The sequence below is a fragment of the Sander vitreus genome, chromosome 14 (assembly GCF_031162955.1).
Source record: "Sander vitreus isolate 19-12246 chromosome 14, sanVit1, whole genome shotgun sequence".
Taxonomy (NCBI): Eukaryota; Metazoa; Chordata; class Actinopteri; order Perciformes; family Percidae; genus Sander; species Sander vitreus.
The window spans coordinates 12,230,080-12,354,376 of NC_135868.1; the positions used below are offsets into that span (position 1 = coordinate 12,230,080).

The following is a 124,297-nucleotide window of genomic DNA, read 5'->3' on the forward strand; positions in this document are numbered from 1 at the left end:
AATCTACCAAACACAAATTGCCTTACTTTTTGTGCTAAGATTATATATGTATTCTTGCAATTTTGCAGAAGTACATGTATAGCAGCAGCACACTGCGTATTACACAGGGAAAATAGACAAACCCTCAACACTATGCATCTTACTGCTCTAATGCTACTTCAACTATCAACCTCAAATCTGCATTCCCAGGTGTAATGAGAGGGAGATGTAAATGTATATAAATATTAACTTACATCAAGGTAGATTAATTTCTCTCGTGTTCTCATTCTATCTGCCTATTTGCATTGTACAGCTTACACATCAGAGATGTCAGCCTATTTTAATGATAATAAACATGAGTTATTAGTGTATATTAGTTTTTATAGCTTTTTGACAGTTGAGTTTCTAAATACGTGTTTTTTTGTGATCTAATCTTTGAACTGGATACATGTATACTTAACTTATTACATTTACTCTAAGCCACACCTCTGTGTGTTTCTACTGCTGAATGCATTTGCTAAATCTTCTTTACCTTTTCTTACTTCTTATTCCTGACTAATGTTCTCGATGTCATAGCACTCTTCTGCTTTTCTGTTATTTTGGCTGCTGCCTGTCGCCGCCTCTGCATGTCACTAGTATTTGTGTCACTTTGGAACCTATCGTGCTGGTTGGCTTAGGCAGTCCCCTCCTTCACAGGAACAGGAGAACACGGAGGAGACGGAGCCCAGAGAAACTTTACCAGAAATCACCCCATCCAGAAGCCCACTGCCGAAGCGGCAGCAGCAGCTACAAATACTCTTACACCGTCTGCCTGATTTTATCCTGCATTCTGCCCTGTTTTTGCCAAAGCGGTGTCCCCCTTGTCCGGATCAGTGTGCTGCACTGTCGCATCCAAAACTGTCCCAGCTTCTAACACAGCCTGCTATTTCACATTCATCACATTGCACACCACATTGTCCTCCAGAACTGTCCCAGCCTGTAATGCATCCTACTTCTTCACTTTCAACACATCCGATAAAAGACTCTACACATGTATCACATTCAGCACCACACTGTCCTCCAGAACTGTCCCAGCCTGTAACGCATCCCACATCTCCACTTTCACCACATCCCATTACAGACTCCACACAGAAAACTCTGCTTTTGCGTTTGCACCGTTTGCCCAAGTCTCTGGTGCAGTCAGCCTTGCATTTGCACACATGTATATTATCGTCTCAACCACAAGCTCTGACAGAGGTTTCGTCAAAGTTGTGTTTTCAGGAACATTCAAAGTCTGAGGTGCAGTACCCAGATGTTTTGATTGCGATGCACAGAGCTAACAAAGACAAAACTGTGCAAGTGCTCCTTCAGACCATCAACCCACACACACAGTTACAGGAGGTCACTCAAGAGGAACAGGAGGAGAGACGAGGGGAACTGCCTGAAGAGGAGGAGGAGGACACTTCTGTAAAAGAGACAGTGCAGCAAAACTGTCCAACAACTGACCAACACTATGTCCTTCGTTCCCAGAATCCTGCAGATTGTGCATCAGTGAACACCCTGACTGGGTTAACTAACGGATTTCCCCAAAAGGGCCTATCGCAGAAGTTCAAGATTCGTGTGGACTTCAAGGTGAGTTTCTGCTCTTGTGTTGGTTGGCAATTATATATTTGTATTCAAACTGCAGTCATCATGGCGTTGGAACAGGAAATAAACAAGACTTGATCAAATTGCATGTGTAATATTGTGACAAGTTGTGGGATCATTATAAAGCTACTTGTTTATATAAAGTTTGATTCACGTTAATGAGCTTATGCATCATGCAGCAGGAACTGATCACTCTCCTCTTGCTTTCTTGTTCTTGCCTCTTGTCCACCAGGAGGACTGTGCTGTTCAGAACGTATGGCTAATGGGTGGCCTCAGCGTCCTCACGTCTGTCCCTACCACACCACAACCTGTCTGTCTGCTCTGCGCCAGTAAAGGACGGCATGAGGTAATTCTTTACCAGAGCTCGAATAGTGTTACTGATAACGGTTTTCTGCTGTTCTTTCCGTTTTACATTTTACACTTCATATCTCCAAAGCCCATGTTTGCTTAAGTTTGTGTTTTGGTGTTTTGCTGTGCCAATAATAACACCTTTTGTTTTCCACTTCCATCAGATGATTTTCTGCCAGATCTGCTGTGAGCCTTTCCACAGTTTCTGCCTCTCACCAGAGGAGCGCCCCCAGAAAGAGAACAGGGAAAACTGGTGCTGCAGGCGCTGCAAATTCTGTCACGTGTGTGGCCGTCGAAGCAAGAGCACAAAGGTATGCAACCTAGCATCACTTATAGTATGACCAAAAAGTCTCCTAACTGTGTTTTATGATAGGTTCACAACTTCTCATATGAACATTGAAACAGGATTTACTTGCTGTAATCATTCCTCCCTCCCTAATGCACTTTAGTGTTCCGGGACAAAATCCACAGTCCTTTTTTAAATTTTTTAAATTATTTTTTGTCTTTGCGGAACATGAACTTTTTCTTTTAAATAGACACATTGCCTTTTGGTCTTCACCTTCATATAAAGTTATTATTACCTTTTTATTAAGTTATAAACATTCTGAATTTAACATCCTACCCTTCAGATTCCTTGTGTCTTAAGATGTACTTCAGATATTATGATCATATTGCTAATAAAATTATTTTCTTTCCATATGTGTAAATTTGAGAGAGCGATGACATGCTGATGAGGTGCTAGTCATGTATTTACCCCCAAAAATGAACTCGTATTAATGCACCCTTCTGTTTTTTCCTCTAGCCTGTGCTGCAGTGCAGGAGATGCCAAACCTCCTACCATCCTTCCTGCTTGGGACCAACTTACCCTAAGCCAATGAACTGCAACATGCCTTGGGTAATTGCTTTAAAAAATGTCTTGCTGTATCTTAAGTATATGAAGAGGAAAAATCCCCCAAAAATCATAAAATGTGAAAAATTAGAAAATATTTTTTGGGGGCTACAAAGAATCTACCTAAAATGATATATATTACACAGAAGTGTATAAGTATCAAGAATGCCGTCATACTGTACATCATGGACATTGTTGTGTTTGTGCAGGTGTGCATGACATGCATTCGGTGTAAAAGCTGCGGTGTGACTCCTGGAAAGACCTGGGACTTGGCCTGGAACCACGAGCAGGACCTTTGTCCTGACTGCACTTCTCTCCACAAAAAAGGTAACAATCAGTCCACACTGTTTTCTAGCTATATATTTTGTAGCCATATATGTGGATGCTCAGTAAATACATGGTTAATTGTTTGGAATCCTCCCAGACTTAGTTGTAAGTTAATCAAACAAGTCTAATGTTGCTAAGAAGAATGAACTGGACTTGCATCAATTGTTTGGGTTTAAAGTTAAAAATGTGTGGCTCGAGAAAGGGATGATGTGACTGACATATGATCTGTATCTCCACCAGGTAATTTCTGCACCGTCTGCCACAAGTGCTACGACGACAACAACCAACACACACAGATGATTAAGTGTTCAAAGTGCAGCCACTGGATTCATCACACATGTGAAGGACTTTCGGGTGAGTCATTTCAAAGTGATCTACAGTTTTCATTCCAACCATACACTAATACATCCCTGGTTTAGTGTTTCATAAGATTCAAGTTACAGCATATGGGAGAATATTATGATTGACAATCTGAGACTGAATACATTTTTTCACAATGGAACATGATGCATGTAAAAAAAAAAAAAAGGCACTGCTTTAATTTTCAACTACATCCTAACTACTATTTATACATGTAGAACATACGTGTATGTTACACTAGTATGTACTACATCATCATAATATTTAAGATCTAATCTTAATCACATCACATTCACAATCACATTATATACTCTAAAATGTGTGTCTGTTTGTCGTTATAGATGAGCTGTTTGGGTTGCTGTCAAGCCAACCAGAAGAAGGGTTTTACACCTGCTCACCCTGCTGCCAGCACCAAACTGAACCCAGCAGCTTGAAGGAGGAGCTGCAGAGCAGGCTGATAGCCGGGCTGGAGGAGGTGCTCACTGACCTCCTCTCCAACGACGCCACACAGCACCTCCTCATCTGTAAAATGGTAAGAGCTTACCCACAAGACTTTGACAGATAATATTCCAAGAGTATTATATTTGACTTAACCAGTAATAAAAACAAACAAACAAGGAGTACACCGTTTTTAAGCTTTTTACCTTCCCTTAAAATCACCCTAATATGTTTTATTTCAAATTGCAAGTGTATAATTGTGTTTGGTCATTTTTACCATATAGCAGAACTAGCCCTTAATTTTTTGTTTTTGTGTTTCAGTGTCTGGAAACAAACAACACACAATCTGCCAGGGAACAGCAACCGGTGTGTGATCTACAAGCCATGGACAAGAAGTTTAAAGGGGGAAGTTACACCTCAATAGTGAGTTTGTTTTTTTCTGATAATCTGCTAAGAACAACTCTTCCTGTTTTTATTTATGTGTATGTACCAAAGCAGTCAGTAATGAATCGAATACACCGAGTGTTACCACATTATGCTGAGAGAAATGAATAAAAATGATAATATAATCAGTTATGTGTTTCGTGATGTCATTTTTTTCTTTCATTCTCGCTCCTTCAGAAATCTTTCCATGCGGATGTCGTCTCTGTGATGAGGAAGTGGCTGAAAGAGGAGGAGGAGGAGCTTCTCCCTGAGGACCAGAGACCGACCAGTCAGGCCAGGGCACGCTATGTCAAAGTAAGCTTCCCTACCAAATTTCCCACAGTTTTAGTTTATTTTTAGAGACCCGAGTTTCATTGATTTCCAATGGAAATCTACTTCCTTTGGTTTGACAGGCTGGAATGTTGAGCTGAGTCATAAAAACAAACAAGCTATACAAAGACTGTTTGAGTAAAATATCGTCCAAAATGTCCAAGAATAGACACTGTTCTTCACCATCATTTTACCTTTTGATCCTAATTCAATGTTGCTGTATTCTTGCAGGTGATTGAGCAGGTGTTCAGTTGGTTTCCTGCAAGCCATCTGAAAAAGTGGAACTCTTTCACTGAGGAATTACCAAGGTAATTACCAAAGAGAGCAAACTTAACATTATTCCCCCACTATGTTAATATAGCTTTATGGCATAGTTGAAGCTTTTGGTGAGTGTTATGTCAAATAACTTGTAGAGTATAAAAGTGTCACTCAGGACACACTGGTCTTAAATGTCCTCTCTGGCTCTGCTCTCTGTCTTACGGCCCTTATTCTTCACTCTGTAGTGGCATGCTCCCTGAGGCGGTCCTCCCACCATCTAAGGAACACAGCTATGCACAGTGGCTGGAAAGGACATACCAGTCCAAAGAGTCCAGGGGCCCACAGGCGGGGAAAACTGACTCTGTGCTATCCTCAGTCACTACACAGCAGTCTGGTGTATCGCACAGCCTCCCTCTGTATTCACATGGTATGGAAACTATTGGAGCCTGTTCTGTATCATGTATGCTGAGGAATGTGATCTTGGTCAGAACCTTTAGACATCCGGAAGGATCGTATCTTTATAGGTTGTGAGTGCCAAAAAGAAAAGGAAAAAGGGTTGCAGGATTTATCAGTGGCCGATATATTAATTGTTGATAAGTGAGAAAATGTAATTGTTATTGTTCCAACAACGAGATTTCGGCCGAAAATTGCGCCCCAGGGCTGTTAGCCAATTTCTTGTAAAAGGGTTGCACACTTTTTAAGTAGTGGAGTCCAATCCCTTAATTAGTCCATGAGCATGTAAAGTGTTTTTTGTATCCTATACATGTTTTGTCATTGAGGAGATAAGGTTTGGCATTAATTAGTCTACATATGAAAAGAATAAAATAAACTAAGGTTATTACCAACAGGTTTAAAATAAATAAACACTGGTGTTGTAATAGGAAAAATAAACTTGCCAATCTAAGAATATGATTTTCCTCTTCACATTTTTGCATTTGTAAGAGAAATATTATTGGTTATCATATCAAACTGATAACTAACCGTTATTGCAGCTCTCAAATGCCACATCAGTACATCTCAACTTTTGCTTTCTCAGGTTTATAATATACATGTTGATTTGGTCCTCCTCCTTCCTTACAGGTGTAAAGAGGGATCTGGAAAGTACCAAGACTGAAGATGTGAGGCAGTGTGCCCTGTGCCAACAATATGGAGACTATGCTCCCAGGGTGAGTTTAGCGGTCTTACTTACTAACTAATAAATATTTTCATTATCGATGAATCTGTAGATTATTTCCTAGATTTATCTTTTGGTCTATAACACATTTTATATTTTAGTAAAAACAATGCCTATCATCATTTCCTACAGTCCAAGGTGGCTAAATTATTCTTTGTCTGACCAAAAGTCCAAAACCCAAACATATTTAGCAGTTTTAATATAACATTAAATGAGGAAGAGCAGCAAAGGCTGCCTAAAATGACTTAAATGATTCATCAATTTTCAAAATAGTAGCACAATAATCAACCAGCTCCATTAACTGCATTTCACATAAAAAGTCAAATACTTGAATACAGAAAAACGGGCAGAAAAAGGCTCCTCCATTATGTTTGCAGTGACTGTACATTATGTTATGTCATCGTACAATATAAAAATGGCTACTCTTACGGCTTATTAAGTGATGTCAATGTATTTCCCTCCTGATAGGATGCAGGACGGCTGTTGTACTTGGGACAGAATGAGTGGGCCCACATTAACTGCTGCCTTTGGTCTGCAGAGGTGTATGAGGAGAATTGCGCTCTATTGCAAGTGCACAGCGCTGTCTCAAGAGGGCGCCACCTGGTAAGATATTACCAGGAAATGAATTGAATGGTGATCATATTTCCAGTAGCCAGATGTTTTTTGTCACTCTAGCTTTAAGTGTTGTAGTATTGCAGTTTGCACAAGGTGCATAACTCTGTGATAAACCTGTGTGAAAAGTATTGAGTAATGATGACATAATTCCAAGTTAATTATTGTTTGTGTCCTCCTTTCTTCAGCGGTGTGATCGTTGTGGGCAGTCGGGAGCCACTGTGGGCTGCTGTCTTACCACCTGCCAGAGTAATTTCCATTTCATGTGTGCTCGTGCCCAGAACTGTGTGTTTCAGCTGGACAGGAAGATATACTGCTTCAAACACAGGGATCTTGTCAGTGCGAAGGTTTGGACACAATTTCCCCCCCAAGCTTATCTTTTATTTTTATTAGATTTACCAACGCACACCTCACACCTGCTGATTTTCTCTACATTGTATTGACTTATGGTTTACCATACTCTTCCAGATGGTGTCTGGGAAAGGGTTTGAAGTCCCTCGACGGGTATATGTGGACTTTGAGGGGATCAATCTCAGAAGGAAGTTCCTCACAGGCTTAGAGCCAGAATTAATAAACATGACCATAGGTAAGAATATCTGGCTGTTGTCTGTTGTTGTTGTTGGTTTAAACCACTTGACTCATAAAGGTATTACATATTAGACTGCATTTAATGTGCTGAAACATATTATATTTCCTTTTTTTCACTTTTCCAGGCTCTCTGCAGATTCAGAAACTTGGTGTGTTGTCAGAGCTTTCATCAAATGGAAGGATGCTGTATCCTGTCGGCTATCAGTATGTGGTCATTGTCATACAACTGTTAGCCTAACTGGAGCCTGTACTACGAATCAAGATCAACATGCCCTGGATTTATTTCAGTTACCTGGCTTCACTTAACTTAACAACCGCGGTCCCGCATAAGCTGTATCACGACGACGGTGGTTAACAACTAGTTCAATCAACCCAGGGTTTCCCAATCCAGCGGCGCGCGCTGTCACATAAAAGAAGCAGTGTTTGTACAGCATGACCAATCGCAAACATCTACCAGAGCCGCATATTTTACATAAGAAGAGCAAACTATAATTCTACAGAAATATGAAGAACACAGACACGGTTTTGCGATAGACAGTAAAACGTAATACAGTCGCTGCTTCCTAAAACAGGAAGGAAAGCTGGCAAAAAAATAGCCTTTTATTTCAGTTGCTACCCTGTCACTGGTAAGCGATGGTGAGAGAAAATAAAAAATATAAAAACTTTAATTAAAAAAATAAATAATTCAAACCGAGGCTCAACAAGCCGATAAATAGCCTATACGTAATTTCCTCTGCTGAAAATCTATATATTTCATAAAAATACCCATCAGGGAATGTTAACGGGGTCGTAGCTCTCTAAATGTTTGAACTTTTTTGAGCGCACCTCTCTCCCCCCTCTCTCTTCGCGCCGAGCTCCACCTGATCTTCTAAGAACGGTGACGCCGTTATCAATCGAGTATTGATTGGTCGGTAGGCGGTGCTTTTACACCGGTTGATCTCTAATATCCAACATAACCTTCTCCCAAGCAGGTTAGGTGTTACCACGGCGATTTAACCCGGTAACAAGTGATCCACCATCTTGATACAGAAAACCCTAGGTTGAACCTGAAGTTGCCTCGTTAACGCCAAATCTTGCTTCGTAGTACAGGCCTCAGATCTTTTCTAACTGATGTTTTCTATTAGTATGTTTGTTACTAAAACCCCAATATTTTGTAGGAAATTGTTTGTGGTTCTTTTGTGAGCTTTGGTGCTGACTTTAGCACCGTTATTGTTCTCATAATGAGTTTAAATGACTACGGTTTGGGTATTGTTTATTCATGTGAACACATTCTTCTTCCCTTCCTTCTACAGATGTTCTCGGTTGTACTGGAGCACCGTGGACCCCCGCAGACGCTGCAAGTACACCTGTAAGGTGACAGAAGTGAGCACGCCTCTGCCTGGTGAGGAACAAGATCCGAGGTGGGACCAAGAAGAGAATCACACCATAGTCCACAGCCCCAACCACCACAGAGGTCAGCAGGAACTTTTTTAGTTCTTTTTTTGAACACCTGGCTGACTGTAGCCAACATTCACAGAAATGTTTTTATACAGAGCTGACGTTAAAAGGAGTAGGCAAAATCCTCCATTAAAACTAATCCGTCTTTTGGTTCCCCTGAAATGATTCTTTTTGCAACGTAAATAGTAGAAGTTGAGTACTTCCGGCCATATTTTATGACACTTGCACTGTGGTTGTATTTGTTTGACACCTTTTCTTCTTTGCCAGATATGGAGTCCCCGGATCGTTTAAGTTCTTCATCCAGCCCAATAAAGTCTGCTACTCCATCACCCAACTCTAAACGCCACAACACACCTGGGTCCAAGAGTCCTGGTTACACACAAACCAGGAAACCAGCAGGAGGATCTTCTCGACCTCTTCCATCTCCAGGTAAAAAGTTTAGGATGTTGGCATTTGTTTTTAATATATTTAGACTTTTTTATTTTATTTTATTTTTTATTTTTTTTTTAGCATTGCTAGGTTATTTTCCCTGCATTTTGAGTGTTAAATTTGTCACATCTTACCGTATTCTTAAAGTAGATCTCATAAATTAGCATTGTTGCCTCTTCTTTACTCTTTGTTATTTGATGCTCTCAGGGTCCGCTCTTCCCAAATCGCATCATATTCTGACATTGAGGGACCTGGAGGACACCCGTCGGCCTCGCAGGCTCTCCTCAAGAAGCCGCTGCAGTTCCTCGCCAACAGACAGCGACCCATCAGTACCGATGACCCTCCGCTCAGGTGGCACCGTCCACTCCAGATGTGCCCTGTTCAGCTCACCTCCGAGGTCATCAAACTTAGGAGCAGCCTCGCCTCCTCTGTCACGACAAAACTCAGCATCACCAGTCTGGAGCTCCCCGCCTCGATCTAACTCTAGCTTTTCTGCAGGGTTGTTAACTCGGCAAGGAGCAATCACTCACTCCCCCAGAGGGAGGCAAAACTTTAAAATCACCACTCCAGTTTCTGCAGAGGTTCCCCAAGACTTCCTGGCATCGTCTGAGGCAGAAGATGCAGCAGTGGCCACAACCAACGGGATCTCACTAGCCCCTGATAACCTGGAAGAGGAGGTAGCCCACCTGATGGCCCAGGAGCTGCCATACACTGTGTTTGACACTGACACAGAGGTAGCAGTGGCCTCCATGCTGAATGCTAAGCTTGAGTTTGACGAGGCTCTGCTCACCGAGAACGTGGCACTTCACTGTGGAGCACAAGGCGGGAGAGGAGAGGTGGAAGGCGTAGTGCAAGATGTGGAAATGCAAGTAGATAATCGGGAGAATGAATCCGAAGATGAAGACTCGAGCCATTACTTTAAATTTTCACGCACAGTGGTGTGCGAGGCAGCTAGCAGCTCAGACGCCTCAGGTCAGCTCACTTCAACACAGTCAATCTCCCAGTTAGATGGAGCGGACGGTGGGTCAGAGAGTGATGAAAGCGAGGTGGTCGATAATGAAGCTAGGGACACAGAACGACAAGATGGAGAGAGTGAGATTCACACTAACAATAACACACCTACAAAACAGCTGACGGTCGCTCTAAAGAGGCTGGAGTCAATCTACACTGTGTCAACGTCAACAGCTGAGCCAGTGTTTCAGGAAAATTCTCCACCATCTGATGTCCTCGAAGCAGGTTATGCTAATGATGATGCTAATGATGATATGTCAGTTCAGGTGGAAAAGGTCTCGATGAGCTCTGAAACACCAACATCTGACAATGAGGTGTTTTTAGATTCATCTACAGGTCACTTTTTTTCTGCTGAAGATGGCACTGTGATGTACCCAAATAATGTTGAAGTTGGCAATAAAGATGAGAGTAGCTCATCGGCCGACTCCATTGAAGGATTTAAAGATGATTTGAATGACCCTGACTACTCTCCTGAGCGTTTCCAGGGTCCAGAGCGTAAAACCAAAAAATCTCCCACACCGCTGATGAAAGCCGACATTGTGAAGACAAAACGTCCAGCATCAAACTTCAAACGCTTCCCGCACAAACCGTGTACTCCACAGCAGCGCAAACTCAAATTGGTGTTGCCCCCTCGACCTACACCAACACAGACTATAAGTAATGCGTCAGCTTCCCCTGCTGCTGCCACTGTTTGTGCAGTTCCACGGACAGTCACCTCCCCCATTGTGATCAATGGTTTAAACGTACCAATTCAGCCTGGTGCCTCACAGAGCAGAGCCATCGCCATTCGCTTGGACAACTCGAGGACAGAAAGTCAGCAGCAAGTTGCAATTCAGAATCCAGATGCAGCCACTAGCTCACAGCCACCGCCGGCTCCCGCCCCTCAGGTCCTTCTGGTAAACCGACAAGGTCAAATTCTGATCAAAGACCCAAGATCAAACACCTATCAGTCACTCAGTACAAACTCTCCTGCCTACAATAAAATAAGCCAGATTGCTAAGATTCTCCACAGTGGTAATGCCTTGCAGCGCTCAGTCCCTCGTGTTATAATAAAACCTCGTTCCAGCCTCTCTGCCACAAACGTCCTCTCTGCCGGTAACCACACATCATCCGACAAAAAAATCATTGTCAGAGTAGTGCCTGTGAAAAGCATTGCGACCCCAGCTCCCGCAAATCTCACAACTTCCGCAACCCCTGTCAGTGTGCAGAGAGTTCCAGAAGCAAGTTTCTCCAACATCAAAGAAAGCACAGCCCAGGCTATTATTGACAGAGCCATGGCCACCCACCGTGACACGCCAAAGACAAAACCCATCATCCTCGGTAAAACTCAACGACCAAAGGCAAAACATCGAAGACCATCTCAGTTTCAGGACGCAGAGGTCTCAGATCAGACACCAGCTGAACGTTTAGAGTCCCCCAGTGGTTTCCTCAATGAACCAAATGTCAACCTGCAATCAACACCTGCTTCATCACGTCACCAGGTGAGGGTCAAGAGAGTGTCATCGGTGTTGGAACGGCCCTCCAGGAAGAAATCCAAGATGGACTTCTTGAGGGATCCGTCAAGTGAGCTGGATGAAGTTAATGAAGCCAGGTATTTAAAGATTTAATTCTTCTTTAGTTTTTTCACAAGAGAGTACCCAAAACTACCTATTTACAGTGTGCAGTGTTACAAAAGACAACAACTTTGTGCTGCAATGGTCATTTAGGTTAATACCTAGTAGACTATTATTAGGGCAGAAGATATTGGCTATTGTCATTTTTTTTGTTTGAAAAATAATTAACTACACGTGATATTTTAAATTTGCTGCATGACGTTACTTTTATTATTTTGCATAATTTTAAAGGTGCAATGTGTAATACTGACAGCTAGTGTTTAAAATAGTTACTGCAGTACAAATTCAAAGTACTGGAGAGAGTCGTCTTCCCCCACCCCCTCCTCCCCAGACTCGAAGTTCACGTTGGTTGCCAGGCTGATACCGGAGCATCCACAACAATGTTGCTAGATGCTTGTCTCACATAGCCAGACATTACTCCACAGCACAGCGGAGTAGCTAACGTTAGATGCTGGCTGTATATCATAAAAGCCCGTGCTCACACGGAGCTCTGTACCCAACTGACAGACACACTTTTTCGGCTTAGAATTACGGTAGGAACCGCTAAAAATAACACTACCTTGCCGTCCTCTTCACCCGACTGAACACTATAATTACGGCCACAATCGCTTAACACGCTGCAAACTCACGGTCCTCTCTTCCCGATGTACAGCCCCCCTCTCTTGGCTTAAAATAACTCAATGTTGTCGGCTACAGCCGCTGAACAGGCTACACTTTGTAAACAGCTGTGGCCCGCTTGCCTGGTCTTCCGGTAACGTTAGCAGGGTTAGCATGGCAGCGTTAGCCAGGACCAGTCAGGATTACTTTACCAACTGTGTCTCAATTTGTTTTTGCAAGTAACCAACTCGGTACTCTAGCTATATAATTCAATGTGAGTAACGTTACACAAATGTTGAAATGACCTGTGACCGTCCCTTGTAGCCGTGATAACTTAACCTGAAGCTAATGGTTACCTGTTCAGGAGGAAATTAGCCAACTCTGCGTCCTTTTGGGCTCTAAGCTGTCTCCATCTTTCAAATACATCTCCAATATTTACCTGGGGGTTGTTACGTCTCTGGTCACGCAACTGTTAGAAACATGCCATGTTTTTTTTAGGTTCGGGTTGAATCTATCTCTGTTGATCCTGTTCGTTTGTTTGCTGCTTTCATGGCTGTACTGACGTTATAGCTGTAGCGAGCTGGGTTTACGTTTTTACAGGTATATCTGGCAACCCGGCCTGGCTGACAAACTGGGCAGTTGATAACAAAACGCAAAACAGAAATTCCGTCACGGAATGGAAATTTCAGAAGGAGAAAATACTGGCATTAGTTTGTTGTCAGAATAGATAGTATTTCAACTTAGCATGTGTCCTTAATATCAGATGATGCGTTGGGGTAATTTTTGGATTTATTACAGTAAATATATTACATATTGGACCTTTAAGCCTTAACAAAAATGTTCAAAACTTTCCATTTTCATGCTATGTCATCTGTAACATTCTTGGTAGGTTCAAAAGCTTGTCTATTTGTACATTTTCACAGCTGTAATGAAGTTAGCAGCAGCAGTACTGTTTTTTTTTTTGTTGCTACATATCTTTGTCACAAGTCTCAGAAATCAGTGTATTAAGTCACCAAAATGTTTATGGTTTTCTTCCAACAGACCATGTGGTGTAAGAATGAAGGCTCCAACAATGAAGGATATCCTTGATATGGACCAGGAAAATATGTTGCACGAGCCCGAGGCATCAAAGATTACTGCTCCACCGCCTCCTACACCTTCCAGGTTAGAAATGCAAGAAAACTTAGTTTAAAAGGAGAAAACTTTGTATTAACAACTATTTAAGTACATTTTAAAGCAACATTATGTATCCAATTATTTATTTCCCCTAACAAAATGGGCCTTTCATGGAGATGAGTTCTCTGAACATGTCCACATAATTATTAATGTGTGTTGATTACTTTTTACACAAATGTGTTCTAACACTAACATGTATTGTTAATACTCATCCTTTCTGCTCAGGCATCCTCGGGTTGGGAGTCCCCCCACAGGCGAACAATCAGACAGTCACACTCAGGGTAAAACACACATGTGGGTCAGCGCTCGCCATGGAGACCTCTCTGAATGGGGCCCTTTTTCAGGTTTGTAATAAAACATGCGTCTATTTATTTGTTTATTCATTGGGATCATCATTAGTTGTTACCAGCGCAACAGCTACTTATCCCGGCATCCACAGGGAAAAAAGTTTGAACAATTTCATGTAATTCACTGTGACGACAAATTCAAATTATTCAAAATCTAATTATATAGTTATTACATTATTTAAAAACTTTCTTTTCAGGAAATCTTAAAATATAACACTTTTTTGCAATTGCGACTCATATAATCTACAGGTTTTAGCTCAGAAGAAGATGCACCTGCACTCAAACACAAAAAGAGGACATACATGAACCAGCCCCACCTGCGTTTTGAGATCACCAGCGATGATGGCTTCAGTGTAAAGGCTAACAGCATAGAGGGTAAGAGCTACTTGCTTAGTAGAGTGCTAAACCTATAGCTGCAGTTGTATTGGAGACTCTTTAGACTCCGTTATTAGGGAACATAACGGTTGAGAAGATCAACAAAAAGTAGAAAATTGTCAGCCTGTGTACAGCTTTGCTCTCACACTTTCCTGATCTCCCTCAGTCGCCTGGCGTGCAGTGATTGACGGCGTCCTCGAAGCTCGAGCAGGCTTCCACCTGAAGCAGCTGCCTCTAGGCGGGATGAGCGGGCCCCGGGTGCTTGGCGTCGTCCACGATGCCGTCATCTTCCTGCTGGAGCAGCTGCAGGGTGCCGCAAACTGCAAACGCCATCGCTTCCGCTTCCACCGCTGTGAGAACATCGAGGAAGAGCTTCCCCTTAATCCGAGCGGCTGTGCTCGTACTGAAGTCTACACGCGGTACAGACAGTTACTTTTTGACATAACTGCTTTTATTTTTAAAAGCTTTTAAGTGTTATTACAGTGTATTTATATGTAGTTTGTCTGATGTAAATACCCCTCAAATTAATTGGGTTTTTTTTCTCCTCTTTCTTTAATAAAGGAAAGTGACTTTTGATATGTTCAACTTCCTGGCATCACAGCACAGAGAGCTCCCTGATATGCTAGTAGGCCCAATTGATGAAGAGGAGGATGATTTCCCACTGAAATCTTCCAGGTTTGTGGATTACATTTTTGCCGCTTTGTTGATAACATTACACTTTAACCCACTGCACTCCACAATGCACAGGAATTTAAAGTTGCTAAAAGATGCCATGTCCATGTGGACGCCACGTTTTCTGTGTCTCACTCTGACAGGAGAGCCACCAGCAGTGAGCTTCCCATGGCAATGAGATTCAGACACCTGGAAAAAATCTCCAAAGAAGCAGTAGGAGTTTACAGGTAATGGCAACATAAAAATGACATGAAAGGCATGGGATTTTACTAATGTCCAAAGTAATAATTGTGTAATCAAATGTATATTAACTGTTCCGTGTTCTGTAATCCTCTTAGATCTGAAATTCATGGGCGCGGACTTTTCTGCAAAAGAAACATTGAGGCCGGTGAGATGGTGATCGAGTACGCCGGCACCGTCATTCGCGCTGTCCTGACAGATAAGCGGGAGAAATATTACGACGGCAAGGTTCGTAAACACAATACACACCACTGTACTTAGTCGACGTCATCATCATCATCATCAAAATGAGTCAGAGTTTCTGCCTCCATTATTTTGCGTGTTCATTCCTGTTGAATGCTTTTAATGTGAAGCAGCAGCAAGGGTGTAGGTCAGAAATTGGAATCTAGTGCAGGAATGAAAAAATACATGAAATGGCTATTGCAGAAAAAAAGCCAACCATTAATAGTATCAAACGGTATTTTATTTAATTAAAATGTTAAACAATTATAACTTTAAGCTGTTAATAATAATGACTGTTTTTTAATCTGCCTCCGCCAGGGCATTGGTTGCTACATGTTCCGCATCGACGACTTCGATGTTGTGGACGCAACGATGCAGGGCAACGCGGCTCGTTTCATCAACCACTCGTGCGAGCCAAACTGCTACTCTCGGGTCATCAATGTGGACGGCGGCAAGCACATTGTCATCTTTGCCCTGAGGAAGATCTACCGGGGCGAAGAACTGACCTACGACTACAAGTTCCCCATTGAGGACGAGAACAGCAAGCTGCACTGTAACTGCGGGGCGAGACGCTGCCGGCGCTTCCTGAACTAGTACAACACACGCACCGCGTACCTATTAGCCATCTTGTTTAATGCACTTGAGTACAGGAGACAGACTTTGATTGACTGATAAAGGCGCCTGTTGTGACTTAGCCATAAGAGTGAGGTCGCCTGTACACACCTGTATCTACTGAAAGTCTTCGTTTTGTTGGAAGCTTAATTTATAGACTGATGGAGGACAGCATGTGTTTGCTCATTTCTGTTCTCTAAACTGCTGTGAACAGTCACACAAACCAGATTAGAGCCATATGTCAAAGCTTGGGATGAATACTATTTATGTGATTTCAGACTGCTGGATTATTGGTCTGTTAGGAAGTGTAGTTTAATTAAGGAAACCGCACAATTTTTTGGATTTGTGTACTGTTTTACCATCTCATACAACACATTCTTTGAGTTTTACATTGTTGAACTTGACAGAAGCCTCTGCTGGAACTGGGGCTAGACAACAGACGGGAAGCAATTATTACCAGCAACAAACTGAAATAACCTGATTGCAGCTATAACTGTTTAAAGAGGTATCTACTATTATGCTGGTGACAGTGTTTTTGTAAATACAAGGTCATAGAGAAGGATGAGGAGAATTTATTCAGCACCTTACTTTGACACAACCTTCTCTGGCAGCACTGGTGTCACAGCAGACGGGACAAATTTTACTTTGAAGCTAAATAAACAAATTTGACTCAAGGCACCTTGTGTACATTGTAGTGCAGCTACATTTTAATCTTATCTGGATACCACAAGTCTTGTGAGCAGGGACTCCAATATTTTAGGTGCTGGTGACATTGAACCCAAAAGGTAGTTTTAATAAAGTCACCCAAACCTTTTTCCCCTCCTCATTCAGTCAGTTGGAATTTCCTGTTTTTATTTGTGACGGCAGAGATGCTGTGATCTAAATGATTTTATCCCGCCATTACAGTCTGTTCGTTATTTGTTAGGTTGTGCTGTTTGTGTAATTAAGGTCTATGAGGGAGAGTTTCCTTGGTGCAGGGTTCAAATAGTGATCTTGCTCTGCACAGTCCCTTATACATCTTTTTTTTGTATTTTTGTATATTTGAACAATAAATGTATATTCAACAAGCTGATGCAAATACATGTGTTTGAGCTTTTAACTTTCTATTTGTAAGTGATGGCTCACTAATGGAACTGAAGCTATTGCTTTTTTTCCATGCTTTTTTTTTGATGCAGCTGTTTTGAACCCTCTTCCTCCTATTTCTTTTTCTCTCATAGGTGTACTACCTCAAAGGTGTTATGAAGCAAGATTTAATTTAATTACATAACATATTTGGTGAAAAACGGCTTCCTCATTTCCTTAATGTTCAATATTTCTAATAATTTCTTGATAGTACAAAAACAAAAAAACATCAATACTATAGAACAATGACTTGCTATTATGCCTGCAATTATTTTTGAAACAATAAGTGGCCACCATTTTTTTTTTTTTTTGTGCTAATTCTCCTGTGTCTGCAGCCACACCCAGCTAATGGATGTAGATAGGATACTAGAGTTGAATGCTGTGGAAGTATGTTTTGTTTTTCAGGATTAATAATTGACACGCAAAGCTTTGTTACTTTATCAGATCACTATGGATCCTTGCCTGTACATAGTTGTATAAAGAATTTCTAAACCTGTTAAATATTTTTTTACCTACAATTTTTTTTTTTATTTATGTTCAATAAAGATTTGAAATGTTCACATTTTCCCTTCCCTTTGCCAATATTTTTAACAAGATTAAAACAATATTAAGATATCACTTTCTTAAGTGAACATAATGTGTGTAAAATGTGTGATATTGTTTGTTAGGGACCACAAGATCATTACAACTGTTTGGGAAACTACGAATGTACATAGTACTCTATCTCTACTGCTCTTTCTTGCGTTGCCTTTTTTTCCAGTGTCAATGCTGCATTTTTTTTCTTCGAATTTATCTTTTTTATCAGGTTTTCTATGGAGAAACCTATTAGAATGTCCCTACAGCTCACTGCGGAGTTGAGACCCGCAACACCGGCAAACTGCTATCACACATAACAGTTAAAGTAAGCTACTGTATTTCTGGACAAATATTCAAACCGTAAGACATGGGACATCTTTTTTTTTTTTTATTACACATCACCATCTAAAACTGAACTGACTTCATCCCTTAGTTTTTGACTCCATCTGACTATGACTGATCACTCAAGGTCTTGTTGCCTTCAGCCATATGGCTCTTTCCCAGAACAGAGTTTTGCGTTTAACTTCCCGACCTTGAGACATTTGGGAACGTAACTGGCAGGACAAGTGTATATAAGGAGTTACAGGGTGAGCTTTCTCTTATATTCTGAGGAAAGTCACCATGAAGGCCCTCATATTCCTGGCTTTGCTTGGAGCAGCATGTAAGAGACTAATCAAATTATATTTGTATCTCTTGATACTGTAAAGTAGTCTGCTGCTCACTGCTACAAGTCGTAAGTACAGGAAGTCACAATTCTATTGCATTACAATCAACTGAGCTGTTGACTTAAATGCACATGACATTTCCTAATATTAAAGAAAGGGTCAATAGTGATGTGCCAGAACCAGGGTTTTATTGGTCTTCTGCCCTCTGTAAGTGAGATACCAAATGGAATGTAAAATGGGTTAGTCCAGTATCAAGGAAAATATAGACTAACTTTTAATTACCTCCTTGTCCCTCATGCCAGGAAGAAACAACATATCACCAGTGAAATATCAGCATTTAGTCCACATAGGAAGTACAACAGTAGTTAATTTAGTAAAAATATATATACACATTGACACATAGTCCACAAGAGTAAAAAGAGAAAAGAGTAAAGTACATAACAGTTAGCCCAACTGCAATTAACAGTTCATTGTTATTTTAGCAACACATTAGCCTCAGACAGCTAGTATAATGGCTAGCTTGGTTAGCAGCAAGCCAATACTAACTGCATTAATAAAATAAATTAACAAATTGCAATAGAATTTCAATGGAATCCAACTAGTGTGAGCAGACCCCCCCCCACACATACAGTATGATGGCAAATGTAATCTCCCTTTATGCTTTGTAATGACACCACTGAATCAGGTCATTAATGTCTCTTTATGTCTCTTAAATTTACGGTATGCAGAAATAATTTTAGTAATAGTCTTAACTTTCATACTTCCACCAGTCGTATCCAGGTCCGTCTTGGCAAGCACAACATTGCTGTGAATGAAGGCACCGAGCAGTGGATTGATGGTGCCAAGATGATCAAGCACCCACAGTACAAAAGCTACAACCTGGACAACGACATCATGCTGATCAAACTGAGCCGCCCCGCCACCCTCAACAGCAACGTCCAGACCGTGGCCCTGCCCTCTCGCTGCCCCGAGGCCGACGAGAACTGCCTGGTGTCTGGTTGGGGCAACGCCGCCGCCAACGGAAGTAAGTCATGTCTGGAAGCTGAAAGAGAAAGGAGGGGAGAGAAGAGAGGTGTAGTTTGACTCATGCAGCATGGTGTTAAAACTAAAGGAACTGGTCAACAGCAGCAACCCTGCACAGCCTAACCGTGTCACTGTGTGGATAACCACCAAACTAAAGAAGGCGGGTAGTTTGCCATTAGACATAAGCTGGGTACAGGTGCAGCACAAAAAGCATGATGATAGTATACAACATAGTACGTGCTTAAAGGGTCAATCCACCAGTTTTACAAGTAGGTTTTGTATACTCATGAGTAATATCTTTCAACATTTTAAAAACAGTTATGTAATGTCTTTTGTGGCTCTAATGAGTAGTTTTCAAAAGTATGAAAAAGTAACCCTGACAATGTCATCAGAGTTATTTGGCTTGCGGTTGAGACTTGATATTTTTTAATAGAATGCCTGCATTACTGGAGGTGTTGGGTGTGACAGAAGTGGGTATTTAGGAAGCAGGGGGGAGGTTATGTTCTTTCCAAGTCCCCCAACTTTATGGAAGTTCAGTACTGAAAAGCTGGAGTACCCCTTAATGCATACATATCACACACTTTGTGTTAACTGAGGCCCAGGATACTGTATGTTTTGCAATCATGCACTGTGACATGCAGCTCTAGGTCTCATCATTTAGGGCTCAAACTACAACAAACTAAAGCTACAACCAATTATTTTATTTACTGTTTAGTGTCAATATTTTTTTTGTTTAATCAATTAAATGTTCAGTCCATGAAATGCAATAACATGACATATTTATGCCACTTCTTTCGTTTGACCAGTGGTTCCAAACCCAAATGTGTTCAGTTTACAATGAAATAAAACAGGAAAGCAGCAAATCTTAAAGGATTACTTAGCAAAATAGGAAGCAATTAATCTCCCAGCGACAAATCAATTTATCGACTCATTACTGCATTACTCTTATTATCCTTAACACCACATTTTTTCCCCTGTTATACAGATTAAATGTAGTATTTACATAATGGTTAGGTACAGTAACTAAGACTTGCCTTCCCGCTCCACAGACAACTTTCCTGACAGACTGCAGTGTCTGCGGCAGCCCATCATCGATGACAGGATCTGCAGGAACGCCTACCCCCACCTCTTCACTGAGAACATGGTTTGCTCTGGATTCATGCAAGGCGGTGCCAGCAGCTGCCAAGTGAGTTGGACTAAACCACAGTGAACACACAGGGAGTCAGGTGGTGCATGAGTGTGCATCTCTTCCAGCAGTACAAAGAGTCTGTCACTCGGTGCCGTGCTGAGCACACACAAGTACATTATAGCACTTATTTTTCACTACAATAGAAATGTTGCATATATCCACTCTAAAATCCTATAATTAGAAACAGAAAAACATTTTCAGTGTACCCACTTTTTTATATTGCCACTGCCACTGCTGTGTCTGTCTGATTGACTGCAGGAAGATGATGAAACAGTATTGCAAGAGATACATTAACCCTCTGAACATGTTTCCTCTTCTAGTTTTTTAATGGTATGTGATCAGTGTGATTTTAATGAAGCTATCGACATAGTGCTTTTTATCATAACACATAGGTGATATTAGTACATATTTGTCACACTCTTCTGGCCACACCCAAAGCTGAAACAGGGTTGGATCTTTCAACCAGAGAGCGACTGTTACCTATTGTTACAGTTACAGTGCACCCTATGACGACAGAACGTACCATGTTTTTACTATTTCCACTTACAGTGACATTTAAACCCATATCTGTTTTGGTCTGCCTGTGTTGCAGGGAGACTCTGGTGGTCCTCTGGTATGTAATGGTCAGCTGCAAGGAGTGGTGTCCTGGGGTTATGACTGTGCCATGCAAGGATACCCCAGCGTCTACGCCCGTGTGTGCCGTTACAACAGCTGGATCAGCACCACCATGCACAACAACTAAACACACAGTCACCCATCCACATGCAAGTTGACATTACAACACCATACTCAGTGTTCATACCTTTGTTTAGAACAACCAATGTATTATTGTTTCATCCAAATACATCTCATGTATAATATCAATCGCAATGTTAAGGCATAATATTCAGAGGAATTGGACAAATGAATACAAAATTAACATTATCATCCACTAAATTTGTTTTGTTTGTCTACATTGAGTTTCACTGTTGTCAACCATATTAACATGCTCTTGCCTGTTAACACTGTATTATCTATATCCATTCTGTGCTGTCACAAGGTCTCTGCTGTCTTGGAATTTCTAATGAGTTGAAATTAAAAACCAACCTTAAACTTTTGCAAAATATCCATGTATAATATTTAATTTGCACGTATTGTACTATAGACACGTGCATCTCTATGAAATGCTTTTTGTCCTCAGTTACTGTGGGCACTGGAGTGATATGGGACACAAGCAAACTTGAGTAAATAAGCAGTAAGGCATACCTGCATTTCACTTGTTTGGATTCTTTGCATGCATTCCTCAGATGGTTTCTTGTTTGCTGAGGCAACCCTTAACATACAAAGGAAAAGACTGAGCGAGCAGAGGGGACTATCAAACAGGGAAGCATGTGCATTGGTCATAAAAATTATTTAGGGATGGCATGACAATAAATATCTAACTTAACTATGTAAATACAAGCATTACAGCATAGGTTTAGCTTAATCGTTATCATTATAAGGGAGCCAGCTTCCTCGCCATGTTCCTGGAGCCCATGCTGAAGTTAGCGTGGCACACACGGTTCCTTTGACGCCCTCCGTAGATCTTAATCATGGAGCCCACGCCGATCCCTCCTCACAGGTACAGGTGCCGAGCTGTGGATGCTGGTGAGACATGCAAACAGTACACGGTATACGTATGTTTAAATATGTCATTATGTTATCATCTGAAACATTCTTGACTTGTTCACCCAAAACATATGAAATTAAACATTCCAACTTATCAAATGTGTGACATTTGTCTCTGCAGAATTGTATGCGTCTGTGGGGCCAATATGTTTAAGTAGATAACATACACAGCAGCTAAAAGAGGATTGTGTGCATATGCTTTTATTGTATATATTGTACCAGTTTTGGAAAATCTACTAATGATAGGATAAATATTACACAAGTGTTTTGTGTATATTCATATATCACATGGATTTCTAAAATGGGGTCTAGAGACCATGCAGGAGTCCTTCAGAACATTACACAGTGTGTCTAGGAAAAGTATATAACTTTTTTTGTTGGTAAAGTCAATGTTGATTCTCATATTAACAATTTGTTTAACTAGCCTATATACTACAAGAGCATAATAGAGTTCCTGAAATTCAGTTATGGCTTTTGGTTTTGGTGTGCCACCCCAAGATATTTAGTGGCCCCACCTGGCCACTGATATGAGGTCTTTGACATGCAAAAGTTTGAGAACCACTGAAATAGTGCAAATATCAATTAAATTATTATTGACACAAAGGAAATGCTGAAAAAAATTTCATTTCACTTAGCTATGGCTGTAACTAATTAATCTCACTGTTGATTAATAAGCAATTATTTGTTTGAAAGACTGTTAAATCTATAAAATGAAGGAAAAGACAATTCTGAGCAACGGTTTAAACACCCCCACAGGGATCCAGTTTAATATATTGTTAAGCTCTGAAGAGGAACAAAGTAATGTTCAAGTTCATGTATGCCACTGTCTCTCTGCCAGAGCATGTGAAGGCTTGCTAGCTTTCCGTGAAGTTATGCCTGAGGGGCACAAACTGGGGCTTCAGTACGGTCAAAACTCCAGCAACACGTTGTATATAAAACAACTTCATTGTAAGGTAGTTTATACACAAAAGTCATTCAATGTATTTATTATTTAGTTTGAATTAAAAATGTAATAATTACTTAATTTAATTGAGTACCATACTTAGAAATTGTACTTAAGCACAATAACAGAGTAAAAGCATAGTTACCTTCCACCTTTACTGTATATACATTTGAAGTTGGCCTGCCTAAGTGTAGCACTAAGTTTGAAATTTCAATGAAAGAATATCAATCTACCCACAGGCCTATTTCTTATTTGAAAAGGATGTAATTGATCTGTATGATGAGATAAACTTTATATATCCTTCGCAGGGAAAAGTGATGCATATACATCACATCTCTTTATTTTAAATCTTTATTGAAAACAATAAAAGCTTTCTTTAAAGACATTTAAAAATCTGAGTCTTGATGTTGTACCAACCTAACTGTAACAAATTGAACGTTTGTATAACCTGAGCCTTATTGTTCACTCGCTTGTTTATTGTTAGTTTGCAAGACATCAATTGTCCTTGTTCAATGAGTTATAATTATATTTAATTTATAATGTTACCGTGTTACTATACAAGATCATACAATCGTCTCTGATTCTCAAAATCATTACCCACAATGCTGCAATACATTAGCTGTAGCTAACAAACAGCTGCTAAGACTTGAGCCATCTTTACTCCAGCAGACTTGTGCTACATTTTCAGACGGAAGCATTTAAACGTTTGATTCAGAGAATGGCAAATCTGGTTTCAATTATTAACAGTTGAACTTGGTATTTCAAATGTTCCAAATATCAGTCCACTTGCAGCCGTAAAGCCATTCACTTCTTGTTAAAGTTGCAGGAAACTCCCACTGCTGTGTTCGTCTTCTTACTCCTCCTCTTACATTGTCTATATCCTATATATGCGAATGACCGTGGTGATTGGTGTCTGCCATCTTGTCTGCAGCGAGGTCCCTCACAACTTCTGGTTGTTCATGGCACAGTATAGCCTACTGTAGGAGGCTCTGATGGAAACTGCAGCGCAGAGTTTCAGTTCTGCCTCAGCATCCCTGCTGACTCCCCGGCTTTAATTTCTCAAATAAAATGTAGCCCACATACAGTATTTATACCCACATTTGCTTCTTTAATCATTTCACACTGTTATCTGCAGTCTCAAGATACTTTACACATCATCCAATCCCATTATATCAAGTGCAATTTTTGTATAATTTCTTTCATTGAAAATTCCTTGTCTCCTCACTTTGTGATTATTTTGGTTTATCGTATCTATGAAAATAAAATAAAGAAAAGACTACTTTATACTTATGTTAAAAGAGAATCAATCAAATGTGCTTACAATCCCAGGCCCAGAAATGAGTAACTGATACAATGCTCCAAGTAATACCTGAAAACATCATGTGCTGTAGTAAGCTTATTCGAAGAGGATGAGAAAAGAAAAACAAGTACAGAACTATCTGCAGTAAAATGAAACTAGAATAAATAGACCAGTTTCTCTGATCATGAGAAACAATTGTGATCAGTTGAAGATGCTTTATTTGGGCCCACGCTCACATATTGAAAGAAAATGGGGAAAAGAAACAATTTTAGTGCCAAACTTCTGCTTTTGTGGTGAGTAAAATCACATCTCTTTAATATTTGCTCAATAAAAGTATTTTAAATACTGATGTCATACTACAAGACTAGTTAGCCATGTGTCAGATACTGATGCACCATGTACTGTAGGGTTTGGGTTGGTTTCTGTTAAAACATGTTTTAAATGTCCACTTCATCAACATCTGATATATGTTGCATATTAGGCTACCTATAGTGTTGTTTCAACTTACCGAGGATGTAAGGTACAATTGTCTGCTTTTGCAACTATGCTCATTATTGTTTTTACTTGTTTCACCACAATCTGTCAACCAAACAAACAGGGCAGAGCTGGATGTGAGAGTGGTTGTTTCTTTGGTCCGAATGTTTGTTTAAAAAATACACTTGTCTACACGTTTCATAATTCACATAATGACTTGGTTTAGAGGCCTTACTGTAGGCTACATTATGGTACGCTTTTACATCTTGTTTCAATAAATAAAACATTAATGACGCTTGAAATCAGTAACTCCAGCTTTAAATGCATACAAATACAACTTATTTACCTTAAGGTCAACAGCTGTTTTTGAGCATTAATTTACATACACCACCTGCCTGTGTGATTGACAGGGGGACATCAGCCAGTCAGGTAGAGTAGGCTGGTTTTGAGCTATAGCCTACATACTTGTTGAGAAAAGCGCTCCGACAAACTCCTGATTTTTGACGTCCTTCACTGGGCATCTAAAAGGCTATTTGGAGTCAAGGGTGCTTAAAATTAAATTTTAAATATTCATATACCTAGTGGCTATAGGAGCCAAAATGCACCGCCCGTCACAACCTAGCTATACTGTCTATGGTCACAACCAGGTGTTGGGACGTTGGAACTATTTCCTAACGTTAGCTAGTAGCTTTAACGGATAGCACTCAGGTCATAACGGCTCTGACAGTTACTCACACATACAGCTCGCTTAATATCCAGTAATAACAAATATCTTACTTTTGATATACCTACAAAGCCGACAGACAGGTGGTAGGGTACTTTGGGATGGAGTTTAGTCCCAGTTTAGCCGATGGCAGCTAATGCGGTTGAAGGAAGGATGCTGAGGAGTGTGTGTGTGTGTGTGTGTGTGTGTGTGGGGGGGTTGACTCATGTCAAGCCCCTGAGTGAAGCAGGGGCTTGACATTCCTGCTTCACTCAGCCCTTAAACCAAAGTAACTCAAACACTAACGGTAATATTCACCATGTATATTGTAATCACGCAGTATACGTGTCGAATTGATGGTTAAACATCGTTAAAAAAGAGCCTTTTCACTGTGACGATGCTCGGTGTAAGCTGTTCTCGTTGAGTCCCAGCAGAGGGTAGTGTCGGGGCACCCTCACATCTCTGGCCCATTTCTCTGTTTTACCAGACAGACCCAAAGCCCTTTCAAGAATTGTGCTGCAGTCAGCAGGCAGGATAAAAGCAACTCAGTGGGGAAGACACCACTAGTGGATGGTTAGTAACCTTTTAGTTTCTTTTCCTTTTTCACCAGCCAGGATGTTGCTTTGAATTGCTGCATAGAGTGCAGTTGATGTGTGAAATGTGCTTTATGGCTTAAAAGAAGTGCAGAGGTTAATGTAAATGATATGTAATATGTAATGAATGAACGCTTTTCATAAAATATGATTGCTTTCGGTCATCATTGATGACCATTGGCCATCTTTCTAGATTCAGGCTAGTATCCAGGCCTCTATATTTGCCAAGGTGATCGCTCCACTTGGAAAACAAGGCAGTATGCAGAGACTTACTACTATCAGTGTTTTATTAATAAACACTCATTGCTGGCAAAAATGTGAAGTTATATCTAAAGACAGCATACAGTGAAAGCTTCCTAAACAACCAATTTCTCTCTTTACCCTCCAATGACCTGCCTTCCTTCTCTTCTGCTCTCAACTTTTGCCTTAATCCCTTACATACTATTAGTAGAATGAAATGATCTCAAAGCATCATTCATGTCACCCTCTGTCAACCTGCAATATCAGCAGGCAACCTGTGAACTAAATGTAAATTCAGCATAACTACAAAATAGGTTTTTACAGGAGCTATAATTTCAGAAACCTCTCAGGTTCACATTATGTTAGTTGTACTTTTGTGTTTAAAATGTAAAAAAAAGAATGGCAAATGCCATACCAGATACCAGAGATTAAGGTTGTGTTACATATTCCCACATGTGGCCAATAAACCTGAAGAGTAATTGTAAATTTTCTGTGGATGCATTAATCAATTAATTAACTTTTCTATTTACATTGGAAAACACCAAAAATTATCTACAAATACGATCTAAGCCAAATCGGACATGTGGATGTCAGGATTGCAGGCTTGCACTGAAGATTCAAATAAATATGATAAGTGGTGTGTTCATTTATTCATTCAGATTTGTTCAATTAATTGATTAGTCAGTTGACAAAAAATACAATCAATTCATTGTGTAAATACCAAATATTAGCTTGTGACAGCTTCTTAAATGTGAGGATTTGCACATTTCATTGTAAATTGAATCACTTTGGGGTTTTGATTTTCAATTAAAAACATAAGCAGTTTGAATATATCTTGTAGTTTGAGATAAGACTCGTTCATTATATGTGACATTTTTTTTACTGAATGATCAATCAAGAAAATTATAGTTTGACTAATTAATAATGAACATCCAATCATTCCTTGCAGCACTATTATGTTGTATGTTTCCAAAGCATTGCTTAAGTTTTAGTAGTTATAAGTGTAGTTGACACTATATACCGCTGAAAATACAGAAAATCCTGCCGTTTTACCGATTTTTTTTCCTTGACCCCAAAAAGTCTTTTCTGGTATGTAGGCTAACATGATATGCGGATTACCACCAGCGTGTGAAACACTGCCTCTAAAGCCAAAGTAGATGAATGTGAGTTTACAAATGTGCAGACATGTTCATACGCACACACACACACACACACACACACACACACACACACACACACACACACACACACACACACACACACAGAGCAGCCCTGTGCTCTCTGTCAGCCCATCTAAGCTTCTTCCCCTCCCCCCCTCTCAACATCTCTCTCCCCTTTTTTGTCCCCCTCGCCCTCTCCTTTTCCCTCCCGCTCTCTCCTGCCTGCTAGCACTATTTCAAGCCTCTTCCTAGGAGAGAGCGAGAGAGCGAGAGAGAGAGAGAGGCAGAGACACACAGATGCGCAGTTAGAGAGAGAGAGATAGAGAGAGAGAGGGGAGGGGAGTGGAAGCAAACAGGATTTAGAGTTCAAGTGCACGTGCAGAAAAGAAGAGAGTCTGAGCAGAAAGGAAACCAGGGAAAGGAACAGCAGGGGCGGGAGACAAAGCACACAGTAGTTTTTTCTCCTCTTCTTTCTTCCTCTCTATTTTCTTCTCACAGAAAAAGAAAGGTATTACCCGTGGAACAGAGGGGTGAAAAAATGAAAAAGTACAAAATTTGAATACTGTGAGCGTAAAAAAATGTATTCCTATTCCTGCCCCCTCCTCTTTCCTTTCCCCACCAACACACTCCTCCTCCATCCCTCCCTCTTGGATATTTCTCCATGAACCCCCAGTTCTCTCTCTCTCTCTCTCTCGCTCTCTCTGTCTGTCTTCTCGCTGGCTCTGCTTTCGCTCTCCTCCCACCTCTTCACACACGCACACCCCGGAGTCCTTCCCACTCCTTCCCCTCACGCGCGCTAACTATCCACTTTCACTGGAGACTGACCGCAAAGAGCTCGGTTTTATTCCTTCTTTTTCTTTTGCTTGCCATTCTTTGCTTTTGGTTATGCCCTCATATACGGAGGCACCATCACCCCTACTATGCGTGGCGCCCCTGAAAAATGCAGGCCATGGATTGTCCCTGCGTTAGACTGAATGCCACAAATCGCTTGTCCTTTACTGTTAACAGTTTTTTTCTATACTTCTGCAGTATTTTTTTTGTCAGAACTCGACTTCTGTTTAGAAACCATTTTTTGAATCGTATCTGTATTCTAAAGGTTTTAAAAAGGAAAAGAGTGTCCGATGAATGGACAGATGAAGGGGACAGAGGCAAAGAATGAGGGGAAAATGGAGAGCATGGTCTGCGGGAGAAGACAGAGAAAGAGAGAGAGAGAGAGAGGTAGGAGAAAGAGTACCGGCACTGGCAAGAAAAACAGGAGGGGGAAGAGAGGAGAAGGGGGACCAGTAGGGGATATACTTAGGAAGGAGGGACGGCTAGATAGGAAATTGGCAAAATCGCGGGAAAAACGACAAAATACAAAACTCCATAATGAGCAAAAACTGGACTTCTCGTCAAACTCAGACTTGCACTTTTTTGACATGATTTTTCATCACTTCTCCGGTCACCCTCTCATTCATCTGTGAGTATACTGTATGTACATGTCCTTTTCCTTTCCCATACATGCATCCTTTTGACTTTTTTCTTTAAAACATTCTTCTCACCCCCACCTTGCCTTCAATTCCCTTTTCAACTCTTTTTTTTTCTTGTTTGAGAAATGTGTTCCCTAGGTTGCTAATCCCCCCATCCTGTTCGTCTTTCCCATCTCGCGCTCCACCTCTTTCCCTCTTTCACTGTCTTTCTCTCTTTCCTCCTTCAGCTCCTCTTTATAATGAGTTATCGCTGTTCTCTTTGCCTCTCCTTGAAGGATTACCTCTACTCACATTTAGATGAGGGCTTTGGAAAGGGATCACTGAGTGCACCGAGTTTTACGGGGCCCATGCATGGGAGGCTAGCACATGAAGGAGGCAGGGTGTGTGCATTTCTGTGTGTATCTATTTGTATTAGTCATGTGTATCTGTGTGTCTGTGCGTGTGTGTTAGTATGTTGGGGTGTGATTTAGAGTTAACGGAGCAAGCAGTGACGGTCAATCCTGCGTACGCATGCGTAGATTCGCACAATCACGTTTTATATTCACGAAATGATTGTGCAATGGTGTTTGTTATAAAATGCAAAAAAATTGAAGGTGATGTGTTAGAATGAGGCGAAATAGAGAGGTGAGAACACAGTAAGTACTGCAGGATTTCTTCTTTTTCCTCTTTCCTTGCATATTTCACTCCTCCCATGCTTCTCCCCCTTTTCTGTCCCATCTTCCATCCGTTCATCCGGGTAACCTCAATCTATCTGTTAGTCCGCCTGTAAAGACGAAACCCACAGTCCAAGATGTGGTTCGGTATCAACAAAAAATAAGGGTGGATTTATTCCAGGGCGTAAGTTAAGTAACAAACTGAAGTTTGTTTCAACAAGTTTTTTCATTTTTATAACTGCGCTTTTGGGCGAGATTACTTCGTTTGATGTGGTGAAGTTACAGGTAAAGACGGAGGCTTTGACGCAAATTACTGCATGTCTGCTATGTAAAGATGTCGACAGTAGTGGGTTACAGTGGACAGAGGCATTCGATATATAGCACAAGTCTGCTATCGTCCATTTGCAGTGTAGTCCATCTGCTGTAACATCCATCAAGTATACTCTTTTTCTCCTATGGTAACAGCTTCAGATATCTCCTGACATCTCTTTCCTTTCCCCTTTTTCCTCTCCTGTGTTATATATCTGCCTGCTCTGTTTTTTTATTTACATAGCCTTCTGTTATCTCTGCCCACATTCTCTCTATTACTTACCACAGTTGTTATCTATATCCAAGATTGTCCACTGGTATCGTTCCGAGGGGAGTGTGCGTGTCCCTCCGCCGGCAACGTTTTTTTTCTGGTGTGCGAGTGTGTGTTACTTTAAGCCATAAGTGCTGACACACCTTTTGTTTGTTTGTGCTAGTTTCTGTCATTTTTGTCTGGTTTAAAATCTTTGCTTATCATTTGTTTGTGAATGAAGCAAGGTTATCGAAGTTATGCAAGGTCGTCAAGAAATTTTTGATTAAAAACCGCGCAGACATTTTCAGAAATACATACTGCAGATGTATAATAAAAAAAGAATCTTAATTGTATAGCCAAGGCCGTTAGATAACAGTTACTGGCCTAGTTTTCTAATAATATATTCAGTGTCTAAATGTGTGCTAAATGAATTCATATGCAATGATTTCAATAATACACAGTTTGTTGTTTAGTGGCTCGACCTTTCAGTGACCTCCACTGTAGCTCTCAAGAACATGAAGGGAAACGTCTTTGATGTCAACATTTTGCGGAGGAATCAAAGGTCCGTGATTTTCAGCAAAAGAAACAAGAAGGTTAGGAGAGGTAAATCCCTTTTAAAGCCGTTAACTTGATCTTTTTTTATTTCAAATTTGACTTTTACGTTACCAAACCTGCCTTGCACCTTTGATTGCACGCATGAGGGGATTTGATGGGAATGTCAGTGTAGTGGGACCCCCAGGTTATGAAATATTACTCAGGCAGACCTGGTGTTATGTAATCTTACATAACTGAGGCAGCAGCTCAGCAGGGTCGTGATCAGAGGCTCTGGAGGAGAAGCTATATGGGTCTGTTTATGGTATGAACTCACTGGCAGGGTCACAGACTCTGGGCCTTAAAGGGGAAGAGGCCCTGACTGCATAAAGAAACTGCAGTATTCACACATATGGACTTAAGTGCCTGACACCTAAAGACTGAGGAAGTAGAATAACCTCACCTATAGTAGGAACGGTTTGCTGCAGGCGGTCTGCCTCATTTACACGTTACAGTATGTACATTTCTGTATCATTTGCCAAAACTCATCCTGTTTAAGCTAAATACTTCTATGTCCTTAGTTAACTTTAAGTCAGTTACTGATCTCTGATTTAATTCAACCTCTAAGTTAAAAATTGGTTTTCTTAAAACGTGCAAACCTTCGAAGATAGCCTGCCCAAAACTAGTGTATATCTGACTGCATAATATTTGTAACTTCACACAGTATGTCACAAAAAGTCACAGGACTGCAGTCCACAGCCATGACCCATGATTCTCTACCAGCTCTCTGTGGATCTCATGTATTTCTCGTTCATAATTAATGACATTCAACCGCAGCATACATTAATGGATCGAACAGACCTCAGGAATTCCCATGCAAGCTGTCATTGTGTGTAGCAACTTTGAATTTATGCTGCTGAATTGGTTTTCCCAGCTGTGACTAGTGACTAGTGCTGGTACAACAGGCCTGCTGTGAGCTACGATTGGTACTTTGAAATGCCTGCAACAATCAGAAGTGTTAGTAGTAGAAGTGAAATATTAAATGATTAGAAAGGATCTTGAAATATGGTTAAATATGCAGCGAGGATGACCAAAATTAGTGTTAAGAATGCGGCTGGATTTATTCTAGCTAAGAGACAAATAAAAGACAAACAATCCAGAATCAGTTCAAAATGTTTTACAGAATATCTACAATTAATTAAGTAATTACAATGCAAAAAATAATGTAAATGTATGTCTGTTTTTCAGGTTGAGCCTCTGAGAAAACCTGAACTTTTCATTGAAGAAGTGATTTTTATCAGGTAAGGAAAGATTTACTGTACATTTATTTAACTTTAAAAAGGGTCCAGAATAAGCAACAGATGCTGTACGTCCTCTTTATCCCCAGAGATTGAGTCTATGTATAGGTTTGTTTAAAATCATGTGCTTTACTGACTGGAGCTTTGCTTAATGGCACTCAGCAGTCAGAGACACTTGGTCAGCCATTTTAGTCTGTGGCCCGATCGAAATGCCGATGCACCATCAGAATAATTGAATTACTATTCCCTGAGTCATTCTGTCATGATTAACCTCACATATACATGTGCACTGTGGGCCTATGTGAAAGCAGCTAGCAGACAAGCTTTAATTTTGCTGGCACACCTACTTGAGTCAGTTTGGTGTAATACTGTTGGCTGTGACTTATCTTAGTAAGCAACTAGTGGAAGGGTCATCTGTTGGTCACGTCTCGATTATCAGATGTTGCTGAAAAGTGATAGAGTGCGTGTATAAAGAGCGGCCTGTGGTGTGATGCCTCACATTACATTTTTGTCTTTGTGCTGATGTCACCCCCATGCCCCCGGTCCAGCAGCAGGAGAATAAGAGCTACAATCTGCCTCTGCGACACAATAGAGCCCTTCTTGCCCTGATATTTTCACAATGGGTTTTTGCAGGGCCCTATGCACACACAGACTGTTGATTCAGAGTCAGTTGAACTGTGCACTTTACCTAATATTTCCATTGTTGTTGAAGGTGTTTGCTCAGAGATTTGAAGCAGTTTGCTTCTACTGTCAGAAAAAGCTTTGTAAATACACTGCAGGTAATTTATTCGATTTCCAGATTCATTCGCAGCACCCACTCATAATGGAAAATGTTAATGCTGCTTCATAAACTGCGTAGGGTTAGTAGCATGTGTATTTTTGAGGTTGAGGTTGTATTTTTCCTGGGTCAGTAACAAAGAGAGGCCATGTAAGCCACTGCAGTACAGTTTGGTGGTGTGGCATGAGTTAACGTCTGATGAGGACCGGAGGAATGTGTCCGGGTCGACAGGGAGAATTCCTCAGTCTTGCGCGACTAGGTCACTGCATTGACGAGAGTCTGCCACCTATTTTAGCTTGTGCATTGCCCTCCTCTATCTTTTTCTAATTCTGCCTGCCTGTCTTTCTCTCTCTCTCTCTCTACTCGTTTTCCTCTGTCTGGTTCCAAGTCTGTCCTCCTTTCTCCTCTTCCACTCTCTTCCTTTACATCATATCATCTTTTGTTCTAACTGCTTGCTCTTTGTTTGTCTCTGTCTCTCTCTCTTGTGTCTCTTTTGGTTAATCTGTCTGTCTTTCAGTCACGCCGTCTATTTTGCTGTCCTACTTTGCCACGTTTTTATCACTTTGTTCTGTCTTTTATTTGTCCCCATGAACTTTTTGCATGAACATGTTTTTTTTCTTCAAATATATTCCTTACGTCATTATTCTGTCTTTGTCGTTTATCCATTCCCCAGCCCTTCACCTTCCTGTCTTTTTGTATCAAGACTGTCTCTCCCTCTCTGTCTTTTTCTTTGGCACATTGAGGTCAGTGCTGCCGATCCTTTCAAGAGGACATGGTGAGAGTGCAGGGGAGTGAGACAAAAAAAGACGTAGACATATACATTCTCTATATGCTTGTGTATATGACATTGGCATGCTTGTTATTAATGCAGTGCTGTAGCATGCATATGGAGCCTGGTGGTGCTGGTCATGTATGATTTATACAGTGCGTTCCCACATTCAAGGCCGTTGGCTTTCATACCAGTTATCTGTTTTCTTGAGTGAAGAAGTTTGCAGAGTCTCATCTCTTCATTTGCTCACAGCGGGGGTGACAGACAGACCCCCAGGTACAGAAGTGTTTCCGTTGTTGGCAGATGTGGCGATTTGACACAGTCTGAACCTCGCACACATGCTCACTGATGGAAGCACGTTTCTCCCTTTTACACTGATGCAGGCTGCCCACAGCCTTACACCTCATGCAGATGGATATCAGCAGCCACATCTGGAGATTCTTGTTCTTCTGTACTCTACATCCATTCCATAAACATGTGAATTACTGGTGGGATACCTGGCTCAAATGTTTCATGATTTATTGTTTCACTTAAATTGGGTGAGAGATGTTCGTGGTTTGCCCCATTTGGACATTATAACAATGCGAAATTAAAAAAACAGAATTAAGTCATTTTAGCACACTTTTCTGTCATTGACAAAATGCCATTCCATCTGAACTATTCATTTTTCCTATCTGAACTATTCTACTATGCTAGATTTTTGACTATTCTTTCATCCCTATCTTGTAGTCCATTTACTAGGTCATTTGAATTCCATAAAATATATTAAAAGATCAAAATGATTAGCTTGTATTAAAGCAAATAAATAGTGCTGAAATGTTTAGTCGATTACTAGATAAGTCATCTTTTTAGCAAAAATGCAAATATTCTCAATTGGTTCCTGTCTTTTTAACGTGAATATTTGCTGGTTTTCTCAGTCGTCTGAGAATCTAAAGATGTCAACTTGTGCTTTGGGAAAATGTTTTTTTTTTTTTTACTATTTCTAAACATTTTATCAACTAAACGGTAAATTGATTAATGAAAAACGAATTGACAAATTAATCAATTAAAAACAAAAAATAGTTAGTTGCAGCCCTATGTGTTTACATATAAAAGTTTTACACACTTAACTGTGATTGATGGCGTACCATAGTAACAATTCTGTCATGTTAAATTATTAACTGTAATGACATGCCCATCTTATAGTCCATTTAGGTTAAAACTGAATTATTAAGTAAAGAGTTTAAATCCATAAAAGACTAAAACTGAATTATTAAGTAAAGAGTTTAAATCCATAAAAGACATTTCTGAAACTATCACAAAGTCATAGCGTGTAATAAAACACTGATATTTGTGCATGCTACACTAAAATAATTTCATCACAACTATGTGTGAGTCTGAGCTATTTTAGGTAACATCAATCTCCAAATTGGATTTCATAGAATATTGGGATAAAGCTCTTCAAATGCTATTTAATTTATCTCTGACAACATGTGTGTAACTCTGCCTGTGTTTGTTCGTATGTGTTCGCTCGTCCCGCCACCGAGCACCTAAAGCCCTGGCAGTTTCAGACAGTGAGGGGAGGTGAGACGTGAGTAATAGCAGTGACTGATGATGTCACAGACAGCATTGCGCCGCTTCAGCTGCCCTCCTGACCCGGGTTTAGGATGGCGGCAGCAGCGCGCAAGCACCCGTGGGTAACACACGCCAAAGCACATTAGAGGCAGGGAGATGGAGAGAGGCAGGGATGGAGCACACAGAACACAGCTCAGGGGGACAGAGAGAGAAAGAGAGAAAGAGAGGGGAGGCTGTCAGATTAAAGAGGAGAGGCAGGAAGAAAAGCTGAGAGACATGGCGATGTTTGCCTCGCCATGCTTTTTTTTTTTTAGCAGGCTGTCTGGTTGGAGTTGATGTTCTTTATCATTGCCTCAGGTATCTCTCCCTCTCCCTCTCCCTATCTCTCCCGTCTTTCTCTCTGTCTGTCTCTGTGTCGGTTTTACTTCCTCTATCAAACTAAATGAGTCTTTGCATGAAAAGAAAAAAATATGTTGATATACGATTAGTCAGAAAACTAATAGACAACAACTTTTATAATTATTATAAAAAATATAATAATAATAATCATTTATCAAGGAAAAATGCCAAACATATGCTTGTTCCATCTGATCAGACGTGAGGAATTGTATCTTTTCTCTTTCTGATATCATTGTCAGTTTAATCTCTTTAGTTTGGTACAGATGAGTGACAGTGATGTAGTTGAAGGCCTGCTGAGCTTGTTTCTCCAGACATTAGTCTGATAGATTTACTCAGATGGCAGCTGCTCTTTGCAGTCCCACTTTTGCTCCAGTGGGTCCATTGGGTGCTACAAAATATGCAATTCATGATGATTCATATGAAGTCATAGTAGCCCTTATGTAGCTTAGAGAAACATATTGAAAGACAATATGATGTACAGTATGATCTTAAACCTGGCTGATAGAGGAATTGTTGCTTTGATGCAAATGAATTGAGAATATTCTCACTGTCTGATACAGGCATGGCCACAGCCAAGGGGGTAAGCCTCTCTCCACAACCTGTACCTCCTATGGCGCCATTTTGATGCTAACAAGCATTCCATTGACTGCCATTCATTTTGACGTCACTTTGACAGCGAATAACTTTACATCTGAAGCGTTTAAAGACTTTCTTTGTCCATTGTTTATTTCTAAAGAAACACAACAATGTATAAAAGGCTATAAAATTACCTTGTATCTCACGTTATGGCTCCTTAGCGATTGTGTCATAACCACGCAACTTACTGTCGCATAGTAGAGGAATTACCGTATAGTACAGGAAAAGCTCGCATAGTTGCGACTTACATTAGCTTATTAAGTTGAATTACTAATGTTAACTAGCATTTTAGTTAGCAGTAATTACCCTGTGTCTATGTTATCTCCTAACATATACCTAGGCTCTCCATCTCTGCAAGATTGGGAATGATTGAGATTTCTCTTGGCACAGCTACCAGAAGACTTACAACTTTCAGACAGGTTGCTCACGTCACATATACGTTTTCAAGCTCAGTTGGAGGCTGCACAGTAACGCTCAGCTATCACCAGAAAAGTGCTTCTAATATACCTTCACTGGTCTCCGTCCAGAACAACGGGATCTGTTGGTCCATTTATTTAACTGCCACAGCCAGTCTATAGAAGGTATTATACTAACATTTAATTTAGAGCTCAAACAACTAATCGATTAGTAAATCCAAAGGACTTTAATTAGCTACAACTTTGATAATAGATTCTGTCATTATTTTTTTTTATGAAAAAGTTTTTTAAAAAATTGCTGGTTCCAGCTTCTCAAAAGAAAGATTTCTTTCACAATTGTTCTAACATTTTAGAGACTAAACAACTAATGAAAAGCAAAATAATCGTTGCAGCCCTGCAGTAGTTTAATTAATCACCTTGAGAATTGTATCATATTTCAATGCTCATGCATTTTTTGTAATAATAGAGCATAGTCACAATGTGAATAAAGTAAAAGTTGTAGGGAATGTAATGTTGTAGGGTTTTTTAATTGTAAAATTTACAACACGTTATTTAGCCATAACTCATGCATTTTTGTGTTATTTTACTGCATATGTAGATCATCATTGCAGCCAAATCTTCCACTAGAATAGTAAAAAAATAGCAACTGTGCCCCTTAGACCCTTAGCCAATTATACCGTAAACGATAAAATAAATCCTAATCAGATCATAGTTTACAAGGAGAAATTGAAGTGGCTGTTATATTTAACCTGATTTTCTGATATACATTGTGCAAATTGTAATAACATTTTTGCGATAGTATTCAATGTCCCACCATTCATGCTTCTCTTTCAAGGCTAAACTGTGAATTCTGGGAAATGCATTTTATAGGTATCCTCTTCAATTAAACAATACCACTTACAGCAAACAGTATTTTCTCAAAGGCATCAGAGATACTGCACTTAAAGCTAACTGAGGCATTTACGCATCATTGAAATCTATCTCAAGAGCCGAGGAACCTTGAGCTGGAAGTTGAGAGTGCCGGTTCACAAGCACTCAGCACCCATGTGTTTGTTTTCACCACTATCACTTCAAAGTCTCATTCAGTTCCAACTCCCAAATGGCTCTTGATGCTTTGATCTCAGTGCAGAGAAATGAGTAGATACTCAAAGCCGAACAATCCTGTAATTTCAAGGCAATACTCCAACTTCTGGTATGATATATCTCACCAATAAACAGATGCTAATAAATGTAACTGAGATAATGAACTATGTAATATACAGTTAATGTAGCAAAATTGTAAATGTAAGTAATTGGTATGTTGATACTGCTACAATCCATCGCGTGTATTGCTCAGGTCACAATAATATTCTTAACAATAGAAATATGATACTTGATCAAATCTCTGGGGATTTCTCCATCACAGTCTAGACGAATATTGTCGACCAGTATATTATATTTCAGCCGAGGACCTTACATGTGCTGTTAGACAGAAATACAGCTTCAATCAGGCATTTTAGACCAGAAACCTTTGTCTAAAACCAAACCCAATTATTAGAGTTTTATTATATTATTAGATCTAAAACCTATCATTTAGAGCTGTAACTATTAGTTGATTAATCACTTAATTGATTTAATGCAACTTTTTGCAACTATGATAATCAATTAATCATTTTAGTCATTTTCAAGCAAAGCGCCACACATTCAAACTTATCAAATGTGAAAATGTTTAGCTTTCATATAATTGTAAACTATATCTCTTTGAATTTAAGATTTTGGTTGGACAATAAAAAGCTATTTGACGACATCACCACGAGCTCACAGAAATTATAATAGGCATGTTTTGCTATATTCTGACATTTTATTGACAAAGGAAATTGATTAATTTAGAAAATAATCAACAGATTAATTGAGAGTGAAAATAACTTTTTGTAGCACTACTAACATTGATAAAGATTGTTTGGTAGTTTTAGTACTTTCCAAACCTTGTAGTAAAGCATTGAGAAGTCTAACCCACTCCCAATCTGAACGGTCCTTACCGGTTTGGCTGTAAATGTCAAGCTCCAACTGGGACTTTAAGTGGAAAGGTCAGAATTAAATCCTCGCTAGCCTGAGATTTTTAATCTTACCATGCATGGTGAGAAGGAAACAGGTTATTTAGACATGGAATAGAAGTAAAAGGGTCAAGACTGTGCAGACAGTGGCAGATGTTGCTGTTGTAAGATCATCTGAGAAGGTTTGTTTATTCACAGACATGACCCTCTCACCTCAGTCATCACCAGATTGGTCTCTAACAAAGTGTTGTACTAAAATGCTCTAACATAAAAAAAAAAAAAATAAGGTTGAGGATTGCTGATTTTTGTCAGCTACATAGCATACATAGCATTACAAGCATGAAGCACACGCATGAAAAATATTAAATAAAAAGTGGATTGGAAAAAGTAAAATACTAGAAAAATGTATTTTACAGTGGTTAATTATTTTATTCAGGCTTCAATATTTAAAGGGCTTTCCATAATAAAATACAACAAAGTGAAGGAAGGACAACAAATGTGTAACTTTATTTAACCAGGAAAGAATATTAAAAATAGAAATATTCATAAAAAGAAGCACTGCCACTCTCATTTCACTACTACTGTCCACTAAACACTACCTGTGATGTAGGAATGCCGGGCTTGTCTCCGGTGCACCGCTGCTTTCATGTCTCTCTGTATGTCTCTCTACCTCGCTTAACCATCCATTTTAACCGTCAATGACCTCAAATCACTGAGGTTTGGATTGTAGAAATGAGGGGTCTTTCCCAAGTGTACAGTTAGTCGCTGTACTGCTGGTAACACATCACCCCTTCAACCCACCACCACCCCTCCTCCTCTGTGGCGCATCACCCCACTCACTCGCTTCCAGACTCTCCTCTCTCCTTCCCTCCCTGTCTTAATATTGATCTGAATTCATTTGTTTCCTATTGATCTGCCACTCCACCGTCTGCCGCATTGAACAAACACAAGGACACACACCATGCACAGCCTCATACACACACTTGTGCAGATGCGGCACATGTGCAACTCCTAAAAGCCTCACACATGTACACACATATACACAAAGAAAAAAAGTAATTTACTAACCTGTTATATGTGAACTGATTTGAAGGTACAGTAATTGTGTATTCCTTGAAAACCCTTCATAGTCTTCAGAATAAAATTAGCAAGTTAAGTCAATCAAGTTTAGGGTTCGGTACCGGACCGGATTAGAACGCAAATTTCGGTTCCTCATTTCGGTTCCACTTAATGTGTCGACTGAAATATTTTCCCTCTGTTGCCCCGAAACGGACATAAAAATATCACACTTTCTCTGTAGTCTACCGTTAGCTAGCTATCGTAAATGTAGGCTACTTTTAAATGCCATATTTTCCCCTGGGCTCACCCAAACGGACGTAAAAGCATATTAACCATCAGGAGAGGTGTCGTATCTTGCCAGAGAAGGCAAATATGGTTATTTTTCTGCAAAAGAACTGCTAAAATTTGAAGCTGGTTTAGTTAGCATACCAACTCAACATTTATTTTGTTGTTACTTGTTAATATTGTAACTGTTATTTATTGTTAAATTATTATAGTTGTGTGTTAGGTGACTTAGGTTTACTTATTATATATTTAAGTACTTTAAAACATTAATATATTGTTACATTTAAATAATTTTCGATTTAAAAAAAAACTCTGTAACAGAGCCTTTCTTTGATGTCATTTTTCAGTTTTTCAAGAATCGTTTTAAGAATCGGAATTGTTTTAAAAGTACCGGTTCGGCATCGGAATCGTAACAATCCAAACGATACCCAACCCTAATCAAGTTTAAGGCTACACTGCGTTCATTTATGGGCTTTCCATAAACTGTATCATAATGAATACAGAAGAATGGAAGCCCAGAACAAAAACCTAAAAAAAAGAAATTAAATTATGCAGAAATAAAATGTAACATATGAACATGTTTAATATATTGATTGAAGGATATGACTGGCGTTACTCCATATTTTTCTTAACATTGACATTAAAACCAGAAATCAACAATGTGTTAGCAGCCTCGCGACAATCACAAGGTAATAATCAATAAGCTGTGACAGGTTGACCAAGCTTTCCTGTGGCCCCACCAGCCACTCCAAATTTTTGGTTGGTGGCATCAAGTTGCCATGACACCAGACTGTTTTTCCTGCCCTCTGACCTCCTTTCAGGACATGCTGTGCTCATTCAGACTGCATCTCCAGCAGCAGCTTGAGTTCAAAGGGCCAGGGGGGGAAAGAGGCAAGGGGGAGAGGCTGTGTTTCCTCTCGATAATATTAGATAAGATGCACCACAGGCAATACTCGCTCTTCCTAAGTGCATGCAGACAGGAACACAGAGACCCATATATATATGTACACGTGGGAATTAATGAGCGTACATCAACACAAAAGCCGCACATCTCCTTCTCTGTTGTCTTTCATTGTGTTGCAGTATCATAATTATTGCATTTGTTTGGCTCACTGCTGTTTAATTTATGATGTCGGATTGTATTTACCAGCATTATTAATGTATTATTCATCACCATTGACTTTAACCGTCTCCGCTGTACATGTATTTTTGTACCACCCTCTCATTCACCCTTTGTTGATGGCACGGTATTCATTCTCAACATTATCTCCCCTTTTGTTAATCCATTTCATACTCTGCACACAATGTTTGATGCTTCCTCTGTCATAAATGCTTGCGTTTCTATTAATTTCTTAATGCTGCCGAGTGCTTCATCTCTAATCAGGGATTGGTCCATTATGATTTAATTATCTCGTAGTATTGTTGATTGATTGAGTCTAGGATGGTTTTTGCTGAAAACTGCTCTACTAGACTAAATGGCTGGATAAAAGCCCAGATAAGGTTGTGTCTGGGTGGCTGACTTTATTTATTTACTTATCCCAACTTCATGGCTCACTGTGTTTATTGATGTTCCCCTTCCTATCCTGTGGTATGCTAATAATCTGCATGATGCTCTGCTGATTTCAGGAATGCCGTGGTCAACTATAGAAGCTCCCCAGTGAGAAGAGAGCCATGGGAAAAACCTCAAACTAGATCCAAACTAGATGTGAGGTAAATGCTTTGGTAACATTTGTTTCTTCCCGTTTATACCAACAAAGACTTGAATCTGAAATGGAAGAGAGAGCAAACAGCTCGAGAGATCACAGCTAGTGATGGAGAACGTCAGCTCCAAGTATACAGAGAGACGCTAACATTTCCATGTCTCTCAGCTTCCTTTTCGTCTCTTTCTGTCTTTTTAATTTGTGCTCTCACCATAAAACACAAGTTTGTTCTTATTGAAAATGCGTATTGAAGCAAAATTGTTATACTAATATAAACGGACTACTTCCCAACTGTTAGCTATCACAAAATGTTGAAAGAAGACTAAATCAGAGAGCCATGTGTGTTATTTAACATAATTGCATTTAGGACCTCACATAACTGCTTGCATGATTACCAGTGCTCTCTCTTTTTCTTTCTCTTTGACAAACACACACTCTACCAAGAAAAGAAATTCTATTAACAAGTATATAAGCCAACAAAAGCTGCCTTCTATCATTTGTCACCACCAGAGTCAAACCAGCAATCAGAAAACCAATCCAAAATGGTATGCATTATTTACAATTATTGTATATATTGTACTCATATAAAAGCCCTCAGCATGGAATAAGAACATTAAAGTGTTAGCGTACTTTTTAAAGCTTAGACGTGCTGTGTGCTTTGTGCACATTTGTGAACAGGCACACCCATATATACACACACTTTCTCCTCTCCTGCTCATACATACAGGACATGCTCACACATACACACACATACTGGCCGACACTACCCAATAGCCATTGACAACAGTGCCCTAGCAACCATTGGGCATCATGCCAAGCCGCTGAGGTTGCCTGGTGGTGTGTTCCCATGGCAACGTTTTCTGCCTTTGTAAATAAGGTACAAGGAGAGCGAAGTAGGGGGGTTTGGAGAAATTGCACCACAGAATCTCAATTTATCTTGAGAGAACTAATAATTTATGGTTTGTGACCAGCAGATACTTATCCCGGCCCTTCACCAAGCTGTACTCTGACTGAAGTGGTGCATTAGCATCGATGGGACCCTGCTACACAGGGTCAGATCCAGTTTTTTGGGACAGGGTAGAAGAATGTAATCTTCCTCACCTGTCTCTAAATTACTTCTCTTAAATACAATTGGGAAAGTAGTCATCACACTCCAGACTCTCTTGAAGTTAAATGTGATTCTGTGTTTCCTGACAATTTATAAAAAAAATGTTTAATATTTCTTTGTCTATGCATATATTTGTGTTTTCTCATCATGTAGTCATTCAACCTAGTTTAAGTTAGTTACACTACACTATCACAGTTTATTTTTATTTGTTGTTTTAAGAATTCTCTTAATTAAGAAACAATTATGTTTCCTAAACAGTGTGCCCCCTATTGTAAAATCAAGCGGACCATCAGCGCTTCTTGGCCCAGAGTTTGAGAACCGCTGTCTGAGGCCTGCATTCCTGTTGAGCTGGCACTAGCCAGACGATTCATAGCTGCGGTTAACGGTTTATTTGCTGTCACTGGGCAGATTTCGCTCCTCCGTGCCCCTACATTGTTTGGATGGCGCCGTAGTCTCTTTGCGTCACTTTTCAAAGACGATGAGTGGGGGAGAGTCACCTGAAGTCTTTGTTTTGTCTTTGTCTTTGTTTTTGTGTATCTTTTGTAAAGAAAAGGTTTTTCTTTAATGGACAGTGATGTCGTGTTGTGAGGCAGATGTGTGCTTGATTTCATCTTCTCTCATTAATATCTCTCCAGTTAGTCAGTGTTTTTTTTGGGTCATGTTTCTCATGTAAAACACCATGCAGTCTTTGCCATTTGATGGCTTTCCTCTCTGACAGTCCATTGTAGTTTCATGTATTTATTTGGTATTCAATTTTAAAGATTGAAAAACAGAATGCTTATTGTTTTAATGTCACCAATTCTCACAAGTCTTGAGATTGATTCGGTCAAAAAAAAGTCATGCAAAATGGCCATACATTTAGATTAGATGAAAAAAAAGCAAGAACATTTTAGATTTCATATTTTTACTTCTAATTCCACGAGTTCTTTTCCAGACTGATAATCTTTAGTATTTCTGTAGAATTGCCAATTTGTAAAGTATAGATCAAAACAAATTTCTGTCAATTTTCAACAAAGAAATTAAGATTGTGTAGTCGTTTTAATGGAAAAGCTTCAGCTGGCAGTTTTTATACAAAACCTAAAAACTTATGCAATGGATATTCCCTCAAAATATGAGTTGTATTATTTTAGCAGGATTGATGTTATCGCTCAGTATCGTCTCAGCTGTTGTTAGGATAGATTAAAACATGATGATCATATGCGTGATAATCCATATCCCCAAAGTCATTATTGGAAGTGATAACAATTTGAATTAAATTAAGAAAATTAATTACCGCTTAATTTAATTTAAGAGGTTTGCACACACACTTTTAGAAGCCTGATGTTAAAACTGGCTGTAATTAAATTAGCCATCGGTAATTTACTAACAACAGGGCATTTGGGCTGATTTCATAAAATATTTAGTTCTGCTTAGCATCAAATATTTTTTAATATTCTATTGCAAAACTAACCCTTCTTCTCGTGGCCATTTTGGCCAGTTAGTTCAGCAGTGTCATTATTTCATTGCTCTTGGGCCAAATTCTTATGTCGTCAAAAACTTTGGACACTTATACAATGTTGTAATGAGCGCTTACAACGGTTAACACTGAGTTGCTAACTAATGCTTACTTTAGCCACTAAAACATCAGATTTGGGTTGAAATAATGTCACTGTATAGATATCTTTGAGATTATTGTAGTGCACTGTAAGCACAACCTGTTTTCTTTCATATTTTTGTGATTTAGGCATAGATATATACTTTGGCTCAACATGATTAAATTGTTTTCGCTCTCTCAAGAGGCCGAACTGTAATCCCTGCAAAGCTTCATCTGACCCGACACCAGCCGGGGTTCGGGCTTATGCACCACCCTGGCCTCCAGTGCAGGGGCTTCCCACCAGACTCACATTGGCACACAAACACACCCAGGCAGATTGGCAAAGAGCTGGCACAACCATGCCGCATTCATGCGTGATCCGACTGCGAATGAAGCAGTGAGAGAGGTTTAAAAGGGGGAGGAGCAGAATCAAGGGGATCAAGGGGGGATACTTAGTTGGTATGAACAGAGAGCTTGTCTGAGTAAAAAAAGAAAAAGTTGTAAAAGATTTTGAGGCCTGAAATGTTCACTAAAGGACAAATAAGAGGCACTTGGAGAGGATGGCCAAAGAAAGAAAATGAAGGGTAGCCGGAGGGTGGGCTTTTAGCATGGCAGAGGGCAGTGGAGAGAGGCGAGGTGAATGGGTTTGCGTTTAGAAGCTGGCCAATAAAAAAAACAATATGTCTCTATTAAGCATATTATACATACTAGTTCACACTTGTTGACAGTTAGCTACTTTTTCATTTAATAAGGGTTAAATGTTGAATCTTTAGCACTATTACAAGTTGTGACTAATTACAAATGGCTTGTATGCCCATAATGCAATTGAACAAGACCCAATAACAGCCTTTCATCATCTTATACACATTTACCTGTGCTATGCAATACATTCAAAATGCAGTTATGGTTCTGGCAGGCAATAGAGTAAGATTTGAGGAATCAGGGATCTACCACTTTTGTGTTTGAATCCAGCTTTGTCAGTGAGGCCCCAGTCATCCAAGACTTCAAGGTTGTATTTTTGGTGCATTGATCAAGCTAAATAGGAGGCCAAGCAACTCAGCTGCACAGCAGCTATCAAGTAATCAATGAGTCCTTGAGGCACACAGAAGGAGTGTCAAAACATAGCCATTGACTGCTAACAACAGCCAATTTCACCTCAGCTAGATGTTGAATGTGTGGGTACGCCTCATTATTTATGGCGTATTAAAGAGATTGACTGGATAGTGCTATTACTGCAAAATTTTATCCAATTACTCACCCATTAAATCCTATTTGAAAACTGCTCTAAAATGCACCCATTTTTGCATTAGCCTGAATGTACCTTATCAAATCATATCTGACACCATACCTGAGATTCTGATGAGGGCAAAAGGAAATAAACACATCTGCAAAACATTAACTGCACACAATCTGAAAATGCTACAATTCAAGTGCAGAAGTTGAGTCACTAACATTCATTCAATTGTCCATTCATGCATGCACTCAGTCATATTTTGCTTATATGTGGCTGAAAGGAGGCATGGTCATTTCTACAGGAATCATTAACTTTCCTCTTTGCTGAACTGCTGAACTCTGTAGGGTGCTTCACATCTGTGACACTGTTTGCCCTTGTTAATAATAAGACCTGAGGGCAGTGACGTGTTGTTCACTACTGCCGCCTTTCTGTTAGGTAACACTTGATGATAATCCTCCCCCATAAAGTCAGTTTTGTCTTTCTAAGTACACACAGCTTTTCAAAGAATATTTTTACCTTTGTGTGATAGTCACAGTCGACAGAAATAAAGAGGGAGAGAACATGCAGTGTTTAGAGTAAAGGTCTCAGAGTACTTCAAAGAAACCAGAAAGAAAGTATTTCATGTTCAAACTGCAGATTGCATGTTGTAAATTTGGTGAAACAGGCCCCAAGTCGTATGACAGGCAAAAGTGTTCCAAACGACCACACACGATGATGGGGCGAAAAGCCTGCAGTATCAGAGAGGGGTGAGGTGCGATAATCTTTTGGTCAGTCTCTCCTCAAAGGCATCCATGTGTTGTGCTCAGTTGTAGAAATGTAAAGAGAGGGTTGTAAGTTCAAACCCCGCCTGCATTCACAACTCTGCACACCTAGACACTTGGTCTTGATTGCTGGATTGTTTCGGTAAATTACAAACATTTTAGGTACATCTTCCCCCTGATACTGCCATTGGAAAGAGTGTTTCAGACAATCGGACAATCACTTCACCTGAAGCACAGGCAAGGGAAGAGCAATTTATTTTATAGCACCTTTCGACAACAAGGCAATTCAAAGTGCCCTACATAAGATATAAAAAGACATAAAAAGCTATTAAGACGGGATATAAAAGAAGCACAATGCGATATAGACAGTAGTAGGAGTAGATGGAAGATAAAAATATCAATAGGCAAAAATTAAAACACTAAATTATGACTACAAAAATTACATTGCAGTTACAGTGCAGTGCGAGGTATACATAAATAATCCCAATTTAATTTATTTATATATATTTATAAAATGTATAAAAGGCAGTGGAAATTAGAAAAAAATGACGCCTTGTTTTAAACCTTGAGTCAACCAAGAGTTGGAGAGAAATTTAGGTTACTTAACGTAACCCCGTTTTTTTGATAACAGAGTGAGGTGTGTGCTAGGGCCACGCCTCCTCATATAATCACAGTCGCCCAGCTACTTACAAATCATTCCAGATAGATTTCTTTCCGTGTCTCTGCAAGGAGGGATGTGTTGGTGAAACACCTCACTCTGTTATCAGAACCGGGGTTACGTTAAGTAACCTAAAGTTCTTTTTCTAACTTCGTTCAGTGTTTCACTATGGGAGATATAGACCACTCCCGGATTGCATGAATCTCCCGAAGCCAAAATCATATTGAACCGAGAGTCACACTGACCCCGGCGCCGTAGCCTCCAGCCCAACCTGTGCCAAGGACAGCCCGGAAACATCCAGCCTGTAAAACCTCACAAAAGTGTGAGGCGTAGCCTAGCTTGCGACCGCACAAATTTCCTTCACTGAAACACCCCTGAAAAGGGCCCATGAAGTGGCCATGCCCCTTGTTGAATGAGCGCCCAGGCCCTGGGGGGCCTGCAAACCTTTGCACTCATAGGCCAATGATATGGCCTCCACAATCCAGTGGGACAGGCTCTGGTGGGACAACAGCTTGCCCTTATGGGGAGTAGCCCAGGACACAAAGAGCTGGTCTGCTTCTCTGAACCCAGCTGTCCGACTCATATACATGTGCAGAGCCTGGACAGGGCATAACGTGAAGTCTTTGCTCCTCTCCTGCATAGACTATTTATGGTTAAAAATGGACGTGTACAGGACGGATTCAAGTACGCACACTTGTATTGTGTCAATAACCTGCTCTGGCAGGCCCGATGCATTCAGGTTCCACCTCTCACGGGCCAAGCCCAGAGCGCTATGCGATCTGGGTGATGGTGGTATATCTCCCCGCCCGCTTGGGAGAGAAGGTCTCTGCGTATGGGGAGAGGCCATGGAGCTGTATTATCTCTGCTACCCAATGCTTGGATGACCACCGCTGCACTATCAGGATTAGCGACAGGCTCTGTCCTCTCACCCTCGCTAGGGTGGGGGAGATCAGACTGAGGGGGGGAAATGCATAGAGTAGCACGTTTGGCCATGGGTGGGCTAGAGCATCCACACCCAGCAGTGCATTTACACCTGACAGAGAGAAGAACACTGGACACTGCGTGTTTTCCTGTGAGGCGAAAAGATCTACTGCTGCCTGACCGTATCTCTGCCAGATCTGTTCTACCACCTGTGGGTGGAGAGTCCACTCTCTGTACAGAGGATTCCCCTGTAACAGGAGATCTGCACCCCTGTTTAGAACGCCTGGCATGTGTGTTGCTCAAAGAGACAGCAGTCTCCTGCTGCTCCACAAAATCACTGTGCAAGCTAACTTGTGCAACTGCAGTGAGTGAGTGCCGCCCTGGTGGTTGACGTACGCAACCACAGTGTCTGTTTATACTAAAACATGACGACCTTGGAGAAAGTGCAGAAAATGTTTCAGAGCCAGAAACACCGCCATAAGCTCCAAAACATTTATGTGAGCCTGGGCTCACCTCCGGTTCCATGTGCCATTCACTGTTCTCCGTAAGCGCCGCTCCCCATCCTGACAGGGACGTGTCCGTTGTCATGGTTACTCTGGATGACACCACCCCTAGCGGGACGCTTGATGCGAGAGCCACCGTGTCTCTCCATGGGTGGAGGGCTGCTACGCAGGCCAGAGTTATTTTCACCCTTTGGTTGAGATGACGGCGTGGGCAGAGGCGTAATGCAGCAACCCAACGCTAAAAGCCCCAAATGTACCACAGACACTACTGACGCCATAAGGCCGAGCAAGCCTAGGCATAGTCTGAACGGCACAGCTTTGCTCAGCCGGAAAAGGGAGAGACATTGTACCATTGGCGCTTATCTCCCCTCCAATAGCGTGACGCGGTAGGAGAGGGAATTTATTTTGAACTCCAAATCCCTGAGATGATTTATCATCGTAGTAGAATCTCTGACTGCCTGCTCCCATGAGTGGGAGCAGACCAGATAGTCGTCTATGTACGAAAATATTTTGATACCGCTGTTCCTTAACGGAGACAGCGCTGCCTCCACACACTTGAACTTGAACACCCTCGGTGCTAACAACAGCCCGAATGGGATGGCTTGGTATTCATAGGCTCTGCCCCGATACGCAAACCTGAGAAATTTTCTGTGTGCGGGATAAATGGCGATGTGGAAATATGCATCTGAAAGATCTATCGTCACAAACCAATCCCCCGGGCGGATTGAACGACAGCACTTTTTGTGTTAACATCCTGAATGTGTATTTTCATAGGTGTTTAACACACGGAGATCTAAAATCCGGCAAAGTGACGAGCTCCCTTTCTTGGGAATGAAGAAATAGCGGGAGTAAAACGCTTGATGTGTTTCCTCGCTCGGCACAGCTCTGATCGGTTGTTTGTTTAATAGAGATGTTATTTAAGGTTGTATACAGTATAAATATACAACCTTAGCAGGCGCATCGTGACATGTTAGCCTGTCGGCAAGATTAGCACACAGGGTTTAACCCTCACTCCAGGTACCCGGTCCAGCTAACAAACAAATGCTAACTAAACCCAGGAAGGCTCGCCGTAACGCATTAGCCAGAGGGTAAAAGAGTTCCACAGCTTAGCAAACCGATAAACAAATACCGACTAGCCGACACAAGAGCAGTTCGCCTTGACACGGACACTGCTTTCAAACTGTGTAACCACAAGGTAAAAACTTCTTGCGAAGTACTTACTCAGCAAATCCAGACTGGGTCGGGAACTGCGTTAGTTAGAAAGTTAGAAAAAGAACCTCACGTTTTAAAGGAAGTTTGTTTCAGAGATGGTGGTGCAAAGTCATATTGAGGCCTTTTTCTTCCAATGTGAGGGTTTGCTACTTTTCTTTGTCTTAAATAATAGCAAACTAAATATCTTTGCGTTTTGGAGCGTTGGTGTTGGTCAGACCAAACAATCCACTTGAGGATGTCACCGTGCAGACTGATCTCATGAAGTGGCGTATGTATGACACGCCAATTCTTATGCCATTATTGGCGTATTATCAAGATGCATACTCGCTTTTTAGCGTGTTTATCAACGCCGCTTGGCCTCCATTGACTCGATTGCCTGTGAATTTACACCGTAGCGAGTAATACAAAAGGGCGAAAGTCTGCATCAGGAGGTTGGTCGGGGTGGTGGATAGATAAAACACAGGACTTTCACCCAGGAGACCAGGGATCGTGTCCCACGTGTCACGTTTCCTAAAGTCAACCATCACTTTCTTCTTTTCCTAAACCCAACACCGTTATTGTTTTCCTAAACCCAACCCGTTCGCCGTGATGCTTATTCCTCAAGCCGTCTTTCCTGCTCCATCTCTGTGTCGCTCTTACACTGTTGTCCCTGGAAACCGATAGTGTAGGATCCCAAAATGGTGGGGGGGCTCAGACACCTCTCAAATTGTCATGTGACAGCAAGCTACCATGACTTATGTCCTCAATGTCAATAGGGCGTAGACATACCCGCGGATAGCTCAGAATGCGTACAGATAACAAAGTGGCATGTATGTTTACACAAAGTCATGATGTCATGTTGCACCTTGAGCTGTCGTTTTTACTATTATCTGACATTTTATAGGTAAAACGTTTCATTGAAGAACTAATCTGCAGATTTATCATTAATGAAAAAGAAACGTTAGTTGCAGCCTTAATGTATTATTAAATCTTAGGAATATTTGTGTTGGTATACAACCATAGACAAGTAAGAAAGAGAAATGTTGTTCCTTCAACCAGCTGAAGGCGAGATATCTAATATCAGCCTTCTTCAGACACCATGACAGTACTGTAATCTAACTATTGGTTCAGTGAAATGAAAACCGAAGAGGAGTATTCGACTTTAACCTCAGAATGACAATGAAGTGTGCTCTGTAGTGCTGTATCAAGGCTTTGAGAATAAGGAAGATTGCACTAGCTCCACTTGCAAGTAGGTCAGGCAGACGCCTACAGTAAGCAAGTGCAGGTTAAGTGCTTGTCTTTGTATTCAGAGACAGTGAAGGTCTGCTTTGGCCTCTGGTGGGGGGTGGGGGTGGTCTATGTACAGCGTCTACCCACAAGAGGGAGACAAGGCCACAAAAATGCATATAGTGCAGTTAGTTAGACAGTCTCAGCTATAATGTCTTGAAATTCCAACAGTATCACAATATTAAACTTTAATCTTGTAGCCACGGACCAAGTTTTTTGTTTTATCTTTTTATAACATGTTAATCTGAAACATAGCTTCATCATAAATATATGAGATTATGAATGGAACAAGAAGCAAGGAAATGACAGATGACAGAAAGAGACAAACAGACAGGAGTAAAAGACAAGAAGATTGCATGGAAGAAGAAGCGCTGGCCCTGCTCCGGTGCTCTGCAGTTTGAGGTAGTTGGTTGTATGGTTTCGCATCATAAACAGCCTGGAGATAACTGTACAACCTTCTAGCTTTCCCTGCGGTGTCACACAGACTTCACACAAAGGACATCACTCTTTATGCCTCTTGAAGTGGTAAGTACGAAGACTGACCTGAAAAAGGACAGAACGTTTTTAGGGCTGTGGTTAAATTATATATATTATATACATTGTATTTAAGTGTAGTGTACTACAGTATGTTCTCAAGGTCTGTTTTTACTAAGGGTCTGGTGGATGTCTTCTGCAGTGATGAACAAAAAGTTAAAAAAAATAATTCAACGTTTGCCCTTCAACAAATTCATTTTCAATCCCTTAATTATAATGACATGAAAACAAGCTACAGAACTGTTTCTGCATTGACTTTAAATCTAATACATCTGAAATACTAATCAGGTGCTGCTGTCGAGGTCCAACTAATCCAGACATCAATATACCCACCTTGCTCTGCAGTGCTCTTTGATTTGTTATTTGGTGCAGTCCAATGGGGTATAGAGCCAACTATCAATAGCTGTTTGCTTCTGTGCTTTCTTAGCATGCCGTGCACAAAAAACACTGAACATCTTTTCAGACAACATTACGCTGAAATGTGAACGGGAACGTTACAACCAGGAACACAGGGAACTCATATTTTTATTAATTTTTTTGTGAGTCAGGTTGTACATCCATTGATTTCAACAGTTTGAAAATATAAAATTTTAACTGCAGTGTGTGACAGCCTTGGATTTTAATTGAACTTTTAATAGTGTAATTCCATTTTAGGCAAACATGAAGCATTTTATGGCAAAAGGTTTCTAGTTTTTGTTTAGTTTTGATAGCAATCCTCCATGTGCATTCATTCAGTTGACAAAAAAATCTCCCAAGTTAACTACCTGTACACACTTGCCAATCTCTGTAGTGATGGTAGCTAAAGACAGTGAGCCCAGACGTTAGTATCAGTGTCTCCTGAAGCACTGCACAGCTGTATGTGAACTTTCTTACCGCCTCCGCCTACTTCGTCTCCCTGCACCCCAACCCCCCCTCCTCGCTCCCCACCCCCCCTCTGTCCCCCAGTGTGTCTGGCTAGTGGCTCAGACACTCGGTATCCGCATTGCGTTGCAGTGCTCCAACAAGGAGGAGAAAAAAGAGCATGTATCAGCAGTCTCTGCCGAGCACTGCTCTTTTCTGTATGCACACAAAGAAACGACTCCCTGGCATGTTCCAACTTCAGAGGAAATACAACCGAATAAAGCTGCTTGCCACTCGCTATTTTATAAAATGCGGCCAGTTCCTGTATTTGTTTTCACATTTAATACTGACATTTTATAAATAATGTTATACTGTTATGTTTCCCTATTAACAGCATTATATTTTGTTAATTCCTCTTAAGTTTTTATTGTATTAAAATCCATTTTATCACTGCTTGAAATTTCAAAAACTATTTTTCTCATACTTACTAGGTGTAATTTGGAAGAAGCAAAAGTTCAGCTATGTGATTTCACAATTTTTGATGACTTACTTCATCACAAGCTCAACATGTCATAGAATTTGTGCAGCATTGTCAGATAGATTATGTGATGAATTGTACTGATAGCAGACTGTTGTGTTAACGAAATATGGAAGAAGAGCAGCAGTGTTGTGGTCAGAACAGCTGGGAGGTTAATCACCTTTGGGCTTGCTGTGGCTTTGATCCTCATGCTGTGTAAAATCCACAGCCTCCGTCTGTGAGCTCCCTCCACTGCCTCCTCCCCCCGTTCCCTCCTTCCCTTCCTCACACACATACACACACACACACCCTCTCACACATACGTAAGTGCACTGTGGTGCACAAGGACATGCACGCACACACCTCATACACATGCACCTCCCAGATGCATGGACGTTCAAACTCACACAAACAAACACAGTGTAATAGACACCCATTCAGAGACACAGCGCGTGAACGTAGACTGCAAGATGGGACGTCACGCCTGGAAAAAATGTTAGGGGTTAGAGTGGGAGAGAGAGAGGGGGAGAGACGAGGATGAAAAAAAATGAGGGGAAGGGCTGAGACAGAGCAGGGGGGAGGCGGGGACATAGTGAGAGAGAGTGTTCAGGCAAGAGAAGAAGAAAGAGAGCGATGGCTGGAGATACTGCATGCTTGCATAATGTGTGTGTGTGTGTGTGTGTGTGTGTGTGTGATGTATGTAGGTGACACAGATTTATGAAAGGAGGGGGTCATAGATGGAGGCGCTGTAGGTGGTTGTTGGGGGAAGTGGGGGTGTTGGTACAGCACCAGATAATGGAATCAATGCAATTGAGTGTGTTACTGTGTGTGTGTGTGTGTGTGTGTGTGTGTGTGTGTGTGTGTGTGTAGCGTACCTGCCTCATAGACATTGCCTGCTCTGACTCTAATCGCCTGGAGAATTAGTGATGTGACTTGGCAGAGGGAAACAGGCACAAAACAGAGCCAGGGACAGCGCCTGAGAGAGGGATAGAAGAAGAGGAGAGACAAAAAGAGGAGAGCGAGAGATAGAAGGGTAGCAAGAGGGGAATAGCTTTCCTGTTCGCCGCCGCGTACAGCACTCAGAAAAAAGGAAGACTGTGAAGATGGGGCAGGATAGGTTTTATCAAGCGTTATATTATTTACCACTGGATTAATTGTTGCTTTTTTTTCTCTCAAGGGGAAAACGGATCAATACAGTAACTCATCGTAAGAGTGCGTTGTGTTATACTGTATGTGTGTTTGTGTGTATGAGTGTGTGTGCGCGCGGGTGTACCTGTTTTATGTACATGCACTTGTATGCATGTGCACATGGACATAAGTACAAATGTCTATGTGTTTATGTAAGGAACACCAAGAAGTCAAAGGCAAATGGTGAGTTCAGAATGACTTAAACGGGCTGGCTAAAAAATTGAGAAACAATTCAATTGACCACATCCGCCCGCCATCTTTCCTTCATTTATGTCCACCTTCATGTTCATTTTTTTTGACATGGCTAATTTTTTTACATGAGAATATTTCTCTTCATTCTCCCTCTAGTTTTTTCCTCCGGTCTTTGTCTCTCATGCTTTTGAGAGCAGCAGAGGAGCTCATGAAACTGGGACAGAGGAAAACATCTCAAAGCACGGAGACAAAGAGGAAACAGAGAGAGGCAGTCTAATTTCTCACACTGGCAGCCAAAGGCTTCATGTTCTGTGCCTTGGTGGAGTCGCATGTTTGCCTGCATGTGTGTGCACCTGGCCACAGACAGATTGCAGTAAGTTAGGGATTGCTCTGGATCATGGGCAGACAATGAAGCTGTCATCTGCAAAGACTTACATGTGATGCAAATGGAGCTTTTCTGCTGTGTACCAGTTGTTTGGACCCTGGCTAATATTCTTCATGTGGCATCTGCAGTGTCAGGCTTGTGTGACATTTATTTTGTCTGGGGAAAAGTAAATCAGTGTCACTCCCTCAAGGCTGAACATCTTTGTCATGGGGGAGTGATTGCATAATCCTGTGAGATCACAAGGCCTGTAGAAAATATAAGACGACAGTGTTGTCTGAAGCTCCAGGCACAGCTGTCTGTGTATGTTTCATGCATGTGCACAAGCAAAGAGTCGAGTGTGTGTGCTTGTGTGTATGTGTGTGTGTCTATGAACTGTACTGTATGACCGCTCTGTTGGAGCTTAACGCTCATATGCTTGTATGCTTGTGTGCTCATCCAATATGCAAATCCCAATTTATCCATTAAATTTGAGGATTTTCGTCTGCGTATGTGTGTCTTTGTCTATCTGTCTGCCAGCAGGGGGCATTTTGTTTGAATGTCTTGCACAGATCTGCACTGAATAAAAGGTGCTGGCTATTTTAGGAGGACAGACAAAGAGGGTCCTGGATAAACAACGGATAAACAACAAAAATTCATAATTATATGTTTTGCAATGTACTAAATCTTTCTCTTTCTGCAGGATGTGATCCAGTCCATTTTGTGCAGACGTGTCAAGACGAAACATTCCATGTCGAACTGCATCGGCATCGATAGAAAAACAACGGTAGCCATCCAATATGACGTATAAACTGTTTCTCATTTTATATATATATATATATTTTTGTCTATTTTTGTTATGATATAAGATGCTATGTATCTATCGGTAGTTAAAATGTAGATTTAATGTCAGAAGTTAATCTCACTGATCTTAAATAACAAAATAATTCATAATAAACATACATGGCCCATATACATACCGGCATACATAACATAAGGAAATATATTTTTTCATGTTGAAATTTCAGGGTTTACAGAAATATTTAACACGTGTTGGATTTTACCTGCGGACAGCTGACTGTCTGTCGGTGTGCTTCATTGTCCCTGAGACCCTTAACCTGTGATGATATGAAAGGTCACAGGTGAGGTCCTTGGGAACAAAGTTGCATGCAGCTGCATCTGGAGGCCACATTTCCTGTCATTAGACAGAGAGAAAACACGAGTTGTGTACTTTTTTTTTTAAATCATGAGATTATCACAAGCATCAGATGTATGTAAAGTATGTATCACAGATCAGAGTAAATCTGCAGAGCAGTTTCATCTGCATGAACTCATCTGGAGAGAATTCCCACTAACTTTCCAGACATTATGGAAAGCCAAGAAGAGACTACGTGGTTCTCTGGAGGGGGCAGTACCTTTCGGCAGGCTTTGTACATGGTTCAATAAAAAGACAGCCAAGGTTCGTGACCCCAATGAATGATTCACATGGGATTTTTAAGTTAAGACACACTTTGATAGTTGCATTAACAAAAAGACAGCCAAGTGTACTCACCTTGATACTCATTCATTAGTAGAAATTGTAAAGCTCCTCACAGCAACTGAAAATATTTGTTATTGTTGGTGAGAAAGAAAATGTGCATTTTCATAAGGCTGCAACTGCTGATAATTGTCTCAATGAATCCATAAAATGTCAGAAAATAGTGAAACCTAAACGCTTAATTGATTTTCTGCCGATCGACTAGTTGATTTATCAGCTGGTTGTTGGAGTTCTACGTTTTCATGATTTTTATGGATAAATGATTTGCACCTTGTTGTGGATTTTTTCCTTTTAATTAACTGAAAATATCACAATGAAATTCAATAAATGGTGAAAACATGCTGTTTTAGTTAAATACCATGTAAATCCAAACATTACTGAAAAGGACATTAAAAAAGTTTTTTTTTAAAACGTGATCAGCTGTTTTCTTTTACTGACCTTGCTGGTGTTTCGTGGCATGTGAGCAGAGTAGGATACATTTTTGCTCACCCAGTCAGGGATTTAATGTAATATAAACATTTTAGATACATGTAGTAATGATCAACATGTGATATCAGGCTCCCACTGACAAATATAATTTGTCACGTTTTTCTGACTACTTCACAAAGCACCAGGGCCGGCAGTTATTAGGTGAATAAATGAAAGTGACGTGGTCCTCTTTCAGACTCTCGGCCTGACACTCAGCCAGGGTGGCTCAGTGTTCCCTGGCTCGCAGCCACTCCATGTGTTTGTGCATCCCAGGACAGTTGACATTGATTGTGCCGGAGACAGACTGAGACACATTAGTACCCAGCTCACTTCTGCTGCTGAAAAACAAATTAACTGGCTGCATTGGGATCCCTGTCTGGTAACCATGGCAAAGCACACAGGCAGGGAGGAGGAGGAGGGTTGAGACGGGGCAGTGGGTTCAGAGCGCAGTCTCTCAGGGGTTGTCTTTCTCAAACGCTCCTTTCCTTTCCTCCGGCCACGTCTGTCATTTTCTCTTAGCCGCTCTCTCCCTCTTTCGAACTGACAGCCTCTCTCTCTCTCTCTCTCTCAGGCTCTCCTCTCCTCACACATAAACACAATTTGCATATTTAGTTTTCTTCTCTTGCATTCTTCTTATTGACTCTGACCTCATCAATCTGCCTTTACCTTATACTCCACCCCTTATCCAACTACCCTGTGCAACATAATCTGCCTCTCTCTAGTTTCTTAGTATTAAGGATAATGAATAAACAGTAGTAGGCCTATTTTTAGAAGTGTGTTCTTTAAAGTTTTTAAAGATGCTATATAAATGAAGTTATTATTATATTTCTAGTTTTTTTTAAATATTTGCTGTACTTTTGGTGCTGTGACATTTCCCTTTGTGCTCAAACAAGTTTATCTTCAAGGTTCAAGGATATTTATCTTATCTTATAAATCAGTCTTAGGGCCTATGTTTTTAAAGTTCAGCTATGTAACTCTTGCTGAACTGCAGCCACTGTGGCCTCTAGTGGCAGTTACAGGATAATGGTAATATTAATTGTAACAGTAGCACAAGTAGAGAAGTATTCTAAAGTCAGTAAACTGATTCTGTTATGTCCGTTACATAGTAATATATAATAATAGCCACCAGAAGCTACTGGTCATAACAGACCAAGTAAGGCTGTTGCAGCAAAACCCTTGAGTGTATTGAATTGACCAAGGGTGCATTTATATTAGGCCTATTTATGAATTCAACTTTTATTTTTATGAGAAAAAATGTGTAATTTCTTCTTTAAAAAGTTACATTGTTTTGCTCTAAATCAAATATATTAAAGCCATGATGTCAGCCACCATCGTTTCATCACCTTCTCATATAGTCATTAATAAAATGCCTGTTTGAATGGAAATATATGTATCTGATGTTGTTTATTGTGTCATGCACATACACATGCTTAGCCTACACGATTTACAAGACACCAAAGATACCATTGCAGTAGTGAAAAAGTGGTGCAAAGAACTCCTCAAATAAAATCTGCCACGAAAAAGATTCCTTGAACGAAAAGCAAGTTTATTTTATAACCTTTCAGCTAGAAGAACTCATCAGAAATGACAATTTTTTGAAAAGTATATAATTATGATATAATGAGAAATAAGACTTAAAATGGATGTTTCACTTAAATTACATATCAAACAAAGGAAAACCATTAAACCAGGCTGCCTTCTAGGTAATGCCGAATGTATGCCTGAATGTAATTATTAAATGCTTCTTCACATAAGTTTCTATTATAGTTATATTTTATGAGAATATGTTTATAATTTAGGTTTGTATCAGCACTTTAAGTTTTATTATCAGATAATTTAACATTTTCGGTTAGCATGAGTATAATTTAGTGTAGGATGTGTATCAGTGTTGGAGTTAAATCAGTAGGCTATATTATTTCTAGAATTGTGTTACTTCCCTCCATCACTGTATTTTGTCCCTCTTTACACTGTGCAAAAATGATATTATTAGTCCAATAATTATTTACACTTTAGAAATTAGTCTGTAAGGGGCTGTGCTGAGCTACAGTCCAGAACTTGGTTGAGGTGGCAAAGCATATGTTAAAGGACAATTCTGGCGCAAAATGAACCTAGGGGTTAATAACATATGTGTACCGAGTCAACCGTTCTCTGGGATATGTTTTCATGCTTATCAAATGTGTCTCTAGCTTGAAACAAGCTAGCGCAAACCGGTGATTAGCTTCTAACGCTAGCTTTCGGGGCAGAGGGTAAATCGTTATTTTATACCACTAACAAGGCTCAAAGTAGTACCACACTTCAACGGTAGCATAATGAGGGTCCCTACATGTAAACCGAATCATTGAGAACTTTGTAAATGATTTTATTATTAAAAAGATAGATTGTAAAGACAGTAGCGTTCATGTTTACATGCGGGCACCATCTTGGAAAACAATCATAACCAGTCGAACCACGAACGCTGTGTTTGAGCTGTGTTACTGGTTACTGGTTGCAATCATAAAAATAATAAAATAGCGATTTACCCTCTCCCCCGAAAGCTAGTATTAGAAGCTAATCACCGGTTTGCGCTAGCTTGTTTCAAGCTAGAGACACATTCGATTGTCCTTTAAAGCAAAGATCCTCTATCTGAAAACACTGTACTTCATTAAATTTTAAATTGAAATTAAACAACAATAAATAAAGGAGACATTGTAATTACTTTAACCGAGTATAGGCTACACTTTGTGATACCATTTACTCAACTACTGTACATTTAATTTCATTTTTCTGACAGCCGTAGGCAGTTGGGAGTTTGCTTCTAAAAATATGTTGTTAAAGATTAAACAAGCCAATATTATAATTGGTCCGCCACTACATCAAAATACAGTTATTTTTCCCATTTAGATGCTGGTAATGAAGACAGCCATGTTCGTGCACAGTTGGGATATATTTGTCAAAATATGGTGTTAACATTGTACATCTATCTTTTACAAATCTGAGTGGCTTTAAGATGCTGGGATTCACAAAAAGAACATACAATTCTACCTTACGTCTTCGGTAAGTGGTAATTTAACAACACTTAAAATATAATCAGATGATGATGAAGTGGACATTTAAAACATGTTTTTAACAGAAACCAACCCAAACCCTACAGTACATGGAGCAACAGTATCTGACACATGGCTAACTAGTCTTGTAGTATGACATCAGTATTTAAAATAAATATTAAAGAGATGCGATTTTACTCACCACAAAATCTGAAATTTGGCACTGAAATTGTTCCTCATAGCATTTTTTCTTTCGATGTGTGAGAGTGGGCCCAAATAAAGCATCTTTATCTGATCACAATTATTTCTCATGACCAGAGAAACTGGTCTATTTATTCTAGTTTCATTTTACTGCAGATAGTTCTGCATTTGTACTAATTTTTTAGTAAACTTTTCTCATCCTCTTCAATGTAGCCTACTACAGCACATGATGTTTCCAGGTATTACTTAGACCATTGTATAAACTTACTCATTCCTGGGGTTGAGATCATGCAGGGATGGGCCTGTTTTAGATTTGCATATCAGGATTGTAAGCACATTTGTTTGACTAACTTTTAACATAGGCCTAAGTATTATAGTGGTGTTGTCTCTTTTTTATGCTAATAGGCTAGATACGATGAAATTTAAGATTAACTTTATTGATCAAAAATTAAAGGTAGGCTACTAAGTAGTACCATAGGTTATACACCAACATGAATAGTAACTATTAAGTGTATCGAACTAAAATACACACAAAGTGAGGTGATAGTGATGACTATCCAAAATTCTGATAACATGGAACCAGCACTGGAATTGTTTTTATTTAAAGGTAGACTGTGCAAATAGAAAAGGTTAATTGTATTTGGATATACAATTTTTTCAAAAATGAAAACAAGTGAATTTAATGATGAATGTTATGTTTTATTTAGCAGAATTACATTGTGTTGTACTATCCTAACCAATATTTCCCATATTTCTATCATTTCATAAATCCTGGAATCACCCCTGTCTGTGTGTGGGCTGCTACAGTAGCCTATATGTAAACAAAATTACAGTAATGGCCTGGGAGTCAGCTGAGGCGGAACTGAAACTCGGCGCTGCAGTTTCCTTTAGAGCCTCCTAAACGTCACGGACGGCCGGAAGTGGTCGCAAATTTAAACAGCCATCACAGCAACAATAAGCGCGTATTTTCACTTTACGGGCTGTCTGATGAATCTCTAGTTTATGAAAAATTAAGTTATTTTCCCACAGAGGATTTCTTTTAAGGTGAGATATGCACACTGTTTATTGTAGTATTTTTTTCTGCTTCACTCCGCTAGCTACTCTTTCCATCGCCGTTGATTTTGAAGCTGACTATTACCTGGAAAACAATCTGGTTGATAGTCATAGCGATTGTCTAAGGCCCTAAATTTCACCAAATATATTGTGCTTCAGGTACACTTGAGAATGCATGGGGCTTTTACGATTTTTAAAAATAATTTGCAGATGTTTCAATCTGTAAATATACAGCCTAAGAACACTAAATTATTATCATGTGCATGTTATTGCTAGCGCCATTCCCGCCATTGCAAGCTTGTAATACAGAAATACAGAAAATAGACATAGCCGTTCAAACCCATCTAAAAAGATATGTAGACATATATTCATTGCTTTCTTATTATTATTATTATTATTATTAATAATAATAATAATAATGATAATAATACTCATTCATAATAATAATACTAATAATTTTATTATGTGGATTTTTTATTTTATTTAGTATTTTTTATTTTATTGTCCATGCTATTCATGTGAATTTGCTTTTTTATCATCCTGTGTTTTTTAAGACATCACTGTAAGCTACTGGGACCTTGAATTTCCCCTTGGGGATCAATAATGTATCTATCTATCTAGTATTTAAAAATGCACATTCGTATGCAATTTCACTCAAACATTTTTAAGCTGTCATGAGTTGCTCAGTAAAGCATTTGACAGGTAACGTTGTAATACCTAGCCTACTTTCTGTAATAAAACCTAGTATAGCCAAAATCCGATGGGGGACCCTGGGACAAAATCTTATCAAATGGGTTTCAGTGGTCTATTTTGTGTCAGTTTAGGGGTCCTTGGTGTGAACGTTTGGTAACCACTGGTCGATTACCTTCTATTCATGTGTCATAGTTCAGTAGTTCAAACAATGGCAAATTGCATCATATGTCAAACATAGACCTAAAACAAATTTCAGTATGACAGCATATTGCTGCCACAAAAGTAGACAGACTTTTTTCTTCTTCTTTCCTTTAACATTGTAACAAGAGTTTTTGTTTTTAGGACATATTGAAATGTGTATATATCACTTCATTTAGATTTTCTGTTTTTCAATGTCTCATAACATCTATTTTGTTCACAGGACTTTCTGGTAATTACACTAAATCAGCCTGTCTTGTTAAAACTAGAGCTCAAACTAGCAATTATTTTTAATTTACAAACGATTAATTGATTTTCAAAATAGTTTCCAATTTATTTTAATCGACTAATCGTTGCAGCACAAGAAACATTTCTTATCGTACACAGAACGAGATTATTGATTCAATATTAATTGTGCTTTTCAATGTTCAATTACAGGTGCAAACCTAATGGAAGAAGTCCAAGCTGACGGAAAAAGTATGGAAGATGAAATAAGAACGGCTGAGACAGAACAAGGAGATGTGGCGAGCAATGAGGGAGAGTCCAGTGTAGAAATGTCCAACAGTCCAACTAAAAAAGCAAGGGGGAGGCCACAAGGTTCAAAGAAGTTAAAGGTTTGTGTTACAGACGTTAACCTAATGGAGCTGGTTTCAGGCATTTCCAATGGTGGGTCTACACAGACCCCGAGGAAAAGAGGGCGTCCAAAACTCACAAAACAGGCAGAGCAGCAAGGAGCAGGAGACGACCATGCTGATGATTCTGTGCAAACCCAAGACTCCAAGAAACACGCCAGTAATGAAGACAGTCTTACGACAGACCCTTCTCCTAAGAAAAGAGGCAGGCCAAGAAAGTCTCTCAGCTATAGCACCCCTGAGAAGGCTGATACTAAAGACGTACTGAACGGTGACTCTGAGACACCAAAAGCGAGATGGGGTCGTCCAAAAGGATCCACGAAGCGCAAGTCAGAAAGTTTAACAAGTGAAGAAACTGAAGGCGGTTTTGTAACACAAAGAAGATCTCTCAATAAGAAACTCAGGCTGGAGGCAGAGTTGAGCAGTGAGGGGGAGGAGGACGCTGATGTAAGCCAAAAACCACCGATAAGGAGATCGAGGGGAAGGCCAAGAAAAGTTATTTCACAGGAGAGAGGAGATGAAGAACAAGCTAAGAGGGAAAGAGGTCGACCTAAAGGCTCTGTAAACAAAAAACCTGCCAAAAGGGGAAGGCCTAGGAAATACCCTTTGCCGTCACCTGAGGAACTGAAAAAGCCAAAAGTATGGAAGCCGCTGGGAAGGCCGAGGAAATACCCACGTGTTGATCCTCCAGAGGGATCTCTACCAGCCCCTCGCAGAAGCCGCGGTCGGCCTCGCAAGTCAGAGTCCAAGAAAGGCGCTCACTTGCGCAAGAATTTGCCAGCCTCTTCATCCTCACCATGCAACCCCAATGTTGGCTCACCGAGAAAGAGGGGCCGTCCCCCAAGTACTCAAAAAAAAGATGTTGGCTCCCCGAGAAAGAGGGGCCGTCCCCAAAGTACTCAAAAAAAAGATGCTGGGACCCCGCGGAAAAGGGGCCGTCCCCCAAGTACTCCAAAAAAAGATGCTGGAACCCCGCGGAAAAGGGGCCGCCCCAAAGGTTCAGTCAACAAAAAGGACGGCCATTCAAAAGCAAAGGGCGATTCATCTCCTGTTGGGGTGGAACATGAAGCAGAGCTGGCAGAAGACGAGGTGGAGCATGTCGATGCAGAGGATTCCATGGAGCCCAACACAGAGGCGTCTATCGTGGACGACACAGAGGCGTCCATTGTGCACGACACAGAGATGACCATCATGGACAATACTGAAGAATCACTCATCGATCAGGATGCAAGCTTTGAAGTTAGTAACCAGGCTTAATGAACCATCCTGGTCAGACCAAAATGTTGCTGTAGTAGTAGAATACAATATTGTCAATGAAAACACATGGTTTTAACATCTTGTCAGTCGGGTAGGCTAAATATCAGCAGCTTTTCTGTTTTCCTGACTAACTTGTCCATCTTGTTTTATTGTGCTTGGTTTTTACTTTATTTCTGTCATTTGAGTAAGCAGTAGTACTAATAATCTTTTACTAGAACTAGCATGTATAGTTTATTATCATAGACTGATTGTTCCAGTTTTCATTCAGCTTTCAGATGTGTTTGTCAGTTAAACTGTAGATGTAAAATGGTTGCTGGAAAATGACTTGGAAGAGGGGAAAAAAGTCCAAGTAGATTTTAGAGAAAAAAAGCACAGTAAAACTATAGAGAGCCGAAGTCTCCGGGCTAGCCTCTGTTCCACTGGCTTCTATAACTCAATACAGTCTTTCATTCTGCATTTCTTGCATTGACCTTTTTGAAAGATTTTGTGTTCTTTGGGTTGGTTTACTTTCCATATTTTAGGACAAACTGACGTATGAATACAGAGTGATATCACGTTCTTTAATGGGTTTCGCCAACTGATTTCTAACCTTGACCTATATTTTGCATATGACAAGAGATAACCTGACTCAAGGACACATGATTAGAACTCGTTTAATTTTATCAAATTTTTTATGGTAACAATGTATCAAAAATTCCAAATGTGATTCTGAATAAAGTTGTATTGCTTCTGGAACAAAACCCAGAAGTTGTGCTTTCACTTTGGCTCTCTATTGAGAATGTGAGAGTTTCGAGGGCTTTCGAGATCAAATACATCAAATGATGTCATACTTTTCTCAATGTTATTTCACAGTTTTTATTTTGCCTTAATTGCTAAAGCTTTGAATGTACCATCAGTTAGTTACTTAGTTCAATGAGTTGTCCTGCACAGGTCAGCCTCTCAACTTTTAAACATTTTTTTTTTTTTTTTACATGCATTTGACAGGACGAAAAGCTCGGTATCAAACGCCTTCCCGCCACTCAGTTGGCCAGAAGAGTTCCACTTCCACTTGTACCAGTTACTTTTTTAGTTTGCTATAGAGTTATTTCACTCTTTTCTCTGTGTTTACATGTAGCTGTGAAGCCTTTTCTTTTTTTATAACTTGGGACTTTCATGAGATTAAATTCACGTGATTGGATGATTTCACAAACATTCATTTTTTTATTTTTTTTTTAACATATTGTGTAAAAATTGCGTGCCATGGGTCAAACAATTGAAGTCTCTAAATGCCAAATTGTGCTTCGGTGTGTCAAGTTATCAAAATAAAATTTGATCTGGTTTTGTGAAGTCAAATCATTTTAAGTGGATATATTTGGATTTTGTGTGTTTTAAACAAGAAGTCAATAATTTGTGAGATTATGCTCTTGAAATAAAATGTGGATCTTGCTGTTTTATTTTCCAGTGTGGTGTGATGTTTGGTTTATGTATGGTTCATTCCATTATTTACCTCCAGACAGTTTACATAACTTAATGATGTAGTCAAATACATAGGCAGTACTTTCTATTTGGGTTTGTGGGCAGAAGCTCTATCCTTACCAGTCCTGTTTGAAGACTTGCCTGATGTGCTGTGGACCTGAGTCAAGTTAAAGCATCTAAAGCAAATGCTGTTTGTTTGTTCAGATGAAACACTCCAAACTAGAAAACATGCACAAATCAACTTGTGTGTAGATACAAAAACATATTGTAAAATATTTTACAGGGAGCATTAGCATAATATGTTACGTTATTACCAAGCTAAGCACCAGACGAAGCAATGGTGCCTCTGCAAAATAGCCTCGGGAAGGAACTTGTTTTGGTGGAACGTGCACGACCTCTACCAGCCCCTCGCAGAAGCCGCGGTCGGCCTCGCAAGTCAGAGTCCAAGAAAGGCGCTCACTTGTGCAAGAATTTGCCAGCCTCTTCATCCTCACCATGCAACCCCAATGTTGGCTCACTGAGAAAGAGGGGCCGTCCCCCAAGTACTCAAAAAAAAGATGCTGGAACCCCGCGGAAAAGGGGCCGTCCCCCAAGTACTCCAAAAAAAAGATGCTGGAACCCCGCGGAAAAGGGGCCGTCCCCCAAGTACTCCAAAAAAAAGATGCTGGAACCCCGCGGAAAAGGGGCCGCCCCAAAGGTTCAGTCAACAAAAAGGACGGCCATTTAAAAGCAAAGGGCGATTCATCTCCTGTTGGGGTGGAACATGAAGCAGAGCTGGCAGAAGACGAGGTGGAGCATGTCGATGCAGAGGATTCCATGGAGCCCAACACAGAGGCGTCTATCGTGGACGACACAGAGGCGTCCATTGTGCACGACCTCTGGAATTAAGATGGTTGTCGAGTGTGTGATATTCTATTGAACAGCTAGATCCGATTCGACTGACAATCTGCAAATCCTATTAGCTTTATAGGCTACCATTAAAGTTTTATTATAAGAGCATAAATTCCTAGTTAATTCAAGAGCACAAATTATAATGTTGAGCGCAAATTACTAATTCGAGAAAAATGAATTCAATTGAGAGCACAAATTGTTGAATCAAGTGCATGAATCTTAATGTTGGGCACATATTACACATTTAAAAATGCAAATTATTAGAGAGCACAAACCATTAAATTGAGAGCACAAATGACTAATTCAAAAAACATGGATTATTAAATTAAGAACACAAATTATGAAATCGAGAGCATGAACTCAAGAATTCAAGATTACAAATTAGTTTTGTTATGACACCTCCTGGCCTCCGTACAAGGACCTTTTTGGGTTTCCAAAACTTGCAGAGATGTAGGTAACCGTAAGGATCTCTTTATATAGCCTACAGGCTTTGCTACAACAAGGGAATTTAACTAAAGGTGGGCGGATCTTTGCGGTGACGTTTTCGGTACGTGAAGCAGTATCACCTTTGGACTGTTTCCTCCCTGTGGATTAGCACCGGTTACACCTGTCGGGTTACTTTTAACCTGTGAAAAAGTAGCTAAAGTAGTGAGCACGCTTCTTATAGACAAAGTTGCGGATTGTTTCGGTGACGTGACCGGCGTAAAAACAGGTACGTAAACCATTAACGTTCAATATTTTTGTTATCTGTTTCAGTATTACAATACTCGGTCTTAAATACAGAGCTGCTAAAACAAATTATAGCTTTAGGCCGAAACTACATTTGTCACTGCTCTGCACCAGACCTAATTAGCTACATCTCAGTGTGTGAGGATTAAAAAAAGCTTTGTAAAACCTTCACTCGTCACAACAAACTCTGGATCATATAGTTTGTAAACAAAGATCCGTGAAATGAAGAGTTTGAAGTGAAACTCCAGCTCTGGCCTATAATGTTGACAGTTTAGACTGTGGAACAAGCTGAAAGTGTTGCTCTCACTGAAGAGTTTCAGTGTTTGTAAAGGATTTTGTGGCATTATTTAGGTCTGAAAAAGTAGACACTGAGAAGGAAATACAGTACAAAAACATATTTCCTGCAGCCTGTTAACTTGAGTAAGCTCCAATCATATTTTTAATCATGACAAATTCTCCCCTGGAACCAGACTCAAAACAGTGATTGGACATTTTAAAACTCAAAATCTCACTTATCTTAGAGTTCAGAAATGTGTTATGTGTAGTACTGTATGTGCTTTGTGGCACCATTTTTGTTTTTGTAGTGTTTTGAAATGTGTATATATTGGATTTGGAACTGCAGTGAGGAGTCCTAATTTCCCCAAATTAATTGACTTGATTAATAATCAATTATGTGCTCCTAAATGTGAAGATGTCCCCTCTTTAGTTTGTCTTCTGTGATAGTAAATTGAATCTCTTTGGAATTTGAACTGGACAAAAACAGGCAGTTTGAAGATGTTATATAGACCGAACAATGAATTGGTTAATTGGCAAAGTATTCACCAGATTAGTTGATAATGAAGCAAATCGTTAGTTGCATCCCTGAAGTATATTCTTTTCTATTTTATGCATGATTTGGACTTCAGTGGCTCTGTTATCTCCGTCAAATAATGGGATTGCTGATATATTCACAAAGATTTCTAATTAACTCTCACTGGATTTGTTGTTTATAATGCTTATTATGCTGTTTGGGAGTCTTATTCTTCACCATTCAATACTTAAATTAAGGACACATACACACACACACACACACACACACACACACACACACACACACATATATATATATATATATATATATATATATATATATATATATATATATATATATATACACACACACACACACAGTTGGGAGAACAAGTATTTGATACACTGCCGTTTTTGCAGGTTTTCCTACTTACAAAGCATGTAGAGGTCTGTAATTTTTATCATAGGTAAACTTCAACTGCCAGTGACAGAATCTAAAACAAAAATCCAGAAAATCACATTGTATGATTTTTAAATAATTAATTTGCATTTTATTGCATGTCATAAGTATTTGATCACCTACCAACCACTAAGAATTCCAGCTCTCACAGACCTGTTAGTTAGTTCTCCCCACTGTATATACAGTCATGTGAAAACATTAGGACACCCATGCTAAAGTTGAATAAAAAGAGGAATACAAAAATCATCTTTTGGAAATTGATCTTAATTAAAAAAAATGAGGAAAAAGCCAATCTTTAAGGACACCAATTTTCTTTGTGATTGAATAATGTATCGTAAATAAATAAATGTTGTTCCTTAAAATACAGGGGGCATAAGTAAGTACACCCCTATGTTAAATTCCCATAGAGGCAGGCAGTTTTGTATTTTTAAAGGCCAGTTATTTCATGGATCCAGGATACTATACATCTTGATAAAGTTCCCTTGGCCTTTGGAATTAAAATAGCTCCACATCATCACATACCCTTCACCATACCTAGAGATTGGCATGGGGTACTTTCCATAAAATCATCTCTCAATGCAAATCAAACCAGCTATTAGGCTAACTGAAATAAAACCATGCCAATCTCTAGGTATGGTGAAGGGTATGTGATGATGACAACAAACAGGACTGATGGCTGCACAAACTTGTTGGCTTGTGTGGGGGCAGGACAAGCTATATAGGGCACCACACCCATGATAAACAGTGAACTTTGATTTTTTTTTTTTGTGAAGCTAAAGGCGGAGCACAACATTGTTTTTCAGCATGGTTGTAACTTCTTTTTTTCTCCTCACAGAGAAATCAACCAAAATTACTTTTAGCAGCTGGATGAACCTTTGCTAACAGTCAGACTATGGACAGTGCAACAGGTATTGACTGAAAAAAGAAAATTGAATTTAACAACTAAAACAATGTCTGGCCTAGGTGGTTTAAGCATAGATTTAATTGAAGACGTGGCACTTTCACCTGCAGAGCCACAAATAGCAGAAAGTAAAAAGCCAGAAGAGACCAACAGCGTAGAGGAAAGACGGGGGGTTACAGCTGAGGAAAAAGAAGAAGAAGATGACTCAAAGGAGGAAGAGGAAGTGACGAGCTCAGCTCATCTGGAGCCGAGCACTCTGCCATGGCCTGGCAACAAAGACAAGAGACCTCAGACGGACGATGACGATGGAGTCTGGTCAGAAAAAGGAGTCTGGGAGCCTGAAGAGAGGGACACTGGGATCAGCGGAGGGAGCCAGGACCTGTCGGAGGAGCAGAGCCAGGCTGAGAGTGACACAAAGAGCAAGTGGAGGGAGAGCATGCCTGAGGGCGAGAGGTGGAGGGATGATGAGATAGAGGTGCAGCGGGACGATAAAGGTGATGGCTCACTGGCAGACGATGAAGAGGAGGAGAAAGAAAAAGAAGAGTTGCATTGGATCCCAGAGAAAGCTGTTCTGGGTTTCTCTCCACAAGTCACAATCGTGCGTCCGTCCAGCAAAGAGCTTCCTGAGGAGAGCCAGCTGTTCATAGAGAAGGAGCCGCAGACGGAGCCCGACTCAGTAGCTCAGGTTTATCAAGAGTGGACTAAACAGGACGACAACTACTGTGAGTATAAAAACCCAAACTTTAATGCATCTGGGCCCCTATTGTTTAAGAAATACATAAAGCGCAAACTGTGTGAGCAACACAATCTCAAACAACCTACACCTGCTAACTGTGGGAGTAACTTTTAAGAATGACCACATCACTGATCATAAGTTTGACCTGAGTAGGAACAGCCAATCAGAGACATGGATTTACCCTGCAGTATATCTGCACATTGTCCCAAAAATAATCCCTACATTTTACTTAGTGATGTTATTCTGCAAAAATGCATGTCATTATTTTAAGTGTTTTTTATTTGTGTGAGATCTTTAATATTTCAACTAACAGTTAAACTGTGAAATTAACAATAATATGTTAATATATTTGTAGTTTCGCATTGCCAGACCTTCCTCTACAGAGCTGCGAAGGAGGGTCTGGCGAGTCCACACAGCATTTTGGGATCAGAGAAAAATGTACTCTGGTTTCTTGGCATTTCTTTAAACCTGTAATTCATCTTGGGCGGCGCTATTCGCTGTAAGAAGGAACGGTGCTTCTGCAAAATACCCTCGGGAAGGAACTTGTTTTGGTGGAACATGTGTACGTTCAAAGGTTGTTTTAGTCGTGCAACAGAAAACTCAGATTGGACAGATAGTCTAGCTAGCTGTCTGGATTTACCCTGCAGAGATCTGAGGAGCAGTTAACCATAGTCCTCAGAAATCCACCGGAATTTAAAATGTCAACACAAAGAAAGCCCAAGGTAACGGATATCCGGCCCAAATGAGTGAAATTCTGCGGAATTTCTGTCGGCAACGGAGCAATCATGGAAGTGGAACGTCGTTGATATAGACTAATATATTTATGACATAAAAATATATAAATAGGGATTAGAGAGTAGGAAATTGACAGACAGAAACTAAAAAAATCAGACTGGAGAAGGAAAAAAAATTCAGAGGTTCATCAGCGAAATCATAAAATAAGGAGAATTTTATATTAATCAGATCAGACAAAGACGCAACTAATGCAAACCAAATCAAGCTTATTTTCATTAGCTTTATTCTGGTTGTTTGCACCCCTGATAAACAATATCAACAATAAAACGGAGCAGACAAACAAACTGGCTTAACATTATGTCAAATGTACCTTTTCATATATGGATTTCATTACTTTGTGGAACCCTGAATAAGTCCATAATTGCATATAATAGGTTTGAAGAACCATAACTATGGCTGAAAAATGTATAGTCAAAATCTCAATTTGAAAGAGACGAGTGCAAACTTTAAATCACAAGCACTAAAAAGTGTTACTGTACATCATAGGTGGCTATAGCTAATTAAAATAAATTACAAACAACTCTGAAAGGACAATAAAACAAGCATCACTTATAACACGTAGAAACATGAAAGGTGTTGTGTAATACTGGTAGAATTTATAGAAAATTGAAATTGGAATCCCCATGGCATCATTGTCAGAAAAAATCGCAATAAAGCTACGTTTTCCATAAGTGGTTCAGCCGTAATTATATTTTTTTAGATTTTTTCCCCTAAGGTTTTAGACCATTAATTACAAATCATTTACTAACCATTGCTGCTTTAGTTTACTTTACTTTTGGTCAAGTATGTGTTACATGTATGGTAATGCAGCTGAAAGCGAGGGCTGTTGTGAAAACTCTTCCCTGATGGTGCGTTTAACTGCTTGGGGAAAACAATAACTTTTTTTGTTGTTGCTAGAAACACATGCAATATGGCATCATCCTCTCCACGATTTTCATGTCTGCTTGTTTGTCTTTCAGGTTTTTAATTTTATGTCAATATTGCTTGTGATTTTAATTCTTTTTGGCAGCTCAATCTTAAATCTCAGAGCTTTTTTGAACAAATGGCTCATGATCGGCGCCTTAAACCCCCCGGGACCACCCAAACATCAGATTTCTTTATCCCCTAATCCTTCTTTACTAACTGTTTCATGATTTCCTGCAACATATTCTCTTTCAACAACTATTAAATCAAATTAAGGCCAGATTACGTGAGATTATCATTAAAGCAGATGCTTACAAACTACTCCATTATTGTCATTCTAAATCCTGTTTTATTCTTTTTGAGAAGAAGAGGGGACACAATCTCCTTGTCTCCAAATGTGAGGAATATCAGAGCTTGCTGTGCTGTGGATTGCAAATCATTTACTATGTGCAGCCAGGCACAGATACAGTATTAAGTATAGAAGGGAGGGTTTTAAACAACTTTCATTGGATTACCTGGTCACATATCAGATTGCGGTTTGTTGTAATCCAAAACACATTTTCACTCAGTAAGTCAGTGAGTTACTGCACACTGATGATCTCTTTCTCCTTAACCACATAATTACGGTACATGTTTTAAGATGATTTTTGATATGACTAATAAAGACAGAATTGATTGACTTTGAATTAAAGTGATCCTTTCTTCATTCTCAGACCTGTGCGAGCATCTGTGCAGTGAAAAACTGAAGCTGGCTCTGGCGACGGCGGCCGCAGGACTTCTCTTCCCTCTCCTGGTGTGGGGAGGTTATGCCCTCCTTCCCTTTGACGCACCGCTGCTGCAGAGCACCCCCCTCAGGGTGGTGTACTCTCTACGCTGCTCCTTCTTCGCTACCATCCCCATCCTGCTCGGTATGTTCATGTATTAAGTTTATTGTGCACTGAAACAAACACTTAATATAATATAAAACGAACACTAACAATAAAAACCATAGAATAAAATCAGTTAATATTGACCCTCGTCTCTCTGCAGGTGTGTTGGTGCAAGGCGTGGCCCGGCTGCGCTACAGCGCCCTGAAGCCCCTCTATCAAAGTAAACTGGTGAACAGAGAGGTGGCAGTGCACTGGCACTATGTCAACGAATCGCTGGTCCTCTTCCTCTTTTACTTCCTGCAGCTCGCTATCATGGCAACCTACATCAGCCAGGACCTGGTCAAACTAGTGCCGCTGCTCACCATCATATTTGTATTCGGCAGGTATGTTGTTAAATGTTTAGGGTCCAAACCAGGAATGGGTAAAGGGATAGATGATCTGAATATTGTTTTGGTTGTCTGGATGTCTGCTGGATGATACTTTATTAATGCTTTATAGTCATTTGTACAAATAGATTCTCCCTATTATGCATAGGAGTTGACTAGTCTAATGCAATCGGGCTGTTCAGGCCACACTTACCAGACATAGATTGAATCAAACATTATAAAAAATATTAAACATTTAAGGCAGGAGTGAAGGCCAACAAGACTAAGCTAAATTAAGACATGAACAGCTTTACAACACAAATTTGAAGTCTCCAATGCTGGTGAAAATCAGCAAGAAAGAAAAAATCCCAACACAGTCATATTATTTATTGCAACACCACCAAACTGATGAGTCCAATTTCCTTTTAGATTTTAAACAAGGCCTTTTATGATGGAAAAAATAAATGTGCTTTGAGATAAATGCTAACATCAGCATGCTAACATGCTCAGAACAATGTTTAGCAGGTATAATGTTTACCATGTTCACCATTTTAGTTTAGCATGTTAGCACAAAGCACAGCTGAGGCTGATGGAATGTCATTAATTTTATAGTAGTAGTATTCAAAATGAAATGTTCACCTTATGAAGGCCTTAGTGAGCCAAACATAAATATTCTTTATTTAATGGATAAAATAGACCATTTTTGTTTGTATTTTCAAAAGCCTTTAGTGTGATTCTTAAGTCTACAACAGTGGATTCTCAAAATGTTTTTAGTATTTCTTCTCTGCCATGACTGAGTTGCAGCATAAAGCTATAATCAGTTTTGTTCTTAGTTGCGCTTTTTCTTAGTTGCTGACTGTTATATTTACAGTCTATGGCTTAAACGGCATGAAGGAGACGATAGAAGGGAAGGAACATAGCCGTGTAGCTTGTGAAAACATCCTGTTAACACTGGCTAACTTTGATGTGGTCCAAACAGACAAATGAATGTCAGCGACAGATACAATGTTGTTTTGAGCTCATGCAGAGTTTGTCAGTTAAATGAATGAAGAAATTAGTTTCAGGCCAAAAATGCCAGGCTGCACACTTACATTTCAACTAGTTGTCTTTCTCTACTTTTAGTTTAGTTTCATTACCATCAGTAATACACTTCACTTACTCAGCATGACACTGCTAGACACATCTTTACAACACACAATACACAGTGAAACCACACAACTGATCAGAAAGAATTAATACAAATCACCAGTTTAACCATAGTATCTAAACCACTACTGTGTGTGGGAGGACTAGCTACTTCCTGTTATAACTTTGCATGCATGGCCACAGTAAGTACAACAGATCAAAGTTTCACAGTGCTGACGGACAGTTAAAGCAGACATTTTGATTACTGTCACCTTTTCCCACACACAAACTGGTTAAACTGGGGATGTGTTTTAAACCTGATGACTTTTGCATGTCCAAATAATTTATTGATTCATCCATCCATCCATCCATCTTCATCCGCTTATCCGGGGTCGGGTCGCGGGGGTAGCAGCTCCAGCAGGGGACCCCCAAACTTCCCTTTCCCGGGCCACATTAACTCAGCTCCGACTGGGGGATCCCGAGGCGTTCCCCAGGCCAGGTTAGAGATATAATCCCTCCACCTAGTCCTGGGTCTCCCCCGAGGCCTCCTCCCAGCTGGACGTGCCTGGAACACCTCCCTAGGGAGGCGCCCAGGGGGCATCCTTACCAGATGCCCGAACCACCTCAACTGGCTCCTTTCGACGCAAAGGAGCAGCGGCTCTACTCCGAGCTCCTCACGGATAACTGAGCTTCTCACCCTATCTCTAAGGGAGACGCCAGCTACCCTCCTGAGGAAACCCATTTTGGCCGCTTGTACCCTGGATCTTGTTCTTTCGGTCATGACCCAGCCTTCATGACCATAGGTGAGGGTAGGAACAAAAACTGACCGGTAGATTGAGAGCTTTGCCTTCTGGCTCAGCTCTCTTTTCGTCACAACGGTGCGATAAATTGAATGTAATACCGCACCTGCTGTGCCGATTCTCCGACCAATCTCCCGCTCCATTGTCCCCTCACTCGCGAACAAGACCCCAAGGTACTTGAACTCCTTCACTTGGGGTAAGGACTCATTCCCCTACCTGGAGAAGGCACTCCATCGGTTTCCTGCTGAGAATCATGGCCTCCGATTTAGAGGTGCTGATCCTCATCCCAGCCGCTTCACACTCGGCTGCGAACCGATCCACTGAGTGCTGAAGGTCACAGGCCGATGATGCCATCAGGACCACATCATCTGCAAAAAGCAGCGATGAGATCCCCAGCCCACCGAACTGCAACTCCTCTCCACCCCGACTACGCCTCGATATCCTGTCCATAAATACTACAAACAGGATTGGTGACAAAGCGCAGCCCTGGCGGAGGCCAACTCTCACCTGAAACGAGTCCGACTTACTGCCGAGAACCCGGACACAGCTCTCGCTTTGGTCGTACAGAGATTGGATGGCCCTGAGAAGGGACCCCCTCACCCCGTACTCCCGCAGCACCTCCCACAGTATCTCCCGGGGCACCCGGTCATACGCCTTCTCCAGATCCACAAAACACATGTAGACTGGTTGGGCATACTCCCAGGCTCCCTCCAGGATCCTTGCGAGAGTAAAGATCTGGTCCGTTGTTCCACGACCAGGATGGAATCCGCATTGTTCCTCTTCAACCTGAGATTCGACTATCGACCGAACCCTCCTTTCCAGCACCTTGGAGTAGACTTTCCCGGGGAGGATGAGAAGTGTGATACCCCTGTAATTGGCACACACCCTCTGGTCCCCCTTTTTAAAAAGGGGAACCACCACCCCGGTCTGCCACTCCTTAGGCACCGTCCCAGACTTCCATGCAATGTTGAAGAGGCGTGTCAACCAAGACAACCCCTCCACACCCAGAGCTTGCTTAAAGCTCTGGGTGTGGGTGTGGAGGTAAAATGCAAATGAATTACTTAAAAATCATACAATGTGATTTTCTAGATTTTTGTTTTAGATTCCGTCACTCACAGTTGAGTACCTATGAGCAAAATTACAGACCTCTACATGCTTTATAAGTGGGAAAACCTGCAACGTCGGCAGTGTATCAAATACTTGTTCTCCCCACTGTATATACGTATATGACTATGAATGAACTATGAATAAGGAGAAGCATAATAGGTGCCCTTTAAATGCAAGTCTATATTAATGTTAATATCACTTATTAAATCTGCGCTTTCTACCATACCAACAAGATTTAAATTTAAGTAAACATCTACAGTCATCTATTGGAAAAAACAACGTTTCAATGTGACGACTGGGGACTTTGAAAAAATGTTCTCAGGCAGAATCAAATACGTGATGAGGCAAAATTAAAATGAATTAAACGTATATTAAGTTATTAATTCAGATCCTTTGAGTCATCAAGCACTTGACACAAAAACTGATGAAAGGAATGAAAGAGCTACGCTGGCTATTGTTCCTGCTAAAAGCGAAGAGTGGATGTACGGGCTAATGTGGGTCGTCATCACATCTTTTTGTCATTATTTATCCAAATAAGGCTTATGAATCAAACAGAATTGTTGGAGTGCATCCATCTCATCTACTGGCCTCTGTAACTTATTTGTTATTCGGGTTTAAGGACTGAGTCACTGAGGCACAAGGTAAAGTTTAAAAAGCCTTTATTATATTTCTTGGCTAAATCATTAAAACAAGGCCTTGTCTTAACGACTCACTGTGCTTAAACCTTTGTACACTTGGATCCCCAAGCTGAAGAGCATGGAGGGACACACTTTCTACACACCCAAGCAGCACTCCACGCAGACAGCATTGTGACTATCATTTGTTATTTTCTCTGCTGCAGGCTGATCTACTGGCTCTGCCTCTCTCTGGGCAGCAGCATCAGGGGCCTCGGCTTCGGCTTCTCCTTCTTCCCCATACTGGTCATGCTGGGCACCAACCTGTACTACGTCTGCTCGTCAGTCGGACAAGGGGCGGTTTTTGATGTGGAACCTCCCACAACAGCTCCTCCTCCCAGGCTGCGCTGGTGGGATTAAAGGCAGACGTACAAAAATGTGATGAGGAGTTAAGAGACAAACAACTGTACCATCTTTTTAATATGACACAACTTGGCTCGTTCTTTTGGTGTCCTATAAAGTTGTAATCCTTCATATTTAAGTCCTGGCTGATTTGGCAACACCTGTGCTTACAGAGGTAACAGCAAGTGTGGTTTATTACAACAACAAACTCACAAAAGTGACCGTTTTTGATGAGCGACGACAAACGTATTGCATTTCCTGTGGCTGCGTCACAATAATAGCCACCACGTGATTCTCCAGTTGAATACTTTAAATTTGAAGCAGCAGTTGGAAATTTGCATCAGCAGTAACAACAGTGAGGCTGTCATCAATGAGATGAAAATGCATGCATCGATTCCTGTTAATCCATGGTGTTTATGAAGGCAATACAAACATATGTTGTATAAAAAATGATAATTTTATGAAAATCTCAAGGAATATGTGGTTTTATATTGTTCACAAAGAAATAAAGGACATGAAGCAGAATGTGGGTTAATTTGTAGCTTGAATGTCTGTATAGAAAAATGAAGAAATCCAGTAGTTATGACACAAAGAAGCTATTATGTGTATACAAATTGAAAAGAGAGATGGGGCCTGAAGAAGTGCTCTGTGTAAAGTGTGTGTTTACTAATTAATCTGCCATTACAAATCTTTGAACAGTCTGAACCTTTTCGTCTTGAGCTAATAAAATCAGGTTTTTGAGGTGAAGAGTTTCGGTTTGAGGCATCCAGTGTTTGGATGTGATGCAGCAAGGTGAAGACAGAAAAGTTAGAAATGAAAACTGAACACTGTTAGAAGCAAATAATGAAATAAGTTGGATATCAAAAGTAAATATTTAAGGGCACTATAAGATTTTTTTTATGAGATTGAATTATTAGGTTGTTTAATGACTTTTCCCATTTTTATTTTGTCACACAACTGGCACTAATGGCAATCTTTAAATTTTATATTTATAAGCAAGACTATTAAATGCATCTTTGCTTTATTGATCAAAGGTTTCTTTTTCTTTATAGCAACATACGTGGTTGGTCTGTTTTTGGATTGTTTCTTTTCCTTTTTTTAAAGGAACTTTATATTTATACTTTTAAATGCTGTATGATTACAGCATTTAAAGCAATTTCTGGGACTTTGAATAATCTCAATAAAGCAATAATAATATTTGACATTGTGCAGCAGCTGGTGATTCAGATCCAAATGGCTGAGGGGGGAACATATTACTTTTCTGACTATCTGTCCAACAAAGAGGGGTTAGACATTACGAAAAAACAAAACAAATTCAAAACCTGAAAAATGTGGCCAGTCTTGAACAACAACAAATGTGGGCAAACTGTACATGTGAAGTCCGTCCGTCCCTCCCATGCTCATGAACACGATTTAGGGAACGCCTGGAGGGAATATCTTTAAATTTGGCACAAGCGTCCACTTGGACTTAAGGATGAACTTATTAGATTTTGGTGGTCAAAGGTCAAGGTCACTGTGCCCTTACGAAACAATATGCTAATTATAACAGAATTTCACACAAATGTCTAATAGGATAAAATGATGAAGTTATGACATTTTATATCCAAAAGGCCAAAGGTCAAAGGTCTTGTGTACAATGTAATGTAGAATTTGCAGCTTCTTTGCAGCAACATCCATATTTGAAGCATTGTCTACAGTCAGTCTGCTCAGGATGAACAGTCTGCTCTGTCCCTCTCTGAAGATAAAGAGTTGAAGGTTCAATTCTTTATACTTTTTTTCGACATACTATACTACGACTTTTTTATGACTTTTTTTCTTCCTACAATATCATAAAGTATGTACGACTCTTTTTCGACATTCTATACTATGACTTTTTTATGACTTTGTACAACTTTTTTGTCTTCAGTAGTGTGCACAATAAATACACCTCCGAACCAATGCTTAACTAGGTTCACAAATAGCTCAGTAAGATAAACTGCTACAGATGAAATGAAAATTGGAGGTGGTTTCAATTCTTCAACATACTATTTTTCCTGACACTTTTTTTCCGACATACTATACTATGACTTTTTTTTACTTTTTTCGACATGCTATGCTATGACTTTATAACTTTTTTCAACATACTATATTATGACTTTTTTCAACATACTATACTGTGACTTATGACTTTTTTCGACATGCTATGCTAAGACTTTTTATGACTTTTTTCGACATGCTATACTATGACTTTGTATGACTCTTTTGTCTTCAGTAGTGCGGACAATAAATACAACTCCGAACCACTGGCTTGTTGGTTTCGCAAAAAGCTCAGTGAGATAGGCTGCTACAGGCAAAATAAAGAGTTGAGGTTGTGGCTTCAGTTCTTCAACATTTTTATGACATTTTTTGACATACTATACTATGACTTTTTTTCTTCAGAAGTGTGGACAATAAATACAACTCTGAACCACTGCTTTACAGGCTTCATAAATAGCTCAGTGCGATAAGCTGCTACAGGTGAAATGAAGAGATGAGGTTGATAGTTCTTTACTATACTATGACTTGTTTTCCGACATACTATACTAGGACTTTTTCATGACTTTTTTTGACATACTATACAATGAGATTTTATGACTTTTTTCGACATTCTATACTATTACTTTTTATGACTTTTTTGTCTTCAGTAATGTGGACAATAAATACAACTCCATATCTTATTGGCTTAACAAATAGCTCAGTGAGATAAGCTGCTGCAGGTGAAATAAAGATTTGCGGTTGAGGTTTCAATTCTTCAACATTCTATTACTTTTTTTTAACATACTATACTGTGACTTTTTTTCAACATATTATGCTATGACTTTGTTATGACTTTTTTTCAAGATAACATACTATGACTTTTTTTTTTTACATACTATGCTATGACTTGTTTTCCGACATACTATACTATGACTTTTTTTCAACATACTATACTGTGACTTTTTTCAACATATTATGCTATGACTTTGTTATGACTTTTTTCGACATACTATACTGTGACTTTTTATGACCTTTTTTGACATAATATACTATCACTTTTGTAAGACTTTTTTTGACATGCTATATTATGACTTTTTTATAACATTTTTATGTCTTTTTCGATATACTATACTATGAATTTTTTTTGACAAACTATACTGACTTTTTTATGACCTTTTTCAACATATTATAGTATGATTTTTTTATGACACTTTTGACATACTATAACTTTTTTATGACTTTTTTCAACATATTATAGTATGATTTTTTTATGACACTTTTGACATACTATAACTTTTTTATGACTTTTTTCGACATAATTTACTATGACTTTTTCACCGACATACTATACTATGACTATTTTCCGAGATACTATACTATTACTTTTTTTCGACATACTATACTATGACTTTTTTTAACATACTATAATATGACTTTTTTATGACTTTTTTTGACAAACTATACTATACTTTTTTCATGACATTTCTCGACATACTATGCTATGACTTTTTTTGACACAATATACTATGACTTTTTCTCCGACATTCTATGCTATGACTATTTTCCGACATACTATACTATGACTTCTTTATGACATTTTTCGACTTTACTATGACTTTTTTATGACTTTTTCGACATTATACTCTGACTTTTTTTTGACATACTATACTATGACTTTTTTTAACATACTATAATATGACTTTGTCATGACTTTTTTCGACATACTATACTATGACTTTTTTTCGACAAACTATACTATGACTTTTTTTCGACATACTATACTATGACTTTTTTCAACATATTATGCTATGACTTTGTTATGACTTTTTTTCAAGATAACATACTATGACTTTTTTTTTTTACATACTATGCTATGACTTGTTTTCCGACATACTATACTATGACTTTTTTTCAACATACTATACTGTGACTTTTTTCAACATATTATGCTATGACTTTGTTATGACTTTTTTCGACATACTATACTGTGACTTTTTATGACCTTTTTTGACATAATATACTATCACTTTTGTAAGACTTTTTTTGACATGCTATATTATGACTTTTTTATAACATTTTTATGTCTTTTTCGATATACTATACTATGAATTTTTTTTGACAAACTATACTGACTTTTTTATGACCTTTTTCAACATATTATAGTATGATTTTTTTATGACACTTTTGACATACTATAACTTTTTTATGACTTTTTTCGACATAATTTACTATGACTTTTTCACCGACATACTATACTATGACTATTTTCCGACATACTATACTATTACTTTTTTTCGACATACTATACTATGACTTTTTTTAACATACTATAATATGACTTTTTTATGACTTTTTTCAAAATACTATACTTTTTCATGACTTTTTTCGACATACTATACTATGACTTTTTTTGACAAACTATACTATGACTTTTTTTATGACATTTCTCGACATACTATGCTATGACTTTTTTTGACACAATATACTATGACTTCTTTATGACATTTTTCGACTTTACTATGACTTTTTCGACATTATACTCTGACTTTTTTTTGACATACTATACTATGACTTTTTTTAACATACTATAATATGACTTTGTCATGACTTTTTTCGACATACTATACTATGACTTTTTTTTCGACATACTATACTATGACTTTTTTTGACACAATATACTATGACTTTTTCTCCGACATTCTATGCTATGACTATTTTCCGACATACTATACCATGACTTTTTGATGACATTTTTCGACATACTATACTATGACTTTTTTATGACTTTTTCGACATTATACTCTGACTTTTTTTCGACATACTATACTATGACTTCTTTTTCAACATACTATACTATGACTTTTTTATGACATTTTTCGACATACTATACTATGACTTTTTTATGACTTTTTTTGACACAATATACTATGACTTTTTCTCCGACATTCTATGCTATGACTATTTTCCGACATACTATACTATGACTTTTTTATGACTTTTTTCAACACACTATACTATGACTTTTTATGACATTATTGACATACTATACTATGACTTCTTTCTCAACATATTATACTATGACTTTTTTATGACATTGTTCGAAATACTATACTATGACTTTTTTATGACTTTTTTTGACACAATATACTATGACTTTTTTCGACATAATATATTATGACTTTTTCTCCGACATACTATACTATCAATTTTTTTGACAAACTATACTGACTTTTTTATGACCTTTTTCAACATATTATAGTATGACTTTTTTATGACACTTTTGACATGCTATACTATGACTTTTGTAAGACTTTTTTTGACATGCTATATTATGACTTTTTTATAACATTTTTGTCTTTTTCAATATACTATACTATGAATTTTTTTGACAAACTATACTGACTTTTTTATGACCTTTTTCAACATATTATAGTATGATTTTTTATGACACTTTTGACATACTATACTATAACTTTTTTATGACTTTTTTCGACATAATTTACTATGACTTTATTACTTTTTTCAACATACTATACTATGACTTTTTTATGACATTTCTCGAAATACTATACTATGAGATTTTTTATGACATTTTTCAACATACCATACTATGACTTCTTTTTCGACATAATATACTATGAATTTTTTCGACAAACTATACTGACTTTTTTATGACTTTTTTCAACATACTATAGTATGACTTTTTTATGACACTTTTGACATAATATACTATGACTTTTTCCCAACATACTATACTATGACTTTTTCCCAACATACTATACTATGACATTTTTATGATATTTTTTCGACATACTATACTATGATTGTATTGCGGAAAAAGTCATAAAAAAGTCATAGTATAGTATGTCGAAAAAAGTCATAAAAAGGTCATAAAAAAGTCATAATATAGTATGTCGAAAAAAGTCATACAAAAGTCATAGTACATTATGTCAAAAAAGGTAATAAAAAGTCATAGTATAGTATGTTGAAAAATGTCATAACAAAGTCATATAATAATATGTTGGAAAAAAAGTCATAGTATATTATCTTGAAAAAAGGTCATGGAATGTGGCCAGGTTGGCTCAGTGGGTAGAGCAGGTGCACATATACTGAGAGGTTTATGCCTTTTTTTCGACATACTATACTATGACTTTTTTATGACCTTTTTCAACATACTATAGTATGACTTTTTTATGACTTTTTTCAACACACTATACTATGACTTTTTTATGACATTATTGACATAATATACTATGACTTTTTCTCAACATATTATACTATGACTTTTTTATGACATTGTTGACATACTATATTATGACTTTTTTCAACATACTATACTATGACTTTATGACTTTTTTCAACATACTATACTATGACTTTTTCATGACTTTTTTCAACATACTATACTATGACTTTTTTTTATGACATAGTATACTATGACTTTTTTTCGACATATTATACTATGACTTTTTTTGACATACTATAATATGATTTTTTTCGACAAACTATACTATGACTTTTTATGACATTTCTTAACATACTATCCTATGACTTAATGACTTTTCTGACATAATATACTATGACTTAATGACTTTTTTGACATAATATATTATGACTTTTTCTCCGACATACTATGCTATGACTATTTTCCGACATACTATACTATGACTTTTTTTCGACATACTATACTATGACTTTTTTATGACATTTTTCGACATACTTTACTATGACTTTTTCATGACTTTTTTCGACATAATTTACTGACTTTTTCTCCGACATACTATACTATGACTATTTTTCGACATACTATACAATGACTTCTTTTGACATACTATACTATGACTTTTTTTCGACATACTATACAATGACTTCTTTTGACATACTATACTATGACTTTATGACATTCGACATACTATACTATGACTTTTTTATGACTTTTTTTCGACATACTATATTATGACTTTTTTCAACATACTATATTATGACTTTTTCATGACTTTTTTCAATATACTATACTATGACCTTTTTCTCCGACATACTATACTATGACTTTTTTATGACATTTTTCGACATAATTTACTATTACTTTTTCTCCGACATACTATACTATGACTATTTTCCGACATACTATACTATGACTAGTTTATGACTTTTTTCAACATGCTATACTATGACTTTTTTATAACTTTTTTCGACATACTATACTATGAATTTTTTTTACGACATACTATACTATGACTTTGACTTTTTTTTGACATACTACACTGACTTTTTTTACGACGTACTATACTATGACTTTTGTTCGACATATACTAAGACTTTTTGTCCAACATACTATACCATTACTTTTTTTTTCGATATACTATACTAAGACTTTTTTCGACATACTATACTATGACTTTTTGTCCAACATACTATACTATGACTTTTTTTCGATATAGGATACTATGACTTTTTTTTGACATACTATACTATGACTTTTTTCGATATACTAGATCATGAAATTTGTCATAGCATACTATACATTTATATTCCCAACAGTATATAAAGTAGTTTAAACTGGCACCAACTACAGTAAAATGCTACGTGCATAGTATTGCATCTGTAATAGTAATACAATAATGTATTAACAATTAATTTTTGGAATGAATTAAGTTGTCCATGACTTTGAGTGATTAGTAGACACAAGATGTGAGAAAATAGTATGATGCCCATCACAAAGTTCCAAAAGTTTAAGTTGATGACATCAAATGTATTGTTTTATCCAAAACCCAAAGATATAAAAAATAAAAAAGGGGACACCAGAAAAAAACATTGCTGTTAAATCTCAGTCCATCGACTTTGTTGTTGCCTCGCTTACACAGTTGCTACTCACCTCACAGGTCATGAGAGATCATCTAAATTTAGCCATGTAGTTATCACTAAATGTGTGAAATGAAGCTTCATCGCACGTTTGTAACTGTGACAATGAGCTGAGGATGAAGAGAAAAAAAACTGATGATAAAATGAAAGAGGACAAACACTCTAATGCACCTCTGAAATGGACTGACTTACATTTTCAGTGAATTTAAAAATATTTCTGGAGATTTAATTTACACCAAATGTTCCTTGATTGAGGACTTTAGTCTTTATGAAACATTTTAGAGGCACTTCTGCTTTCTTACACAGTATACAGAAAAATAAAACCACAAACTCAAATTAATTTCACTCAGTTTGTCTATTTAATATATAAAATACGGTAAAACATACGCAAAAGGGTAATAAGGTTTCAAGGGACTTGGATACTTTGGTACAACAAACACTTTTTGTAAAAGCGGTATAGAATTTCAATAACATATCAGTGCATACTTTTTATATGAAAATATACACAAATTGTATATCATTCTCAAAAAAACAACAAAAAGAATTGTTTTCTTTACAACAAAAAAGAAAAGCAGACTAGCTCAACACAATATATTAGCTATAAATTTCATCTTTAGTATTTCATATGCTACATTATTCTGAGTTGTAATGGTGATGCATGTCCTTTATCATTATTGTACGTAACATACATTTTATTGTTACCTGTACCCCATGCATTTACATTTTTTTCAAATTTCATGAATTACTAATTTCAGTTGTTTCCCGTTTTTATAAATATATTCTATATCTTAATTAAAATTGCAGCATTTAACTGGTATTTCCTTCATTGCATTTGCTAATACCACAATAACTGATCGTGCAATTTTCAGCAAGTTGTTTTAAAAAAAGGAAACCAGTACTATGTTTATGATAAGGAAGAGAAAATAAAAACTATCCTACACAAAATAGCAATAAAATAAAAGCTCCATAATAATATAATAATAGACAATGGAACTGTCACCAGCACAAAATAATCAAAAAATAGTGAGATTCTAAAAAACATTGTACACAACAAGTAACATGGGTGCAGGATTTCATTTCTCATATAGATTGTCTTGTGACTAAACTGCTAGATTGGACAGATAACCTTTTTTTTACATAAACAAAACCTGCATGAGGCAGGAAGCCAAACAGTGTGGTGTCACATTTCAATCAACCATCAGCGCCCACAAAGACAAAGTTCTATTGAAATTAGTTGTTGTAAAAATAGAAATGACTCATTAGCTCTGCCTGACGGCTGGTACCACTTATCAGTTGGATCTTTAAAGTAATAGTTGGACATTTTGGGAAATGCGCTTATTTGCTTTTTTGCGGAGAGTTAGAGGAGAAGTTTGATACCACTCTATGAATTAGCTACTGTTGCTGTGTTCTGTGCTCTGTATTTGCATCCAGATACAAAGTTGAATTGATTGTATTAGTGTTAATATTGGATTTTAAAGAGTCCAAGTGAAAAACTGAAGAAAAAACAGTCAATACTGCGCTGAGGTGGAAAAGTTGGTGTATCGATAAAAGCCAAATGCGACAAAGTACAAACATAGACAAACATCAGATCTGCGTTGAGTAATGAGGAGACTGTAACATTTCTCCATTTCCCAATTATTCCAGGAAACAAACATAAATCCTATAGTTTCATCATGTGTTCCCCTTTTTTTCCCCCCATTTATTTGAGGTTTGACTGACACTCCTTTTATTACGTCATCTTGTTGCTCCGTCTTCTTCTGCAATGGTTAAATGACACCCGAAATAATTAGCACCACTAACTGTCCATCTCGATGCACCCGCCTCCTTATATTTGCATAATGGTAGTGGATGAAAATTTGTATTAATTCACATTTTCTTTTGCAGATTTGGTAAAAAAAATTGTGTAAAATGTATGCTACATTTTGATGAAAATTGTTTGATTGTTTGTAATCACCTGAAAGCGGCATTAGAGGTGAGCTTCAGAGGTGCTGGTAGGCAACTTTTCCTGCTGAGATAACTGGCTGTAGCTTCAAATTTACCACACAAACATGAGTGACTATTGATCTTCTCATCTAACTCTCGGTAAGAAAGCGAATAAGCGAGTTTCCCGAAATGTAGAATTATTCCTTTAATGGTTTAAGTGGCAAATTTTCTCCAACATGAGTTTATTGAAAGTGTTGGATGGTAAATGTATGACTGAAAGAAGAAAACAGTACTACTAACCTGAAATTAGCAGAGTGAAAAGCTACCCAAAATTAACCTGATCATAGAAAAACATTTTCTGGACCCTCGCCACAACCCCACAGTGTCCGTGTCAAACACTGGTTTCACACTCTGCTGGGGGCTGTGAATAATCGCACCAAAACGGCATCAATTCATAAAAGCTGCCGTGTCCACTTCACTTACACAGACTTAAAAGTATAGGATTGTTTAAGTAGATAATAAACAGCTGACACAACAGTCTGCACTTTGAGCATCGTCACAAGGAGAAAAAAAGGTCAAGCAATCACTGAAGAAACTTCTTATTTGTAAGCTATAAACAACCTGTGTCCCCACACACACACTCATACACACAAACTTGAAATGGTTTCAACTAAACAAATTTGTACTAAAAAAAACATACAATTTAACAAGAAACACAGCACTTGGTAGCCAATCTCTCAACTTATTTTCAAAGTGGAAAAAGGCGTAATCTGTGTCTGCTTAATGTCAAAATATGCATCAAAGAAGTGCGTTTTATCTCTTAACTACACTATAAGTGAATGGCAGTGTCCTAATGGTTTCATGTTCAGGTGGTCATGGACAATTTTAATTTGATTGTGGGATTTTAAATATGTGGTAGGAGAATATGATGACACCACAACCAAGCAGGCCTCTGTGAGAGACAGAAAGTGCACACACCATCAACACTAGCAAAAAATAGGTTTACTGAAACAAGTCCGATCCACCAGCACTACCTAGTGTGGCGAAACACCTGCACCGTAGCTCGGAACATATTAAATTCACACTCATATATGCAAACAGATCCACTGAGAATCAACACATTGCTTGTTTTTAGGGATACCTAGCAAAGTCTATGCAAATATAGTCATATGTACATACACGTTGTTGAAGCCGAAAAGCTATTTTACTTTGTCGCCAACTGAAGCGGTAGAAATATAGAAAATGTCTTTTTCCTTTCACTTTTTGAAACACGGCAAAGAGCTAAGGAGAGCTAGAGAGAGCTAAAGAGGACATCAAAGCTTTTGTATAAGGAGTGATTTTTATACAAAGTCAGAATTTCTACTTTTGGACAACGAACGGACCTTCAAAAACAGATTTTAAATACCAACAGATAAAGAACCAAATACTTTTCGGACCCAAAAAAGCCACCAGAGAGGCTCAAGAATCTCATACTATGCATTTAACTGGATGGCATCTACTCCTGGTAGTAAGCCGAGTGGCTGGCTGGATTTCTGTTGCAACAATTTCCGTCCAAGTTCCAGATGAGGTGAGAGGACGGGAGGAGCACCCCGTCTGAGGAGAGAGTGACGGCAAATTCAAAGCATCAACAGTTTCTAGTTCTTGTTTCCGTGACCGTGATAATTTGTCATAGTCCCTGCACCATGTGCAAGAGGCATTTGGCATTTTTTTATTGTTGAAGAGAAGTTGATATTGGCACTCTGGCAAGGTGCTCGGCTCCACCTGAGGGTTCGGGCCTGCCTGGGTGTATGAGGTTGGGAAATGTGGCAGCGGAAAGAACCACTCATGATGAAGTGTCTTTACCTAGAAGACCTAGTTTGAGGCTGTTTGCTCAGTGCCAGATAGATGCTCAGTCCTCAAAGTTGTCCAGATTAAGTTCTATCCAAAAGAAGTTCTGAAATGACTAATGGAAGAATGGACAGCACACAATCCAAGTGACGTTGGATTTCAAAGAGCAGGAAGTGGTGAGTCATACAAGTCCCATAATGTCGACAAGTCACCAATCCCATTCTGAACAATGTAGCAGAGCTCGTGTAAATACACGAAGGTGAAACCATGTGAAAGAGAAATGTTTTTTTTATGGTTTTGTGAGATTGCAAAAAAGGTTCAACACCTAATTTCTACGGAAAATGACTATATGTGAGCAAGAAGGTTTAAAAAATCTACTGTCCCCCTAACCAAGGATCTAAACAGGACAAAATATCCATCTGAGCACTAAGTCATCCTCTCCTCACTCAGAGCATGATCCCCAAAGGATTTTTATATTTTTTGTGTGTTTTTTTTGGCAAAGCCTCAGAAGTCTGGGTGAAGCTGCTGAGTTATATAATTTTGGACAGAGGCAGATGTGTGATGATAGTGTCACATGGCAGTGGAGGTTTAAGGATGAGTGTGGGTGTGTTGTGGGTGTTTAAGTGTCAACAAAACTTCACTGTGGGTGCAAAGAGGTGTGGCAGGCGCTTCTATGTGACCCAGGCGTCCAATCTCATGCGCTTGATGTTTCCTCCCTCCTGCTCTGGTTCGTTCGACGCCCTGAGATGCTCGGCCGAGGGGCTGAAGTCAGGGCGGCTGCCCGGACCAGCGCTTCCTGTAGCACCAGCTGCGCTGCCACCACCGCTGCCCCCTCCACCTGCACCTCCTCCACCAGCTGCACCAGTGTCATCACGATCGCTGCCTTCAAAGGAGCTGGCGTTGCTGCTGACGCTGTCTGCAGGCGAGCGGCCAGTCGGGGGCTCCAGGCACAGCAGGGAGCCGGGGTACTGTGGCGGTGCGGTCAGGATGGCTCCCCCTGAGGTCGAGGACGGCGTGGTGGAAGATGGAGGAGGGCAAGGGGTGCTGCGATCCCGGCCGGGCGAGATGGGTTCCGACTTGATGCTCACGCTGGTGTTTGTGTTGACGGTTAGCATGGCACCTTGAGGTATATGGGTAACAGACCTGAGAACAGGGTCACGGAGGGGAGAGAGAGAGAGAGAGAGAGAGAGAGAGAGAGAGAGAGAGAGAGAGAGAGAGAGAGAGAGAGAGACCACGGACGATAAGGGACAGAACAAAGAGGAAAGGCGAGAAGAAAAAAAAACAAAAAAAACATACAAATGATTAGCTACTTAATAAAAAGGCGTATGAGAAACTGGAAGGTCACGTAAAGACAAAAACCCAAATTACAAGGCACAGCACCAACAGGGAAAAGCCACGCTTGATTATTCAATAATCCAATCAATTCTGAGCCTTCAAAGCAGAAGTACCCCCCCAACTGCTCCCAAAAGATCAACACAACAGCCCAGGAAGCATGAAATGATTCGTGTGACAGGGTGGTTCGCAGTGAGTCAGCTATGATGTGAAGAAACTACAGATGATAAACAGAAAATTATATTGGGTTAGAGAACATGGTGGAAGCCGGAACTTTGTCTTATTTCCTGTTTGACTGCAGGCAGCACCAGACATGCTTAGGGGGAGCCAGCCAAAAGCACACAGACACACAGGAAAAAGGAAGTGTGATACAGTACCGGCCCAACCACTCATCTCTACCCAAGAGCAGGTTGGACGGAGAGCCAACACTGTGGGGAGAAAACAAAAAGTTGGAGCCCAAACCAAGGGAAAGAGGTGGATTAGAAGGCATGTGTGGAGAAAAGTGTGAAACATTATTGCGAGCAAAGTTTCTTCAACAGCAATAATGTTAATGTCTTAGCATCAGAAACACAAAGACCCTAACCTGCTGAATTTTTTTGTTCCAGCACACATAAAAATCCAGACATGATAATCTTGTTTTCTGATCTACAAACACAGTAAATGGAGCATTTACACAAGAATAAATGTGTTAATTAGGAAAGTGACATGTTCTGAATGTTGGACAGATTTGTACGGTGGCCCTTAAGGACAAAAATGCATACGAGAGTGAATGCAAAAACATTAACTTTTTTAACAGTTTTTTTTTCTTCAATAAAAGGTACTTTTCATGGTAAATTGAGGATTATTTAAAGTTTAAAGTTAACTGTGCCTCAAAGGCTGCAACTACTAAAACAACAGAAATGTGCAGCAAGAGAAGGAACACAAATGAGGGAAATTACAGCAAATATATTGAAGCTTTGATAGGTTGATATTTGCATTGTTTGTAAATTTGGATTCGACTTTTTTGCAGTTGTAGCATTTTATGATTTTCAGTGTTGGGCTTTCACCTTTGCATGCGTTTGGTCCTTAGAGGCCACCGTATATGTGGGTGTTCCAGGGCTGTAGCATAAAATAGGACAGGAACAATAAGAGGAATAGTTTGATTTCCTTGAAGCTGAGGTTAACAATTAATTGTGCAGACCAGTAGAAAAAAAAAATCTTAAAGCTTATAATATATTATTAACTTTGCTGCAGTGTTAAATTTTTTATAATTAAATGTTTTGGATGCAGAAAAGAAATTTATAAAGATCTTTTCTGCATCAACATTTTTTTATTTGTGCTGCTTTAAAATGCATCATGTTGTAGTGATTGACTGATGTACAGTTTCTATACAGCAAAGTTACTTTACAAGGTGCTCAGACCGTAAAATATAAATTTAATTACGAGTTAATATGCTTAGCTAATAGCACAGTTTGTATCACATATATTTTAAGGTAAACTACCTTAGAACTTCATGGGATTACTTGCATCACAAGCTATATTACAACTTAAATTTAATAAAAATTAAATATTTCTTGAAATGTAAATTCTCCTGTATGTATATGGCTGCACATTTACTGTATGCGTTTTGTTTTAGAAAGAAGCCCTTCAAATGCAAAGTGGACTTCAAACCCTGCTACAGACAAGGTCATGACATTTCACACACACTAGTAGTGGCTGTTCACCTCAGATTGGCAGCCAGACTGGACACCTGGCTAGACAGCTCACTGCTCTGTTTGTCCAGGCCCCACATGCTGTGGACAAGAGGAGAGAACACACTTCAAGAATCTGGTGTTCATGCTACCAAAGACACAACTCGAACCCTGCAGCTTTCAGCTCATGCAGCTCTTGTCACACTGCAACTGCTATCATTTTTAACAAGTCCTCTGACCTAATACAGAGGCTTCTCAGTCTTCTTCGTTAAATCTTGACATACAATCTTATATAAAAGAAGAAAAAAGTGAAAAACATCTGCCAAGGGTGTTCCCCAAAAATCTCAACTTTAATAAGAATTTCCTCAAATCACGTACTTGATACTACTTTTTTTTGCGTCTCATTTCTAGGAAAAACCCACATACTGTATCCACAGAGCAAATTACATTAAATTCAAGCTAAATTATCGTACACCACTGGCAGAATCTTTTACTTCTTTAAAGAAAAGTTTATTTGTAATCCTTAGTTTACAGAAAGGCTCCTGACTGAGACAGTAACAAGTGTGTACGTGTTTCTCCCAAACATGCGGATCCATACATATCAAGACACTGTAACTCTGTTTAATGTTTTGTCTCCAAAGTCATTACTTTGAAGGTTACTTAACATAATGTTACACATACTGTAATTTAAAAAGGTTATTTGTTGACTCAACTATGATAGAAGTTTGCCAGCAAGGCCCCCCATTATAACCGGGACCCTCAATTACCTGATCTTACAAAGTATGTAACTACAATGCAGGAAATCCAGTAGCTCTTTACATTTACATTTTACAGAACTTTACATTCTTTATTTAAAATTAAACTAATAATCTTTTTTACATCTACATAAAATGAGGAGATAAAACATTTAGCTATGTATCGCTTTCTAAACCCTGAAGTTCATTGTATATACTGTAAATAATGACTATGCACCAGTTGTGTATAACATGGTTTGTATTAGGGCTGGGAGATATACCTCCCTGCTATGTGTTTTTTTAAAATCACGTTTTAGCCACTGAAGGGGACGCGACTGCCAGTACAGGGCACGCTTATACAATAACATAAGAACACTTAACCTAAACCAATAATTAACCCGCAACCTAATGCAGCAGTGCAGAGGTTTAGTGGAAGTGTGTTTACATAAATGATTTCCTTTCATTTTTGTAATGCATAAGATAAAAAAAAAAAAAGTTCTTTAATTCAAACTAGTTATCTTTTAATTGTTTAGTAAATGTAAATATACTGGAAACTAAATCAGAGCTTTAAATGAACAATAGTTAAAATGGGCTGATTTATGTGTACATTTAAATATTGATTTAAGATTATATCGGCCCGTTCTAGTTTAATGTTACCAGTTTAATGTAAATAGGACAGTAAGTAATGGCTTAAATTAAAGGTTAATACATAATTTACTATTGTTTTATAGATCAAATAAAAGCCATTAATGTGTACCACTTTTGGGTTGCCAGGTTCAAAACCATTATGGGTAAACAAATATTTAATGGTGGGTAGTGTAAACACAAAAGGCACTAGAGTCAAATTACTCAAACTACTTGACTAAGAGTAAAAAAGTATCTCGTAAAAAACTACTCAAGTAGTGAGTGACTTTATTAGATGCAATTTATTACATCAATGTACTGGTTGTAACAGGTCACACGTTTTTTCAGATTCAATGTGGAATTCTTGTAGATTGAGATGTCCAAAGTAGGCAGCGCATAATACAGTAAGACTGTAGAAAGGCAAACAGGGTCTGGATGTTGGGACAGGGATGTGCATGTGCCTCTTCTGAAAAAGACGAAGGCGTTTAATCTTCTACCATGATCTTGAACTGTAGTCAATTAAAGGGGGTTGTGGAAGGGGTCAGGCCACACCTCCCTTCCATCTGTGGTGCTATGATTGGCTAGTAGGCTTTCTTATCACTCGCTGTCGGATAATCGCTGTTGTGCTGAATATAAAAATTACTTATAGCTAAATGTATCAGTAAAAGTAGTGAGAAGTGTGTAGCCCAATGTAATGGAGTAGAAGTACATATATTTTAGCGCAAATGTACTACTGTAAAATGTATTCTGTAAAACAACTTAGAAGTACAACTTATTTAAAACATTACTCAAGTGCATGTAACTGAGTACATGTAACAAAGTAGACGTAACGCGTTTCTAACCACCACTGCCAATAATAAAAGATGTTGAGATTCTAATAGGCAATCAATTCTGCAGTTACAAATGTTACTCATGTTATTAATAAAGGATCCTTCAGACGGTGAAACTGTTTCATACTGCTGAAGTGCATCAACTCCAGAAACAGTGAATACCAGGTATTCAGATTGATGTTATGAAGAGGCTGAGATGGTGAGATGCGGGTGAGAGATCAATTCACTAAAAAGGAATGTGAATTGCTTGCATATAAACATCATGGTATGGATATCATGCAAACTGACTGGGAAGGTCAGCAGTAAAGTATTTCAGTGTTAAGAAGGTTGTCAGTACACAGAGCATTTACACCACAAATATGTCAGCTGCCGCCGCCCATCATTATCATCATCATCATCATCATCCCTGACACTGGATGTGAGTGACGGAGGAGCTATTAGGAAACCAGATTTAAAAGAATGACACAGTGCAGACGAGAAAATTAGGAAAAGACTTACACCAAGTTGCTAAGCGATGCAAGACTAAGTTGTTGTTGTTGGTGCTGTTGTTGTTGTTGTTGTTGTTGCTGCTGTTGTTGCTGCTGCTGCTGCTGCTGCGCCTGTTGTTGCTGCTGCTGGGAAACAGCCTGCTGCTGTTGCCATGTGGACACACTGGTTGGCAACAAGCCGCCAGGTGACGCCAGAGCGTGTAAAGCAGTGATGTCTGCACTGGTCAGCTGATACTCTGAGAGAGGACAAAGGATACAAAAGTCAAAACGTAAAGCTCACATTTTCTAAATTTAATTAACTGGGATACATTATATACACACATGTATTTTGACTCTAATATAAAAATATATCTAGGACTTTCTTACAGCCACCTGTTGTGTTCTCCCTTAACTAAAAGGATATTCTCACTCTCATGTGTTCAGTTCACCTGTGTTGTACGCAGTGGGCATGGCGGAGAAGGGCAGCCCCTGTGCCAGGAGGCTCGGCGTGGCCACAGAGACCACCGGTGTGGTCAGGCTTTGTGCCACCTGGGTTCCTGCTGCCAGCCGCTGGGCGTTCTGCCAGAAGAGGACACCAACATGTTATTCACAGCGCAAACAATTTTCACATGTGGCCTCATACTAAAAGACTTATTTCGATGTAAATTCTGACATGCTGGAAATGGAAATGTGCGTATGGCTGGATTCATTATGATGTACCGAGTCAAGTAAATCTCAAAGTCAAGTGGATTTACTATCAGGAGGTTCTTGATATCATGCATCAAAAACAGTTTCATTGTTTTGTGTGTGCCATAAACAGACGTATTACATTAAAGGCAATTTATCCAACCATATATATAATTATGTATCAGGTCAGTTTTTTTAAGGATTTGTTTTGAGCAAATCATGCTTTTATAAGGTAGCAACAGTGAGAGATGACAGGAAATACAGGAGGGTGACTGACATTAACCAGGGATATTGCAGTTTATAGTCAACACTTAGGCAACCAGGGCGCCCCATGGGTTTATTCTTTAACAAGACTTTAAATTAAGTCATTAAAGCACAATTAACTGTGCTTTAATTGAGAAAGTGTCATATTCACTACTTATGCATCTATTTTTAAACAAATCATTTTTAATTATTCTGTACCGTTTAGAATCATTTCACAAGAAAGGTGTACATTTCTCATCATATATACAACTATATAATACTATTTAGGGCTGCAACAAACAATTATTTTCTTTATCAATTAATCTGCCCAGTATTTTCTCGATTAATCAATTAATTGCTTGATCTATAAAACGTTGGAAAATAGTAAAAGACAAGATCCCAAAATCTGACTTAATCAAATTCCTTGTTTTGTCCAACCAGCAGGCCACAACTTTCAGGTATTCAATTTAGTATCACAGAACAAAAAAAACCAACAAAATTCACATTTAAAAAGCTAAAAGCAGTGAATATTTATTATAATTGTTTTTTCTGATTAATTTTTTGAAGAATGACATATCGATTCATTGACTAACAATTTCAGCTCTAATACCATCTACTATACTGTACAAACAGTACAAGTTGTGTTTTATAAATTATAACTGTTGAGTCGTCCATGCAGATTAAATCAGGCACTGGAAGTTATCTCCAACCATTGTGACCCAGATCCTGTTTGACTTTTAACTCAATGGAACGCTCATCTCATGTTTCTCCAGTGGATGTCACCACAGGTCTTACAGTATTTTGCTTGCTTTCCATGCTTTTTATGTTTCAATCATTCATTTTCAGAGAACAGGGAACAAAGCTGCTGCTTGCTCAGTGATTGTACATCACGTCAGTCACTTGGATGACAAAATATCTAGTGTTTCTCAAACACAGGTGCAACAGACATGCTGCTAAATCTGTGAAACTGCTACCATGAGGTTTTATTATCATGTACATGCACAGAAAGACACAAATCTCTGAAGCAGCACAACAATCTGGAGTCTGGTTCAGCTGAATTCTAACACTGATAAAATCAATGGAGGGCCTTTGTAAGGGAAAAAAGGTCCTGCATACAAAAAGCCAAAGATGCAATAATTCTGATCTGAAATTACTCTTCTGAATTGTGAGACCTTGTGAATGCAGATTATCCTGGGAGGAAACATTGTCTGAATTTACAGAGAGAGAGAGAGAGAGAGAGAGAGAGAGAGAGAGAGAGAGAGAGAGAGAGAGAGAGAGAGAGAGACCAGCGAGCGGGGCCCGATTCAATTAACTGCCTTTCTGAAGAAGTGAGGAGGGGTGGCAGGGTGAAAGTGATGAAAATGAATCACTATCCTCTGGAAAATGAGATTCTTGCCTGTCAACTTTGAGTGGAATTGTAAAAGGGGTGCGACTGACAATCCGCACCAGCAGCAGAAAGCAGCAGCCATCATCCATCTCTCTGAATAAATTCAGCTTAAATTGAAATGAGGTTTTACAGGATAACAAGCGTTCTCAATCAGTAAGTTGTACGTACATTTTGTATAATAATCTATTTTTTTTAAAATGTTTATATTCATTTCATAATAAGTAATGTGTGTTTATCGTATGTAATTATGTATGTCCATATAATGTCAGAAAATAATGAAAAATGCCCTTTATAATTTCCCAGAGGCGAAGGTGACATATTGACCAACAGTCAAAAACCCAAGTATTTAGCATATTATTATTATTTATGTTTTATTAATATGTTATTCTCATACATGACAGAGAAAAACATTTGCTTGAAAATAAGTGAAACTTTTGATCAATTATCAAAATAATTTATGTTAATCTACTTACAATTTTTAACACGTGTAACATTTGATTTCAAAGTAAATGCAACCAAAGATTGGGATGCACACAATCCTGAAGCATTAAACACTTTAAGTTAAGTGTTGGCTGCAGATGCTTTGGAGCTACATATAAAGATGTGACTGAGGAAAAACATTTCAGTGAAATGCCTTTAATGTAATGCCAGTTAGTTTGTAAACATCTCTTATTGAATATTTTGGTGGAAGGTGAAAATGAGTGTCAGTGAAGGGGGAACATGCTCCGCGGCGCTTCGCACCACAATGCCAAGTGAAGAGACACCCATGCTCTACTGTAAGTGGTATCATATGATGACGTAAATGGGCCTGGTTCAAAACTGACAGGATTACTCAAAGACAATTCTGCTAAAGCACTGATTACTGTGGGGGTCTGATTATCACTGCGAAGATCATGATCCTAACACCACAACCATGAGCCCTGAACCACATGCAGTCAGGTGGGAACCACAAGCTGAAGAGTATCCCAAGAAATGTCAGTGGAGCAAGACCAAACCAATGAGAAAGTCTTTTACAGTATTTAACCATGCTAATAATGTCCAGACAAAGTGAATGACATGGGGAAAAATCACCTCGTTTACCAATTCCAGCTCATCCTCTGTCTGCAAAGGGTGGTAACAGAGATAGTTACAACTCTATATTTGTAAATAATAGTAAATAGAGCAATTAGAAAAATAGTGGCAGGCTACTTTTAGGTTACCTATGAAATAAATCAATGTATGCTAATCGTTACACTGAATGTGTGGGACCTGAATTCACAGAAGGTGCCAACACTCTGCCTCCAATCACCAGGGGACAGCACACGTGAAAAAGTTGAAAAAATAATCTAACCACAAGGTCCATTTAGTAGCTGTTCTGCAGCTTTTGTATATATATATATATATATACATATATATATATATATATATATATATATATATATATATATATATATATATATATATATATATATATATATATATATATATATATATATATATATACACATATATATATATATATACACATATACACATATATATATACACATATACACATATATATATACACATATACACATACATATATATATATATATATATATATATATATATATATATATATATATATATATATATATATATATATATATATATATATATATATATATATCACAAGATCTTCCACAACAGTGGAACAACAGTTTTCTGTTTTTTACAGTCCTTAAACCTGCAATAACTTTTTTTTTGGCCGCACAACACTGACATATTTTCACTTTATAAAGTTGATTTTGTGAACAGGTTATCAAACATATGCCTATTGATACAGCTAGCAGAGACAGAGCAACATTAGCATTTATTTGGAGTTGTGTCTCTGCGGTCACTTGATGATTGTAATCCCAGTATTCCTTTTAGCTCTGTTTTGGTCTGCCCCAACTCCTGAGGGGAATATCTTGCTTTTCAGCTGCTAAATTGCTTTGTTCACCTGCTAGTCACTAATTGTGTCTGTCTGTCGTTTGGTGCTTGGCAGGTAGAGTACAGTGGTTTATCAGAGCCTTGTTGCTGAAATAATGTCAAGAGTGGTTAGACTGAATCAAAACATTAAAGTTGTGAGCTGTAAAACCAAACCATTGAGCTGAGAGGAACTGCAGGAGATAATTCTCGGTGGGTCTGTCTGACAAACAAGAAGTCCTGTGATTCATTGTGAATATAGAAATATTTCAGGTGTGCAAAAACAAAATGGAAATTTGTAGTCTGCAAACTGCTTAGGAAGATTGTGTGACAAAATCAAAAGCTCCAGAACAGCTATTAAATGGACCACGTTTGTTTTAGTCATAAGTTATAGCTTTAAGCTAACGTGGGTGCATGTTTAGTTAAAAAGGTAATGAGTATGTCAGTGGGGTAGGCTGATTCATTCGAGACTTTACTAACTTTGCCAAAATAAATAATGAGATGTTGAACATAGAGTGGAGAGCACAAATCTCTCTTTACTAAAAACACAAACATAATGGCAAACAGCCTCTAACAGACTGTTTATATTCTATATAAACATTGTCATAGTATAAATATGTAAATTCTCAATGTTTTTGGTTAGTTTTCCATTTCATTGGACCAGTGAAGGCATGCTTTTCTGAGATCAAATGAAAATAATTTCTATCCTCTCATGTCCCCGATACCTAATTGGACCTGGTTTCAGGTATCAGCTGTCTGCTTTTCTAATTGCTGTAAGATCCTTACTTTTTATAATTATATGACTAAGCAGGTTAACAAAAGGCATAAAGTGCCATTTTTTCACTGTATAAGGTTCAAAATGTTAACTGAAAGTACCCAGACAGCACAAGTTCGGCTTGGTTAAGCTCACCATCTGCATGAGGCTTTTTCCGCCCTGTGAGGTGATGACTCGGAGGTCTGGCTTGCGGCTGTTGACCATCTGGGGGCTTGGAGGTGGGGGTGGAGACTTGGCCGGAACTACTTTCCCTAGACTGTTGCCGTTGGAAACGGTGAGTAGGCCTGGGGAGGCCCTGGCACTGGTGTATCCATTAGCTGCGGGGAGAAAGAGGTTCGAATGGACAGAAATCAATAGGAATATCAAAACAGGTGAATGCAGACAGCGGGGTACGGAAACTAAGTGCACTCAAAATTGTGTTAAAATAATCCACCACAGCTTTCTTTCCCAAAGTGTTATTCTATTCTGAGACACTAATTTAAAGATATGTCAACGGTGACAGAATAAAGCTGTTTGTAAAAGCTAACGTCACCTTATCCGGAGTAAAAACCCAATCTAAAAACAGCTAAAAAGATGATTTCAGAATCTTTTTTGTGTTGGTAATTATTGGACATGATGTCAAGATTCTTTCAAATGTCAACATTTCGTCAAATAATAAATATGATTTGGGAGCCAAAAGACCTAAAACAAAGGTGTTTATTTTTTTATATTAAATATCAAATGAAAATTAAGCATACAAAAACATTTTCCTGTGCAAACATTCAAAATAAATGGACAGTAACGTGCCATATTGTTAAATAGTGTTCTTTAAAGCTGCTGGGAATCCCATGTATGTCTGTTCATGTTACTGGTGGCATCCCCTGATCCCTTCAAGGCACAGTCACAGATGGTGCAGACAGGAGAGGATTTGGGGAAAATACTCTAATACAGAACAGATACCAGAGGAACTCTTGGCGTTCAAAAAGGTAACAATAAACCAAACTCAGAATCTGAACATATATAGTAGTAGAGTACTCACGGACTGGACTTGGGCATCCTCCATTTGAATTATTCAGCTCGCCTCCAAGAAGAGCTCCTATTGAAAACGAATGAATAGAGTAAAAAGCAAAACAACACTAGAAGCTTTCACATTGTACAAACTTCTATTCATTCTGACAAAAAAATTTTTTTTAAATTACGAAGCAACAATGTGTTGAAACTTGTACTGTCAGACCACATACTGCAGCTCTGAAAAAACTAATCTACAATATAATCAAAAACTTATTCCAAGGTCAACAATTACTTTTCAGGGCTGACCCTGGTTTGCATGACCAGGGTCCAGAATTGAGACCAGAATTGTGATCTGGCCAACGGAGACTCATATATGTGAATAAGTGTAAATGAAAGTGTCTTAAATCTCATTTGGATTTCATCCAGATATGACATACTAGAAATGACAAGTGTAAAAGGCAATATGTAATTACAAGCCACACTTATTAACTACAGTTCTTCAATGCTTAATATTTGGTTGATACAGCTAGGAATTAATAATTTAAAAGACATCATGACATGCTGCTTTTTGGATACTTTTATATAGACCTTAGTGGTCCCCTAATACTGTATCTGAAGTCTCTTTCCAGAAATTCAGCCTTGGTGCAGAATTACAGCTACTAGAGCCAGTCCCACAATGAGCTTTACTTAGGATGTGCCATTTCTGTGTCTGTAGCTTTAAATGCTATTGAGGAGGAGAGAGGGGGGGGCAAGGTGGAGGGTGGGGGTGTGGCCTTGACCAACTGCCACTTTGCTTGTTTGCAAGCCATGATGTCTCTCTCTTTCTCATGGGCGGGCCAAATTCTCTGGGCGGACAAAGCAGAGAAAGGGGAGGTAACCTTCCTCCTTATGACGTCATAAGGAGGAGATTCCAGATCGGCCCATCTGAGCTTTCATTTTCTCAAAAGGCAGAGCAGGATACCCAGGGCTCGGTTTACACCTATCGCCATTTCTAGCCACTGGGGGAACATAGGCAGGCTGGGGGAACTCATATTAATGTTAAAAAACCTCATAAAGTGAAATTTTCATCCCATGGGACCTTTAAAGGTCAAAAAAGAATTCTAAGTTGGAGGAGGAGTGAAGTAAATGTCACCACTGCAGAATAGTCCAGTGCAGAGGAATGTGCACCACTCCCTGAAGAACTAATCAGCTCTTGACATGTAATGATAAGGAACTACATACAATATCCACTGCAGGTCTGTGAAATAATAACTAAAAACAAGAGCTACAACATTACAATATTATCCTTGAGGAGGTAAACATGAAGGGGAGTAGATAGTGTAGAAGTAGAAAAATAACTTAAATTTGAGGCTGTAGCCAAAATTACTACTTTAGAAGTATTCCTTGTTTTTCTTCATGTCAGAAATATCTTTTAGCAAAAGGAAGAGGCTGGTCGATGGTTTACAGTCTGTTTCTGCTGGTATTTTAAGTCTATGGACGACTTCAGTCTTGCCACACTAGGTAGAGTATCACTCGCTTACCTGCACTGGCTGGTCGCTGTGGCAACCCAGGAGACAGCGTATTTCTCTGAAGAGCCGGTTGCTGTGGCGACAGGAGGTGGGTATCCGTGAGCGATGATGATGTTACATAGGAGGTAGTTACCAGTGCGTTGCCAGGGTTACTGAACTGCAGTGTGCTTTGATTAGACGCCTGGACTGTGACTGGCATGGAGAACGTCTGGGGCGGAGCTGTCGACTGCTGCAAAGTGGGATGCAAGAATTTCACATTTAGTCTTCATCGTAGGACAACTTCTCATCGCTCCGTTCACGTTTTTTAGACAGCACATTTGCACACATATATACAGTATCTTTGGTAAGCTAATAGTGTCTTAAAAAGCTAATATCCAAGACAATGTATCTAGTGGCTCTAACTACAGGTTAGCAACACAAACTTCAGAATTTATTTTACTGTCCTAGCTCAGCAAAATGGAGAGTTAAGCCTGTACGTGTTTGATCACCACATCCCAATTACTTTATTTCTCCAAATTCATGATAGAATTTGTGTTTAGATAAAAGTAAATATTAAGGATCTTCATTCTACATCCTACATTAAGTTGAAGCTGGTCCTTAAGATAAAGTGCAGCAATAATGTAATGCCACTGGGGCAGTTTGATTTAAGTGAGAAATACAGGTGAGTATCATCAGCATATAGTAAAAGTAAGGAGTGGACTTTTCAGGTCTTTAAACAAAAGCTGGACACATAAGGCCAGGAAGAACTAACAAACTGTGCAGCCTAAATGGGAAAGTTGAGGTTGAAACAAAACACTCTGGTGTGCCAAGCGTATTAGCCAAGATGGATTTACTTTATAACATAATATAGTCTCCTTAACTTGCTTTAAAAACTATGGCAAAATATGACATTGGCCAAAAGAAAACCGTTTACATATCTATTGTCTCATATGATGATCCAAAGTTTCTGGTCTTCTGCAAAACACCCAGTGAAAAAAGTGTGAAACAACTAGTTAGCCGAACTTCACCCCAGTAGCTGTTTCCTGTAGGTACTCAAACCAAACACTGAATGATAACAGACAAAAGTTTGTAGTCTACAGTCAAGAGAGAAGCAGAACAAACAGTAATTACAGTATACTATATTACTTACTCCGTAGCGTTTGAAGAGAACATCCAGGTCCTCTGTGGTCTTACGGTATTTGTCATCATTAAGGGGACTTTGGTCGATGGAGTCTTCACCATCCGGCTCTGGACTGTCACAACCATTGAAGCCTTTCTTTCTCAAAGTCTATGAAAATACATTAAAAAAAAGTGAGAGTAGTGTAAAATCAGTCAGTTTAGTTGCTTAATAAGCTGGTAGTTTTTAAATCGCGCCAAACCCGATCCTATATTTACAACACCAACTCAGATCCGATACTTATCTAAATGTTATTGTAACTACTTATTTGCGTCCTGATATCTCTTGTACAAAAGGTGGTCACAATTTTACCAATTACGTGGAAAACACCTGTATGTGCTACCAAGCACATGCTGCCTCTAGTGTTTGTTTCTATATAAAGGCTACAAGGTGGCACTTAGGATTTATTAATCAACCAGATAAGTGCCCCGATTTTTAACTGACACCCATAAATAATAGTTGGCATTTTATCTCCGTTTAAAGGTAAAGTCTCCCTGTAATAATAAATGTTGCAACACATAAACTAAATGTTTTAGATGACCTAAAACTTTAGCAACTGAACTGTAAATCTTAACTTGTACACAAACGCTGCTGTTGTGATGAATTTACCTCAATAATGTCTGCATTGGTTCGGCTCTCGTGAGGCTCGTTGTACTCTGTGTATTTGAGCAAGACCTTGTCCATGTCAGTACTGGCATACTGGAATAGCTTGTTTGCGTGGTTGAAGATGATCAGAGCGATCTCGCAGTCACACAATACACTCAGCTCGTAGGCTTTCTTCATCAAGCCAAACTTTCGCTTTGTGAATGTCACCTGAGAGAAAGTTGTGAAGAGGGAAACGAGGCAGAGAAAAAAAAAACAAAAAAAAAAAAGGTATGTGACTACATACCCTTCATTAAAAACTACTAAAGAATTCAGGTATACAACTTGACCTTTTCTGTGTATAACTGATCAGAGTTTCTCCATTTCCCCCTCTTTCAAGTCTGTCAAATATTATTATAAATAGGTCTTCGGTGATCCTCACAAAGTCTAAAATTGCAAGTCAAATTGAAATTCCCAGTTCAAGAGAAGAAGTTAATGACGTGAGAAAATATATAGTCACATTACTGGCAGACACACTGGGTAACAAACTCAACAAATAGTATTTTTCTGTCAGAACAATCACTGAAACACAGTAGAGTCAGGTTTCCGCATTAATAATAAATGAAGCATCCTTGTTTTTGTGGACCTTTTATGACTCCTAACTATTAGCACAACAATGAAATACAGTAGCTTAACCTGTCACTTTTTTATCATTTAATACTAATACAACCAGTTTTATGCATTGAAAGTAAATGCTCTGAATTTTGACATTCGTTGATTTTATTTTTAGCCTTGACTCTCTAATGTTGTGTAAAACTACTTCAAACAAAAATAATTGGACTAATATATTACAATTTTGATATCACAAATTACAATACATAATAACCTATGTCTCCTTGCAGGGACCCAGGTTCCATTCAGCCTAAGGAGATTGTTCAATCCTAGGTGGGATAGATAAGCACATAAGAAACTTATGGGTCTAAACTAGTTTAATGATAGCCAGACAGATTCTTCTAAGAGGATGGAGGAATGAAGGGGTGCCTTTAGCAGCATTTGAAAAAATGTCATACAAACAGTTTGCAAGATTGAATGTCTACACTAGAAAATGGGTAAAGTATTTACGCTTTCTAGAGGGCTCCTAAGAAGCCATGTACTGTGGAGAGGCATATGTACTTCAAGAAGACTTTTCTGTTTGATGCTGACTTTCTTTAAGTAATTGTTCCCTATTTTACACTGCACTTTAACTTTTACTCTTGTATATAGCCGTTTTTATATTCTTAACTGTTTTAACTACTCTTTAATGTTTTGTGTTAAGCACTTTGAATTGCCTTGTTGCTGAAATGTGCTATACAAATAAAGCTGCCTTGCCTATTGTTTTGTCATATATGTTTATTTTGTTTGCAGCTGTCTATTTTGTTATTTTATAGTATTGAATATTATGGTTATTATTTCATCTTCATTTTTGTATAAGTAAAGCTAGGTTTATGGTCGCCGCTGTGTTCCGGGCGCGAGGTTCCATAAAATGACATCACCACGACTGTCGTTTCCAGCACGAAGGCTTCGCAAGCTGTCGCGGTGCATGGTCGTGGCGCATGGTCGCGCACCTCAGAATTTTTTTAACTACGCGCCCACTGCGCATGTAGCAGCGGCACACTGCCGCTCAATCAGCTGTTCATGAAATGTCATAAAGTCGTAATTACACACGGCTCGAACAGTCAGCCGCTCTCTCTCCCCTCCGAGGCTGAAAAACTGGAACATGAAAACCGCACTCACATGGGTCCCGTGAAATATGACAGCTACAGTTATCGGAAAATAGCGTTGGGCACACTGACTTTGATGAGTGTATCAGACCCCAGATGAGACAAGAAGCTAACGTTAGCAAACGCTGTGTGGTCCCTCTGCCTCTGATGCCCCGCTGGCCACTGTAGGAGACAAAAAAAAAAAAGAGACGCTGTATTTTCTCCGACACGCTGTATTAACGTTACTGTTTAAAACGCTTTCCAGGTTAGTGGGGGTGCATACCGCTTAAAACCAACATTAAAAACATAGTAATCTTTAAAGAGTTTAGTTTTGTTGCTAAACTGTGTGTAAAATGAGCGGTGACGTTAAATCATCGGTTTCAGGTAGAGATGGTCCGATACCATTTTTTGCTTTCCGATACCAATTCTGATACCTGAACTTGCGTATCGGCCGATACCGAGTACCGATTCGATACCAGTGTGTCATATATTTTATTATGTTTTAACAGCTGTATACTACTATCCCTGTATATATGTGATATGATTTCTATCTTTGTTGTCGGTCTGGCTCAGGTTAAACTCTTTGTGAAACATGAATGCCACAGAACTTTCTTTTATTCCGCAGTTTGACAGTCAGTTATAAAACGGAAAAAGAACATAAACTACTTTAACGTAGATTTTCTTTAGGGCTTCATTATGTGGTATCGGATCGGTGCATAAACTCCAATACTTCCCGATACCAGCGTTTTAGGCAGTATCGGAGCCGATACCGATACTGGTATCGGTATTGGAACATCTCTAGTTTCAGGTAACGGCACTCTAGGGTAGCCTACCGTCTATTTGCTGGATTGTTCCGAGGTAACCATCGGTAGCTAACGTTAGCAGATAAGCCTGTTGACAGCAACGGTAGTCTTCACATTTATGCACAATGACACATGAAGAAAACTTGCTAAAAAAGTAACTACACGCTGTTTAGGTAACGTTACTGTTGACGTTCAAACAGGATGTGTGTGTGTGTTTTGAGAAATATCTTTATACTGCATTAAGGCTATATTTGTTTTATTTTTATATTATTTTATTGACATTACCTGTTTTCCCCGTTTTCATACATACAGAAGTTTAGTTTGCTAAATATATCACATTTGTTTAGTTGGATATTGGATGTGAAAAGAAGGAAATGGTTCTTACATAACATTGCACTTTAGATGTGTGTTAATTTCCCACACCAGGAGTAATTTATATAGTTGTATTTTATAGCGATCAATTATCTATTTAAAAAATGTTCTATGCAAAATGTAACATTTTCTATTAAAGGAAAAGATAGAAAATAAATATTTGTGTGTGCTGTAAAGTGGTTAGAAAAAAATGAAATCGGTATCAGCTAAAATCGGTATCGGCTGGCCTAACTCAAAGAAAATCAGAATCGGCCTATAGAAAGTTGTAATCGGTGCATCTCTAGTGTGATTCTTCGTGTACAGACCACAAGGAGTCAAACACCCTTAAATATGTGTTCAGAGAGAGACACCACACTGGGAAAAGAAAAAAACATTTTGCTGGAGTGTGGAAAAATACGAGAGATCGTTTTGTCAAAGCTAAAAATCAGCTTCATGTTGCCAGGCAACCTGCTTTCCTTTACTTCCGTTCTCCTCTTCTCTACTAATTCTTGCTTATTTACAGATAATCTTGTTTGTATGCCCTCTGGTGTTTTGGGGAATACTGCAATAAACAATGCGTTGAGCATAAACGTATCCGTGCATGCTCGTAGTGCACGCGCCAGCTACGGTGGCCCGAGCACAGTGTCGCGCTCGAGTATACCCAACGCTTAAGTGGTGATGATGAGTGGGGGAGTTGTACGTTCTGTATTTTGTTATAAGTCGAAATAAAAACTTTTAATCATAAACAAATTAATATCACTGGGAATGTGATTGACTTCTCTCAGACAAGTTGTCTTTTTTTGAATTCCCTCCAGCACCATTAGATGTGGTCCATACTTCTGTATTCTGACCTACTATACATACAGAACACTATTTGGTCCAACTAGAGATTTACATTGTGGCACAATAAAACATTTGTTAATGATGAATGGGTTTATTTTCAGTGTCACAGTAGAGGTCAAAAGCCCAGAAAACTGGACTGATTTTCCATTAACCAACTATTCAATAGTGAGGTGGACAGTTATAACCTGAATTCAAACTGACTTACCTTTGTAATTCTTTGCCATGTACCTTAACATTATGTTTACACAGATTGCCATATTTGAAATGTAACCATTTTTCAGTGACACTTTTAACTTAATTATGCTGCGTACAAATTATTCTTAATATCTTACGTTGCAACAATTTAACTGATGAATGTATCAGTATTTACTGAAAGACACAAAAACGTTAAAAATACAGAATTAACATTTTTGTAAGACTACTCATCCGACCCAATTTAAAAAGACGGTTAGGAAACCAAGAGCCATTCTGAAGGAGCTGCTGTGATTGTGGATCTAAAATAACAAACAATGCAGCATTTCACAGATCTGGGCTGCATGGCAGACAAGCAAAAAGAAAGAAAAAGACATGACTCATGGCAATGTGCTTGGATATTGAAAGAAAGAAAAAACATGTGGAGGACTGAGAGCATTATGCAAAATATTCTGTTATGTGATAAAACCAAAATTGAACTTTTTAGCAGTGATACAAAGCACTTTGTTTGGCAGAACCAAAACTCATCTCATCACTCACGCAACACCTCCCCTACTGTGAAGTGGGGTGGCCACCTCATGCAATGAAATCTTTGGAGGAGAAAGGAAACAAAATAAATGGTCCTGAAAAAAGGACAGCCTGTTGCAGAGTTTACCTTTCACTGCAGCAAATGTGTACATTTGAATGGGACAAGCATAAAGCCAAATCAACAATCATCTGTGATTGATCTCCAGATAGCCGAGTTCCCCCAAAATATAAAAATCTGCCTGGTGCCTTTGATTGGTAGTGAAAGATAACTAAAACCTCACAATCACTCAGTTTACATCAGTAAACTGCACACATTACTCATGTGTCATACTTTTAATCTCTGGGCGCACTATTATATGTATTCAAAATACATTTTTACACATTACTGCCTGTAAAATACTACATTTTAGTTTTAAAAGCACTCAAAATAAAATGATGGAAATGTCTTGATGGACTGTAATGTACAACAGTATTGTTTTTAAATAAATATCTAAGACAGCTGAATTTTTAACTGATCACTCAATTTCTAAATAAAGAGTCCTGTGGCACCCTACTCTGATTCAATCATTCAAATTAAGTTTGGCCATATTAAGAACACATTAACTAATATTTTACAAAACAAAAATGCAAAAGAGATTATTGCTGCATCTAAACAGAATACAGTCTAACATTTTAAAATTGTAATCATAAGCTAAAGAATAGACAAGATTATAAATCTGATGAGACATTTAATACCAATTTGTGGTACTTTTAAGTTTTCTATACTCTGTGCTACAGACATATTTTAGAAGGTACCAAAAAAGGATGGATTGGATTTAAAGCACTAAAAATAAATTCCCTATACAAAAGGTGTTAACTGTATTAGGAGTAGGCCTAATGATCCAAAACACTTGTTGGTTGCAGCCCTCATCCATAGTAAGCCATAAAAAAGACACAGATGTTTCAAACTAAGTTGAGATTTACCTGCTTGTTTCTTTCATCAGTGATCCGTTGGATCTGAATCTTTTTCCTACCCATGATGCTTTGCAATTGTGGAGACAAATTTCGTAGTCAGTCAAGTGGAGAAGAGACTCTCAGAGGGTGAGAGAGGAAGTGCAGTCTACTACCTCTTACTTTAGCCCCAAAACATTTAGACACAGTCATGCATCCGAGGATACACGCACACACACATTTCTCTGCCCAGGTGTGGTGAGGCAACGCTGTCGACTCCTTTTACTGACGGGGAGGTGAGAGTGAATAGTGGGTGCTGCAGAGATGTGTGATGTTGAGACGTTGAGGTCCTCAGTTCATTGTTTGTACAACAAGGATGAAAATGACAAACTTCCCTGCAGCTGCTGTGGTGAGGAGGGCAGCGCTCCTCTCCTGCAAGAGACAGAAAGGTTACTCAAATATACAAATATCAAAACGAGATGTGAAATAAATAAAATCGATGATATTAGTTAATGAGGATCATGCATTTATAAATGAATAAATCATTATGTCATGTGAGAAATAAAATGACAACATAATCTAATTTAATCTAAATTTACTTGAGAACAACAGAAACCACAATGCTTTCTGATTATTACAGCAGGTGGTCACAGACACACATTAAAGGTCCTCTGACATGCTGCTTTTTGGATGCTTTTATATAGACCTTAGTGGTACCCTAATACTGTATCTGAAGTCTCTTTCCCGAAATTCAGCCTTGGTGCAGAATTACAGCCACTAGAGCCAGTCCCACAATGAGCTTTGCTTAGGATGTGCCATTTCTGTGTCTGTAGCTTTAAATGCTATTGAGGAGGAGAGAGGGGGGGCAAGGTGAAGGGTGGGGGTGTGGCCTTGACCAACTGCCATGCTTCGCTCGTTTGCAAGCCATGATGTCTCTCTCTTTCTCATGGGCGGGCCAAATTCTCTGGGTGGGCAAAGCAGACAAAGGGGAGGTAACCTTTCCCCTGATGATGTCATAAAGGGAAGATTCCAGATTGGCCCATCTGAGCTTTCATTTTCTCAAAAGGCAGAGCAGGATACCCAGGGCTTGGTTTACACCTATCGCCATTTCTAGCCACTGGGGAACTCATATTAATGTTAAAAAACCTCATAAAGTGAAATTTTCATGCCATGGGACCTTTAAGGCAGTGTTTCTCAAATGGGGGTACGTGTGCCCCTAGGGGTACTTTGGAGTACTGCAGGGGGTACGTGACATTTTTGCAATAATGCTAATTTAAAAATATGTCATACATAATTCCTAAAATAATTATACTATAATAATGAACAAATTAAGTGATGGATTCTAAACATTTGAAATGTAGCATTTAAATGCTTTTGTTTAAAAAAGGCTGTTGTTTAGTGAATCTATCACTGACGGCGCTGTATTCTACCTCTTTATATAGCCTTTTGTTCTACCAAAAATGTTTTGCGCTGGGCAGGGGGTACTTGGCTTAAAAAAAGCAATTCAAAGGGGGTACACTATTGAAAAAAGTTTGAGAAACACTGCTTTAAAGTATCTATCTAGCCAACACTTTGTACCAAAATAACAGGTGAAATACACTGGCATAAGGATTTGGTTAATTCCAGCCTTTACAGAACTCTTAATGTAACTGATTTCTGATTTGATCTCAGGCTTCAAGACGTTGTCATTCAGCCTTCATAGTGATTGTCAGGAGAATTTTTTAAATGGTGGCATAGATAACAAATATTTAGAATATACTACAACAGTGAAAACAGTTTTCTTATGCTTAGTCGTGTTAACATGACATCAATATCATTATACATTGCCGTCTACACATTTGATTGTATCTAAAATTAGATATAATTGTACATTTTTTTTACATAATCGCAGTTTCTTAAACAGCAATTAATTGCTAACATTAGCTAGGTCTTAAGGCGTATGACTGGTAATTGTGGTAATTGAAAAAAAAAAAAAATTGAGAAAAAAGTTTTATGATAATAAAGAGGCGTTGTTTACTTCATAGGCAGTGTATTTGTGTTATTACAATACCTGGGTCACATAACAGTGATATAACCAAAAGACGTATGCTGGAATATTTGTTTAAAAAAAAAAAATATATATATATTTTTAAATTTGACCGAAAGAGACAATTAATTGTACCGCAAAATTTGGAATTGTTACAGCTCTATCTAGAATTACAAATTAGTCACTTAATCTTCACGATAAGGATCATAATGATTTAAGTTCACAGTAGCGCTGCACAGTTAATCATATAATCACAATTCTAGCTTCAACAGTTAATTAAACCTGGTCAGGTGTGATGCTAAAGCTTTGCATTTAGGGTGGCTGCTCTGGTGCATAAATCAAGTGCTCCCTGGAGCTGAATGGAATGGTCAATTAATTGGCAATTAATTAGAAGATTGACAGAAAATCAATTTGCAGCTATTTTGATAATTGATAATCATTTCAGTCATTTTTCAAGGTTTCAGCTTCTCAAATATGAGGATTTCTTATACCACTACTTTTACCTTTACTTATACTTTTTTTGGTGTGTGTGTAATATTCTTAATCAAGAGGAATATGAACTGGTTTGACAAGGCAACCACACCTCTGGAGGTGAAAATTTGACAGTGACTTCAAATGGATCCCGAAGCTACATTTTCCCCAGTCTCACTGCTGTAGTGAAAACTGGAAACAAAACAAGAAGTTCACACTTTCTAAAAACATGAGCTTCCCTAAAACCCATTCTTCTTCCTACACAGAAACTTGGCCCTGTGGCAATTGTGTTTTCACTCCAGTCTTGACCCTCCATGTCCATGCTCTCCTGTGGGATTGTTGTTAGGCCAGATGGAAAATTTGAAAACGTCAGTAAACCACCGCAAACCACATTTCAAAATTTCAGAGAATTCAGCTTGAGAATTAATCAGAAGTTGTAATAAAATCCATCATATTAGATTTAAATCTCAGTGTCATTTATCAGTGCCATGTATTATGTCAACAGTAGCATATGAATATTTAGCCCATTGTATCAATCATATTTACTTTAAGCAATCCATTTTCACTTTACAGTCTGCTTGCCAACTAGATTTCACAAGGGTTACACAGATTCAATTAGTATCGGCACCAATACTGACCTTATTAAGTGGATTAGGTGTCGGCCGTGAGGTAATACAGTTTATTTTTCTATGTCAGCATTAAATTCAGTGTTTTCCCTATTACTATTCATTCTGGCACCAGAACCATCCTTAGCATCATAGGGGCTTTCCGACCGGAGGCATTTTTGCAGTTCTTAGAACTAAACGTTCCTAGAACACTTTTTTTTTGCCGACAGGAAAAAATTGGGGATTTTTAAGTTCCTCTGGCCGCAGTAGTGTACTTTTTTAGCTCCTACTTCAGAGCAGGGTCTTTTCCCTTTTCCTAGGTGTACTTGATTGGTCGAACTTATAGGTCACGCCCACTGCCAACTCGGAACTTGCAGACAGAGCAACAACCAACAACGACAACATTTTTAACAATTTTCACCATCTTATTCATCATTAAATTCACTTCTGACAACCTTTTAGGCGAGAAATTAACTGTTTAGATTTCGAATATAGGCAGTCTTGCGAAAACTGATGCCGAATTGACAATTTGCTTCAAAGTTTTCGGAGTTGAGAACCTCTATGAAGTGAGGCAACAGCCAGCAGGTGCCTGCCCCGGCCTCTAGCTCGTCGCTCGGCCAGTCTTGCTCATACACCTCGCGGTAAGCTGGAGGTCTCTCAGACCGCTCTCGTAAATAAGAGGCTTTTATTTCGCTGTTGACGGTTCATTTGTTTAAATATCACAACACATGTCCATCATAAGATTAACGGGAACCTGTGGTCTTTTCGGAGTTAAACTCCACAAGCGTGTCCTGCGGGGTCTGGTCCGAGTATAATAAAGCCCCGTCTGTTGAGCAAAACATTACGTGAATTACTACGAGAATGGACGGAATGCGGAACTCGGAAAAGTGGACTGATGCGGAGGTGCAGGCACTGCTGGCCATGTACGGCCTCCTCCATGCTGCTTTGTTGTTGTTGTTGTATGTGGCACTAAGGTCTAGTGACGATGCTATAAAGACCGTTGCCGTGCTTGCGTCACTTGCTTACCCCTCCTACCAGGCCCTATGGCCACTTGGCCAGTGGGAATGTAAACGGAAAAAAAGATTTTGGGGGAGAGTAGTTCTTAGAACTGCTTAGAAGTGTACTTTTCCTCTAAAAAGTACAAGTACTATCCGGTCGGAAAGCACCTCATGTTACCCATACAAATTATTCCTACGACTTCTATTTACGTAGTAAAGTATACAGATAGTTACTTGGTATCGGCAAATAAGTGCATCACCAGTTTTTAAGCATTTTCTTCTTTTTTTTTTTTTTTTACATTTGGTGTTAAGGTTTGGTGCCTTTCTCAAGGAGGTAACTGGCACCTCTCCAGCTACCAGTTCACACTCCGTACTTTGGTCCGTATAGGGACTTCAACCAGCAACCCTCTAGTTCCCAACCCAATTCCCTACAGACTGAGGCACTGCCACATTCTTAACTTTTTACAGTGAAAAAAGCTCCAAATCCTTACATTTGAGAAGGGAATCTTTGGCATTTGCTTGATAATTGACTTGAATGATTAAGTAAATTTCTTTTTTTTTTTTTAAGATTATTTTTTGGGGGCTTTTCCCTTTATTGAAAGTGGATAGATATGAAAGGGGGAGAGAGATGGGGGATGACATGCAGCAAAGGACAGCAGGTCGGATTCCAACCCTGCGCCGCTGCAGGACTCAGCCAACATGGGGCGAACGCTCTTACTGGGTGAGCTAGAGGTCACCCCAGATTATGTAAATTTCTGCCGATAATTGTTTCTACAGTATATTATAGCTTCTATTAGCCTAAATTAGCTACCCTCTAAATACAAGCACATTTAGTTGGGAATCACTGCTGTGATTAACATAATTATGTCAAAAAAAGTAAATTTATATTTGAGATTCCAAATGCTACAATATGTTTATACAACAAATCTTTTATGTGATGGCAGCAATGATAAAATACCTTAAGTGTTAAAAAAAATTCCACAAGACATGTAGAAATAGCCCACTGCGAAAGGGAAACATTATTAAAAACTGCTCTTCCCTACTGACTTCACTAATTTTACCACTGTCATGCTACAATATTATCTTTGATTAGCCATGAATTGACCAGAATGGGGCTACACTGCAAGGCTTCTGTCTAGCCTCCCTCTCCCTGACTGCCCTTTGCATGGCTGCCCCCTCATTACTGTAATTGACACGTTCATCCCTCCTCTTCCCCCTTAAGGCGCTGATAGCTCAATTAGGAGCTGGCCAGAGGACTGATTGGAGGCCAAGATAAGAGGTCGTCGCTTGGCTAAAACTGAGCCCTGCATGCAGCCAAACCAAGCTAGCTCTGTGACATATGGGAAGCCAAAGGAGCAGAAAAGTCAAGAACTGTTGACATGTCAATTTAAAGACACTATAGATAGAAGTGTATAATAGTGGGAAAAAGGACCCGGTTTGCCTGATTATCTTAAGAGGGCATAAATTTGGTCACTCAGGTAAAAAAGTGAGCCACGCACGTTATTTGAATCATTCAAGTGATGGTTATGCAACCCTTGAATATTCTTCTGATGAAGGAGAGCGCAATCAAGATTAGGGTAGACATCTGTCTGTTTTGGAGGAGTGTAATTAGTGGCCATGACCTTTAGCAGATTATGCACTAGCCAATGAAATGTGACAAAGCCCTGACATACATGGCCGAGCCTCAAACGTGCCTTGCAGTGGAGTTTGCCCATCCACAGCTCTCAGACAGGGGTTTAGGATGGCCTTAATGGCTCAATTTCCACTCCCCAAAGATGGACAGCGCCATTGATTTGCACTCACATAGTATTTTATCTTAAATTAAAAAACAAAGATTCAAGAAAGGCTTGTTTATTGCTAAGGCCACATGGTTAAATGGTTTAAAAAACAAAAACAAAAAAATGTAATAGCAATAACTTATAAGAACAACTTTTATTACCAATCATTTGCTGTTAAACGACAAACAGAAGAAACACTAGATGGCAGAAGGGTATTTTACAACAACATTAAACGCAACACAAGCTTACAGAGTTGTACTCAAATGCAACACCAGTCCCATCTCTGTTGTTTACAGCGGCAGTGGCCACATTGTCTCAAAGCTAGTCACAAGCTAGTCTCCTCTGTGTCTTTAGCTGCAGTCTATTGTATGTCTTGGTGATAGAATCCTTTCCAGTGGAATACCGTCACTTGCATCGTTACATCCCTACCTACAAGCATTACACACAATTAAAGCGGATTTCTAACCATTGTCTTAATATTGATCAAAATGTGGATTATTATTATTTATTTTTTTTATCTGAAAAAAAAGCACATATCTTCACATTTTAGAAGTTGGAATCAAATAATGACGGTCATTTTTGCTTTAAAAAATGAATTAAACTTTTTTAATAATCGGCCTAACTACATTTCTGTCAACCAACTAATTGACCACTAGCTATTTATTTTAGCTCTATTTACTATGAATAATGCTTTTCACAGAATATCATACCGATCGACTGTTCCTTGAACCATTACCTGACAAGAACAGTAGAAACGTACCATATTTTGTAGTTCTGTAAATGGCATTTTTTATGTTGGAGCTGTGAATAAGTCTCTACTTGATAATAAGCTGTATAATAAGCAAGAAATAAAAATCAGACAAATTACGAGTTGACTGATTGCTATAAAAACATCCACTCAAATCATAAGTTTAATAATAACTTATTTTTAATAATAATAACTGTCTCATTAAACTCTTTTGCAATATATTATTTTCCCGTCTTGCTATAAAATTAGCATTAGCAGGCAAATCAATGAAGGCCTCCCATGAAAAACCTGAGGTCTTACTGTACCTCTTGTACTTGACACAATCAAAAAGGAGTTACAATAAAAATGTAAATCCTATCACCATGACACATTTGTGAGAAGTGGTGAAAATAAATTACAACTTTCTAGACACACCTTAAGTATTTCAACCAACATACAGGACTAGAACTTGGAATGAAAGATGTTGCCACTACTGTATACTGTACACTTAAAGTGATTTTATAGGCCTAGTAGTTAAATGTCTATTTCAATCATTTTCAAAATTCTCATCCATTCTGGTCTCTCCTCTCTCACATTAGCTGCGAAATAAAATATTTTTTCTGGAATTGCTAGAATATACATCGGTAAACAAAGTCAACAAATATCATTAATTGTTTGATTCGTTGTCTGTTTTGTGACCCAAGAGACAAAAGTTAAAATTCCCATACACACAAATGATGCTAACAATATGCTAACAATTCAAGAACTGAATGCAATCTTATGCTGCTGTGGACTTTGAGAAACCCTCGGTTGATTTAATTCTGTTCATCTTGGCAACCACTATATGTAGCTTTGTCAGCTCAAAGTCCTACCCATAGGAACTGCAAGTTTCAACACTTATTTCAAGCGTTTTAATAAAATACTTCTGTTGATGTGATGATACTGTAGCAAAGTTTTTGGGCAGCCAAGTTGTTGATCCTGCTGCGAGGCAAGAAGAGAAATGGGAATCTTTGGGACATGAAGGATTTGGCTTGGACTCAAAAAAAATAAGGATTCAGCAGTAAATCCAAAACACATATTACACATTACAATAAACATGCTGCTGGTTGAGAACTGATTGGTGAAATGTGTCATCTATGCTCTCAATCACTGGGACTGTACTACCTTCAAATGTTGATAGGGGTCCATCTGCAGGGATGGCAAGTGGTGTTTCACTCTGTCAAACTGGCCTACTTCTTGCCAAACCGCTTTGGTATCTACCCTGGGATAGCACCAAAAATCATAACTGCTGATTTCCAGTGCAATGAATGCATACAGCCCCATACTAAACCATAATCAGTGCCCTAATTTGAATTGGGGTTGCTCTTACGGTACAGTACATGTTAAAGAATGCAGTTAGACTTACAGTGAATAAAGCCATGCAAATGCCCTTTGCCTGCCAACAGCAACGTCGCTTGGCATCTGGCATTATTATTAGTTTGTCTTTTGTACAAAATCTCACCAACTTACTACACACAAACTTAAACCAGTGCAGGAAAATATTGTTTTTCTTGAGGCTCTTAGAAGGAAGCTGGAAAAATGCAGCTGGAACAGCTGCGAACATTATGACAGATGGAGTCATGGAGACTGAGTAGGCCCACTGACGGCCGACAGGTACCCTTACACAGGGTCTAATTTGACAGGTTGGAAGCTAAGACTGCTATCAAATCGTGTGTCCTGATTTTTAACAATCTAATACCCTCATTTAAAACACAACCGGGGTTAATTTACAGAGCAAAGGACTTGCTACTTTAAACAGGCCATTTCACAATTTTCAAGTTACGAGACCGACAGCCATTGCCTTCCTTACACTCTCCATATAACTCGGCTATGCGAGCTAACGTCATAGCACGCACTACTTTAAATCACATAACGGACATTTGTATTCAAATTAAAACTATTCTTCTATGTAACATAAATCAGTACAGTGAAGCTTAATTACTTTGCTATATTTAAAGATAGCAGGGTTTGATCTGTTCGAGGAGAAAAGACGCAGGAAGGAAATGTATCACTCCACTTACCCTGAAATATTGCTGATAAAAAGCCGAAAATAAGCCAGTCGCCACGCGCTCCAGGCGTCTTAATGTCTTAATTAAGAATCATTAATTAATTACGCTGAAGCGACGTCTCTAGTTACATGAATCCGCGGCATTTTATTCCATTTAATGTTGAAGTAACTATACAGTCCACCCAGGCATACAGCGTACCCAGTACGATCGACGTCATTGACATTAGCCCGTGATTGACCCGTTGAAAATCCAATAAGAAGCTGACGTGCGAACCTCTCGTCCAATAAGAGCGCAGTGTCACAAAAGTGGGCTGGTCTTTGCGAGAGGACATGACGGAGGTGACGGCCATGTTCTGCAATAGTGTTTGTATCCCTCCGCTTCAGTATTTACCTTTTGCATGATTTTGCATGTGGGGAAAATGTCACTGTAGCCGCACTGTGCCCTGCCTGCTTTCCATAAGAGAACATGCTAGGCCATTTGTTTTTCACGTCTGTAACCAGCACAGCCCTGTAAAGCGGCAAATAGCCGACCGTTAAGACCTGCTAGGGTTGTTAAATAGAGAAATGTTGAGTGTTGGCAGGCGTTAATCGTCTGAATTGTCATGCGGCATGCCATCAGACGTTATGGTATGACTGCTGAAATGATTTTCTTTCTTTTTTTTTTAAACTAGTCGCCTTGTAAAAAAAAAAAAAAAAGCTGCATAGTCTATGTAGAGTAACTAGGAACACATGGACAGTTAAATCAGCTGAGAGGTCTAAAATATGTGTGAGATAAAAAAGCAACACAATCATAGGCCTGCTGTGTAATATAGTGCAACACACATACTATTGACATATGTCAGTGTAGGCATGTAGGGTATGAAGGTACATACATAATCTATAACAGAGCCAAATTAACCCTCTAGAGGGACTATTCCGAACCCAAACCACCCACCCCAACCAAATCTACTTTCCAAGGTATTGTTCAATATTGTGATTACACATTAACTTATTTGGAAAATGCACCATGTTAGTATAATAGCAACTGATCAATTAAATGTTATTCACATTCCCAAACAAAAATAAATTAAATCAAATGACCACAAAATGATTGCCAAACTGCCCCCTTCAGCCACCCCAGGGCAGCTGCACTTCCTGTAGCATAACCCTGTACAGTAGCCTATACTGTACAGTAACGAGCTCACCCATACACAGATTGTTTGCCAATATATATTAACTATAAGTTTGCCTTTGTTTGTTTAGCTGCATGGCTGTATTTGTATCCTCCTGTACATTTGTTCTAAAGTATAGAACAGGAGCTACATTTCTTGTATGTGTTAACATAATTGGCCAATGAAGCTGATTCTAATTTTCAGGGTGCATTTAATGTTGTTTTGATCAGAACAAACAAGCAGTTTGACACAATACTGAAAATTGTCAGTTGTCCTTGTCAGCCAGAAAAACACATTATCGCACCCAAGTTCATTCAAATGGGTTCTACAGTGCAACAGTAGGCCCTATAGCTTGTTAGCTTGCTGCAGCAGTATCCAATTCTTTTTAATGAGAAACAGGCGCTTTGAAGAAGTTTTTCATTGTGTGAAAGAGAAACATATACTATATACTTCAGCTAAATAACTTATAAATTATCGCTTTTGTCTCCCTGAGCTTTTTTAAAAATGTCAAAAGGTTTTTTGCGTTTTAAAACAGAAAGTTTATAATTGAACATAAATGTTATTGCCCTGAGAACAGATATTTTATTCTACAACAGGAGTATTGTGTTGGTATCTGGGTCTCTGGGTGCATGATGAAGCTGTCCGTTTCTGCTTTACCTGCACTGTATTTCAGGGAACAGTTCCACATTTTGGAAAAATAAAGTACTAGTGAGATGAGAATAAGTTTTATGTTCTTGATATAAACTAAAACAGATTGGTAAGGGCTATCTTCACAGTTCAAATTGCAAACGAATGAAGGCCAATGGACATTTCAATTGCAGTTTGAATGGTAAAACTTTGTTTAGCCACTTAGCTAGCTTAGCTTAGCATAAAGACTGAAAACAAGGGGGAAACGTGGCCTGTCTCAGTGCAAAAGTAACAAATAATTTGGTGTACCACCTCTAAAGCTCAGTATTGACATGACATATCAGGGCAGTTACTCTACTTGTCTAACTCAAGCAAATAAGTGCATTTGCCATTATGTTTAACTATTTCCTCAATTCGGAGTTGACAAGGTACATGAACAATGCACAGGGGGTAGGTGGTGAGGACAGTAGGAGGCCAATTGCAAATTTTAAAATATATTATAATATATTAAATGATCCCGGTCATGACAGTTGGCTCTTATATAGGCTACCAGTGAGAAACCAGTGGACACAGTTCATCCTGTAACTGAGATCACGCCGATGTGCACCAAATCTCCAGGGAGTTAAAACAAAAATTGCTTTTAAAAAACGTATTTCTAGTAACAAGCTGCCAGCATTATTCTTCTTTCCTCTGGGTTTCTAGGCAAACTTGTGTCCTAGTTTAAAAACAAATGCTGTATCAGATCTAATGCTGCGTACCGCTGGGAATAGAGTGGCTGACAGAGATAAAACACGACATGTTGAAAAAATGCCTCATACGAGACATCTTGGAATAGAAATTAAGTATCAAAAGCTGGCTTGATTTGTTGGATTCAAAACCACAAGCTACAATTAGGCATACAGATACTATAAGTCATGGACACCCAGCTCAAGCATGGACATCACTATGGACAAGGAGAACAGTGAAGCAGAATAGTTAAGCAGCAGAGAATAAGAAGAACCATGTAAAGAGATCTAAACGCCTCCAAGAAAAGCAGCTAAGAATTTCAAGAATCCTGTGATGACCTGGAAGTTTTGAGAAGTTCATAAAAGTAATTTGAGTCAAGTCCAGCAGTAAGTAGTAACTCAAAGTCTGTAGCAAAATAGTGTCCAGAGGCAGACATAACAAATGAAATGCAGGGTACAGAGGGCAGAGAGATCAGGCCGCAAAGGAAGGAAGTTCAGCTGAAGAAACTCCAGAAAGAATTGGCCTCAGGCTCCTCAAAAGAACAGAGTGGGCATGTGTTAAATGTTCTACACCAGCTGAGAAAACGTTTACAGTTCAATAGCTTTAACTATTTAGTGTGGTGGCTGCTGTTGGTAGAGTAGATTAATTACAAGGTTGGCAGTTTGATCCTTAAACAATTGAGCCGTCTCCTCTGTGTACAGTTTCACTGCTCACAGTTACAGTTTCTGCAATTTGGTATTCAGTGTTTGGGTCAAGGACACTTCAACAGCCAGTGGCTTAAGTAAAAAATGTGAAAAAGCAGAGAATCTTAATCAACAAAATGTCAAGGATGACTCAAATTCCAAGACTTATTTCCATTGTGGCGAAACTCTCTTCACGAGAGAGAGAGTAAACTGTAAAGAGTCTATAGAAGCTTCTCTGAAAAGAGAGTTTGTTAAGAGATGTGCTACCTGGGTAAAAAGCTTATTTGATAATGATGTTCAAACTTTAAAAAAAAATAATAATAGTATTCTCAATGAATATGTGAGGAGGATGTTACTGTAGAACTGTTTCAGCAGCATGCCACTGTTACTAAGATCAGCTTCATGCTGCTTGCATAAATTCAATTTAATTGACATACACAGACAGTATGTATATACAGTAAGCATCCACTAGGAATGGAAACCTCAATATAATACTGCAATGTGACAACAATAGCACTAATAACAGCCTAAAAATTACATTAAAGTTGAAATAAACATGTCTCTGACACACTCTCAACAAACTTTTAATATTATAAAATGTCCAAGGTAATATGTATTAGAGGACTATTGTACTGGAAATACATTGACATAATTATTGTTTTCAGTCAGTAGTTGTCATATGGATAGAAGTCTGTTTTTAGTTAATTCAGCAAATGAAACACCTGACAAATCCAGGTGCTTAACTGCATTGAGGCAACAGTCTAATACAACCAGCAATGTGAAAAAGAAAGCTACAACCGTATTGCAAAATATGCACGTTGTCTCACAGTACATATCTAAATCGTCATATTGCACAAACCTAAATCAAAGTACAGCCAACTCAGTCATCGAGTCATCCTGTTCACATGTGCAACCTGAACAAAGGGCAGCATAACAAGCAAGTTCACTGTTTGACAAATGTGTTTTCCATCATCAGGAGTGACCAAACCTCGTCATATCCCATCTACATGCCTGGAAACGGGCTTTACGGTCGCTGTGGTAATGACAAAAACAAGCCAAAGTGCTCTCTATGCATGTCTGCACCACTCTGCTGCCCACACACACTCTACTCTGCCATCCCGTTATTCTTTTATAATCTCGTTTTATCGTGGAAACTAGAGCCACTTGTCACTCTTATTACTCATGAGGATGTTTTCTAGTACTGGTGATTCATATTTCTGTAAAGATAAATAGGTCAGCCTTGATATTAAATAAAATAACAATAATAATAATAATTATATTAAATAAAAAAACATGCAAACATGTGACAACTTATATCATACATATAGTTTAAACAAATAAAGTTAATCAATTATAAATTAAGCCAAGTCAGTCGACCTCAATTACAACTGAGCAAACTTCAGCCGCTGATAAAGACTGGGTGGTATGGTTGAAAGCTCTTGAAAAAGCTAATAGTAGTTTTGTCAAATTCTATCTGGATCTCAGTCAGTCTAATTGGGACAAAACCATTTCTTAGCCATGCCAGTGGCAGAGCCTCAGCATGGTACATTTCAGAGGGAAATATTATACTTCTTACTCTACATCTAATAGCTTAAGTTACTTTACAGATTTAGATTTTACAAACAAAACTCAATTTATAAAATATGATAGGTTACTGACTGTGCTATAGATAAAACTATCCAACAGTAGGCTATATAAAGTAGTTCTAATGTGCGCCACCTCCACCAGCTGTAATGTTAAAATGCAGCTTACTTGTTAAACCATCAGTAATTGTATTTCAATAATATATTATATAATAATATGACTCTCTGAAAGGCACAACATGTACTTTTACTTTAATACTTTACTATGGGGAAATCTTGAATGTGAGACTTGTACTTGTAGAGAGCTGTATTGCTATTTTCACTTAAGTAAAAGGGTACTTCTTTCACCACTGACCCTTAGGTCAGTGTAATTAAATACTGTCTATGTTTTGACCATTTACTGTTTACTCTAAAGAAACAATAAAAAGTAATTTGACCAGAGGGAGGCAGCTTGACACAATGCAGTACACATTTTAAATTTCCTCTTTGTTCCTACGCGGCTTTTCCTATTCTGGACTTCTATTCTTCTCCCTCAGTCTGCCTCCATTCTATTGCTACAGGGAGTTTGTGTTTTTCATAAATGCATTTTCACTGATAAATGTGCCCATAAACATGTAGACCTACAAAGAGAGAAATCTCATAATTCAGTTGCAAGTAATTTCATAGATAAAGCAGCAGCCGTGTTTGGCTCAGTCCACAGAAGAATGTTTGAATATGGATCAGATAACATGAAGTAAGAATAAAACAAGATTACTGACAAGACAACAAAAAACAAAATCATAAAATCTAATTTTCATTAATTAATTCTTCATTAAATTGGATATTGACTGAGACACAAGGAAGTAATTTCTACACCTTAGAAAATAAAATCCAAAAAGTTTTCACCTCTTATTGTGTTATGTGTTTTGTCTGATTGTTTTCTCATGTAGTTCATTGCTATATGCATGTACATTTGCTTGCATGTACATTTGTGAACATACTTTAGTATTAGCGATCCATCAATGTGCGATCTCACCCTATATAATTTATGTATATCAATAAAATAAAAATAAAGTTTTCACCTCCATGAATCCAGGTGTTCTTTTAAGACCATCATGGATGAACTAATACAGAAAGTCACCAAATATTTGGTTTAAGAACAGTTTGGGGATTTAAACTGAATGTGTTTTCAATATTTTGGAAGAGAGCTGTCATTTTGATTATAGATAGGAAACATTTATTCCTAAGGTTCAAAAGCATTCTCTCATTAACTTGGATATAAATGCAGCCTGCTCAGTCATGGGCTACATCTATAAATTGGTGGTGATGGGTTTGCAGATGATGGATGCTAAAGAAAAGAGCTGATGTTCTGGTAAGATGCTGTTCTGTATCTGACTGCAGTTACTAGCAATTCACTACATCTGGAGGAAGTACTGAAGTCATATTTACAAATTCCTTCAGTTTAACCCCACCTGACTTAAACTGAATAATTCTTTCCCATGTTAGTCTTTCATTTAACTGTTCCTTGATGGTGAAAAGCTGTTTAAAAGCCTAAATAACTGTAATGTTTACTTTTTGCCTAAAAACTGTTAAAAATATCAGCCTTATAATATAGCCTATTTCTCAGCGAATATCCTAAACATATGGAGGGGGGAGGGTGAAGCATTTGTGTTATTATAGGTGCATAAAAGCAGTTGAAGATTATTGTCATTGACTGTACGCTCTTTGGCCAGGAGGGGCAGCAGATAGCTAGGATTTAATAATCCACGGTGGTGTGGATGTAATACACACAATGTCCTCATGATGGCAGCAAGAGAACAGAGAAACATGCATCCTGCTGTGACTCCAGCTCCAAAAACAGCATTATCACCTCTCTGTTACGAGGCCAAATATCTCGCTGATATATATTTTTTTAATTAGTGTTCACTCAGAAAACTTTAGGCCTATTAAACCATCTGATTTCACTGAAAACACTGCAAATAGCCTATATCACATACTGTAGTAGTGGACTGAGGGATTTAAACATGTTTCCCTACCAACTCTGCTGATATAAGCTCAAGACCACAGCAGCAAAAAGGAGCAGACTATAGCCGGCCCCCAATAATAAAAATGCATAAATCAACAACAAACAAACATGTTGCAAGAAAGATTTGTCATCTGCTGCACGACATGCGCTGCATTTGAAAATGGCATGCTGATATTCCTCATCTGAGATCGATACGTTTGATTTTATGATGCTTTTACATTTTAAAGAAACACGA

At 38.8% G+C, this 124,297-nt stretch overlaps 5 protein-coding genes across 13 annotated transcripts in view; 4 read left to right on the forward strand and 1 right to left on the reverse strand.

Annotated features, from left to right (window-relative positions):
* Positions 1 to 17,763, forward strand: part of kmt2ba (lysine (K)-specific methyltransferase 2Ba) — a 36,278-nt gene extending 18,515 nt beyond the window's left edge. For 2 of the 3 annotated variants that reach the window (XM_078268218.1, XM_078268219.1), the window contains exons 10-36: positions 676 to 1,590; positions 1,838 to 1,951; positions 2,118 to 2,264; positions 2,756 to 2,848; positions 3,052 to 3,169; positions 3,410 to 3,523; positions 3,871 to 4,061; positions 4,289 to 4,390; positions 4,589 to 4,705; positions 4,952 to 5,028; positions 5,224 to 5,405; positions 6,059 to 6,144; positions 6,621 to 6,755; positions 6,953 to 7,111; positions 7,233 to 7,350; positions 7,478 to 7,556; positions 8,645 to 8,805; positions 9,057 to 9,218; positions 9,426 to 11,820; positions 13,481 to 13,603; positions 13,841 to 13,959; positions 14,212 to 14,337; positions 14,504 to 14,756; positions 14,899 to 15,012; positions 15,153 to 15,236; positions 15,348 to 15,477; positions 15,790 to 17,763. In XM_078268218.1, the coding sequence (XP_078124344.1) occupies positions 676 to 1,590; positions 1,838 to 1,951; positions 2,118 to 2,264; positions 2,756 to 2,848; positions 3,052 to 3,169; positions 3,410 to 3,523; positions 3,871 to 4,061; positions 4,289 to 4,390; positions 4,589 to 4,705; positions 4,952 to 5,028; positions 5,224 to 5,405; positions 6,059 to 6,144; positions 6,621 to 6,755; positions 6,953 to 7,111; positions 7,233 to 7,350; positions 7,478 to 7,556; positions 8,645 to 8,805; positions 9,057 to 9,218; positions 9,426 to 11,820; positions 13,481 to 13,603; positions 13,841 to 13,959; positions 14,212 to 14,337; positions 14,504 to 14,756; positions 14,899 to 15,012; positions 15,153 to 15,236; positions 15,348 to 15,477; positions 15,790 to 16,065 (6,690 nt within the window). In that variant the 3' untranslated portion in view covers positions 16,066 to 17,763. The remainder of the gene's footprint in view (positions 1 to 675; positions 1,591 to 1,837; positions 1,952 to 2,117; positions 2,265 to 2,755; positions 2,849 to 3,051; positions 3,170 to 3,409; positions 3,524 to 3,870; positions 4,062 to 4,288; positions 4,391 to 4,588; positions 4,706 to 4,951; positions 5,029 to 5,223; positions 5,406 to 6,058; positions 6,145 to 6,620; positions 6,756 to 6,952; positions 7,112 to 7,232; positions 7,351 to 7,477; positions 7,557 to 8,644; positions 8,806 to 9,056; positions 9,219 to 9,425; positions 11,821 to 13,480; positions 13,604 to 13,840; positions 13,960 to 14,211; positions 14,338 to 14,503; positions 14,757 to 14,898; positions 15,013 to 15,152; positions 15,237 to 15,347; positions 15,478 to 15,789) is intronic. The other variant, XM_078268220.1, reaches the window with a different exon arrangement.
* An 851-nt stretch (positions 17,764 to 18,614) lies between these two features.
* LOC144529286 (trypsin-3-like) lies at positions 18,615 to 21,893 on the forward strand. Its single transcript, XM_078268294.1, has 4 exons — positions 18,615 to 18,676; positions 19,217 to 19,470; positions 20,519 to 20,655; positions 21,251 to 21,893. Exons 1-4 carry the CDS (start codon positions 18,615 to 18,617, stop codon positions 21,398 to 21,400), a joined length of 603 nt encoding a protein of 200 aa, XP_078124420.1. The 3' UTR covers positions 21,401 to 21,893.
* Positions 21,894 to 60,860: 38,967 nt separating this feature from the next.
* LOC144528953 (uncharacterized) lies at positions 60,861 to 65,220 on the forward strand. Its single transcript, XM_078267848.1, has 2 exons — positions 60,861 to 60,998; positions 62,337 to 65,220. The coding sequence occupies exon 2, from the start codon at positions 62,348 to 62,350 to the stop codon at positions 63,785 to 63,787; it is 1,440 nt and encodes a 479-aa protein (XP_078123974.1). The 5' UTR covers positions 60,861 to 60,998; positions 62,337 to 62,347; the 3' UTR covers positions 63,788 to 65,220.
* Positions 65,221 to 66,699: 1,479 nt separating this feature from the next.
* Positions 66,700 to 77,253, forward strand: tmem79a (transmembrane protein 79a). 2 transcript variants are annotated; one of them, XM_078267896.1, is made up of 6 exons: positions 66,700 to 66,845; positions 68,947 to 69,019; positions 69,123 to 69,734; positions 72,160 to 72,354; positions 72,476 to 72,698; positions 76,554 to 77,253. In XM_078267896.1, the coding sequence occupies exons 2-6, from the start codon at positions 69,004 to 69,006 to the stop codon at positions 76,744 to 76,746; spliced, it is 1,239 nt and encodes a 412-aa protein (XP_078124022.1). In that variant the 5' UTR covers positions 66,700 to 66,845; positions 68,947 to 69,003; the 3' UTR covers positions 76,747 to 77,253. The 2 variants fall into 2 exon arrangements, with proteins under 2 accessions (XP_078124022.1, XP_078124021.1); XM_078267895.1 differs by having other exon boundaries at positions 68,947 to 69,734.
* Positions 77,254 to 87,903: 10,650 nt separating this feature from the next.
* Positions 87,904 to 117,503, reverse strand: LOC144529454 (myocyte-specific enhancer factor 2D homolog). 6 transcript variants are annotated; one of them, XM_078268551.1, is made up of 13 exons: positions 117,301 to 117,503; positions 108,669 to 109,067; positions 104,136 to 104,190; positions 103,277 to 103,480; positions 102,641 to 102,778; positions 101,524 to 101,740; positions 100,032 to 100,088; positions 99,149 to 99,330; positions 94,442 to 94,571; positions 94,024 to 94,249; positions 91,371 to 91,439; positions 90,045 to 90,095; positions 87,904 to 89,478 (listed from the first exon to the last, which is right to left on the reverse strand). In XM_078268551.1, the coding sequence occupies exons 4-13, from the start codon at positions 103,448 to 103,450 to the stop codon at positions 89,007 to 89,009; spliced, it is 1,716 nt and encodes a 571-aa protein (XP_078124677.1). In that variant the 5' UTR covers positions 103,451 to 103,480; positions 104,136 to 104,190; positions 108,669 to 109,067; positions 117,301 to 117,503; the 3' UTR covers positions 87,904 to 89,006. The 6 variants fall into 6 exon arrangements, with proteins under 6 accessions (XP_078124677.1, XP_078124675.1, XP_078124676.1 ...); XM_078268549.1 differs by lacking the exon at positions 104,136 to 104,190; XM_078268550.1 differs by lacking the exons at positions 90,045 to 90,095; positions 104,136 to 104,190.
* Positions 117,504 to 124,297: the final 6,794 nt, after the last annotated feature.

Coding starts and splice junctions, on each gene's coding strand:
- LOC144529454 (XM_078268549.1), bottom strand. CDS start 108,722: ATGGGTAGGAAAAAGATTCAGATCCAACGGATCACTGATGAAAGAAAC. Junction 94,250..94,441: donor GCCCACTGCGTACAACACAG/GTGAACTGAACA, acceptor GTCCTCTCTCAG/AGTATCAGCTGACCAGTGCA. Junction 90,096..91,370: donor AGTCTGGCTGCCAATCTGAG/GTGAACAGCCAC, acceptor TTCTCCCCACAG/TGTTGGCTCTCCGTCCAACC.
- LOC144529286 (XM_078268294.1), top strand. CDS start 18,615: ATGTGCCAGAACCAGGGTTTTATTGGTCTTCTGCCCTCTGTAAGTGAG. Junction 18,677..19,216: donor AGTGAGATACCAAATGGAAT/GTAAAATGGGTT, acceptor TACTTCCACCAG/TCGTATCCAGGTCCGTCTTG. Junction 19,471..20,518: donor CAACGCCGCCGCCAACGGAA/GTAAGTCATGTC, acceptor CCCGCTCCACAG/ACAACTTTCCTGACAGACTG.
- tmem79a (XM_078267895.1), top strand. CDS start 69,062: ATGTCTGGCCTAGGTGGTTTAAGCATAGATTTAATTGAAGACGTGGCA. Junction 72,355..72,475: donor TACCATCCCCATCCTGCTCG/GTATGTTCATGT, acceptor GTCTCTCTGCAG/GTGTGTTGGTGCAAGGCGTG. Junction 72,699..76,553: donor ATCATATTTGTATTCGGCAG/GTATGTTGTTAA, acceptor TCTCTGCTGCAG/GCTGATCTACTGGCTCTGCC.
- LOC144528953 (XM_078267848.1), top strand. CDS start 62,348: ATGGAAGAAGTCCAAGCTGACGGAAAAAGTATGGAAGATGAAATAAGA.